The sequence below is a fragment of the Malaya genurostris genome, chromosome 2 (genome assembly GCF_030247185.1).
Source record: "Malaya genurostris strain Urasoe2022 chromosome 2, Malgen_1.1, whole genome shotgun sequence".
Classification (NCBI taxonomy): Eukaryota; Metazoa; Arthropoda; class Insecta; order Diptera; family Culicidae; genus Malaya; species Malaya genurostris.
Window position 1 is genome coordinate 297,553,403 of NC_080571.1, and position 122,721 is coordinate 297,676,123.

The 122,721-nt window shown below is 36.8% G+C and overlaps 4 protein-coding genes across 7 annotated transcripts; 2 read left to right on the forward strand and 2 right to left on the reverse strand.

Moving 5' to 3' along the window:
- Positions 1-9,171: 9,171 nt before the first annotated feature.
- Positions 9,172-20,911, reverse strand: LOC131430676 (uncharacterized). Of its 2 annotated transcripts, none has more exons than XM_058595826.1 (10): positions 20,462-20,911; positions 19,923-20,086; positions 19,666-19,855; positions 19,484-19,587; positions 19,261-19,424; positions 18,938-19,080; positions 18,022-18,871; positions 17,706-17,953; positions 10,256-13,014; positions 9,172-10,181 (listed from the first exon to the last, which is right to left on the reverse strand). In XM_058595826.1, the coding sequence occupies exons 1-10, from the start codon at positions 20,517-20,519 to the stop codon at positions 9,945-9,947; spliced, it is 4,917 nt and encodes a 1,638-aa protein (XP_058451809.1). In that variant the 5' UTR covers positions 20,520-20,911; the 3' UTR covers positions 9,172-9,944. The 2 variants fall into 2 exon arrangements, with proteins under 2 accessions (XP_058451809.1, XP_058451808.1); XM_058595825.1 differs by having other exon boundaries at positions 17,706-17,956; positions 20,462-20,910.
- Positions 20,912-24,662: 3,751 nt separating this feature from the next.
- LOC131430680 (protein-associating with the carboxyl-terminal domain of ezrin) lies at positions 24,663-27,003 on the forward strand. Its single transcript, XM_058595828.1, has 2 exons — positions 24,663-25,949; positions 26,000-27,003. Exons 1-2 carry the CDS (start codon positions 24,816-24,818, stop codon positions 26,897-26,899), a joined length of 2,034 nt encoding a protein of 677 aa, XP_058451811.1. The 5' UTR covers positions 24,663-24,815; the 3' UTR covers positions 26,900-27,003.
- A 1,612-nt stretch (positions 27,004-28,615) lies between these two features.
- LOC131430681 (phospholipase A2 group XV-like) lies at positions 28,616-37,808 on the forward strand. 3 transcript variants are annotated; one of them, XM_058595829.1, is made up of 6 exons: positions 28,616-29,092; positions 32,026-32,400; positions 32,484-32,883; positions 32,945-33,067; positions 33,130-33,224; positions 37,196-37,808. In XM_058595829.1, exons 1-6 carry the CDS (start codon positions 28,936-28,938, stop codon positions 37,435-37,437), a joined length of 1,392 nt encoding a protein of 463 aa, XP_058451812.1. In that variant the 5' UTR covers positions 28,616-28,935; the 3' UTR covers positions 37,438-37,808. The 3 variants fall into 3 exon arrangements, with proteins under 3 accessions (XP_058451812.1, XP_058451815.1, XP_058451814.1); XM_058595832.1 differs by lacking the exon at positions 37,196-37,808 and adding an exon at positions 36,485-36,798 and having other exon boundaries at positions 28,618-29,092; XM_058595831.1 differs by lacking the exon at positions 37,196-37,808 and having other exon boundaries at positions 28,619-29,092; positions 33,130-33,533.
- An 82-nt stretch (positions 37,809-37,890) lies between these two features.
- LOC131430682 (ras-related and estrogen-regulated growth inhibitor-like protein) lies at positions 37,891-86,209 on the reverse strand. The gene is made up of 5 exons (XM_058595833.1): positions 85,749-86,209; positions 63,562-63,679; positions 47,595-47,908; positions 41,950-42,118; positions 37,891-41,886 (listed from the first exon to the last, which is right to left on the reverse strand). Exons 2-5 carry the CDS (start codon positions 63,635-63,637, stop codon positions 41,744-41,746), a joined length of 702 nt encoding a protein of 233 aa, XP_058451816.1. The 5' UTR covers positions 63,638-63,679; positions 85,749-86,209; the 3' UTR covers positions 37,891-41,743.
- Between the last annotated feature and the right edge of the window lie 36,512 nt (positions 86,210-122,721).

The window sequence follows — 122,721 nt, forward strand, 5'->3', positions numbered from 1 at the left end:
AAACGAGGAAGTCATATTCTTCAAGTGGGGGAAGCTCTTCCATTGAAGTTAAGACACTTGAAATATTACTTTGGTATTTAATCCAGTCAATATTTTTTGTCAAATCATATGGAATATTAACTGAATTAGCAATGCCTTTGTTACTGCTAATTGAGATGATGATTGGTAAATGATCGCTACCATGTAAATCAGGAAATACTTTCCAGGTGCAATCTAGTCGAATTGAAGTCGAACAAAGAGATAAATCTAATGCACTTGGACGTGCAGGAGGTCTTGGGATCCGTGTCATGCTACCCATATTTAGTACCGTCATGCTAAAATTGTCGCAAATATTATATATTAGAGATGATCTGCTATCATTGTAAACGGAACCCCACATCATTCCGTGCGAATTGAAATCTCCTAAAATCAAACGTGGAGCAGGAAGGGCTTCGACAATTTCATTAAGCTGTCGTTGTCCAACTTGAGCTCTTGGAGGAATATATACCGAAGCAATGCAAATGTCCTTTCCTTTAATGTTTATTTGACAAGCAACAACTTCTATACTAGAAGTCGAAGGAATGTTTAATCTATAAAAGGAATAACATTTCTTAATTCCTAAAAGCACTCCACCATACGGGGAGTCTCTGTCGAGACGTATAATGTTAAAGTCATTAAAATTTAAGGCTATGTTTGATGTAAGCCATGTTTCACACAAAGCAAATACATCACATTTTTGACTATGCAACAAAACTTTAAATGAATCAAGTTTTGGCATGATGCTTCGACAATTCCACTGCAGGACAGTGATTGAATCATTTGCGGCGGATGATAAATTATCCATCAAATGATACAAAACCTGAAAGAGCTGGCCATTGAGCTGATAACTGTTTCAAAAAAGTTCTAGCTATTGGAAGGAATGCTGTTATGATGGTCTTTAGAGGTTCAGAAATATTGAATGCAGCGAAAATCCATTCTACAATTTCCGAAAATTTCAGTAATCCTGTTGGTGAATGTGAAATGGAGCCCACTGGATTATTGTCTTTTCTTGAGCTAGTTCCTGGATTGGTTTGTGAATTTGACAAACCAGGAGGCACAGTTTTTGGTTTTAAATTTGGCTTTTTAGCTTTAACACGGGGATCTTTTTTTGAAGGTATAATTTTAGGTGTCTTTTTTGGTATTTTGTGGTTTGTTAATCTCCTCTTAACAGACCCTTGAGGAGTGACAAACGAGGTATCTTCACTATTTCCGTCAGAGTCAGATTCCTCTGGCTCCGCAAGATTTGAAAAACCGTTTTCGGTTTCCAAAGGGGAGACATGTATGACCGTTTTGAGCATTTCTGCATATGTGCGCTTAGACCGTGCTTTTAAAGAAAGCTTCATTTTGTCTTTACGCAGCTTAAATGCAGCGCACACTGAAAGATCATCATGAGGGCTTTCCCCACAATAAACACATTTTTCAACATCTTTATCGCAAAGATTATCCTTATGAGGCCCTTGACATTTGATACATTTGGACTTATTACTACAGTAAGTAGCTGTATGTCCGAATTTTTTACAGTTCGTGCAATTCATAACATGCGGTACGAAAAGCCGAACAGGAAGACGAATTTTATCGATATAGACATGGCTAGGCAATGCAGATCCGGCAAATGTTACGCGAAACGAATCTGAGGGACGATAAGACTTTTTTCCATCGACAATAGATGCTGAGTACAATTGTTTGCACTCGAGTATCTTAACTCCCTCAAGCATGGAGTTTTTAAAACGGCCAACTCCATTTTTAAGTAAATCATCTGCTGTCAGACTTGCTTCAGTCACAACACCGTCAATTTCTACCTCCTTCGATGGAATGTAAACTCGATATTCAATAGCAAATAATTTACAGGTTACAATATCGTTTGCCTGTTTCAAGTCGTTAACTACAACTCGAATTTTATCTCTATTAACCTTACAGATTTCTTTAACTTCAGAGAAATGTGATGTCAAATCCTTTGTAATTTGCATCAAGTTTAAAATCTTTTCTTTTTTTCGAAGATAGACTATCCATGGCCCAGTGGTACCCTGTGGATAATGTTTAGCCCTCGGAGTATTTAAACTTTTACTAGTATCCGGAATCGGATTCGGATGATCTTCCATGAGATCATCCATTACATTAAATTTTTTTTGTAAATTAATAATACCAAAATAAAAACTTATGTTTAGTAAAATTTCAGATATAAGAAATAAAAAATAAATTAAATTAAATCTACCTTGTAGCTGATGTCTCTGTTCCTTTATCGTGAAGAACGACGTGAAGCTCTTCCAACGATTTCCAATTGGCAGTCTTTTGCTGTTTCCAATTGGCAGTCTTCTGTCGTTTACTGCTATCTCAGTTGCTCTGCCGTCGTTGTGAACACCACTGCACTTGCTGTACCTGACCCCAGGTACAGTGCTTTTGCTCTTGGTGGCGATCAAATGCGATGCTTGCAGTGTAGCACCTCGCGATATATGCCGTCTCTTTTGATCCTACGCAGCGTACAAATTCTGGTACCTGGTAGATCAGCACTGGGTTGCTTTAGCACCTCTGTGCCTTTGCACCCCTTCGTCTTCGCACCTTTATGCGATGGCACCTCTGTGACTCGTCACTTCTATGCTCTCGCACCTCTGTGTCTCTACACCTCTGTGCGTATGAACGGGATGGCCTTCGTTGCTAGCTTTCCAGTCGGGAAACGCCCCGAATATTGCGTTTGCTATGGGCAGTTTAACTACCTGAAGCTTAGAATTGTCTCGGTAGCAGCCGTTAACTCACGAGCCAGTACAATCGAAACACAATCTCTTCGCTTGAATGGTTTTTACTGAATGATTTTGTTCATTTTTGTGAGCTTATGTTATTTTTCGTGCAAAACCTGATTAGGTCTCACCATCTCACAAGATGCACATAAATTAAGCGTCGCAGTTCACACAAATTTACCGCCCCGATTCTGTATTTCGTTCGAATCGGATTATTTCGATCGAATACGAAACCTGCACCCCGACTCTGCAATCCGACGGATTTGTGATACGAACGAATCTACGCTTTCGTTCGAGTTCGAATTTTGCATTCTCTATTCCGTTCGACTTGTATGATTCGATTGACTCTCGTTCGGGAACACTTGAAATTTCGAACACTAACCGAAAGCTGTCAACTCTACTTACACCTTCTAAGGAGTGTATCGAAAATAAGCTATCCACATACATTTGTGTTGTACGCATGCATTAGTGATAGCTTTTTATGCTAAGATCATAGCGTGCTGTGCGTTTGGCTGTCAGCTTTGATCAAAAGTTCGAAAATTCGTGAAGGAATAACTTAAATTTCATCCGGTTTTCATTATGCTCAAGTTTAACCTCGTACAATAAAGGATCAATTTTCAGTTTGAATAAAATATTGTTTTTTATCATAACTTGAAAGAAAAATTTGTGGATAGCTTATTTTAGATACACTCCTTATATTATTTATATTATTCATTTCTTCGTAAACGAAACCGGCACACCTGTATAAACAAATTAGAACGATTTTAAACCGAACATAAGTAATACGTACGCAAGTCGATCGAGTAATGTTCGAAAATAGAACAACTCGAATGCAGAACGGAATGCAGAATGGAAATTACACATTCGATCGGAATATTTCGAATCGATCGACGTACAAAATAGGGGTGGTTGTATTCTGTATCTCGAGCAAGTTCGAGTTTTCCATTTTCCATCCATCATTAAAAAGTAATTTTAATATTCTTTCAGAATGTGTTGAAAACAAACTTGTGTGCCGTTCATTTATCAACCGAAAATAAAGAGCGAACACAGAATTGTTGCTGCACCTACAATTACAGTGCTGTTCAAAATAATAGCAGCGCTTATTGTTATGTACTTGTATTCGGTTAGATTTTCATTGACTAACTGTGTATGTATATCAACGAATAATTAAAAAATGAGCTGTCATTCTAAATCTGTAGATCACTGTTTACTGATATTTAATATTATTTTCAAAAAAGGCGATTTTAAGCTGTTCTACAAAATACCAGTGATATCACTCAAGTTTTCATCAGCCAGCAAAGTTGTGAAAATCTTTGTGTAAAACATCAATTATGGTTCTTTAAAGTGGTTTTCTACAGTTTGGCCTCTACTAGAAAAATATTTACATATTGTACTGTTCCAGGAAGATAGGTTGTTTAAAACACTACAGATTTGAGATCATATTTTCTTATAAAATGGCTAATTGTAAGTGGTAAAAATTACAAACTATACACGAAATGTTTAATTCTCTGCTAAAAATCTGTATATTGTAATACCCTGGCAAAACGGAGAAGAAACTTTGTTGTTTTGTGTTCATCATCGATAGCAAACTAGTATGGACAGTCATTTTTTCTTTCGGTAAAACAAACAGTTGAACCCGCTGAGGATGACCGAATATTCCAGTAGGTCGAAACGTCCGGTTTAAATGCAACGTTTATTCCGTTTATTTCTTCGAAATAAAATCGATGATGGGCCATACCAGTAGAAACGTAGGGTAAAAAGAGAATAACGTTAACCTAAATTGTTTGCCTGGTGGTTCAAATAGCCATACAACATTTTTAGATCACTACACGCGGACTTGCAAAAAAAATTTAAATTTCTATTTCCATGTCACATGAATAATTGAAGCTGAATCGTATGCGAGCAGCCCTACAAAAAGTACTGTTACTCACATCATTCGTATCTTAGACATCAGGGATGCAGGGGTTACGTGGAAATATGATGTTGTCTTTTGACATTAAGAATGAATAAGCCCCTATACGGGGCCGAATGTCAATCAAAAAGTACAAATTCAACCGCGTAACCTTTTTCTGTCATAACTATGAACGCTCATAACTCAGTTATTTGTTGATGGATTTATATATTTGAAATATTTCAATAGTACACCATTGAAAAATCGGTTTGAGTGGACCTATGGTTTCACGAGCCAATCACAGCATGTCATAATGATGTCCCATCCTGATTCCTCTGACACGGCCGACGGTTTTGATCGTTGCTTCACACCTCGCATGTCATTCAGTGGCAGTTCTGGTTCGGTTGGTATCAGTGGCGTCTCGTCCTCATGTGCACCTCGTGCACTGCACAACCGGCCAAATTGAAGGATTGAACTGCGTCCCCAACCCCATCCAAATCAAATTATTTTTTTTGGAATCTTCATTTATTCGATGAAAGCAGGTTGGATCGACACGAAAATTGCGGGTATTTACACGCATCTCATATACATCGGACAAAGAATTTCAAGTATCTGTTGTCGCTGTGTTAGTGTCTTTTCCGTGCTCATGAGTTACTGCACAGGTTCAAGAAGAGAAAAAATCACTCAGCTCAGCTCTGAGAATTGTTTGTTAATTAAAAAATCCCATCCGAAAGTATATCGTTATCTCATTATTGGAAAACACAAGCGAATCTCCATTCCTCAATCTTTAGTTTTCACTTACAAGGAACTGTTACATAGTCAATTTTATCACGAGACGCAACTGGTCGGTATGGTGAGGTTTCGCATCATGTATGAATAAATACCCCAACGTTCTGCACAGTATGAACTTTCGCACAAAACAGAATCTTTTAATATAGGCTCGGTCACATTTTTTGCTCAGTCAACGCCTTGCTTCATGCAGAGCGAATGGGTCGCTATGTCATCTGACGGATAGTCAGCTTTGAGCAAAAATACAGAATATCATATGAAGTTTTAACGAAAACTTGTAATAGAAGAAGTAATAATTCTTTTATTATTAGAAGTGTTGGATTTCGTTTGTTTTCAGCTGTTTTTGCCTTTCTCATATAGAAAGGCTATGCAATCACTGTGAAAATCGACTTTTTAACCGAGGCCCGGAGGGCCGAATGTCATATACCATTCGACTCAGCTCGACGAACTGAGCAAATGTCTGTGTGTGTCCGTCCGTGTGTGTGTATGTGTGTATGTGTGTGTATGTAACAAAAATATGCACTCACTTTTCTCAGAGATGGCTGAACCGATTTTCACAAACAAAGATTCAAATGAAAGGTCTCATAGTCCCATAGCCTACTATTGAATTTCATTCCGATCCGACTTCCGGTTCCGGAGATATAGGATGATATGCACCAAAAAAGGTAAAAAAATATGCACTCACTTTTTTCAGAGATGGCTAAACCGATTTTCACAAATTAAGATTCAAATGAAAGGTATTATGGTCCCATAGCTTGCTATTGAATTTCATTTGAATGTGACTTCTGGTTCCGGAGTTATATGGCAATATGTGAAAATTTGAGAAAAAGTTTACACTCAATTATCTCTGGAACAACTCAACCGATTTTTGCAAACTAAGATTCAAATGAAAGGTCTTATAATATCCTAAAAATTTGTGGAACATTTTATCAGGATCCGACTTCCGGTTTCGGAACTAAAGCGTGATAAGTGGAAAATTATCAATTTTATTAGTATTTTTCCACGAACGATGGTTAAAAACAGGTACAAATCCCATAAAACTGTCTGATAAATTCTTCTAATTTGCGGAGCTTGTTAGTTTGTGGGCATGAAAACTTAATTCGGCACTACTGGTCCCCTCTTTTCCTGTTCCGAGAGCACCGAAAGTGGAGAAGAAAAAACTCCTAAAACTAAATTCACTTCGATTTCTCTGCGATGCTTGAACCGATTTTCACAAATCTTGATTTGAATTAAAGTTCATACTGTCTTTAAACCTACTATGAAATTTCATCCGGATCCGACTTCCGGTTCCGCACTTGCAGGGCGATGAGTGTCATAGTTTTCAAATCGCCATATAGAGTGACAATATGTACAACACCGAAAGAAGAAGAAAATACAAAATGAACAAGGCGTGGTTTGTTCTATTTCGTACACGTTGTGTAGTGATGTCATTAATAATAATAATAATAATAATAATAATAGTAATAATAATAATAATAATAATAATAATAATAATAATAATAATAATAATAATAATAATAATAATAATAATAATAATCCTACTTCATGTTTTATACTGCTGATTCATGCTGTTTAGCTTAACTTACATATGCAGAAGTAACAGAAACGCGGGTTCGCTTCGTCTGTTAGATTTCGTTTAATTGGTTTAATCGAAATAGAGCATGAGATAGTAAGTATAGGTTTAACTACGTTCAAAACTGTTCCAATTTGTAGGTCATATTTATTGGTAGTAAACGAACCAACTTCGGCTATTCCGTTTGTCTGAATCCGGTTTCGGAAGAATTGGAAATAGTGATCAAAAACTGCAAAAAGGATCTTACTCACTTTTCTTGGAGATGGTCAAATCGATTTTCACAAACTTATTCTTTAATTTGTTGTGGATACTACTTTCGGTTCCGGAACTACAGGTTAAACAGGATTTGTAGAGTTTGTGAGATTAGGTCCGAACAAATTTTCCTATTTCTATTCAAGAAATAGCTGTTTTTGCGAGTTTCACGGTTATATTTATGATGTAATGGGTAATATGAGAAAGGCATCATTACACCACTAGGTGGATTAAAATAGGTTTTATCGGTTGAATTTACAAATGGCCGTATGAGCATGCGCCAGTTTCTCTTTCGATTATTGTGACGTGAATATAGTTTTTCTTGGATTTTACAATATTGCGTGAAACTCGAAGGTTTCGGGTATCATTTTATGAAAGACATCATATTAACATGATATCCAGCTCTCACATATCCCGAACAAATCATTGGCAACAACATTTTTTGCGAGCATGGCGCCCTCAGGCGAGTCCGCATCGAATCTCGTACATAGAAGTAGGGGAGAGAAATGTCAAATTCGTGCGCGCCAAAATAGCAGCACTGCGCACCCATACAGTTGACATAATATCACGCGGTTTTTTGATAACGGCCAATAAGCCATCCATCAATATTCACTTTGAAGAGTAATTTCGAATGGCTCTGCACTCGCTGAGAGTAAGTAATAATAATAAACGGTAGAGAAAAGTTTTCTCTGTCGTATGGTGATAAATTTAATACTCTGTTTTTCATAGCTCGCCTGCAATTTCTTTCAAAAGTGGAGGTTGACAGGTTGCTTATTGGCCGTTATAAAAAAACGCGTGAAATGTTAAATGTGATGCCGCACGGTGGCGTTGCTGAACTGAAGATTGATTTCGCTCCAAGCTGAAAGGATCTGATACAATGGTAATTCATGCGTGCAAAGTCGTGCGCAACGGATATTTCTAACGGATTTTTCCTTGTATGCTTTACACAGCTTTTTTGAAAAAGTTTGTACTAGCTTGGATGTCGGTTCTCTGTAGTTGACCACTACAAAAAGCTATGACTAACCAGTTGTAAACGATAAAATATCATAACATACAGAAGTTTGTAGACAAATAACAGAAATACCGAAAGTACAAAACAAACCCCCGAATGACTACAATCTATCGGCGGCCAGTTTGCCGTCAATTTTGTGTGGTCAACAACAAACAACACATACAAATCAGTGTAAATTGGAGCCGAGTTTAGATTTCTTTTTTGCTTTTCGCACCGTCACCTAAAATTTCCGGATCCTAAAATCGGATACGCATTGAATTCAATAGGCCGTATGGTTGCCTTAAATTTGTGTCTAAGTGATAATTTTTGTCTCTTCCATTTTTTTCAAGTTCCTAGAATTAGATATGGTCGGGAATGGAATTTTTCAAACCCGAACCAGAGAATAATTTTTCTTCCAAATCCGAACCCAATAAAAAATAAAAATCTTTCTTTACTCGTACCCGAAAAAACTTTGGTAGTCGGGTTAGAATACCTGAAACCCGACCAAAGTTTTGAACCTGAATCCGGTTCGTACACACTCAAAATGAAAAGATCAACACACGTACCCGACAAACATATTTTTTTCTGAGCCCGAACCGAGGTTACAAGTACCCAAAACCCGACCATCTCTACCTAGAATTTAACAACACTCGGAATACAATTCAGCCGAAAAAGATCCTTATAAAATCTCGATATGAATAATGCGGTCCAGGGGATAGCTACTACATAGCTGTGAGTAGAGTAGGGCAACAGATTTGCCTGAAACAGGTCACTGCTTACGACTGTTATCGGCCGACTCGGACTGTCACTTCGGTGAATTTGCAGTGTACATTAAAAAGTTTCCATAGTATTTCGGATTCATATGATCGACCGGGAATTTTGAGTTGGTGTATTTGAATCATATGTTGTAAAAAATACAAGGATGTTTTCATCACAAAACTGTAACACGTAACCGGTTTATTCAAGTAACTCAATCACTAATAAGGCACTATTTGTCTTAAAACTCTACAATCTACCATAAGAATATTTAGCGCCATAACTCGCGTTTCAATGCATCATAATATGGTAAAACAATTCAATTCTCTCTGGATAGAATATCTTGTACATGCTAACCTTTGCAAGGAATGTTTAAAAAGCGGGAATATTGTAGCATGCTTAAATATCAATTTTTCAGACCGATAGCGATAAGTAGATTAAATGCTTTCTTCAATTAGTCGATAATTCGCGAGAGTTTAGTATGCACATTTCTGATTATAGAATGATTCAGGTTAACCATATCGGGTTTGCTTATCTGCTACAATCACATAATATATTGTTCGCGCGTTACCAACCATTTTAACATATTTCATATTTTCCGAAAACATGGCTGTTTGTGCGTCGTAATAAATAAGATTCGTTAAATTCTATTTTTCTAAAACTCGATATAAACAAACTTCTAGAAACAACTTCCTACAGCACCTTTTGATTGATCGGAAATGTATAACACGTTTTATACGAATAGAAATTACTACAAGAATATAATATCTTTTTATGTTGCTGTTAATGATCACGTATCAATATATTTCAGCTCAATAGTATTGCGCTTTTCATCGATAGATTGGTAGGGCGATGCGAAGCCATGAGAACACGCGGTACCTATCCGCTCTCGTGCTCACGCACAGTTGCCAAGCGTTTTCGTCCGGAATGCTGACCAGCTCGTCATTTCTGATGATGGTTCTGGCGGCGTTTCAGTAACGTCATACTAGGATCGCTCAGTGAGTAGGTTTCCGGCTCGAAAACCGGGGGATACTCCATATTTGGGTAGTCCGGTGAGTTTCGATTGGAAAGATTGCTGGTTAGCACCGATGTGGTGGTCGATTGCAGGTTACCAACGGTGATGGTGCTGGTGAGGGAGGAACTTGACTGATGGGCACCGTCTGCTGGTGGGAAGGTGGTCTGCAATGGAGGATTTTAGCGGTGTGAAAAAAATCTAATTTTTTTTTGTTATATTGATAAAAATATCTTCCTACCTTAGTGTAACTGATCGGCGAAAAAACTTCGTGGTCAATAACGGTTGGTTGAAATTCATGATGTTGGTTCTTGCCAAATATCGCCCGATGCAATCCGGGAGAACCAAGCAGTTTCTTCTCTTTGGCTGTCTTTCCGGATGAGCCGCTGAAGGACAGCTTGGTAAAGTACGAAGCGCTTCGTTCGGGAGCAGAGCTTTTTCTTACATTTTGCACCTTTGCCGCATTTTCTTTGAAATCAGAGGAGCTGTTGCAAGTGTTCGATTTTTTTATTCCGGTAGGAATCACACCAGTCGCAATCGAACCACTAGGGACTACGCTAGGACCAACTGGTGCGAGATGTTGAATTGTTACAAAATTACTGGTTGCGGTGGTGGTTGAAAATATAGTTTGCTGATCAAACAGCGGTGTGCCAGGGTTACTTTTGCCCATGCTACCAGACGGCAGTGCCTGCTTGAGGCTCACATTCAGAGCTGGAGTAGTCTTCTCCAGTTGTTTCGTTTTTAGCGATTCCTTGTCATTGTTGCTACTGTGTTTGAACTGAAAAAGTTTCTCACTACTGGCTTTGATGTTATCCAACTTGGCAATCACTATTTTATGTTTCGATTTCTTGAAACTATCCCTCAGAGATCGATCCGACGACGAAGATTCTTCGTTCCGTCGGTCGGAGCTGATCCAGTTGCGAGTTTTCTTTTTAATTGAGCCACCTCCTTCCTGTCGTTTGGTATCATAGTTACTGCCGGAACCATTTCCGCTAGGTCCCGAAGAAGACGAGGCGTTTTTCAGGTTGAAAGTGTCGTCTCCTGAAATCAATTCATAGCCAAAATCTCTCAGCTTCTGACCCTCTTTACTGCGGGTGTACAAAATGTCGTCATCATCCAACTTAAAACTCTGGGCATAATCCGGAGTGATCGGTAGTCGGCGCTTTTGAATTTTGGTAACTGCTTCCGGTACATTGTTGGCGTTATTTTCCGGTCTGACATCACTAGTCTTCGACAGACTTTTCTTCAGACTCCTATCGTCCAGTTTTTCCACACCCAAACAGACGCGTTTGTTGTACATATCTTGAGCTTCCTCCGCTTGCTTCTGTAGCATCAGATCTTTCAGTGTTATCATGGAATGTATGTAACCATGCGAGTGACTGTCCCAGTTGGACGAAGTCTGCAGCATGGCCTTTGAAGTTTGAAAATCAAACTCCACTAGGTTGGGATTGGAGGCATGAATGAAATTATGAGGTGAAATCCGTTTAGTTTTCTTGGCACGATTTAACAGGTCATCTGATTCATTTAGAACTGGCGTAGTTGGCTCCGATGGTGGTTCCACAATGATAGGTTGCAGAATGTCCTCAGCTGGTGTATTTGAAGGCTGTAAATTGGTCACTGGCGAATGATTTCGGGTCCCATTGGACGCTAGCGATAAAGTACTGGCTGTCAGGTTGTCGTTTCTATTTGCGGATAAAGCTGTGGCTTGAGGAATCACTTCTGTTGAGACAGAATTAGTGCCAATTTGTAAGCCACTGCTTCCCGGGACCTTCCTGTAGCTACGAAACTGTGACGTTGGAACGGGCATTTCGCTCGAATTTGTTTTTTCTACATTTTTGTGTGAACTGAAAAACCCGAAAAACTTGCTTTCGCTATTGCTTCCACCGGCTCCACCGTTCCCCTCAGAATTGAAAGGATTCGTTTTAGTAAACTTTTTCAATGAACCAAAATTCAAATGATATTTTTCCTGTTTGGAAGACGTAGGAGTGCCGCCGTTTCCTTCCGAGTTTGCAGAATGGTGATCTGAACTTCTTCCCAGTGACGAGGAAAGCTGAGGAGATGGAGTACAGATCAAATTTAGTTTTGTCTGACTATCCATAAAACTAAACTCATCCTCTGAGCTATCCGTCTCGGAGAATAGTTCTTTCACGCTATGATCGGCTGATCCACTGCCCGGTGCAGCGCTGTTTCCTTTCATCGTTGCTTGCTTGATGTATTCCATCCACTGAGCGAGAGCTTCTTGCGTTTCAGCAGCAAAATAAAAAGTTTTGTTTGGGTGGTACACCTTGAAGGCAAAGGGCTTCGAGTGCACCTCTTTAGCAAGCGAAATCGTGAACCCCGATAAAAATATCATACAGTTTGCTTTCTGAGAATCCTTCGACTTGAACCCATATAAAGTAGTCTCGATCAAAACAAAGTAGCACTTGGCCCAGTATGCCAATCCACTGCGGTCCTTGGTTCGGCGGTACAGATGACCTTGAATATCACTAATACACAGCGTTTTCAATGAAACTTTCCGTCTCTTCGAAAGCAAAGAATTCTTCTTCTTCAAAGTTAAACTTTTTGTTTTATTCGGCGTAAAAAGTTCGGAAGGCGTTTCGATGGGCCCCTCTAAAAAATGCTTTGCTACCGGTATTTTTCTGGGTGGAGACATCATTCGTTCGGCTGGTTTAGGAGGCGGCGATAGGATTAAGGAAACTGACTCGCCGCCGGTGGTATCACGGTTTTTCAGATCTACTAAATTCGCCAGTTTCGATTTGTTATTGTCTTCGCCGTGCTCTGAGCTGGAAAGCGATGCCTGCTGGGGACAGACAAAACCAAGATCTGCTGACATGGGAGTGCCCGAGGACGGGACAGCAGCCACGGATGCTGGAGAAGGTGGCGATGATTTTTCCGGTACCAGATTTATGTTGGCTTCGAGAGTTTTCTTTGGCCGCGGTGGAGGTATGGGAGGTGCCTTGGTCAAATGATCTTTACGTGGCTCGATAGCAGGAGGAATATCTGAAAATTAGTACAATTATTAGGTAGTTATCATAATTGATTTATTTGTTTGTCCGAAGTTCGGGGATCATAAAAAAAATAGAGGAGTATAAAAGTAAGTTTCCAGTTGAAATCTATTAATAATATTGTTTCATCCCTTTACAAGCTACTCTGGCCAAAAGTGGGAACTAACGGGTTGCATACATTCCATACCAGACGAACTAGGCTATGTTGCCCACATAAACACTGGCTAAGCAGACCCTATGCTATCATCGAAATGATTGGTTCTTTGTAATAAAAGGACTTGGCCTGGTCATTCAAGTATTAGTCTTCGTGTCTTGGAGGGGGTATGAAAATTGATCAACATGTTCTAAACACAAACCCCACCCCCCTCCCCAACGGGTTTTTTTCTCGGTACGCATCTGGTTCACGGGTAGGTTCGTGCTTGTGTGCGTACAAGGTATTGTGCAAAGTGCGATTTGATATGTTTATTAGAACTTGAATATTTGGAAACTTTCGATTGAAATTGCCATTTTAGGTGCACACAACAACAAAAACCATGTAATTTGTGTCTCAATAGATGCACACAAAAAGAGCGTTGAAATTCACTTAAATTTACATTCAAAGGCATGTAAGTTTGAGTATGGCAACAAAAGTTAAATGAATGAAAAGGGATATTAAGTTTTTTATCGTGACGTCAAAAATGAACAAGCGCTTGTTCTTGACAGTTCAGCAGTACTTCCACCATGGACTTTGCCTTATGTCTGTCTTATGTTAAATCAAGTTCCGGTTCCGCAATTATAAATGTGCGAAAAAATGCACAAAAAATGCGCTCTCTTTTCTCCAAGATGGATGAACAAAAATTTCAAGCAACCTAGGCTCAAACGAAAGACTCTATTGCCCCATAGAAATTTTTTGAATTTCATAGGGATCTGACTTCCGGTTCCGGAATTACGGGGAGATAAGTGGAAGCTAACTGCAAATTTAATAGTTTGCTTTTGTTAAAGAAGATGTAAAGAACAACTAAATTCTCAGAAACAGTAGGGGAAGATGTTCGGTTGCCGGCACCCCACCGTTACTTTTGACGGAAAACAGATAGCGTCATTCCGACAAATGTCATGTGTTACACACACAAAAGCAAACAGACGCTTATACTTTTTGCTGCGCTCAAAACAAATTTTAATTGCGTGAAAATCAACACAAAAGTTTTTTATGACTCTTTTTTATAGTATCATAAATTGATAAGCATCAATCGAAAAGGTGAGTAGATTGAATACCTATGAGGTGAAATCAATCAATTTCGTGATTTAATACCGGATGCTATTAAAATTTTCGCAACCAAAGTTTTTTTTCGTCATTTTCAAAATGTTTACCGATTTCGGTTACCGGCACCCCATTTTTTTCTACAAATCGCGAAAAATTGTCAGTGATATGCAAATTTGTCATTTGATTTCATTTGTTTGCAGACAGTTGTCAGAAACTACAGACTTTTGCAAATTGGCGCGATCTTTTCGTTTTTGCTAGCTAAACTTATTGTATTACCTGGCATCTCGGGTGATATGCAACACGTGGGCAACTTGACGGCTTCAATACATCCGTCAGATAAGTAAAAACTTTGGTTCTCTGGTTCTGTTAGCCATTGCGACTTCAAACAAATCGTCTTAGTCAAGGTTAAAAGTTGCTTAGTGGATAAGAAGCCAATAAATTCGACTACAGCAACTTATTCAATCCCGCGAAGCCAGTGGAAGACCGGCCAAATCAACACCAAATGCGCCACCATCCAAATCATTGGCAAAGAGAGCCAAGGCGAAGTCACCATCAGACAATGAAGGCTTTTATCCAAAACGCCTCAGAAAAGAATAAATTTGGTTTTTTTTTGAATAATTACAGTCTTTACTTATATTTTTCCATTTTTAACGAGATTCCTTGGGGTACCGGTAGGCTTTTACCTTTTTTGAAATGGCCAAAAATTACCACTTCACTAAATTGATAATAAAGTTGTTTCAATCTATTGATTCTTATTCCGTTGTTAGCTAGGGACTTTAGCTTTCCATTGATGTATAGATGTCCGCATAATATGCACTAAGTCAGAAGTTATGTGCTTAAAATAAAAGGGTGCCGGTAACTGAACACTCTCCCCTAAATAAATTCCTAAATTGAACAAGTATTGTATGAAACAGAATACGGTTCCGGAGGTACCGCCAATAGTCCGCCATCCCAAAATGGAATTCATTCGCTTTTTATTTGCGACGGCCCAACCGACTTTCATGAACATAGTTTTAAATGAAAGATCTTACGGTCCTATACGAAATTTGTCTGTATCGGACTTCTGGTTCCGGAATTGTTATGTGTTTGATATTTCAAACCGTCATTTACAGTGATGCTGAAAAATTGAGATTTTTTCTATTTTGGTCCACAGCTATTTCTAGTTCACGCCCGAACAAACTTTGCGGTTTCTATTCAACGAACAGAATAAAAAAATAGAAATATTGATGATAATGTGAGTAATATGAGAAAAATATCATCACACCACTAGGTGTATAAAAACAGGATTTTACGCAAAGTTTCGTGATTTATTAAAGGAGTATGCGGTATTAAAAGTATTGTCTATCGTTATCCACTACTCTTTGCCATCGTTCTGGTAAATTTCGGATGCCATGTTAAAAAAAGTCTTTTTCTTTAGATTCGATGAATGAACTTGGTCATAACGTAGTATTCGAAGTCGTAAAAATCTACGTGATAATTTCAACACCAGATACAAGCACTAAAACATCGAAGCATACCACCGTACTCAATAATTAAATTGTTCAACATAAATAACGAAAGAAGGAGTATAATTGAATGATTAAAACATGTATTGGAACTTAGAATCCAATTATAATACCATACACTCTATCAGTGCGGTAAAATTTCATTTTCAATCGAATAATATACGATGAAAATGAAATTTATGGCCACTGACTGTCAGCATATCCCTACTAATTCATTTGATTTTTGCTGCCATTTTCAAGTGAAGCTCCCGGAATTCATCGTCAGTTGAATAATGGTACCTAGTCATTTGACGTTTTGCTTGCTCAGTTTCGAGTGCCAAGTAGTGTAGCTCCTTCATTGCCTTCGCTCTTGGTAGTAAGCAAGTTCGAACGAATAGAATTATAAGTGGAGTAAAGTATTAAAAATGAAAACTGAAGGAGGAAACAATTAATTTATGTGTATTCTGTGATTGATATTTCAGCTATCTGGTTTGTCTTTCATCTATTATCTTGAACCAATTCGAATGTTTACATGAACCTCATTTGAAGGCCGCTCTCCCACTATTGAGAGAGATATTTTGTTACTTCAAGAGTTCAACTGACGGTGGTTAAACTGAGCCTCGATTGAAGAGAAACGAGTGATGAACTGAATGCTGCCCGTTCGGGCCGTCAGCAAACATTGTGTGTGTCAGAGAGTGAAGTTTACTGCATTAGAGAGATCGTCAATGTGTTCCACATTCAGTTTCATTTGAGTTGAATGAAGTTTTGCTGCACTGCACTCTATAATAAAAACTATATTTGTCATGCACGCGAACTACTAGATGTGTGGTTGCTGTATGAAATGGTCAACGTGATATCGAATTCTTCACAGATAACATATTACGATTTGCAACTAATCCTCTTTAGTCACTTAATTACCGATTTGGCTGTTTTTATTCAAGATTGTCGAAATTTTTCTATAGTTGTAGCTGTTGTTATAGTCGTTTCTTAGCGGCTTTAATCATGTGTGGGTCCCAACCATGTATGGAACGGTTTGTAGCGGCTTTAACCATGTGTGGAACCCATTACCGCTCGATAGGTCGCAACTCCGGCCAGTTAGGTGGATTGACCTTTGTCGGTGCAATATGAACTCCATTCGCTTTATACCATTACAAAACGTCTTTGGCGTAGTTACAAGATGCCAAATCAGGCCAGAATAGTGAGGAAGCGTCATTGCTGCGTCGGACTGGTAACAATCGCTTCTTTAGGCATTTTCCTTCTTTCGCCATTTTCCCAGTTTACCGTTTCGGTAGTAATGAAGCTTTGGTTTACTCGAAAACAACTGCATATTGCCTGCCAAACCAAATATTTTTTTTGGGAACTTGGCCTTTTTCTTCATCCCGAAATGCTCCTATACGCCGTTCCGTTACATGGTAGTATAAAAAGACATTTTTAGTCGCTTAACATCTTCCAGCTCATAAGTTTCAACGTCCATTATCACGCAGGAAATTCCGCTTTACGGGCTGTTGTCAAACGTGTATCGAAGGATTTAAGAACGTTATAGATAGTGCTTGCAGGAAAAACAATGTTTTTTTTTGCAATTTTTCTTACTGATAGATCCGAATTTTTACCGGGACCGCACGCAATTGCTTTAAGCACCTTCTTCAGCAGTCTTCTTTCGATGTCATCTTCGATTAAAAGCTTGTAGTATCACCAAATACTGATTTTACACAATGCACAGACATACGTTTATCAGTCTATGAAACATTTCACGCGTTTATGATCAAAAACTACTTTAAATTTTAGTTAGATTTGTCCACATCAATGGCTCGAACAACCCAAAGAAATTGTTTCTGGGAGTATTTTGATTCAAAATTGAAAAGTTCACACAAATAAGTATTTAAAATTTCTATTCATGCATATTTCTCAACTAACAAACTGCATAACGCACTTGGATCTGTTGAAATGTTTCAATGTACTCACCATCATCATACGCTGGTGTGCTGTAACTTTTATCAAGGCGTCCTCGTTTAACCATTTCGCGATTGATTAGAACTGTATTGATTGCTTCTGCAATGTCCGTGTCCCGTGAAATTTGTCTTTGCATCGGTATGGGTTTCACCGCAGAGCGTCCGGTGCTCGAAGGAACACTATCACTGACATTTCCATTGGTATCATTATTATTGTTTTCATTGGTGTTTTTGCTGTTAACCGATCTACTGGGATCAATACTACTAAAATAAACAAAAAAATAGAATGTTCAATATCTTGTTCAATTGTGCATTCGAAAAGCATTTACCTAGCGGCTCCCGAGTTGGCACTGTTTTTGTTGGCAATTGACTCAAACCGCTTAACTCGTTCGTTTACCGATTGCATCGGAGGTTCTTCGTCCGCGTACGGAATTGGCTCGAATGTCTCTAACACCGTGTTGTCCACGTTACAGGTGTATTTGGTATCGATATGGCACTCTTCAAATTTCATATTTGATTCGAAACGTACAACCTTCGAAACGCCCGGTTTATACTCATCACCCTCGGGGGTGGAACCATTTTTGGAGTGATCGTTCGGCGAACCGAACTTCTCCTGTGGAACAATATCCGGTAGTGACCCTTTCAATCCACCGAAACTGTTGAACTTGTTTTGTCCGTTTACGATCACTCCGTTAGCGGATGCGTTGGCCATTCCCAAGCACGTCGTTGGTCTGGGGGCCATTTCTAATCCGAATCCGAACGAAACGGATTTGTCCCGTAAACTTTGCGGGTCATTGGGCGAAACTTTCGTCTGTCGTTCGTGCCAGAACGATACACTTACCAGATCTTTGAAATTAGACAACGTATGTCTTCTTTGCAGTACGGCTCTCGGTTTCGGCAGATACAATCGAATATCTTTTTCCGATTTTTTCACATCCGTTGGTGTTAGAATATCACTGCTCTCCGACTCTGAATCCGAAGAGACATGCTTCTCAGGAACGCGTGCCAATGGCAAGCTGAAATCTTGTAGTGCAAACAGCTCTGCTCGCGGACTGGGTAAATTTTCACCCCATCGATACGGCAGAGATCGCTTTTTGCTTGGCAATCGATACGGTTTGATATAGATTTGACCGTAGATTTTTGTATGTTTTGGGCGTTTTTTCAGCGTAAGTAGAACATCTGTGAATAAAAATAAAGGAAAAAGTAAGATTTATTTGTTTTTCTATGACCCACTGAAACACAAACCAGGTGGCGACTCCTGCAGTTGTACCAGCACTTTTTTGTACTCCCATCCGACGACGGTCTGATAATTGATCTGCACTATTTCATCACCTTCCTCCACTTTGCCCGAGTTATGCGCTGGCGAGTTAAATTTGATCTCAGCGATTCTACGGAAGGCGAACAAGATTGATGGTTTGTTTGTGAAAATAAACAATCGTAAAAATCAATGGACAGTTAGTTTTGAGGCAGTTAATGAATCACAGAACTGACAGAGTTGGACTTTTTCTTCTTTTCAAATTAATATTTTTACTAAATGCATAAAACCGATTTAAAATTCTTTACGTTACCTGTGAATGCCATTCAGACTAGGCATGATTAGGAACCCTAAATCCGATTCCCGCTTTTTCAATGTCACCAAATCCAGTGATGCTGGCTGTAAAACCATCGGGTCGGAAATATCCTGGATTATGTAGTCTGCAATTTTTGCCAACTTGTCAGCGACATTGTGAATCTGAAGAAAAAAAAAACTAATTCAGAAAACCGATTCATTCAAACCTTGACATTACTTACCGTTTCGACGGGTTTAACGGAGAATCGGTCCCTCATTGCCATCGTAGCCATCTCCAGACCTAATTTCATAATTTGCTTCCGCAGTTCATCAAAGCGCAGTTGACCTGGGCGGATAAATTGCAAAAGTAGTTCAGAGTTCAGAACTCTGAACAGCGACATCAAACAAATTTAATTATATCTACCTCTGAACGGTGCCCGGTCAAGCCATCCTATTAAAGGTTTCAGAGTTGCAATGGTGCGGGTAATATCTTTTAGTATTTGTGTTTCCAATTTAGTTTGATCCGAATATTCTAGTTGTTTGCACAGTGATCGAGCTGCCGAGGCAACGTGTAGTGCCAAAAACTGTAAATTTTCCTTATCAAGATTGTAATTCTGTAAATAGAATATTGTCAATGAGGAACAACTGGCGAGGTATAAGAATTGCAGAGGTAGAAATTACGAAATTTTTTAGATACTCCACGGCTTCCAACACAATTTCCTGATGACCTATCGAAAGCATTCCCAACTGTTCCAGCTCGTACGGACGTATGTTGAGCAGCTGTTTACCTCCAACTTCATTATTAGTGAATGATTGTACATAGTGGTACATGGAATTGTCCAAACCTAAGACGAGAATGAAATATACACACGAATTATGATAATAACCCTTTCATGCACGAAAAGAGGAAGTTGGTTCTCATTTGAGTTGGTGACCCAGTTTCATGTTATGATAACAGAGCGAATATCTCGTACTTATAACATACGAATATACTGATTGGTGTCCTTCAACTTTGCACAATCATTTCCCACTTGCATATCACAGCAGAGAACGATTTGTGGCTGAGTATGGAAATGGTCTAGAAAAGGCAAGGACGATCCCTCGCTAGCTTAATAAAAAACCTTAGACCAAACGCATCAATTGCCTCAACCGTCAGATGAAGAAGACTTATGCAATATTCGCGTACACTGAAGCTAATTTGAACAATTATTATTATTTACCTTTCAACCAATCCGTAACTTGATCGCTGGTCCATTCCGCAACATTGATGTAAGCCATTGTCCAACATCCACTAATTTCTGTTCGATGGTCGATCGAATAACGCCAGTCTGTTTTCACCGTCCACTTTGTGTTGTCTTCTGTTGCTTGTTCGGTGATGATGAATGAGAAGAAATTCCTTTGATCGCTTCTTGCAAACTCCTCTTGCCGAGGGTGACTAATTTGGTTAGTCCTCTCCTCTTACTTTCCAATGCAATTCACACTTCAAAAAGTAATATTTAATCGAAAATATTCACATTTTGTACGCACTGTCACTTGAACTTATGATTTCGGACAAATTTGGCACAAAAATCGACCGAGCAACTAGAAAATTTCGCAAATTTTCACGAGATAAAAATCCTCGCTGTTTGCCATCTTTCGACTCATCAATGATACACCAGTGTGTGTGACACAGCACGAAATGCCAGACGTTTTTGACGTTGGATTTCCCGTCGTTTCTTTTGTATTTTATCTCTCACGACTCATTTCGTAGTGTTTGCTTGTTGATGCTTTCCCTAAATTTATGAATGAACTCGCTCTCAAGTTACGTCAAAACACGAAAACAAACTCTTTTCTCTCTCTCACTGTCGCTAAAGCACCGAAGAAAGATGTATTCTGCAACGATTTTTGTTATGTTTCGTTCCCAGCGATGCCAATAAAATTTCATTTTGTTAATCTTCTCATCAAAATATAGATTAAGAAAATGTCGCGTTATTTTTGGTAACGGCCAATAGCCAATGAGTCACCTGTCACCACGACTAGTAGAGTATAAACACAGAAAACAGACATCCAAGTAGAGATTTCAATGTGTGTAAAAAATTTAACGGTTGTTTTAAAAAGCAATCACAAAGTAGCAATTCTCCTGTAGAGGCGCTTCGAGCAGCCCAGTAATCCCTTATAGGCTTTTGCGTTCGAGCTTTCATACAATGGTAATTCACGAATTTCTACTTGAATGCTTTACACAGCTTTTTTTGAAAAAGTTTGTACTAGTTTGGATGTCTGTTCTCCGTGGTATAAATTTCAACACATGACTAATCTATTTTGATGACTGTTATGACTAACTCTCAGTGAGCGGAAACTCATCCAGAATCGCTTTAATGTGACATGAATTCAATTTCATTCCAGCAACCAAAACACTTCTCCAGAGTAAAAGTTTGCAGGTGGTTCATTGGCCATTCTCGGAAAGACGTGAGAAATGATAACTACACTAAAAGGTTCGAAAAGTGCACAGATGATCTATCCAAATACAAATTATAATACGGAATACTTCGACAAATGTTCAAGGACACATTTTGCATCGTGCGGTACACTGTCATGATACACTGTCAGAGTGACAATGTACTTTAGCGAATTTTCTTTAAAACTAGCAACGCTGAAGAGTAAGAACAAGTTCACCATAGTTACTGTTTATTATAGTAAAAAACGAAAACAAATTAACAAGCGAAGTTGGAAGAGCAGATCGAGACGGTGATATTACGAACTGCATACTGTTTTATAACTATAACTAACGAACTCCTTCCACATTTTCAAACTATCACAATGAAAGGGAGATTTTGGCTAGGCTTGCTTGTTCATGCTGTGAACCAAACATTGGAGATTCGTTTGTATGGGACTTATGGGTATTATTATTTGTATTTGATCTATCTTCAACCAAGTGTTTTAAAACAACTATTGATTATAAATCAACAAATTATCCTGGGCTGAGATGCTTTGTTGGTGTGCTCTAGAGATGGGCAAAACAATTCATATCAAAGAACCGTTCAATACTGTTCTATTGAAAGACCTACTTCTTCAGAGCCGTTGGGTTAAGCGAGCAACAAAAAAAACAGTTGCACGAAATTGAACGGAGGTTTCGTGAAGAAGCTTTCTAATTAGGGGCCAACCGTTCTCGATAAAAGAACTATTGATCATCCATTATTTAGAAAGAACCAGTTCTTTTGAACCGTTCGCGAACGAATTGCCCATCTCGATCGTCCCACGACAAAAGGGCCTAGCCGCAAATGACAGGTTCTCTTTGTTTACTTTTTCTTGCATGATTTACCGAACTGATTTCATATTTCACGCTTTATTCTTCGCAAAACCTTCAAGGTAAAACTACAAGCTTTCGATTTATATTGGAAACTTTAGCGAATTTGCAATAAGGGCTCCGTAAAGGTACGATTACATTAGCCAGTTTATCTGCACAAACTTGTGCAGTTTGACTGCATCATAGTGTAATCGGTTCGCAGTTGTCTGCAAGCAGTCAAAATCGACTTGACTGTTCATCTATATGCAGTCGAAGTGTGCAGATTATCTGTGACAATGTAATCACAGTGTAATAATCAAAAGAGGAAGTAAACAAAGAGAGGCTCTCATTTGCAGTTAGGCCCTTTTGTCCTGGGACTATCGATCTTTAGATTGTGCTCTGACGTTTTTGGGTAGCTTCCAGCAACCTCTTTCAAAAAAGCTTTGTAAAGCATATAAGTAAAAATCCGTTAATGTAATGTAAAGCATACAAGTAAAAATTCGTGATTTAACATTGTATAGAAGCTCGAACGCAAGATCCCATTCTGGGCTGCTCGAAGCACCTCTACAGGAGGATTGCTACTTTGATTTCTTCTTAAAATAACCGTTGAATTATAAAAAATAATCAGTAATTTACATCTACATGTGCTATTTCTTTAAAAATATTATGCAAGATATTTTTTATCATGAAGAAATCAGTCACCATAAAACGAAATTGTTTTTTAATTTTAGAAATTGATATATCGCTCTATCTTCTGCAGAATTAAATAATCGATGCAGGGGACGGGCATAGCGTGATGGGTAAGTCGATACCTTTCACGCAGCCCGCCTGGGTTCGATTCCCAACCCCGCACATAAGGTCAGAAAGTTTTTCTGATCCGAATAGGCGAATGACCTTAAGGTAGCGCTTCGCCGTGGTCGCGGGAGTTCGCTGCCTATCCCGGGGTTTCACGCACTTTACCCAAAATTGTGAGAAAACGGGGAAGAAAACGGAAATTCCAAGAATATACGATTCTAGATAATTAATTTTTCTATCGATTCGTATATAAATTGTGCCTGATAAACGTTCTTATCGAAAGATTTCGTGCGAGTTTTGAAAATGAATGAGTTTTTCCTTATCCTTTCGCACGCACACAATGTCAACGCATGCATTGGGGTGTGCAAAATGCCACATGCGGTAGACGCTAACAACATTTCTTTTGTTTTCGTTGTCCGTTCTCTCTGCGTAAACGTTGAATATATAGATGAGTAGAAAATGTAAGTAAGTGTGCTACTTTGTAAAATAATTTCTATTCATGTTTCAGTAGAACCAGAAATCAGTAATGATTTTCATCGACTAGCTTTGATGCTTTGTTGAAAACGTAGTACATCCCTACATATGCGAGTTGTTTATAGCGAGAAAAGGAAAAAAGAAAACAAAATATTTAACAAAACTCGCACGAAATCTCGCGAAAGAAAAGCTTTCAAACTGATATTTTTCGCCAAATGCATAGTAAAATTATTTTCCTACAATCGTATGTTTTTGATTTTTCGTGAATCGGGTTAGTATTGGAGAAATTTGCAATTTAGGGTGGAATTTCGGCGACAAAGCAAGAGGAAGCAGTGAGTTGTCTCGCTTCGACCTGACCACGGCGAAGCGCTACCTTAAGGTTAAAACCTCTATAATCAAAAACAAAAAAAAAATCGATGGTTTCGCTAGTCGTATTATTTGTCGTGAAAAGTGCTAATTCATCTGATATTAGAGTTTTTATTGTGACTTCACAAATGAACAAGAATTCATCCTTGACAGTTCAGTGGTACTGTTTACAAACAAGTTCAAACAAAATCGAGGAACCCATCTCAAACAATTATCTTTACACTTCACAACTAGTCACTTTTATTTAATAAATTTCTGAAACGAACCTTATCAAATCGTACACAAAAGTTTTGAAACTCTATTGAGGCGTTCACGGTCCATGAACGTTCTCACCCGTTTGTCAACAGTCAAACATAAAAAGTCTGTTTACAAACAGTACCGCTGAACTGTAAAAATGTGTTCATCCGATTGAGGTTAGCAGTGACAGTAAACAAATCTAACTGAAACTTCTGTATCTGGCATCCCTGCGGAATAATCGATCATTATTTGACAAGTCGTCACATCGGAGTTGAACTCTGCAGTTTATTCTTATTCTTATTAGATTCAGAAAGTGCAATATTGTTCATGTTTTCCTTCCTATTTTGTGAATACTTGCTATTAGTGCAGTGATTTACCTCTCAATTTTCACTTTTTTCGGTAATTTTCATCGATATGCGTATATCATTGTTAAGATAATTATGGGGAACGATCAGTCGCAGCTGAAAGGACTGGAAATCAGTCGAAAGGCTATACAAGTGACTGACTATTGGTCCTTATACAATGGAGAAATTCCGACGGAGGCAAGCACGTCGTTGTTTTCGATTTTTCAAGGCGAAACGTTGGTTACAGGCCAATTTTGGACCAATCAAAATCCACTAGAAAGAGCCATTAAAAATCTGAAAATTTACCGACACCCGAATATATTGAAGTATATTGCTTCGTGGAATAAAGGCTCTCTGAAAATGCTGGCCACAGAACGATGTCGCCCATTGGCAACTTGTTTAAACATTACAAGCGATGTGCAGATTTGTCTGGGCTTGAGAAATGTTCTATGTGCTATAATTTTCCTTTTGGAGCAAGCGAACGTACGACATCTGAGCATCAGCATATCATCAGTTTACGTGACCGAAGATGGAGCTTGGAGATTAGCAGGATTTGAGCATCTTTGGGCCGGTGGAGATTTTAATTTAAATTTGCTAGAGAAGTCACAGTCTTATCGCTATTCGAAGGCAATTGATTCAGAAGAGCTGAAGAATAAAGGCCAAGGAATAGAGCAATTTGCATTCGCTGTAATGTGCGAGGAGATCTTGCATAACAAAACCGATAGTAACATTCCTGCCGTGGATGATTTCAAAACCTACTGTGGAACGCACTTAAAGCATGCGAATGTTTCAATGCGGCCGAAGCTTTCAGCTGTTTTACTCCATCCGTTGTTTAATCACGATTTTATTCTAATTCATTCATTCCTTACTGAGCTTCCTCTGAAAGGTCCACAGGCAAAACAGGAGTTTTTTACGGGATTAGCCGATCGACTGCGAACGTTCGATCCGGAAACCGTGGCAGAACAAATGGGTTCATTGCTGTTATCACGAATTGTACTCCTTGATACAACTGCACAGTTATGTGTAACACCGTTTATTTTAAGGCCGAAATCGGACGACCTATCGGCGGGACTATTTACGGCCAAAATCTTTTCCGCATATATAATTCCCAAAATCAAAAAGGTCTTCTGCGTACAAGATGCTCAGATTCGTCTAACGTTGTTGGAATACTTCCCGGCCTATGTCGATTTCTTCAGTAAGGAAGATTTGAAGGAACACATTTTACCACAAGTTAGTACACTATTACTTTACTAGCTTTAGTATAATATTCTGTTTTGCAGTTATTACTAGGAATCAAAGACACCAACGATGTTTTAGTCGCTAAAACGCTTTTGTGCTTGGCAGATTTAGTCCCGATACTAGGATCTGCTGTAGTTATCGGAGGAAATCGGAGCAAAATTTTCGCCGATGGTAGACCACAAGGAGTCCCAGACCAGACAATGCCATGGAGTGGTGTTCGATCTATAACTCCTGTCATTGGTTCTTGCGAATTTTTATCAGGGAGTCCTGTTCCTGGAGGAGCAGGAGGAGGAGTGAATACAGCAGACACTAGTGTTTCATTTTCATCGATTATGCAAGCAGGGATCGGTTTTAATTACATGCCGGAACGATTGTCTCCTGAAGGCGAAGATATTTATCACACCAATAGTGATGTAGAGCTGGAGGTGGATGAATGGAGCGACTGGGAGAATGATGTGAACGAGCACTCTGCAAATCATTTGATAAATGCTGACCAGGCAACTGAGGCATCGAAAGATGAAAACATTAACGAACTCATAACTGCCCATGATGGTTCCATAAGTACAATAATATCTAGTAAGGAAGAACAAAATTCAAATTCGTCTAAAGTTAAAAGACAAACGTCTCAAACGGATAGTATAGAGAACATGGATATAAAAACACAGACATTGAAAAAAATCGAGCCAGCCGAAAATGAGTTTGATTTTTTCAAAGATATGGAACCGATTATTCAAAAAGCAAATGTATTGATGATCAACGATGAAGACAGAGTTGAAACTACTGATTTAACAATGGTGAAAGCAAATAGTGATCAACCAGCAAGATTAGTTGATGAAATAGATGTTCCACTGGTTACCGTTGATGTTAGCAGATTTGATGTCAAAGTGGAAAATCTTGAGACTAATGAAGATGGATGGGATGACGAAGAAGGGGTGTGGTGAGCGGAATAGATGTGATGTGTCCCTTTATATCAGAAACTGAATGCCTGTTAGATAATTTGAACGCACCTACTCTGAAGGATAACAATAAAGCATAAATTCAACAACGGTGTTTTAATGTATGTCTTGTTTTAATTTGCTTCTATCCCGTTTAGCACAACAACTTTTGGTATAAAGTCAGTTGGTATACTGTACTGTTGGTATTCAATATACACTAAGATCTTTTTTACGCGGTTTTTGGGCAGATTTCCAAAGACACGCGTTTTTTTGTGCGAATTTTCAAAGTTAAACTGTTGACTTCGAACAACTATGGCAGATTATGCACGAAGGCGGTTTCCGAATAAACTGATGAAATTGATCGAAGCATCGATGAATAGAGCACTCGAGTAGCTACGAATCTCGAGTCCCCTCGAGGGCTACGGTAAGGTGATTAACTCTCTTCTCTTTTGTTTAATATTGCTTTAGAAAGTGTGTTTCGAAAAGCAAGGATCGGCACGGACGGTACGATTTTCCAAAAGTTCTGTTCGGCTTCGCTGACGACGTTGATATTGTGAGACGTATTTTTGAGAAGATGGTGGAAACATACGTCAGATGCTTCCTATCACGAATATTGATAGACGGCAACGACATCGAGATGGTTGACGAGTTCGTGTACTTGGGTTCACTGATGACCGCCGAAAATTATAAAAGCAGATGAATGCATGGACGAATTTTATAAGGGAATAGTGCGTATTTTGGATTCAGGAAAACTCATGCTCATTAGACCGGTTGCGGTTGAGTCATACTAATGGCACTATGTGACGGAGTACTGACCGTCACCAGATTGTAGTTATTTAGGGGTTTTGGACCGCAAGGGTACCGGTTGTGTGGTAAATGCATATAACTAATTTCTATTTTACGTTTCGAAGCTCATTGCGGTATTAAAATACCTAAATAACTACAATCTGTTGACGGCCTGTACGCCGTCACATAGTTTCATTTCTTTCGGCACGTTGTGCCATGTCTATAGGCACTTTGGTGCTAAAAGTGTAAATGTAAATAGCATTAACTTTATGTCTACTCAGTGGTTTATGTTGAACCGTTAGGTGGCGTTAGCAGTTCAACATAAACTGCTGACGAACTGATGAACTGTAAGCGAAACGTAAAATCGAAATATGCATATTCTTTGTAAAAATGGAGCCAGTTGTTAGGTCCTGTCCTAGGTTAGATACATTTACCTTAGTTAGGAAGCAGCGACAGTGAGATTTAGGCAGCACATGCATCAAAGCAAACCGATTATGCTTATTCTTGCTTGCACTAGGATTGACAAATAGGAGCTCTAACACGAGAACGAGTACTGTCAATTTTAATGATTACTAGGTAATGACATTCCAAATTTTTATAGCGGCCCTTACGCGAGAATTAATAATGTCATTTTTAATGATCACTAAGTAATGATATTCCAAATTTGCATGGAGGACTTGTCATTACGTTCATTAAAATGATATTATTTTTTAGAAATGACACTTTTAATTATCGTGAAAGGTCCGCTTATGGAGATTTCATCATTACTGCTCTTACAAGTTCATTGAAAGTGACATTACATGGCAATAATGACATTGCTGGTCCTCGTGTAAGATGCCTTAATAAGTTAGCGAGATTGTAAACTTACCGAAACATTGGCATCACTGATACCGCGGGAGAAAGTAACTAAAAAAATACGAGAAACTTCTCTCATTTTCAGACAATCGAGAATGTAAACAAAAGGAACATAGTCTAACCACGGATTTCCTGATCGAAAAGCAAAGACTGACTGACCTCTCATTGTGTTATCAAATTAATTTTCATACATCCTATTTACTTTGTATTACCAAAACGGCCTTCCAACAAGTTAAGAAAGTAATCATCAATCCGGCATATGGCAGAGGAATAAGACATCGCCATTAGTTTCCCTCGTACGGTCGTCCGTGGTAGCAGTAGGTGTTTGGTGTTTGATTATAGCGAATGTTTCGTTGGACTGTCTATCGATCGGTTTTAAATACGATTTGCTAGAAAACAGCATGAAGCTAATTCCCGTGTTTGTGTTACTGATAGTAATTTCTACTGTTCATGGAACTGTTTTTGGCGATGGTGTCAAGTTTATCAAAAATCTCAAAAGCAAGCTTCGCCGAAGGAATGAATTTCAGTATGAAAGGAAACTTTCTCCGGTAATTTTTGGTAAGTTATCGTTGGTTCAAAGGTTTCTACAGTTGGTAATAGTCGGTCAATTAAATTACTGAGAGTGGAATTTTATACAAATATTTTGATCATTGAACACAAGAGCATGCATAATATATGGTTGAATTTTACAGCTTTGAGACACTGAATTATTAAAATTAGGTGAATTACAATGTTTACACAAGTCTTGCACTAGTTTATGTAAACATGTTTATTATATTCGCACTGTAGAATGATATTTACGGTTTCAAACAAAGCTACATTTGTCTATATTATTAAATACACTGACCCCAAGCAAACACTTGATCTTATTCATAATATTTTTTTTGTATGATAATACGTAAGTGATCAGACGAGCTTCGTACGATTGCGTTTGGCCTACTTTTGCGTCACGAAGCGCCTTATGTATACTGCTTTCAATTCACTAGATTGACATCGCGCCATGTACTGTCGTTTATAATCAATGTCATGATCGCTTTAAGGATGTATGTATATAAAGAATAGTATCTGTGAGTCATACGAGGTAGATTAGATCATGAATGAGTAGATCTTATCGGTACAATTCGTACTAACATAACGTCACATTCTATCATTTTCTACCGACATTTGGCATATTGGATTTCTTGAGTCGAGTCGATACTTGGTTGCAAATATCCCCGGCATTTAGCAAAGCGCTTGATTCCGCCGATGATTCCCGTACCGAAAACCGTGTCCCATCGATGAAAATATGTTACAATCAGAAGGTACCAGATACCAGGGTTTCTAACCAAGCGTAGAAATGGTTCCTTTTGCTGAATGTTCAGGCACGTTGTTATGCTGCAGAATAATATTGTCGTGTCTTCGAGTCCATTCTGGCCGTTTTTCGATTGATGTGTTGTTCAAATTGATTTTTTGTTGGCGGTAGTGGCTTGTATTAACTGTTTCATCGGGTTTCAAACTCTCGTAGACTACACTCCCTTCTGATCCCACCACGCAAATAACATTGTCCTTTTTTCAAATCGGTTCGGTTCAGCACTTGATGTTTCCTGGCCTATGGTTTTTTAGCGTTCTCGAAATATATCCAATTTTTGTCGTTTCTTACTACCTCTCCCATAGTTATATCGCTTCTGGCTATAGTAACTCTATGAATTCATATCTAATAATATCATCCATACACTCACCGGAAGGGAATTTCATATTCCACAGTTTAATTATTTATTTACTTATTTGTCCAACAAATGTAGACTACATATAAATGGTTTACAACGTTTACTTATGCTCGTAGTATTGATTGTAGTGGCGCATTATTCGATTGACTGGACTATTTTTTTCTTAAGTTGTTCTATTATTTTTTATCAAATATTGTAAATAAAAATTTAATTGCGATAATAATGAAGGTTGAGAAATACTGTCCCTGATAAAATAAAGTATTGCAAGGTCACGGCATTTTCTAAGTGTTTGAATATTGCATTTGAGCATGCAACGTGTTTCATATGATGGAAGAGGAAATGAGACCCAGTTTAATTTACGAAGTGCATATAAAAAATTGTATCTGGATCGATTCAATGCGTGCTTCGTGGATAATATTAAATAGAATCCATACTAGGCTGCAATATTCCAAAAAGGGTCTGACATATGTACTAACAGATCGGCTGAAAAGTTCGTATCGTTTCTATGAGAGGGCGCCACTAGAATTCAATCCATACCATTTTCAGTTAGTACCAACCTTCAAAAGATACGTGTATAAATTTGACAGCTGTCTGATTATTAGTTTGTGAGATATTGCATTTTGAGTGAAGCTACTTTTGTTATTGTGAAAAAAATGGAAAAAAGGAATTTCGTGTGTTGATGAAACACTACTTTTTGATGAAAACAAGTGCCGCCGATACCAAAAAATGGCTTGATGAGTGTTATCCAGACTCTGCACCGGGCTAAGCAACAATTCGTAAGTGGTTTGCAAAATTTCGTACTGGTCATATGAGCACCGAAGACGATGAACGCAGTGGACGTCCAAAAGAGGCTGTTACCGATGAAAACGTGAAAAAAATCCACAAAATGATTTTCAATTACCGTAAAGTGAAGTTGATCGAGATAGCTGGAAGATAGTTGGAAGATCGCTATAATCGCTGTATCGCCTCTGATGGCAATTATGTTGAATAATAAAAACGAATTTTGGCAAAAAAATGTGTGTTTCTATTTAACGATACGAACTTTTCAGTCGAACTGTTACATAGTATTTTGATTGCATATGGATCTTGAAAGATATGACTGAAGCGTTTTATAAAGCCCAGCATACTAATTGCTTTATTAATTGTTGTATTATAATGTTTCACGAATGTGAGCTTGGAGTCTAAGATTACGCTTAAATCTCGTTAAATTTTACATTTTCTATCATTTGATTTCCCAAATGGGTTTCATTTTTACTACTAAAATATATTGAGTTACATTTCTTTACATTGAGTTGCAGAAGACTTTTGCTACACCAAGTTTAAAAAAGATTAATTTCGTTCTGGAATATTACAGCGTCGTTGATATTTGTAATTTTCATGGGTACTTTTATGTCGTCTGCATATATAAGCGCGTTGTTTTTTAGCGCTAAATTTTCTCAGAGTTGGCGGAACTGATTTCAACAACCTTGGGTTTGTTTGTAAGCTAATTTAAACTAACACTCGAGAAACTCCTCCATCTAATTCCACTCCTCTTACGTTCATCCACATCTCGTCAGCAAGGCGCTTGACGTCTTGAACTCAATTTTGCACTAATCACTGCCAACGATCAACATATGGAGAAGCAATATAAAAATGAATGAATCAGTGAAATATACAAAAAAAATGCGAAAAAGTATCGCCTATAGGATTTGAACCTTCACAGTTCATAAAATGCAATAATAAGATTATATGTAAAAAATTTACTATGTTTCACCATTTCATCATTTTATTCTAAATAATCACCAGTTCCGGGAGATGGCGGTAGCCAGATGGATGCCATCATAAACAAACCGGACACTGTACATTTCTACTGCCAGAAAACCAGCAGCACGTATTTCAATCTTTGGCTAAACAAGGAACTTCTGTTACCGCTAATCATCGACTGTTGGATTGACAATATGCGACTGGTCTACAATAGCACTACGAGGAAAACCCAAAACTCCCCGGGAGTAGAAACACGCATACCCGGCTTTGGTTCATCGGAAACTGTTGAGTGGATCGATCCATCCCATGCTACGGTTGGAGCATATTTCGTTAATATTGGCAATGCTCTGGTCCAGAATGGATATAAGCGAGATGTCTCCATACGAGGAGCCCCGTACGACTTTCGAAAAGGACCGAGTGAGTAGTTTGTTTTACACTACTACTACTACTACTACTACTGCTTACAAAAGTGTATCAATGCAATTTATATTACTTCACAGACGAAAACCAAGATTGGTTTGTCAAGCTGAAACATCTGGTTGAAGAGACTTACACTCTGAACAAGGACACACCGATCACATTCATTGTGCATAGCATGGGTGCACCTATGACGCTTCTGTTTTTGCAAATGCAAACTCAGAAATGGAAAGATCAATATATACGCAGGGTTATTTCTCTTGCCGGAGCTTGGGGAGGCAGTGTCAAAGCTATTAAATGTTTCGCTGTTGGTGATGATCTCGGTGCATTCGCACTGAGCGGTAAAGTATTGCGAGCAGAACAAATTACCAATCCGTCATTGGCATGGATGTTGCCAAATCCAATCCTCTGGAAGCCCAATTATGTGATAGCGCGATCGATGTCGAGAAATTACACCATGGAACAAATGGAAGAATTCTTCAAGTATGCCAATGATAGAATTTAACTCAGCTGTAATGGAAATAATACTTTATTTTTATCACAGGGACATTGACTACTCAGACGGTTGGGAAATGCGAAAAGACACTGTGTCTTACTCGATGAACTTCACAGCTCCCGGAGTTGAAATACATTGTCTGTATGGAACAGGCCTCAACACCGTTGAAAGGTAATTCTGATCATGTCTATCAGTTTGTTGTTAACCATCGCTTATTTTTTTTTTAACTTCAGTCTCAACTATGAAAAGTCGTACGACTTAAGTGGAAAACCCACATTGATGTACGGTGACGGTGACGGAACAGTCAACCGACTTTCACTGGAGGCTTGTAAGTACTGGACAAATCAACAGAAGAAACCAATTTATATGCGAGAATTCCCACGTGCCGACCACATGGCTATTCTAGCCGATTTAGGCGTTTTGGATAGTATTGTTAAAGTGCTGATGTACGATAAATACTAAATGCGTTTGAATTAGTTCAATATTTCTGTCGTATCCAAATAGAGAGCATGAGACTTCAAAATTGCACTAGAATGTCATCAGCAAATTATTAGCTTTATTAGTGCTTTGTAACTAATTGTGGATGTTTTTGCATTAAAACAATATAAATAAAACAAATTTTCTTTTGAAAAACGTCTTTCAAGTGTTATGTTACAATTATGTATAATCATCGTTTGATCGGTCCAAGGCGCGGTACGATGAGGCCAATTAGCCCTCTGTGTTCCTCTTTAGCCTCTGCTGCACTTGACGGTCGTTCTAGCTTTTTCTGCACCACGCTCTCGTCACACTCCAGAAAGGAGGTAATGTTGTAATTTCCGGATCTGTAAAGGGTGATTTTTTAAGAGCTTGAGAACTTTTTTAAACAATAAAACGCATAAAATTTGCAAAATCTCATCGGTTCTTTATTTTAAACGTTAGATTGGTACATGACATTTACTTTTTGAAGATAATTTCATTTAAATGTTGACCGCGGCTGCGTCTTAGGTGGTCCATTCGGAAAATCCGCTTTTTTATCGACAAATTTTGTTCAGCGATGAGGCTCATTTCTGGTTGAATGGCTACGTAAATAAGCAAAATTGCCGCATTTGGAGTGAAGAGCAACCAGAAGCCGTTCAAGAACTGCCCATGCATCCCGAAAAATGCACTGTTTGGTGTGGTTTGTACGCTGGTGGAATCATTGGACCGTATTTTTTCAAAGATGCTGTTGGACGCAACGTTACAGTGAATGGCGATCGCTATCGTTCGATGCTAACAAACTTTTTGTTGCCAAAAATGGAAGAACTGAACTTGGTTGACATGTGGTTTCAACAAGATGGCGCTACATGCCACACAGCTCGCGATTCTATGGCCATTTTGAGGGAAAACTTCGGAGAACAATTCATCTCAAGAAATGGACCGGTAAGTTGGCCACCAAGATCATGCGATTTGACGCCTTTAGACTATTTTTTGTGGGGCTACGTCAAGTCTAAAGTCTACAGAAATAAGCCAGTAACTATTCCAGCTTTGGAAGACAACATTTCCGAAGAAATTCGGGCTATTCCGGCCGAAATGCTCGAAAAAGTTGCCCAAAATTGGACTTTCCGAATGGACCACCTAAGACGCAGCCGCGGCCAACATTTAAATGAAATTATCTTCAAAAAGTAAATGTCATGTACCAATCTAACGTTTAAAATAAAAAACCGATGAGATTTTGCAAATTTTATGCGTTTTATTGTTTAAAAAAGTTCTCAAGCTCTTAAAAAATCACCCTTTAGAAGCCCGTGGACACAAAGTACCCCACAATAGATAGCTTTGTTCCAGGGTGGAGTTGCTAGTGCGAACAAACCATTGAACATAATTGCTTGCCTGTTTTCGCTATGGCTGCTATATCCCACTGATATCGGTACAAACTTAAACAGGAATTACTAAAATCAGTATGCCGGAAGAGTGACCGGTTTGTGCAAGAAGCAAATCTTGTTACATTTTTTTTCGTTTCACTTTCGGCTCATCGACAGTACAAATTGCCACCTAGGAGTTCAATTTCAAATGACCATGCGAACGCAATGCTTACACTACGTATGTAACACTTTTGGGATATTGCTCCGAGGTATAAACACTGATATGCCGATGGCGAAACGATAAGAAACCCCAATAGTATTTTCTAAACGAGTGTAAAATCGTTGAAATTGTTTCAGTCATCTCCGAGAAAATTGAGGGCGTAACAAGGTGCATACTCAGATAGTTTCTAATCATGTCGAGCTTAGCCGAATAATACATAATACAAGGCTTTCCGGGGCTCAAATCCAAAGTCGAACAATTGGTCAGATCGCTTTCACATCTCATTCAGTCAGTCAGTCGATACAACAAAACCGCCTACGTTCAGGACGGAAGAAACCAAGTACAGTATTATGTAGTGAACAATAGAACGACCTCGAAATGAGTGAATCAAACGAACAAAAGCTACCGCCGACACGAAAGAATACAATTGTTGTTGACTTCAGGCAGTGCAAAATTCGACCTTCTATACGAGAACTAGAAGGTTTGCTTAAGGAGCAAATGCATATTGAGATTAAACGTGTGCATTTACTTCAATGCAATAAGACAAATAATGTGGTTTACATCCAGTTTTATAAAAAGTTGGATACAATTCAATTCGCAAAAGACAATAACAATGTACACTATGTGGAGCACGAGAACATTAAGTACAACATTCCAGTAGAAGTGCGTGTGCATGATCTTCCCTCAAGCGTCACCGATTCTTATATTCGCAAAACTATGTCCCAATACGGAGAGATTCTATCTATCGAAAAAGAAAAGTGGAAGAACTTTTTCTCCGGTATTCTAAATGGCGTACGTTTGTTACGCATGCGCTTGAAGAGGCATATACATTCTTATGTGACTTTCGGTCAGGATACAAGAATTCCGTGCAAATCACTTGTTACCTATGACAATCCGATGGCCACATGTCAATATTGCCAAAAAGCTGTTCACTACGGTAAGCCATGTGGTAAATTGGATAAGGAGACAACCACACCAAAGGACAACGGTGCTGCCTTCACACCAACCCCACACACTTAAAACCATTTCTTGAGCTCGGCATAATAAAATGCCGAAACTGATCGGCAACACCTAACTTTGCTGATTACTCAGTAATCAATACGCATGTTTCTGAACTTCGTTAAATGCATTAACTGATACTCCGGTAAAATGCTTCATTTTGCCAAAATTTGGCATAATTGCTTGCTGAATTTATCAGTAAACAACAGATATGCCGACATCAGCAGTTACGTTTGCCGAGATTTCGGAATATGCGCTAGCTTTTGCCGAAATTCAGCACGTCAGCTGTTATTTCTTGCCGTGTTACATTTTTGCTTCGCATTGCGCGGTTATTTTCTGGTGAAATTTTCTAGTGAAAAAATTGATATTTTAGAAACTGTTAGTAAGGAAGACGTAAGAATCTACGATCTATTCAGTGAGTACGATAGCAACACATTCTTTTTTATATAGAAAGCAAATTCTATTGCTTATTTCTATTGTCGTGAAGTTATCATCGAATTTTTGGAAGTTAACTCAATATATAAAAACCTATTTTTATTTTCATATTTTCAGCTCGACTCAAAGTGGCCGCATCCGGAAGCGTCACTATTAGTAGTCATGTCTGAGGAATTTGGCGAAGGAGACTGCTCTCTAATTTGGAAAGATGTAGTAATTCCCGCGGGACCGGGAATACTGTCAACATTTAATGATCTTTGCATGGCTTATACAGTATTCGGTATTGAATGCGAGCCTTCCGACAATTTTTAAAAAATATTTTATGCCACTTGTTTTCAGGTAGAGGCCTTTTAGGACTACCGGCAACAAATTTGTAAGTCTCCTTTAAGTGTAAATAAAATGAATTTCTGATCCCAAACGGCCTGTTTATAATGTTGACAAATCACGAACTAAATTAATCGGTTAACTTTTTAATTACTGATAATTCAGTAATTAATTTTTTCGTTTTGCTTTTTTTTTTCATTGCGTTACTGAATACTCAGTGAAAGTTTAACTGAACACACAGTAAATTTTCTGCTGACGATTTCGGCAATATTTGACGTTTTTAAAATTTGAGGCTACCGAGAAGTTCAGTAATTTTAATTTTTGCCGAGATTATTACTGATTCCTCAGCTGTGCGAATCTCGGCATTTTTTTGCCGAGACTCAGCTAAAAAATTTAAGTGTGCAAGCAACCCCAGTACACCCCACCCTTCAACAAATCCATCATCATCCCCTATAGAACAAAGTACACCAGCTGCAGTTAACAACTTACCCTCCAACCAACCAGCAACTGCATCCAATGTACAACAAGGCGCATCTACAGAAACTCTCAACGAGCCCAAGACTACGATCAACAAGGAAAACGAAAAGAAAACGGAAATCATACATAACACCGACGATGAAGCAATGGATGATGAGATAAGCCGCGGACAAAGTGACCCCCGATCCTCGTTGTATGGAAATGGAAACTCATCTCCCCCTAGAAAAAGGGTGACAACGAGATCCAAAAGCAAAACAAAAATTGTTTAACAAAAATGTAAGCCAATCGACCACGTAAAGCTTTTACGCAAAAAGGCCAGAATAAAAAATTTATTATAAAACAAAACAATTGGTAGTCGGCATGTGCCATGACTGAACAACAACACGAGTGAGGCGGAATTTAACATTTATTGTATTTAACATCTTAAAACACAATTAACTGCGTGTACCACTCACGATACGTTGATTCACCGATGCATTCCGACCATAATTAGGCAACAAACGATAGGCCTCAGCACTTCCTGAAATATGTCGCATTGTTTGACTTTGTGCACTTCCTGGGACATAACGCATATTGTTTAAAACATGCCTTTGCTTTCCCGAGAGGTCAACACTAAAGTCTATATGTTTGAAACAAAATAAAATGCCTTTTGTGATATAATACACATACACACACAGTTTCTGAACAATTCTAGATAATTTATTATATGCTAAATCGAAACCTATTCCTTTACACTGTAATGCTTAAAAAGTAATTATTCCTAATAATACGATGTAGAGTGTGGGCCTTTAATTCAGTAATATTTCATGTTGCGGAATAATCCAAAAACTGTTGTTTGATTCAGCCTATAGCTATTACCTAATTTAAATAAAAAATATGTATGAAATTCTTCCCTTGAAATCTACTATTTAAAAATTTGTTTTTTGTTTGACTAATTTTCACTGTAAACGCCTAATTGAAATGTAAATTGTATCTCAAAATGTAGCTCGACAATCCCTAGATTTCTTGGAAAGAAAATTCTGATGTTGAAAAGTTAATATACGAACATGTAACACCATACATCTTAGGCTGTTTTGTAGATCGTTGAGTTATTAAATCGTACAAATAGTTGGTTTTACTGTATTCAATCGACTTCGTGCACACAAAATTGGACTTATTTGTACTCACAGCCTTATTTGATATTTGACTATTTTTGTTACTCGAATAGCTGCAAAATCAATTATTTTGTAGCGGATGAAAATTCCACCAAAAATTGAGACCAAACGATTTGATTAGGTTTTAGTTAATTATTATACGAGTGGTACATTTTACATGTAGCTCTCAGGTGTTACGATCTATTGAGCATTAAATACTGGGAGTATTTAGTTTATCCTAAAGTTTTTCCCATCATATCCACAGCTATTTATTTGAGTAAGCTATAAGTAAGCATATTTTGATTTTGTGTGGAGAGAAAAGTGGTTTAAAAATTACGGATCAAAATTAAATATTTGACAATTTTGTTATTTCCCGCAAGAGATCTGCAATGCTGAATTGATGTTCAAATTAAACAAGTTTTTTCCAAATACTTTTTTTATTTACCATTTAAATAATGACTAAAAAGTGCAATTGTGAATAAATTCTACTAACTGTTCTACTCGTGTGAAAACTCAAGGCACTTTTATTAGGTTTGTCACGAGTCATGTTGAAAGCTATATGACAAAACTGAGAACTCACATGTTTCTATTAGATGCTTCCCCGTTAAGTCTACGAGTGAAATAAGGGAAATTTTAAAAGTGAACGAATTTCACATCACCGTCTAAAGTTTTCCAAAATGGTTATAAGTCTCCTCTCTGAAAGATGTATTTTTTATAATGTAAAATACATATTTTCACGATAACTATTTTAATCTGTTGTTCAGTGCTTGTGAATCAAGATTATTGAAATACCGCAACTTCTGATTTTACTGACACTTTCGTTGGGAAATTTAATACAAATTTTGTTGTGGCTTATTCGCAGTTCAATTACCGCAAATCGAACCAAAACATTTCTCGTGCAGGGTTGTTTTGGACAATGGGGTAAGAAACTACTCGACTGTCAGATTCTAATCAGAAGTTAAAATTATTTGCGAAATGGTCCACAGCCTAAGTATCTATGCAAAATCTCGTATGCCTAAATTTCTGCCATTTCGTCATTCTAATAAATGGCAAAATTTTCTTAAATTTTCCAATGCATGTCACATTGTAAATATTAATAACTTCAATAGTCAAACCACTTTAAGCTTAATTTCGATCTCGGAAAAATAGTACGGTAGAACGAAATATCACTAAAATTTCGGCAATAATAGAATTTACCGAAATATTCATTTGATTATTTCTGAATTCTCGGTTATTCAAAGAGTTATACCGGTATACGGGGTTGTTCAATACCGTGGTTACAAGCAATCGGTCAGTTTATCGACCTCAGTAAATTAATATCATCATAAATATCAATTTACCTCAGTTCGGTAAATCATCGAAGTAATCATTCTGCTTCAGCTCAAAACTGTGACGTTAACAAGTGCAGTTTTTGAAATGGAATGTGCTAAATGTCAGTGGTATTGCTTGCATGTGGGATCAGATGCAGCTTAAAACTGCATCCGAATATACCAATACGTATCGTACTGTTAGGAACGATGGTAAGGTGTTATCTATTGGATTCCAATATGTGTTATTGAACCTTTATTTTTGTTGTAGCCCAATCCTGATTTTCCATCGTCCAAATGTTTATTAAACCTGACGAGCTTGAGAATGGTAACAGTTACTTTTCAAGGAACCAAACTGTTTTTCCTACTTTTCCTACGAAATCAAAGCTTCTTTCATACTTTTGTGTAAATCATTAAATTGATAACTCATATGCATGACTACCGATACTTCCAAAAAAACGAAGAAAATATCAGTAATGTATTACGCGCACAGTACCTATAAAATTATCAGATTAGAAATATATCGAGAATTTTCGTGGTTTCATAGTTTGCTGTACTCTCGACAGTTTTGCTGGGATTTGGAAAAAAATGCGGACATTCGGGAAAAAACCTCAGTGTGAAAGAGTCCAATGAGTTCCATGTAGGCAGTCTTGCTTACCAAATGCGTCATCCACTATACGAAGAATTATTTTGTGGAAGTGTTTTAATTGAATTATAGGCGCAAATAGTCGCAGAAATCAAATCGCGACGTAAGGCAAAACGCAATAGCAATGCTCGAACGAAACACATAACCTTATTTATTGTATTTACTTTTTATAACACTCCGCAACCATCTACCGAACATTTAATACAGTAGCTAAACACGTTCCAGCGGAGCAAAAAGTAATTCAATCCATGAAAATCAATAAGGCACCGTTGCGTGTTTTCACAACCATGTGTGTATGCTCAAACTTGGCTCAGTTTATGGTAAGACCTGTTTGTCTTCGAAGTCAGGAGAGATTAGAAGCGCGTGCACACGATTGAATTATTTAATTGACTATTGTTTGGGGATTACTACTTTCCTGAGAGTACTTTTGCAATTTTGACGAAAATGTTATAGAAATCAGCCAGGAGGTCTGGGAGTCCTCCCACAATGCTGCCTATTATAAAATGATTGGTTATCCATAAGTTCGTGCACACCCCGTCGAATGGCGGCGCATACGGGAAAGCAACACATGCTGCACTTATTTACAGCGTTGAATCCACTTTCCACCGGTATGATCGGCAAACGAAGGATGCGCTCGATGAATGCTGAGATTTGCTTAAATACCTCAAACCTCAAACCGTCGCGACACGGGCGACAACTAGAGGGAAAATTTTCCACTGACTGGGAACCAACCACCAATCAAACGTGCTCGAAGAAGAGGTGTGTCGGTCGGCCGGCGTTCACTGGCAGCAAAACAACTATCAATTAACCGGAAGACAAACAAAGCACGAAACGATGCCCACCGGGGATGCGTTCAGTCATTATTACTAGATAAGAAGCGCAAGGTGGAACATCGGTATTTTTAATGACTGTGGAAAATTCCCGCTGGCTTAGTGGAGTGTCTATCAGGATAGGTCTTCCACATGCCTCCACAGGAAGAAGCTAGCTGAACGATTTTAACTAAATTTAACAGATTTTTTTCAATCAGATCTCTTGCTAAAAATATGAAACACGTAATCATCATCATACACGTTAACTGGTTATCTACTGATCACTCTATCTAAAACGATAAAGTGGTACATACAAGTAAGAAATTCTGTGATTCCGTCTAGTTGGACACGTGAGTATATGTTATCGTGTGCGATTTGTGTTTTAGTCCGTGTGATGTTTCTTGGTCGTGTAGAGAATGCTAAATTTAAATCACATTTGCATTAATTTCCCTCTGGTGATGAGTCCGGTTCTCTCGATTGTCACGTTAAACCGAATTCCAACGCCGAATGCACCAATATAACGTAGTCAGTCAATGAAGATCTATGCTGTCGATACTCCGATGGATGCTGCAGCTACGAGTCAGAGATGCCGTCGAGTACGTCGCACTATCGTATTTTCGGGAGCAGGGCGAATGAAAAATATCAATTTAACTGCTTTCCTCGGTCGTTGTCGATGTCGGTCATAGCGAAGCAGTCGCAGTGAATGCTTGTCGCCGTTTCATCACCCGCGTTTTGTGCAGTTCACCCTTATGGCACGGTACCACCGTACCTTGGCTAACCGCCGTCGAAGGTTGCCGGGCGCCATTGTTGCCGATGAGGGTTCCTAATAGAAACGACAGAAATTAGTATATGCACTATCCGTACCGTCCGAAAGTGAAAGACATACCGAACATTTTGCTAACGGAAAACTTCCTGGGCTTGACAGGACGAGCCCTGGATTCGGCTAGCAGTCGTTCGAATGCTTTGTACAAGGCAGGGGAATTGTCAGCGACTGATACTTCGCAGAAGCCAATTGCATGAGAGGCGGCTAGAGTAGCGCCTTCCGTTTCTTGAACCTGCAAAAAGATAAAAAGCATACTGGTTAGAAATATTCTGTTTAAATTTGATTAAAAGATTTGGATGTTTTGTATGACTCAGGCATTAATGAGTGGTGCTCAATAAATTTTGAGGTTAAATAATTAAAAACAAAGAGCTGTTGCTCAAAATGGGTTTATTGTTTCCAATGTATTCTCCATGAAGATTAAAACATTTTGCTTGTGCTCGAACCAATTTCCGAAGCACTTTTCTCACTCCGAACAAGCGTTTTGAAACCATCAACCGTTTCTTTAGTTGTCCTAAAAAGGTTAACCAAGCAATTTGTTTTTGACGTATGGGAATTAGAATTAGAACAAGTCATTGGGAACTAAAACACGGACCGGGAAAACGGACGGATAGTTTATCAAACCGAATGTGTTGAATGGTCAAAATTGTCCCGGGTTGGTGGTTCAATGCATAGGGCACTGATCTTACAAACCAATTGTCGTATGTTCGAGCCCCAACATGAAAGGATTCGTAGTGTCAGTAGAGTCGTAGCACTAGCCATGCAATAGTTCTGTACACTCTGAATCGGATGCGAAGTCTGTTGAAACAGAAGGTCAAATTCCACTACAGGAATGTAATACCAAGGCTTTTTGAATGGTCAAAAAGTCATTTATTCTCACATTTTCGAGATGAGGAAGGGTTCTTCTTCGGCGGTTCGTTTTTCTCATTTTCCCCCAAAAAAAAATATTGCAAACGAATTTCGAGTTTAGGGTTCTATGTTATTCTAATGAAACGATGTCAATAAGGCGGCCCTTATTACCGTTCTCACTTCCACTTTCACATTCACTTCACGCCCACCGCGAAATTCGTCCTAGGGTTCGCAATAGCCATTATCAAAAGTTACCATTACCATTACCAACAGGACAAAGTGTTCTGAGTACGAATACCATTAAAATTCTCAACTATATGATGATGTTGTCAGATTTGACGTAATCAAATAATCTATAACTTGCCGAATAATGCTGGACTATTTTAGTAGAACCGAAAAACTAGAGTATAATTTTATACCGGTTGAAATTCTACAATGTCTTTTTCTGCGTCAATATCTTATTTAAAACGTTCAACTCTATCATCACTTCAGGACTACACACAAAATATTTTTGTTTTTAGATTGATACTCGATTCGAATTGATGAGGCGATTCGAAAAATGAACAATTTTTCCCTTGATGCAACAATCCGCATGATGTCACAACAATGGATGAAAGTAATCCGTGAAATGCAATTTTTTTCCGAGATAAATATCATCAACATCACTGAATAAACATAAGTGAAAGTAAAATTAATCAATGAAGATTTTAAACAGTTCATGTGGGTATATCATGAAATTCTCAAATGATTTAACCATGCCTGTGCGGGAGGGAAAAGGCTTTTACGCCCTAACCCCTACTATTGAACTCTCTCTTTAACCCTATATTGATTTGCTAATGCTAAGTTACGCTTGCAGTTCAATATAAACTGCTAGAGCACTAATTAGTCAAAGGCGGAGTGTCAAAACATTTTAACCCATTTTGTTTACCTTTTTTTATGTATATAAAATAGGTAATTCGCTCGAACTTTAGAAAAATTTTCCGAGGCCGAATGTCATATACCAATCGATTCGGCTCGACGAACTGAGCAAATGTCCGTGTGTGTATGTGTGTGTTTGAATGTGTGTTGTCAACAAAGAGGTCGAGATCTCAGAGATGGCTGGACCGATTTTGATCAAACTAGTCGCAAATGAAAGGTCTCTCCATCACCCTGAACGCTATTGAATGGTTTTGAGATCGGATGTTTACTTTTTGAATTATACTAAGTTTTATGTTAAAATTTACTGTTTTTTGAAAGTATCTGTCCCATTTGACCTTAAAAACAAAATATATTTTCAGACTTAGATTCCGCACGGTAATACCTATCCAACAAGCCATAGATTGTCAAAATCCGTTTATTTTTAACGGAGGTATCGATATTTTTGTGTAAACGACTTTTCGCCTTATTCCAGTAGTAGGAGTTTTATGCGTTTGATGATAAAGCGCTGTTTCGGAGCCAAATAAAACACGATTTTGTATACTGTTACATACAATTGTTTATAAGTACCAAAAACACTGTGTACAGCATCTTTTTTCATGGCATTTTGCCTCGGACCGATTTCAGCACAATTCGTTTTTGGCAACGTAATCGTTCGAGTATGACATGTAAACTAGATGATGGCAGCATTTTCAAGTTGAAAGTAATATCATAATTATTTTGATTTAAATTACTTACAGTAATAAATGCTAGAAGAACATAACTCTCAGATACAATTCGACTCAGTTCGTCGAGATCAGCAAATGTGTGTGTCACGAATAATTTCACTCAATTTTCTCGGAGATGGCTAAACTGTTTTCTACAAACATAGATTCATATGAAAAGTAGTATACTCTCAAACAAGGTTCCTGAATTACGTTTGGATCCGACTTCTGACTGCGGAACCACAGGATGATATGTGAAACACATTAATTCAAATTAAAGGACTTATAGTCCCATACAAAATTGGTTAATTTTATTCGATTCTGGAATTACAGGATGATGAGTTTTTAAAATTCATACCATGGAAGTACCATAAATAGTGACGGATTAATCACGTTTTTTATATTCAATTAAGACTTTTTTTTCTTTTTTATGATTCAAATCTGTCGAATGTAATCGAATTTGGTTACAAACAAATATTCGACATAGTTTCTGATTCTTTTGTAATAAATATAAAAATATTTAGTATTTTAGTAGTGCTTTTGTAGATTTTCAATGAATAAAAGGGAACAAATGAAAAAAGCTCACAGAATAAAAAAATCTTTAGTGGAATCTATCGAACTTCAATTGCTCATAGTGTGCTCAGGGGTTGAAAATAACATAATTTATTTACAAATGGAAAAGGAATTTCCACATTCTTCGCAAATGATATTGTATGTTTCATACTTAGATACAATTAGCTACGACTTTTGAGCCAAACATATACAAGCGTCTTTTATTTTATATATAGTTTATGCATTCTAATACATTTTGAGGGACTGTTTCGTGTAAATTTACGACTCTTCATCCAATGTTGAATATGTTCGACGCAGATTTAACTCATTCCACTAATGCACAAAATTACGTCTCTATGAATTTACTTGCATGAGGAATTTCGTCACCAATACAATTCATGGCATTTTGCCTAATGAATCATATATAATATAATTTGATGCCGATATTCGCCTTATCAGTCTTGTAAAACATCGAAAACAACTTATTACTTCAATGTCCGACAGTTTCGATGATTCATTGCACTTGTCGGACATTGAAACAATATATCGTTTTTTTTGCTGTTTCACTAAACTGATAACGCGAAATACGTTACTAATTAATCAATCACAGTCATTTTAAAAATTGCTTTACTGAGAGGTTAGTGGAATGAACTAAATAGCTTTGAAAGAAAAAAATCCATTTAATTTCACTATATTGAAAAATCTTTATTATTACCCCACTAATATACGTAATATACTAAAATTACGAAATAGTAACAGATAAAGATACTAGTATTTCGGTGTGCAAGTTGTAGTTATGTTTGATTTAATTAATAATTAGCATGAGAAAACACCTGCAGGAGCATGCCAGTTCATTTGATTCTATTTTTTTATTGTTCTAAAAATATGAACTAGAGCATCGATGAAAAAAACATCTTCCAAGGCATCCAGGAAGGACTTATTTTGAGAACATTTATAACTCTGAAAATATTCCAATATTCCATCTCGACTGGATTGAATCCAGTTATGGAATCAAGTGTCTGCTTTCGTGCATAAATTACACCAGAGAAAAAAAACGAACGAATGACCTCTGCCACCACTTAATGGATTTGGAAGGTTGCCCGAGTTATGATTCCAGACGAACCTGGGGTGAGTTTTGGTTCCAGTCCACGAGTTGTCTACACTTGATTTTCATGCTCGGAATTTTCAGCTAGCAACGATTGATGGAAATATGATTTACGGCGGATGATTGATGCTAAAAATAAAAATTGCTCTATAATTCACATGGGATTGGTTGCCGTAGGAACTGGGAATATTTAGATACTGATTCAACAGTGCAATAAAATATCGACACTATCGAAGTTCACCAGTTCGCGAAGGTAAATTATAAACCCAGTAATCTGCCTTAAATTCATGCCACATAATTCTGACTACCATTGGACGAAAAATGTAGGTCAAACCGTTGGTCGATTCTTTGCAAACAATCGGTAGTCAGGCATCACTAAATCGCCATCAGCCACTCGTAGTGCAGTGCGGTCATTACGACTGCAATAATAATTAATTTTGGTTAACGGGTACAAGTACTGCCTGTCAGCACTTTCAGACTCATTTCTCACGCTGTGCAGGAAAGTACGGAGAAACCAAGAATCGCTTGGGAAATTGAACTAAGCCGTTCTCTACTTGTCCGAATTAGTTGACCCACAAACACGCCCGAAGCGGCAAAGTCTGCCCCATCTAAGCAAGCCGTGTGCGGTATGTAGCAAGTTTCATATTCTCTTACAAGCGCGTTTTTCCCAACCGACTGACTGACCTGCCCGAGCTGGTGCTAGTGACGGGTAGCGATTATTTTTCCTAATTAATAGTGGCATCAAATCTCAATAGTTCATTTGAATATACACGTTCGAAGAAAAATAACCTGACACAATTCCTTGTGTTTCGGTAAATAAGTGGTAAGTGATAAAATGCTGACACTGATGATGACATCGCTGATAATCATCTTATGTGTACTTACAGCTTTTCTTATTTATGAGTCAACTAGTCATCATTGTAATGAATATTCGCTTGAATAATTGTTTGTGGAATTTCCATCGGCTTAGAAAACAAACCACATGGTTTCCCATTCGCTTACTGCAAAGTCAGCTCATTAGACCGGCGCCAATGGTAAATTTCGTTCATTCATGAAAGTGCAATGCATCATCATGTTGGCACAATTCCTGTATCGAATAAACCGTGGAGCTTCTCCTTGCCGGGTAAGGAAGAGAAAGATGGAAGCTAAGGAAGAGATCAATTTGTCTGCGGTGAATTCAGGTCGAGGTACGAGGCAAGGCGGTCGTTAGAACGGAAACAGAGGTTAGTCTAATGTCGGATATGTAGCCGTTTAATTTTCGTAACTTGAATATTCATACCAAGGTCGTAGTAGTATTATAAATGTTAACAAAGAAAAGTGTTGTTTCGCTCTGAACTATGTACCATTACGGGACGGAATCAAATGCAGTACTGATCCACTCCATAACAAGTTCCTGTGGTGGAGACGGCAGTACTTTACTGTACTGAGCAGCAGTAAAAACATGTTTTCACATTGCGACTCCAAACGACTTGTTTTGGATGGGAATAACTCATTTCCCTGCTCAATCTGGTTGCCTTGGTCTACATAAAAATGAATCAGACCCCATCACAATTCCGTTCGCCACGGGTAGCGAACGTGCAACTCACCTCTCGCAAGTGGTCCAGATCAGCCTTGTTCCCGATCAGATAGGCCGAGGGTGAATTTTGCAGTTGCCGCAGTTCGGCCAATGACCGCTGAGCATATTCGTAGCTGGCCCGGTCCGTGATGCTGTACACGATGAGACATGCGTCCGCCCACTGGATCTGCTCTATGGGGAAATCATTTTCGTTCTCAGCCGAGATGTCCACTATCTCCACATCGAGCACACCGCTATCAAGGGTCACCGTCTGTTTGTAGAGCAGGTCCGTGTTGGAGCGGTATTCGCCAATGAACCTCCGTGTCAGGTATCGCACGGTGAGGGCTGCAAAGATACCACACAAGAAACATGCAATCAGCTCAAAATACATCGTGTGAATATGTTCATAAGGATGAACGTGCCAATGTGTGTATGTGCAAGTATGTATGTATGTATGTATATTCTTCGGGGAAATTGAAAATGGACGGATATTTTTCAACAAGGTCTGTCCTTGTCATACCTAATAACAACGTTTTACAGTGTAGCGAACAAGGTTGCTCAGCTGCTATAAAATGAGAAAATCTAACTTTCAAATAAATGTAGCAAAAATATTACTTGCCCCTTACTCCTAGATTATATACGACCTTCAAATTGATGAAGTAACACCAAACAATGGAGTACAATTGGTGTCCTTGTAATCTCTGCGAGGTGTTTGTTTTGAACGGTATAAACTAAATAGCACCATTTGCTCACTTCCAGTAAGATTTTGTTAATTTGTTTTTCTTCCTCGTTTCTATCCAATGTCATGTGAACGGATGAATCAGTCGAAGTAGCGCGAATGTGTAAGAGTATAACGAAAAACAATTTTTTTCTCTATGTGTACGAACCGGGGCTTCAAATAACAATCTGAACGTCTTCAGTGGGACAGAAGAGGCGCACGTGTCAAGACTGTGTCGAGCAGCTTATCGACTTGCTTGGCTACAGGAGATTCGATGAATTCATCATTATAGTTCAAGAACCGAGTGTTATAAGCAGCTGTTATTTGGTTCGAATGGGAAGGAAATTTGACGTACAGCTGAAGGATCCTACTTTGAAGAATTGTTGTTTCTTGCTGGTTAGTTTTTGATTGCTTCAAATTGATTGAATAAATGTCATACGAAACAAACAGGAAGCGTATTTTAACGGTTTACAAGGATATTTCATCGTTTGGCAAACAATTTGTTCCTGCATAGAATCCAATTACGAATATTCACTCGATTTAGATTGTGACAATACTCTATCCAGAATTTAAACTGTTTTGTATACTTTTACTGTTCACAATTATCTTCTGATATTCAATGAATGAATCCACCGAACTTTTTGTCGGTTCTTAATTCGGTTCGAAAAATGATCTGTAAAATTGTTCTAGTTCACAACAATCGTTTTTACAAACTCATAGATTCTTGAGAAAATTCGAAGAATTAAGAATAACAACTACATAAAAATTGAAGATTAGGCAACCGATTGTTTTTTTGAATTCACGCTCGAAATGAAGAAACGAAAAACCCCGACGTTGTCTGTAAAAGCGACACAGTAAAAACCGAATCATCCGGAATTCCTGTTCGGAAGGAATTTCGACAAATGGTTTTTTGGTCGATATCACAAGAAAGTGTAATATCAACTCAGTCAAACCATTAGAAATGAATAAAAATATACACAAGACGTGAATCCAAACATGTCATATCCACTCCAAAAAAATTTGAATTTTACAGGTGACTTAATCCGTCCTACGATATAATTCATATAGACCTAATTTGTCAAATGACGGAAAATTTTATTTGTGATGACTTAATGTTAGATGAGCTTGAATTTTACTGGTTTCGACTGTAACTTGCGTTCTGCTAGCAGGTGCGATTGTATGAATTTAAATGAACCTTTTATCAGCCAAGCAGATGCTTGCTTCTGTGGCTCAGTCGATTAACAGACGTACTTGCGATCCAATGATTCTTGGTTGAAGTCGCGGCGGTTGCTATCAGTATTCTATTTTTTTTATTTCAATGAATTTCATGTCATGGAGTTTTAGACACAATGTTAAATGTTCTTCCACGTAAATTTGCGTGAGCTGCGACGCTCCATTTATGTGCATCTAATAAGATGTAAAATCACAGGATTTTTTAAGTGTTAACATGTCAAAATGAACCTGTTTCTAAGTAAAATTTTATTATTTTAACTAAATGTTTTGCACGCAGCAGAAAATTATGATATTTACTGGTAACGCAAATCTACATACATCTCCACATATCCTCTCGTAAAAAGACTGAGTTTATCAAAAAGTTTTTTTAAATATATGTCAAACATACCCACACACTTAAAAAAAAACCTGTGATTTTACATCTTATTAGATGCACATAAATGGAGTGTCGCAGTTCACGCAAATTTACGTGGAAGAACATTTCATATTGTGTCTAAAACTCCATAACATGAAATTCATTGAAATAAAAAAAGAATACTAATAGCAACAGCCGCGACTTGAACCTTGAATCATCGGATCGCAAGTACGTCTGCTAATTGACTGAGCCACAGAAGCATGCATCTGCTTGGCTGGTAAAAGGTGCATTCAAATTCATACAGTCACTCCTGCTAGCAGAACGCAAGTTACAGTCGAAACCAGTAAAATTCAAGCTCATCTAACATTAAGTCATTCCAAATAAAATTTTCCGTCATTTGACAAATTAAGTCTCTAAGAATTAGATCGTATGACGGATTGATTCACTTGTAAAATTAAAATTTTTTTGGAGTGCATTCTTTCAACGAACCGTGTAAACTTACATGTTAGAATGCATTGAATATGTGTTAGATTAACTGTAAAAAATGAGGTAATTTTACACGTTTTTTTCTAGGTGAGTATGTTACATAGACAAAAATAATTACCTATACACGAATTTACATCAATAGTCCTGTGAAATAGACATCAGTTGAATTAAAAATCTAATTCAAAACTATGATCAATGTACAATTAAATTGGATTGCATTGATTGAAGTATATTGAAAAAGGAAGAACTATAAAAAAAAACTTAATATTCAATTGCAATGTGCAAGAAAATTGATGTAAATTCACAAAATATTTTTATCTGTGTGACATGATTCATTTTTACATGTTTTGGTTTGTAAATCTAGGTAAATACTAACAATCCTTGTAAGTGTTTTTATCGAGACGCAAAGTTGTTTTTCCTGTGGCAGATTTGAGAAATTCGTGCCATTGAAAGTGTTGTTTCCTGAACTAAACACAATTTTCATGATCCACTTATGTGTTTTTGTTCCGGTGAACTATATATGTTTGGGAATAATTTTGTATTCTATAAATACGACGAAAATGACGAAACCATTATGCTTAAAAGAACTAAATTTGAAAAGAATTGTTTAAATTTTAGGCATTTAATGCAGAAACGTCAATTAATATGTGATCTCACTTGAAAATATATCACATTGCATATGCAATCATCGTACATTTTACTGAGTTTGTAGACGAATATGATTAGTTTACCGCCGTTTTTAAATTAACAAATTAACAAACGAGATTATAGTACCAGATAAAGAAATATCGACGACATTTCGACCTCAATATTTCAAAAGATGGTAGAAGCAAATGACAGTTTATTTTGTTTACTAGTTCTTTGCTTATTTCTTTGTTTTTATACAAATCTTCTTCAAATACTGATTCTAGTATTGAATTCAAAATGATAGTTTTGGGAGTCATTCTACGCAAACAGTTAGAAAGAGATCATGACAATTGGAGAGTTATTCGCAGAATAGAAAGTAAATAAGGAGAAACCGTCATTTACTTTTGTGATCTTATGAAATATTCACATAAATTGTCTTTTTCAGTGAGGTTACTTTGTATAACTATTCAATTGCTATCAATTAAATTGATATTGCGATTGGTGCTTAGAAAAAAAATTGTACCGATTATTTGTGTTTCATTCTTTCTGAAGTTTTTCTTAAACAATATATTTTTCTTATGTGGGCTCTTCGAACTCGAATTAGATTTTTGTGAAGAAAACACACATTCAAGGTAGAACGACCTTTCTGAAATTTTTCATAAACAATTTTTTTCATAGTTCGAATACAAGTTATCAAAGGCATTTGTGGAATCAATTGAAGTGCTTCTAGAGGATACTTTCAACTAAGAGAGATCAATTCAATTTCAGGGATGTCTGTTATCTGTTACTCAAGGCAGATATATTCCAAAGACATCGAGATAATAAATTATATTTATTTTTTTAGTGTGACAGTTAGTTACTTGAGCCGATAGTACGACACTTCGGAAAATATTCACAATGAAAATTTAATTCTATAAGTCATAGTAGTCGGTTTCGTAAATGTCAACATCGCTTATTATTTTGGACTTGTCATCTGTCATACCAAACTGTTTACGACGTGTTAACCTTGTTACTTGACTATACGTTTTAGACATTTCCGTCAGCTACTAGGATGTTGCGAGGGAACAGCGGTCTACTAATGTTCGGTTTTGATACATATTCTATTGAAATTGACCCGCTACTGTTACCTCACTTGCCAGCAAAACTAATAATTTTTTTAACAATATGCATATTACAATTGCTTGCTGTTTAATTCGAGATTAAATCAATTCCCCAGCTGCGTCCATGAGTTCAACCAATAGCTAAATTAGAATAAAAATAATGTAATGATACAAACAAACTCGAAACAGTTTATGAAATTATTAACAAAATGTCTGAAAATAACAGCTTATTTTATAATTTATAGAAGTTAATCGTTTGGTTCAAATAATATTTACGAGTAGATTTCATAATTAATGACGAGTTACCTAAGATGATATTTAAGTAATAAGAGAATATGTTTTAATAAATGCAAAACGTTGTGACTATGTTAGAATTAAATTAGGATAAGAATATTATGTAAAAGTGATGCTACGGCGAAGAAAAACTTATGTAAACTGCCTTAAGAAATAAATGTATTTATGAAAAAAAAAAATTAAATCAATTAAATGAGTTTTAGGAAACGAAAGTTTTTTTTTAATTTTCTATTCGCCGTGCAAATCGACCACCACATGAACCGGTCATAATGCTTGCCTACGGATTAATACATGCATTAAAGGATTAAATGATAGAAACCGATAATAGTCCAAAAGACCAAGCTAATAGGTCTATCAAGGGTTCTTGCTTACTTCGATATCTATGTATTCAAATTCAGATGGATGGAGAAAGAGAGGAAAAATATCGAGCAGAAGCTAGTGACAGTTCTTTCTGCTTGAAGTAAGACGAACCGTAGGATGATATACTGATATCGGCCCAGCGACAAAAAACAAACTTCAGAGCGGATGTCTATGGCAACGATGCCGGCATCGGTTCCTGAACTCTGCAGCTTATAGCGATGATTGACAGCAGTGCTATTCGACTATCAACGAACATGTCCTAGGGTGGAATAATTTTTTGTGTGTGGGAAAATGTGTCATTGTTTTTTCTATGTTTCACCCCTTGTGAGAGAATTTTTATCAACTTACAAACGGTCCAGCTCAAATTCATCTATAGTTCCGTAAGCTTCGAAAAGTTAGCCAATATGTTCTTGACAAACAAATTTTATTTGGCAAAATACGATACAAATCTTCAAATGATCAGTGAACGTGTTATTCGAATCCTTTAAACATATAATTATCTCAGAAAAATAATTAAGTTTAATAACTGCCGCAAAAGTTCAGTTATTATGAGCAGATCAGTTATTTTGCGTGAAGAACTTAACTGATACCAAAAAACAAAAGATTCGAAACTACATACACCCTAGCTTATACGTATAAAGCAGTGGAAAAGTCTTGTAACCAGTGGGTGCTCTGAACACCTTGTACTGGTTGGCTGTTGCTAGACACTATTCAGACACACCTTTTCCAATATTTTGTTTTGTCACAGTGGCTGGAAATAGGTCAAAAATTGAACCTTTATATTGTTTTACTATCGTCCGTCCTGGAAATGATGTCGTCGGGTTACAACACTCAACAAAATGTAGCAAAACTGATAATCCTTTGTAGGAAAATTCATGGATGACGCATGGTAGTTTGTGGAAAAAATTAATATTAATTGGAAAATTGAGTAATAAACACGTGGCAATATCACATAATGAAATCAGTTGAACCCCTTCTGTTCTAGTAAGTTCAAATTATATTTCAATTTTTGTCCGGTTTCTGTTCAAGGACTCGTCACTGTACATCGTCATCATTATGATCGAAAGTAAACTGGTACAGGCGGTCGTGTTTGAATTACTTGTGACAGCCTGATTTTGATGAATGGTTCGCACTCAAGAGCTGAGTGCTACAGACTGTGTCCGGGGAAAGAATTTTCTATAGGTGAGAAATATTAACCCGGCGGGAGATTTCCTCAATCATGCTCTGTCAGCGGGTACTGTATTTTGACCTAGATTTAGGATCGAAAAAAGTTATATTATAAGTAACAATCTGCTTCAAAAACGTTGACGAAAGGCGTCAACAACAACAAAAAGAAAATTAGATTTTCCGCGGGTGACGACACGAAACGAATATTTAATGAGTGAGGATGCGGCAAAGCATTAACAGACACCACCCGGCTATTCAGTTCAACATCTAAAGTATAAATTGCATGACCAGGAAGTGGAGTGAAATGTAAAAAAAAAGCGAATTCGAACTCTGGTGACCTCCAAATATAGCCAATGAAAAACGGCATCTTCAAGTTGTAGCAGTTGGGGTGAAATGTTGGGCCTTTGTCCGAGGGCGGGTAACAAATGTCATTTGTATTTCTCTAACAAAAAGGACAAAAAGTGACTCAAGCGGAAGAATTTTTTCCACTTGTCAATCCGTTGATGTTTGACAAGTAGTATAACGAATCGCATATATCATTCACCGTCTAAATGGCACCTCCATTGTTTGACCTCTTCAAGGAAAACCAATAATCCGAAGGTTTATAAGGGCTTTAAGGGCCTATAGAGATTTCATAATGACGAAGAAATAATGTCCTCAAAGCTTTTACTTTTACGCAGAATTTTGTTTTCAAAATTATCAAGTGTTCAAAGTCTTGTTTCAGTTAGGATTTTGACAAAATTTAAACGCGTTACTTCAATTGCTTCCATGTCATTCTAACAATCGAAGAGCAAATGTCAAAATTTAACAGTAGTCACACACATCTTCAAAATTAGGGATATTCAGCTGACCAATATTCGATTGTTATACCCTTTGGTATATTGTTAACTTGTTTCACTTTGTTCGGTACGATGATATTAACCGTGAACTTAGGTTAACCTTAGGTTATTTCAATATTGTTGAGAACTTGTGTATTTTGTAAGCCTTTTATTCCAAAGTACTAAGAATCCTATTACTAAAATCTCTTCTACGAGTAGTGACAATTCAGGTCAGGAGAAATAAACTTTGAGGTCAACGTTGTGGTTCAAGTTGAACTGCTAGACTTTGAAAAGTCGAAAAGATATACAGAAATAGAAGTAATAACTGGTGGTTGTTACCAAAAACTCATCGTTGGATAGTGAAAATAAATTAGTAATAATAGAAACATTCATCTTTCTAGCACGACAACAGAGATGGCATTTCACCAGAGTGATACACGCTAGAGTCAGATTTTTGCCACACCGAGGATGCAAAAAACGAAGCACCGCACAAAGAAGAAAGCGCACTTCTTCTCAGTGTCGAATAGACAGCATTTGAGTGTTAGCTTGTGGTTAAAGCAGCTGGCGCGAGTGAAACACATTCTCTTCGCATGAATCGCTCACACGCGCTCTCGTCTAAATACACCCAAGTGACCACTGGCGCGTGATGGTGAGCGAACACTTCTGTGAACTTCAATTAATAGAGAGTAGATCTGGCCTTGCTATGAAAAATTTGCAAGGAAAACCGAAAATTTTACGATAAATTGTTTTATTTTGCTGATTTTGCGTGTCCACGCTTCATCTACGAAAACCATACAGCAGAGTGCTCACCGGCGTGTACACCTCTGTGAAAGTATCTGCATCCACCTCAGAGAATTTATTAGCTAATGCTCTAGCACTTTGGTGCGATTCAGTGGAAGAGGTAAAAGGAAATAAACAAACGCACTCATGATGCGTGCACACTTTACACAACAGTGGTGTATAAATGTGAAAGAGAAGAGCTCTCGTTGAAGTTGTCAGTGCGAGGGGAGAAATTTTGCTTGCTCTTCGTCACACAGAGGAGATAGACATCTCTGCACGACAACGTGATCCGAAATAAATGAATCTACTGTAATGTAGTATCAAAGATAAATAATAAAGACATGTATGTGCCTACAATAATTCAAAAAATTCTGGTTCGTACCCGGTACTTTCTAAAATGACCGCACTCGCCGCTTGGTGGAGCGCGAGATTAATTGCATTGTTATCATTTCGATTAAAGTGTGCCATGAGTAGGGCAGAATCAAATGTCAACATTGTCACTCATTTCGATACCATAATATAAAAAGACAATTCTCGGTTAATTTTTCAAGAGGGCGTATAAGCAAGTGACAGTTTCTATTTGTTTACTTTGTCCTCTATTAAGTACCAAGCGGTTTCCACGTTTATCATTCAACACTTTGCATGATATGATACCCGAAAATTTCGACTTTCAAATAGAATAGTGATATCAAAGAAAATCTTTTTAATCACATCACAATAATCGAAAGAGAGAGTGATTAAAGAGAAACTGTCACTTGCTTATACGCCCTAATGAAAAATCAACCGAGAATTGTTAAAAATAACCAACAAGTTAAGCAAAACGAATCGTAAAACGAAAAAACGGAAAAGCACGAAAAATAGGCATCCAAAGCCAGGTCATCATGATCATTTCTTCCATATACTCGTCAACCGTAGATTTTGATTTTTTAACATTTATGCAATCTACTCTGATTTTTTCGTAGTACATAATAGAACGTCGGAAATCTACTGTGTTAGCATTTGGGATTCCGAGCTTTCCGAGCTACCTTTACTTCCAACGCGAAAAGTATACAATGTAACTCCCATTTAACTGCTATAATTTATATCTGCTGTAAACTGTCCTCTCGCTATTAATTTAAATTCACGAGAGATCATGGTGTTAGCTGATTACATCAAAACAAACAAAATATTAGGTGTACCATAAAATCTCAATATACACAAATGAGCTAACGAATCGAAAGGTTCTCACGGTTTGACATTTGTGTTATAAATGTGATGATGGGAGCTCAACAGTGCAACCAGTTTATCACCATTGTTGCCAGTTTCATGGGGGACCGTAGATGTGCGCCAAAAAAAGATCGTGACTGTCATGTCTGGAAATTCGTTTGTGGTAGTATTCTAATATGATAACTCGGTTTCGTATCGATCTAGCCTTACTAACTTCAAGTAATGGTTTGAAATTAATGAACTCACTTGAATGTGGTTAATCAAGTCTTCATTGAACCATAATATCGAAGATTGTTTTCAAATTATGTTCTTTTTCCTGAATTGTATCTAATGGCACTTGATATTCAAATAGCAGTCGATTTATCTTTATCATTATACGTTAGATACGAATTCGCAAGGCTTTGCGCAACCGGAGTTGAATACAACAGCTGTAATAAATTTAATTAGAAGCTAAAAAAGAATTGTCCTTGTGCTGCTATGCTAGAGGCATGGTTTCTATAGCATACAGAAATTGAATTATGATACTGGATACTGGAATGATTAGCTTGTTGCAGGTCGCTTCGCGTTAATTAAAAATCCATTTTTTATCATCGACAGCTGGTAGATGGAACCTGTTATGTCATTCGCAAGCTGGGTTGCTATCTGTTACCATCTGTGCTTTGAATAGAAGAACTACAATAGTTGCACTACTAATAACGTCACCGCTAGCTAGAACATGTATCATAACTCGGTTTGTCGTCAGTTGCATTATGATAGTGGGAAAACCTGTGAGTTCCGATCAAGAGTCAAGCAAGTCCAGTAGTTGGACGAAAACAAAAGATGGTTATTATGAGGGTTGAAGTTATTTGATTGAATCATTTATTTTATCGTCATCTTGGACTTATCTTGTTCACAGAAAAACGATTGAATTGCATATATTGCAGAACAGTTTCCTTCGTACCTATTTGAATACTGACATATTTTCTCTAATTTAATGGCAATGTTGATTACTTCTTCTATAAAATATACTAAAGTATTAAAAAGTAGTACTCCTATAAAAAAATAATTTGTTGGTGCATTGGTTTTGTTAGCATTTTTCGTCAATTTTAACGAATGTAAAAATAATCGGACACTCATTATTATATTGACTGCGTCTTTATATTCCTGAACGGAACATAGAAAGTAATTCATTTGAAATATTTTAAAGTTTAGTATGGCCAAGTAATAAGCATGCTTCAAGCCAAGAAGATGATAGCCGGAGTGAAATGTTAAGTGTCAAGAATGTGGTTAACAAAATGCAAGAGTATTCTATTGGCTTTGACTTAATATCGTATTTGTGTGAACTTTACCGACTACAATTAGACTGATTAGTGCATCTGTGATTCAGTCGATAAACGAACATGTCTTGTGATCTAATGGTTTCCAGTTCAAATCTAGTTGTAAGGGTTTTTTTATTTCTAGAGCGTTTTTGTGGGGGCACGCAGATCAGAAATTCAAAATTTCGTTTCTTTTTTAATTCGTCGCTTATTTGACCGTATTTCTTCTGGAAGGTTTCATAGCGTCAGTAGGATCCTAGTACTAGCCATGCAGGAAAGGCCATTAATAAAAGGAATGTAATGTGAATATTTGGCTTTGCTTTATTTGACCGTTTGAACATTTTTCAACACTCATCACCTTGTGATTCAGGAACCGGAAGTCTTCTCATCAATACTATCCATACCATAGCAGTTACAACAAGAGAGTGTGTGAGAGGATTTTCGCAGATGAAGTTAATAATGACTTCTATTAGAAGGTTTTTTCGCTATTGGATTTCGAAATCAATGGGCAACCACTAAACATCTTTCACTCTATGAAGTATGTGGACTCATGGTTAATGGAAAATCATTATTCTGCCATAGACTCAAAAGGTAATGTTAATAATGGCGAAAAAGATTCAAGAGCAAACCTAGATTGAAACTTAGAAGCTGTTTTAAAATTAACTACTTAAAATGTGAACGAAAGTTACTATTTTATGACAAAAATAGAAACCTAAATCAAAGTTCAGTTATTATTTCTTACTAAAATATTATTTTTCAATGATGAAAAAGGAAACGGCTTCAATATTTTCTTCATAAAAAATTGTGCACTAGCGTGTCCCTTAGAGAGAAGTGACAAAAAAGTCCTGGTTATTTCTAATCTAACTGCATTTCAAGTCGTGGGGTTTTTGAATTATACTTGACATTCTGTAATATATGATGGTAACATTTGGATACAATAGATTCGTCGAAACAATATCGGTTTCTTTCGATCTTGAGTAATATTGTAATAAAAATAAGGCGAAATTTATCACAAATACAATAAAATAATCAATGTTCGAGTTATTGATCAAAACTATTCTTCTTAGGCTGTCAACCATTTCACGAATAATTTTAATTTTAGGCCTGGGTCTGATTTCTAACCCCGCACATAGGGTCAGACATAGGTTTAAACCTCCATAACAAAAAAATCTATGGTTCAAAGCTGGCAAAACATCACGTCAGTAGGCTCTTTTTAAGGATTTCGCACTACAAGTCCAGCTCACTGTGGTCTGTGTGTATTAGCGATCTATGTAGTTTTGTCAGACATTTGGTATAGCACATGGTTCATGCATCTGCGTCAAAATGCTTTTCACAATTCACCGTCTATAAATACAAAAACTTGCCCTCGTATTCGTTTATCAGATTTTTATTTCAAAATTCATGTTTCATTCCCATTAGATGGCCATTAGGGATGCATCAGATCAAATTAATCATGATATTGTTTTAGCAAAATGCAACATTGGCAACATTGCCACTGAGTTATTTATCATTACCGTTGACGTTACATGAGGAGGTCAGCTAGGATCCCTAGTGTTCCCGATTTATATAATCGGCAACGACATTTGTATACAGAAGACTTTTTTTATGCAAACTTGTATTCAATACATTATCCAGTTTCTTTAAAAATGTGTTGATAATTTCAGAAATTTGTGATCTGTCAACATGGTGGCACTCAAAAACTTAATTGCTCTAATATTACCGTTAGCCACAAATAGAACCTATAAATTTTAAACTATTTACTTTGTAGTTTCGAGTGGGATTTGGGATTTTGATAGCAGAATAATCGTAATGAGAATATATATTACGTGTGCCGTTATTTGATATTTCGAACATAATCTTATCAGAGTAAAGATTCACTATAGCAAAGCAGAACTCTAACTGTTACTACGCTGTGGTTCCGTTGATTTGTTCTAAGCTAATTTCTCTTTTCTCACACACGCCTCCAGCACAGTTCAGTATCATCCTGTCAAAGGTCTTATACCGTTCCTCCTTCTAACGTGTAGCTTGTGCAAGCACGCGGCTCCTAGATTACTTTTTCTATAATATCATAAATCAAATAAACATAGATTTCCCAGTGTAATAGTAATGTAGTTGAGCAACCCGTGACAGCAAAAGCACCGTCTGGTGGAGAATGGGTGCGTAAATGCTCCTAAAATGCATGCATAAAGTTGCCTGCGCATTTAACACAACCACAGTAGCTAATGGAAAAAAGTACACCCGTTTCTCACTAGAGGTGCTGTTAGTGTCACCGTACTGTGGGAAATCTATGTTTATTTGATTTATGATAATATCTAATAATGCGTTCAGTAGGCTGTGAAACTTTGGTTTACTAATACCTGGCATATCTCTAGCACCCACATTTGGAAAGTTTTATACAGACGACTCCTTCATGCTTATAGATTGAACTGGGCGTCAAAACGTTTCTTGCATTACTTTTTAACTTATACAAATGTCAATAAAACTATTTAACGTAAGCTAATGTCTATATTACCGTGGTTTCAATGCAATGTCCAACAATCAATGTCGATCAATGTCGTCCTGCTTTTATGAGTAGTCAAAAAAGTAATCCTCTTTTCATGGGTGCTGTGGTTAACCACATGGCAAACACACGGGGCTTGCATTGAGCTGTTTCCAGTTCAACAGCCAATCGGTACTTCATTGCAATGGTTATGGACGCAGCTGTACAGGTAAACGACTGACCTTTGCGGTGTTGGTTGCTTGGTAAAAGTACTTTGAACCGTCCAGCGGTACAACGAACCGCCATGCGATAATGGAAAACGCCATGCTTGCTGGTTAGTTGTATTCCACCAGGAAAGGATCCGAAACGGCACGTTCCATTAGACAGAGGATTACATTGACCGGATGGGGCGTTGAAATTGAACCGAAAGTTTGAAACAGTTGAATGGGAGTGTGAAACAAAAGCAAATACAAATAAATACCACTCGTAAATGGAATACCGAGTGTACATAGTCGTTTGATTAAATAACGATAGGAACGATGTAAATTTCAATTACTGCTTGCAAATAAGCGATGCAGTCATCAACATTGAACGGTTCATTCATTGAACATATTTAAAATATTATGATTGGAGGATAGTTTTTCAAAAGAACATTTTTTGAATATAAATTATATTATCTTCAAATGAAATATTCTCGGTAAAACCTTTGTTTCGAATTGAATGAAATGCTACGGATCTTACTTGTGGTTTGGCTCAAGTTACTAAAGCAATAACACAAATAATTTCGAGACATTAGCTTCTATTTTCGAAACTGCAATTGAAAAATTGTATCTGTCGCTTCCAGTCACCATCTGCCAAGGTTGAGTTCTTTAAACAATATATTTAAACCAGCACGAACTATAGAACCTAAACCACACTTAAAAAAAGTTAAGTAAATTTACGTTTTATATGCCATACATAGTCAAGAATTATAAATGACAGATTTTTACATTGGATCAAACACAAAAAATCATGTAAGATCATTTTAATTTTAAACATATGTAAACTCTTATCACCAAACTAATAACGTTGTCATGAATGTGGAATTGCCAGAAAGTTCATAGCATTTCACTGTGTAGTTCCCGCGCCACTCATTTCGTGCCAGTGTCTATTATTGCATGAATCATTCCGGACTCTTTCATAAGGAGGCACTTTCTGATTTCTTTCTAAGGGTGCACTAAAATACGTTAAAGAAAATAAACATTTGAATGTTTCTCTTTTGATATTTCACTAGTTTAGTTTCATAACAAAGACATTTTCTTGGCATACGCTAGAATGGCAAAGGCAGAGGAACTACCTTAGTTCTGGTTTTCCCGTACTCGAATTTGTTTTGACGATTTCTTCTCGCACATGGTGATCATGCTGAATCCATTTCGACTCGAATGGCCAGAAAAACAAATTGAATTGTGCAGGTTTTCCTCGCCCGGTGAAAAGTTCAAAATAAACATATCGAGTCAACATTTCGAAAGTGCGCGCACCAACGGCGCGGTGAATGGTATTACATACAGAAACGGAGTGGATCTTGGCATCGATCCCAGCCTGATGATTTGCTGTATGGGGGGATGTTCGTTCATCGGGTGAAATTCGCAGTTTGCCTCAACTTTTTCCGTAGTACTGAGCCGGTGACGGGCGTGCAATTGGCGAAATGTCTAAATAAAAACACCTGGAGTATTGGGAATGATCAAACGGTGTTCGGACGGAGAACGGTTTGTGGAAGTGCCGATGGACGACGGAGCAGATTTCACGGAGAGTGAAAAAATAGGCACTGTGTATTGGTGGGGATCACAAATTCCTGATGGCGATTCAGTCATTTCGGCTTTTTATGAATGGAACTATTTTGGAGAAGTCGATCTGGCTTTGTATATTCGAAATCGGATTAGCAGTAAAATAACGACGACCATGACACAAATGCAAACATACATACTAGGGCTTCAATAGACTAACTGTAAAAGTCAATGATCAAATTCAAGGTCATATTGGTAATTAGATACAAATAGTGGCTCGATGATGTAAATAAACGGGCCTTTCAATGCTCATTATTATTTCGAAGTCATAAATATTATATAGTAGATATCACGTTCCCTAGAACCAAAATCATTGCAGGCCTTTATTTTTGGATGTAACATGATTCTAAACACTAACAAAAGGGTTAGGTCTAAAATGGAATGTTTACAATTAGAAAGCAGTTTAAGAAAGCTACATTTATTCTTTAGAAAATAAATGTAATCGTATTACTGGAATTGGTTTTCTCAGTTTAACAAACGACTGTAACTGTAACTTTCTGGGCCAACTGTCACTTCGAATACGAAGTACGGATAGCTCTTTGGTTATAGCCGATACAACGGTAGGTAAAAGTGATTCTTTCATACTACATTCAGGTTTGGAATTTTGCCTTCTGTTTCGACAAATTTTACATCTTAGATAATAGAAAAATATGAATTTGGAATCTATCGAGAATTGTCAAAGTAATTTTATTTTTCCATTGGTCCGATTCTGTTGATGCACCCTGTATAAGTTAACCAATAATAATGCAACAGCTGCAGCACTGCAGATGTTAGAAAACTGCAAAACCATGTCCGATGTCTATGACTCATCGCGTCGATAGTGAGTAATATTGCTTCCGATCGACGCCATACAACTTAAGGTTTGACCACACCTCCACCGGACGGATGGAGCATGTAATAGCATAATCTAAGGTAGGCCTTGTATGTGCGTGCCAAAATCGACGAAATCTGGCAATTGCTCTATGTTACAAATCGCAGATTAGTTAATTCACAAAGTGGATTTACAAACACATGGGGGAGGATTGTATCGAGTAAACAATTTTTCTCGGTTGTTCATTATTTCTCACAACCTTCCAGAAATGGGAATATATTGTCCGGCTCGGGGTAAATACATTCAAAGGAAGGTGAATCACTAGGCCTGTAAAAATTCTTTCCCTCCACGTCTTTCGACATCAGAATGGAATTCGCTTGGAGAGGCGTCGATTTAAAAATTATTCCGCTCTTTGAATGCTACATTCCAAACCAACAGATGCTTACCTGACTTTCCGACATTCATGTTCCCAAGAACCGCTATCCGCACTCTCGGCACGTTCGCTTTATCGTCCGTTTTCATGCCGGATGATTCCTTGGAAGTAGATTTACTGCGGAACGATATCTGGAAAGAGAACATGATAGGAGAAATTAGTATTTCCTCAACCGGAACACTGCGCAATTGCGATGCTGCAGCTGGTTTGACTGCAACTTTACAAACGGTGCATAGTGCAAATGAGACGTGCACCAGTCAAATGTTAGGAATAATTTTATGCACAAATACTGAAAACTTCATGAGTAATGGGTGAAATACCATATGTTTTAGTGCGGTGACGTTCACGAGTGATATTCTGTAAGAGACGTGAATTAGTAGTAAAATTAATGTAGACGTTATAATTCAAATTTTCTACCAATAATCGAAACATAAATTTTGAAGCATTCTGTTTTTTTTCGGAGCAATTCCATCTCAAAACTCAAAAAATAGTATCCAACATAGTTACACTTCAATTTACAATACACAAGTTGCGTTCCCAACATTAGACTAATTAGACATTTTATCAACCGAGTCAGTAAATGATCATGTTAAGTTGAAGATCTCTTAGGCTTAGTGAAAATCTTCTTCATAAGGAGTGTATCGAAAATAAGCTATCAACAATTTTTTCGTTTAAATTTTGATAAAAAACGTTATTTTATTCAACCTAAAAATTGATCCCTGATTGTTCGAGGGTAAACTTGAGCATAATGAAAACCGAATGAAATTTAAGTTATTCCTTCACGAATTTTCGAACTTTTGATTGAACGCTCTTCATCAAGTTCCGGGAAGTGTTGCATCGCGTTTTTTGGACGCTTGAGCCCAAAATTTTTTGAACTCCTGCATGTTCCCAGCTTCCTTACCAGTCTTCTTGAAAACCCTCTGCACGATTGCCCAGTAACGTTCGATGGGTCGAAGCTGAGGGCAATTTGGTGGATTGATATTTTTCTCAACGGAATTTATACTCTTTTCCGCAAGCCAATTGAGAGTGGTTTTGGCATAGTGAGCCGACGCTAAATCCGGCCAAAACAGTGGAGGTGTACTATGCTTCTTATATAAAGGTAGCAATCTCTTCTGGAGACACTCAGATCGATAGATTTCTGCATTTATAGTTGACTTCAAACCACAGGAACATATTGCTTGCCATACCAGTACCTTTCGACCGAATTTCTCCCCTTGAATCGACCTGTCCGCATCGCTCACATCCTCCCCAACGACGACAGTAAAGTATTGTGGAACTTGAAGGGTTTATGAATCCTCCTTTGCATAAGTCTCATCGCATGCATTCGGAAACTGCAAAAGACGCGAATACAATTTTCGGGCCCCTGTAGCTGCTCGTTTCTTCTGTTCTACACTTTATTTCGAGATTTTCTGCTTCTTGTAGGTCTTCAGGTGATTTCGCCTCTTGATACGCTGGATCATTCCGACACTCGTTCCTGATTTTTTGGCCAAATCACGTATTGACACTGATTTGTTCTTCATGATTAGAGATACCACTTTTTGGTCCAGCTTCGGGTTGGAAGAACCGGTAGCTCTTCCTGGTAGCTCATCCAAAGAATAGTGTTCCCCAAACTTATTAATGATGGTTTTAACACTGGCATGATGAATTCCAAACCACTTCGTCAATTTTCGCATAGTAATACACTTCTCACTTAGCCATGTGTCCAAAACCTTAATTATCACTTCCTTTTGAATACGCGACATTTTGAAAACGCAGAATTTCAATCGCTCAAACAAGTAAACAAACGACTGCTGACAGCCAAACGCACAGTATGCTGTGATCTGAGCATCACAAATACATGCGTACAACACAAATGTATGTGGATAGCTTATTTTCGATACACTCCGTATTGGCATACAAAACGATTGCTGTCATTTAAATAGAGATTTAAAAAATCCGACAATACACAAACAAATCGTGGCTTCAAAATAGCTCAATGGATTTATCAAATGTTCAATATTGACCACTGTACTTCTAGGCAACAGTAGGGCTGGGTGAGCTGTCAAAATACTCAAATCTGCAATCCTTTAGTCATAAACGCCGCCTTCTTTGCTACGGTCCGGCAAGCATGTCATAAGCCTTTATCCGTTTTCGTGCCACCACCAGCTGGGATTAAAAAGAATTCTTGCATGACACATGAGCTTACATATTAGCACGTGTGCACACTGCTGTGATCGGGCTCATGCTAGCTGAGATGGACACCAGTCGCTACGATACGACATCAGCGTCATGAATGACGAAAAAACTCCACCGCATGTACCAGGAAGTGCCACGTTCCGGTTGGACAGAACAAAAAGGACCACGACAGTTTCTTCTAGAGGCAGAGGAAATTTGTATCTCGTACAATTATGAGCAGTCTCACTCTACGTTAATAAATGGATGTAACTTCGATACTACGTTGAAGGGAGATAGGATGCCCGTCTGTAATCATTTCGCATTGAGCTACACGTTTTACAACTAAACCAACGCTCAGTCATTATCTCTGGCGACATTCGTTGTTTATTGTTTATATGAAAATTTCTCGTGTAATGTCCGGTTGCCTCGTGACTTTACCGCATTGAGCTACTCTAATGAGTCCAATTAAATCACGTGGAGAAATGAGTTTTGAAAAGGATCATCTTCGGCTGCCGGTTAATGAGAAGGAAAATAGTTTCGTATCCAATGTTCTTCACGTTTTACGTGACAGTGGTGCAATGTTTAGTACCTATCTTCGTGCATATATTGTTTACTAATTGTTCTGTCATGTACTATGTACCAAATATTGACAAATTTAAAACGCATATTGGTTTAATAACGATTACCCTCGGCAAATGACCAAACGGTTATTCACACAAATTGAACCAAAAATAAAATTTAAAAATGAAGAACTCACTGTAATTCTAAGTCCACAAATATGTGGCAATAAGTTGAAGGTAACCATTTCGGTGAAACATGTGAAAACTGTATTTCACAAGAAGTCATCACATTCTCGAATGCTGATTACATGACCACAAATACAAGTTACTGAAAACAACACCACTGTGTTGTCAATTGAAACAACTTTCAGCCTTATTTTTCTTAACAGGAAAAACAACAGCTTGTCAATAATCAAGAACTGACTGTAGAAAAAATCATGCAGTATGACTCGTTGTCAGTACCTATTGACAGAGAATTGAACCAACGAGGCGGCTAACGTTTGCATTACTCACGTTCCGAAGAAATGTCGAAACATTCATCCTCTCGGGTGGAACAGCACACTCAAGCTAGCGTATGCCTGTATGGAGCCTTTTGGTAGCGTCAAAATGCTGTCACCAAGATTGATACCTACGCGTGTTTGCTTCGACGTACCGTTGTTATTGGTTGCTACAAAGGAGGCAAAATCTTGGAAGTTACGGTTCAACAGCAATGGAGAATGTTTCACTTAGGTAACCTTTCACTTACTGGGATGGAACGTTGAAGATCATGCTTTATTAATGTGTTTCATTGATTCCGGTCAGTCACCGAATTGAGTATAAATTCCAATTGCTTCAGCAGATGTTTTTTTCAATTGAATGGAAAATGGAGAATTCACTCACATATAGCTAAAATAACCGTACCCTCAATTTCCGTAGAATGTCTATTAGGTTTTACACGAACGTTACATAACCACAAAACGACTTTCATACACGTAGTTTGACAACTATCAGTGGTTTGTTCACATATTCATTCCAATTAAATGTATGTAATTGAATATGTAAATGAGCCACCCATAGCTATCAAACATGAGCTTTTTTCATAACAAGACCGAAATATTCAAGAAGGCTTCGTTTGGCTATCAATTGCCAATTCTCCATGCAAAAATGAAAGATAACTTTGGGCACATAGATACGTATACGTGCACTCATACACACATTTTTCGAATTCCACTAATGAACTTAGAAGTCCGAGTCTCATTTGAAGCGTTATTTTTGCGCTGTATTTCATTTTGAGAAAAAGATAAAGTACAAGCGCATTTGTGCGAAAAGGGAAAAAAACTTCTTATTTGGGTATCTTTCATCAGAAATAAATATTTTAAGTCAAATTGAAAAAAATTCCAAGGATTACTAAGTCATGCAGTGTTTATATCAATGGAGAACCTTGGTTGTTTTATTGGGGATAGCTGCATGAGAAAACCGAGAATTAAACAGACAGATTCCCAAAGATTGCTGAAATAAAAGTTGCGAAAAATGAAAACCAACAAAAAACGTTCTGCCAATCGGATTGCACTGCATGTGACGAAACACAATTCAGAAAGGAACCCGATTGAATTGGTTTGACCGCTGCCATTCTACAAATACAACCGAATCTATTGATTATATGATGATTGCTTTAAACCAAAAATATAACGATGCACATTACATTGGAAAAATGGAAAACCGGTAATGTCCTTTTTCAAGTACTTTACATTATTTAGAGTGATGAGAGCCATGATGTAGAACCCACTTCGCTCAATTTCTTGGTCTTCATATAATAGCATCATATAATATAATAGCGACCATGAATTAAACTCAACTAAGCAGATGAATTTTTGTCTTATTTCCGATGATGAAAAGTGATTATTTTGCTTGGTCGAAACCCTGATATCCATAATAGTGGCGAGCTAATAAGAACACCAGATAAGATACAAGTTTCAAGGATGAGGTGGTTTAATTGCTTTAACAAATTTACAGCTACTTAATTAGCAGTTTCATCTTGTCGATGGTCGGTACTGTAAACTCTCTTTAACTAGGTCAAGCCATTTCAAAGTGTTTATGGGTGTCCTGAAAAATTCCTGAGAATTTTTTCGAGGAGCGTGAAGACAAGTTATACTTAATTTGTTTGAATAACTTGAGAAAAAACAATTTACTTTACGAGCAACATTCGACGCAAATTTGCTCTGTTGCTGGCTGTTTGGTTACTAGACAGAATATTGGGTGTCGTTATACTCATGAGCTTTTATTTTTTAAAGCATGTGTTGAGCGTAGATATTGTCTGGCAAATGTGTGGTTCAATGTTGCTCAATTGGTCCACTGACTCTTTCTGATTGCATTTATGAGAATACAACATAGGTACTGTAATATGTCACTATATCAATACGAAAAGGTTTGGAAACAGAGACCGAGCTTTGACAGACAGTAGAACCACTTTTTTGAACCTCTGATGGCATTGTGATTGTTTTCGTGCAGTGAACTGCAGTAGTATTTCTTTCCTACGTATTTTTTCACGAACTTTTTTAACTCTAGCGAAACTCCCATACGAAGCATGGTGTCACATTATAGGGAGATAATTTCCTTCGCAAGTGTGGAAAATTTTTTCGTTCGGTATCTTGAATGGCGCACGTTTTTTAGGTATGCGTTTCAGGGGAGGTTATTTCCGCTTATGTGACTTTCGGTTAGGACACAAGGCTGCTATGTAAACCGCTGGTTACCTGCGACAATCAATTGCTGATATGCTGTACACTGCGTTAAGCCTTGCGAGAAATTGGACAAAAACACATCAATATCCAAGGACAATTGAGCTATTTATTTGCTGGTCCCAAGCGTCTGAGACAGAACTTGACGACAACCAAACACTCACATCGACGGAACATCATTATTTGGAAAAATTTGTACAGATTTGTCATAATTAACAACGAACCCAACACCTGTAAAAATCAAAAGAAGTCGGGATTCTTGAGAACGATATTATTTGTGAATTATTAAGCGTATAACATTTCAAGTCTCTAGAGAGAAACACTACGCAGAGAGCAAGAGTTTAACCAAACTGGGTCAAGTGCTTCTTCCCAGTCAAACAGACACGACCACATATGTTTTGCACTTCCCGGTTGCGAATCATAATGTAAAAAAATAAAACATCCCATATTCAACGCACTTTGACTGTCGGTTTTGCACTGGTCTAGTAAATTATTTTCACCTAACATTGCGATTGCCATCGGTGTGTTGAATAATTTTCTCTTGTGAAACCGTCTGGTGGGTTGTGCTAGTCAAGTGATAGGTATGCGAAAGGAATCTTCAATCGAGCGCGGAGGTGGGAATCAATTTTCACAATTTTTATCTACTTAACCTTGCCAAGCTCTACCGGCCGCTGTTCAGTCAGTAGAATAAGATAAAAATACTCATCAAACTTCTGTGGTAGATCAAGCGAACATCAAACTGCTCGTCGGACATGGTAACAAGTGGACACACTGATCTTTGTTTACAAACATGAAGTATAGTCTCCATCGAGAGACGAGTCTGCTCATCTATTGCGAAAGGGAATCCACTTGATGGTTTGTTGAGTAACACCCTGGGATAGTTTGAAATTTATCGACACGCATATATCAAGCTCTGCTGTTGTGGAAATGCTAGGTGACGAGCGAAATGTGGTAAGAATATAGGAAAACTACTGAGACGACCTTCAGCCTGGTGTTGCTCACCAGGGAAATGCCGAACAAAGTTTTGAAGTGAGCTGATTGGTAGGCCGTAGTACCGGGGGAAAGTCATATTCAATAGAAGCACTTGGGAAGCATTTCAATAGCTATGAAGGTAAAATAGATAGGTAAGAGTTCAGCCAGGAAGCCTTGAACTTGTGAGAAAGCCACAGACGGCTCTATGAGCTGGTGTCGATGATGGATGGTTGATGGATCATACTGTACCATCGAAGTAACAGCAGCTGCATAGCAATCATGTTTGCCTTCAAACGAGTTCGACTTATTAGTATAGGGTGTACATTCTGAATTTCAATAAAGTTACACCTTAATACACTTGGGCTATAACATATGAATGCTTAAATATGGAAGAGTATAGTCCAATAAGTTACATTATCATCGTATAAAAAAACAACTCATGTGATTCTGATGAACAGCTTAATATGTAATTGTATGATGTTTTGTTTTCAAAGTGCTATGGAAAATTATTTGAAAGAAAAGTGAAATTTCCTTCTCTGGTGCATTGTTGTTCATCCATGGGAACTGATGGGGAATAAACCAACTTTTGCATTGCTAATGCGAATAAGTTATTGATGAAGATGTGTTTGGAATTGACATGTATTTCCAGGGTGATTTATGAGCAGCCTGAGTTTCCTCTAGGGTAGTGTTTGATCAAGAAAAATTATTATCAATTATCGTTAGCCTTGCAATTGGTATAATTTATTGCCTTGCACGGTTTATTCAACAGCCACCGCTTTTAGGATCTGATCTAAGATCGAACCTAAATGTAAAATTTATTTGAATAAATAAGTTGAAAATTTACAGAAAAGCAATTACCGAAATGGATTTGGATGAATTTTTTTTGCAGGGATGGAGATATCAAATCGACTCCAGACTCGGAAACTGTAAATTGTGCAGAAAAGGTGTTCAAGAAGAAGTATAGGAAAATCGACTGGACACTTTGAATAATACAAAAATAAATTAGAATAAAAAAATTATACGGAAAAATTAAATTTATCAAAGTCTCTAAAATTATTTTGATAATTCTATTTCAAACTCGAACTTAAAACCAATAATAAATTATGGTTTTAGCTAAATTATTTTTCTTCACAAACTTAAAGCTCTGTATATGCCTACAAAACATTATTTCTTCATTTTTTAAAAAGATACTGATCATGGTATTACCAAATACTTGTTTTATGCTTAAATTCAAAATGAAATTATTGAAAAAAATTGATGTTTTCGATTTTACTTTTTCTGTTAATTTTCCAATGTTTGAAAAAGCATTGAACTTTTTTTCTCAATATGTAGTCTTTTAGACTGCCCACTCATTCCCCTGAAACTACTTCATCGATATCATTTTTATACAGTTTGCATTTAAGTTTAACCATTAAACCAATTTAATGGTATCTTCATTTGTATACAACAAATGATTCGTTATAGTTAACACGTGTACAAAGTCTCATCCCAATCAATCGCTCACGAGAATGAATACAATAAAAGAAATTTTTTAGAACCAAGACAACAATACCGGATTTCGTTTGAACAGAAAACTGTACATCGGAAAAAGAAAACTGATTCCGGTTCATAGATTTAGTTAGTTAAATATACAGCTTAACAATGACAAGCGAGTTGAACTTGAAGTAACGATGACAAGAAACTTGACTATGTTACAAATGAGTATATGAGATCGAAGCTGTGTAAATATATTCTAATATTATTCAAAGCATAGACAAATCTGGAAAAGTTTTGGCTAAATTTGGCTAGCTGCCACTATATTTGAGTGGCAAAAGGTGAATTTCATCGAAAACGACTTCACCTAACCTAATTACTGTTAATTTCGCTGGATTGAGAAAAAGTGAATAGTGCCTCGGGAAACTTTAGAAAGATTATAATAACCGCGCAAGTTGACGAATGAAATATCCAAAATATGACACGAAGTGTTTCAAAATGAGTTCGTCATTTCACCGAATAAGACTGTTGACATTTTTTTTAAATTTTTGAAACTCTTCATTTTGATAACTCCATTGTTTTATTTCCTCGAAAAATGACCCCAACAAGAGTTGATTTCATGAGTTCTGATATTGAGTGAATCGTTACGGTCCAGAAATTGACTCGAATCACTGCTCTCACGAACGAGTACTGATTCGAAAGATGAATAGTCACAAGATGAAACATCAGATCCGGAAGATTCGACGAATTGTCGCTGAGAATTATAACGCCTCCAGCTCTGTATACTTAATGGAGACACTCAATGTTTCAATCCATTTGTTGCAGACGTATTCCAGAATCAACGTGTGGGTAACGATTTGCGTTTATCTTTTACATACACACTTCAATTAACTACGACGTTAAAATAAATCGTACCAACACAGTTTTTTTTAAATAAATTAAAGTAGCCGATTTTTTAAAAGTTGAAGTGGTTTCAACTTGTTGCATTAAAAAAATAAACAAACGTATACTAATTTATTTTAACATCCTTCATTCCTTTTAATATTATTTAAAGATATTTTTGTATTTTTCCGATTTTCCACATCTTTTTTATTGTGAGAAAATCAACAGAAATGATAAAGGTGTCAATTATTTTTAGTTAAAATAATCAAAGCATGAAACAAATAGTGAAAAACCGTCATTTTACGATTGCTGGATTCTCCGTAAGAATCATGATCATAATTAGCATTTCATTGCACTATGATATAATATTTTCGAAGGTGTAATATATCCCGTCCCAGCATGTTGTATTCTCTCATTCCTAGTTGTCAACTACGGAAACTACTGATGGAGACATAAGTTTCAAAAGCAGCATGGATGAAGCTGTCAAATAAAGCATCGGTTCTGAAATGCTGAACGCTGTAGGAGAGATGAGGAAGTTTTTCTTTTTCGAGAGTTGGTTTCCGTGCGTTCCAGCAAAGTACACACGAATTTCGTTTTGTGTTTATCGAAAAATAAAAACTTGATTTCGTAATCAACATATATTTCCGAAACAAAACTTTTCGACGAGAAGTTCATTTGTGGGAAAATTTCTATACGTCGAATATGTATGCGTGCCCGATGAAAGATTTTCCGAAGTAAGATTATTACGAGACACAAACCTTATGTAGGAATTATTATTAGTTATCAGGTGGGTATAAAATTCGTGAAAACCTGTGTTGTACAATAACGAGGTAACGATGTAACATCAGTGTTATGGCATTTATTTTCCTTGCGCCAGTTACACTCCACTAAGCTCAGATGATTATCAGAGTCTGGTTATGATGGATTCTGGCGAGCGATGAGTAAACTTTAGTTAGGTAGGTTAACGGTGAATCGATTACGTTGCAGAAGGTAATATCGTACATTGTTTCAGCGAGTTATATATCCGTTGCTGGGCACCACAGGAAACCATATTGAGTTAATAGGAAATTTGCGTAATCAGCATATGAACCAGGTGCAATTTCTGACGGGATTGACTGATATTGATTAATTTCTATACACAAAGATTATTTAAGCGATTGGCAATCAATTTTTCATACATTTCGGTCTGGCAATCTCTTCTTGATTCTGAACTACTTTTTAATCAGGGAATGTAACCGCCCATCTGACTTGCTCTCTAGACTACCCGGTTTACAAGTAAGAGGTGACGACACGTGGAATTTACGCATCGCGCCATTCGCCATCCGGTCCGTCGCCAGCAGCAATCAAAACAGCTGGCGCCAGAGTCCCGGTGTAGTGGCGACATTTTATAACGACGACACTGTTGTTGACTGACCAAAACATTGGGTTAAACAAATCAAATCGAAACAGCGCGGTATTTTCGCGGCGGTCCAATCTTAAATTCTTTTCCCAGTCGTGCCTCCCCATTTTATAAAACCTCTCCCGAATGATCATCCGAGGATCCGCCGAAAGGCAGTGTGGGCAGTGACAAAGCGTGCGTGTGTGTATGGAGCGAGATTCACACGCCGTACAAATGGGTACCATCAAAATAGATTCATTCAAACGTGTTCTTTTCTGCTCGTTGAACGCATATTTTTAAGCCATCTAACGGAGGATCGTGGGAGAAGGAAAGTATATTGTAGCAACACGGGTCGCACTTGAGTTGACTGGGGAACCAGCGCAAGAAAATTGAAATTTATCTTTATTCGGATGCCATATTTGTGTGAATCGAGCTTCACCGTTGATGCTGTCGTGTGGGATGGGACAAAGAGAACAATATTTCTTGAATCAATTTTCTTCCGGGAGAACGTGTATAATACATATTAAGCAACAATATTGACTTCTCGTTATAGTTCGAGTACGACCGACAAAAATATCTCCTATCCTTTAACCGCAATTCCTGTTTCATTTTTCATAAATTCGAAATTGCTGATTCTAGAGTCATGGCAACCATCGGAATCCGGAATGTTTAACTTGTGCAGAGAAAAGCTGGCTCGATGAGGTTATTTTTAGGCGAAAATAAGATGAACCGAAAAATCCGGCCAAATGTTGTTAACTGCATTCTATTGAGTGAGTAAGTGAGTGAACCGCAGCGTTCGATTGTTTATATAACAGCTCACTGTCATTGGATGGCCATGGCCGTTCGTTAAGATAAGTAAGGTATGTCAGTAAGATAAGACAGCAGACTGCTGCTAACGGCGATAAATATGTATATGGAGTGGATTCCCTAACGCTTTACATGTATAGAAGTTCAGTGATACTATAAGTATACGCATACTTCAGCAATGATTTTTTCTAGAATTAGTCAAACGGGAACGGTGATCTACTTACGGGAAATAGAGTCTATAGAATTTTTTTTATGTGTCGGTTATGTCCTGAAATACTTTACATTATTGTTATTATTCTTTGTAATTAATAAAGTAATTATCTTCACTGCCACATTTTCCCTTGTCAAATTTATATTCATTAAAATGTTCTGTTGACTTGGATCAGTTTATAACTTTGCATTTGTATAGGACGGCAGAAAATGAAAGCTTTTACTATATTTATTTATTTCAATCGTGGCTATCATTGAACAATTTCAAAAATTACCATCAGAAAAGGTGGTAAAATTAGGAATGACTTTCTCCGATTCAGGAGTAACTTTGTACATATCGTTAGTATGGCAAACCTTTAATTTTGTATGGACAGAAATACCGATTCGACTCTAAAATAAGATACGCAGATAAAAATGTTTTAGCGCTTCATCAATAATTGGTAATTAGCCACAAATACGTAATATAAAAAAAAACACTAACATTAGAATAGGACTTCACAGATTAAAAGCGATAGATTTGCTCGTAATGATCATTTTTTACTAGATATAGTCGTTCTCGTAATATTTAGATACGAAATATAAAAGGAACCGTAGTTTCTGTAAAAAATGTGCCGTTTTAATTTGAATCGTTGTAATTCGAAAACTATCAATTCGATAAAAATAGTGTTTAAGAAAAAGTTGTGGGAAATCAAGTTGACACTTTACAATTAAAATTTATATACACTGAATAAAAAGTTCAAAGTATTTTCAAAAAATAAAAAACTACCCGGAAAAATTATAATTTGAAACAAGAGCTTCTCTAAATTTTTTGCAATATTTTTATTCCGCTATATTGCAATTTTTTTTTTAATTTTTAAAACCAACATCTGATGTTAATTTTATTAGTGCCTTTTATAAAGAAGCTAGTGCTCAAATATTATAAAAACATTTAAAACTTCTAGTTTAAGATGAAAATAGTCATTTCAACATCCGAATTCGATTCAGTACTACTCGAATAATAAGTGATATCAATAACATTACCTTTTCGTTTTATCTTTCTGCTATGTAAGTTTGGCAGTTGTCGTTTAAAAAAAATTTTACCCTCATAAAACTATGAATAATCCGTTTTAAAATAATATATTCTATTTTAATATTTTTAACAAATATTCAAGCAAAATGTAGCATTGTATGGATTAAAATTATAGGTTCGTGGTTGCAATTATTCTAATACTCTCCCTTCTTTTTTTGACATTTCTTGGAGCATTACACATAATTGTTGTGGGGCATTTTTGTGCCTTTTGTTGTGCGGCATAACACTGATTTCGGAATGAGTTCGTTTTTAAAAATGTGTTTTTATCAGTCAATTTTCCTTCCTTCTTCCCAAAACGAATTGTTATAAGGAAATATCTTTGCTTCGGCTTTAAGAAGCCACAAAAAATAGTTTTAAAAATTGTACAACTAAGACAAATAGGGGCACTATTACCCTATATATAGATACCTCAATATTTTCTGGAGAGGGACATTTTGTAACATTTGACCTTACTCACATTTTAAGAAAATGTGTCAATGAATGTAGAAATTTAGCCATTTTTAAGTGTGGTAAAGCAGCGGTTAGACAGCGGATTTAAAGCGGCTAAACTAAATCGCTTTTAATAAAAATAACAGTTCCACTACATTAAAACAATTTCTTGAGCATTTCGCCACTAATACCACGAAATAGTAACAGACACAGATACTAGAGTCTCGGTGTGGTTTTTGCAACCTTCATCAGTGTATAATGGGGTAAAGTGGGTGAGATGCCGTTCTAGGAGAGTTGCCGAATTTTCGAGTTTGTAGTCGTAGAAGTGCTTTAAAGTTGTGAAAAAACAAGCAAGTAAAAGTAGCCAATTAGATTTATTACCGATAGTATATTGTTAGCTCCGTTGCAGTGATCGGTATCGATTTAACTTCGGTATAATTAGCAAAATTGTTTTGCAAATGCTTTGCAAATAGCATTAACCTACGTCTGCCTAACGGTTCATGTTGAGCCGTTAGGTCGCGCCAGCAGTCCAACATAAACTGCAACGCACTGATGAGTCAAAGACGAAATGTAAAATAAATCAAATGAATGATAAACATTGTTTTTCCACCAAACAAATACGTTGTAATAATAAGTGATGTTTCAGTTGTTTTTTAAATATTCACAGTAACAGGTCGTTATCTTAATTTGAAGAAAAAGTGCGGCATATCTCCCCACTGTACCCTACCCGATACACTAGTATCTATATCTGTTACTATTTTGTGACATTAGTGACGAAATAGTGAAGAACTTTTATTATAGTGGAATTTATTGAAAATATTGAAATATTTGTGTTTTCAACTGCAACTCTAGTTGTGAATCATTTGAGACACAATCTTACCGTATTATTTCTGCCCCGACTGAACTAGTGATCATTAATTTACTAACAAGTTTTTATCAGGAGGTGTTTTTCGTAACGTAATTCTAATGAAAGGTTGACCTCGTTAGCAGTTGAAATAAAAAAGTCCAACAAGAGATACAGTTTTGCTAGAACTCTGTTGTGATCTGCTGATGTTTCTGTTACTGACACGACCAGGGTTCCATGAAATATTGGAGGGGCACAACAAATTATTACTACAGATCATTAAACTTTGCAATATATTAAACATTTTTATAGAAAGAGCGGAGACGTCAGGGCAAATAAAAAGCAAGCAAGTTTAGTTTCTCTTCCTAATGTTCTGACACGATCACAAATATTTTCCTTACTATTCCAGTAATAAGCAATATTCGAAAGTGGTAAAGTATAGCACATTTCACATTGTAGTAAATTTGTTTGACAATTATAGTAACTCAGCTGATAAATATGAACGATTACGTAGACGAACTACGAGGATAACGAAAAAAAGTGTTATATCATAAGACACCCCCCACACCATAATATAACATTCCCAACTATTGCTTTAATAAATAAAAGCATATCAAAAATGATTGAAAAATATGACCGGTGAGTAATTACGGTGGAATTAAATCGATTTCGATCGATGCCATACGTCACATGTACACGGAAATGAAAACTAACAGAAGTACATACATCATCCGGTTTTCCGTTCCATAAAATCCGCTAATTAATTCGTGGTATTTTGGTTGCATGTAAACGCTCATTGTGGCCATTTTAGATACGAAGCGCTTAATACTAGGAATTCGACAAAGGTAGCGTAAATATAAAGTAGCTCAAAATAGTCGAATTAATTTCTCCAAAAGAGGTCATATTTCCAACCAATTATAGAAGCCTACTTAATTTTATGTATATCAAAAATAGAGTATTGTGCTCATGGCTATTACTTTATTTGTCATAAAAAGGATGGATAGAATAATGCATATGGTATGTCATGAAACCCGCCAATTTGTTATTAGTTTCACAAAGTTACAGTGATTATATTATTTCAGTTACTAATAACTGACAATTAGTCTATTTGAAGCAAAACTTTCAAGCCTAAAATAAACTCTTATATTATTCAGTTCAATGTTGCATATTTAAAATATTTTTATTAACGAAATTAAATTAGCCAAATTCTAAATTGTACAGTAAAATTTTACAATTTCTAAAGACAATCAATTTGAACCATGAAAAGTGCTGCTGTGTGACCTGCTTTGGATTGCACTTTTCGCTCCATGACAATACATTTCTTTCACTTTACATTGTGGTCGATACGCCATTCTTTGTTATAAAGTTATGAATCACTGTCTCAGTTCTTCGTCATCACCTCGTCGCTTGCTGACAGCAGCTGAACTGGGATTTTTTTTTAAATGAAGTTTTCATTTTGTCTTGGTGTGAAACAAGATTTTCTCGATTCGAAGACGCAGTTGCGTTTTGTTATGTAGTACCAAGGTGGGTGTGTGTGACTTTTTTTGATTGATTTGCTGAAATGGTTTTACGTTTTCATGAAAACGACACCAATCTCAACATGGCCTTCCAACGGTCCACAGCTCGATATTTTAAAAAGTTTAATTTTGCGAAACGAGTATATGTACACTGTTAATTACTTCTGCCGACCTTGTGCTACAAACTGCTAACCGGGGGCATTAACTGAGAGAAACTAATTATGGCGAATATTTATCGGTTCTCTTTGCGTATACCGACAGAATTAGGTTCGTTGTCGCTAATATACTGAGAAAATGAAAAACGGGCAGATAGCTGGGTGAGCAGATAAACATAACATAAAACACCGCAATAAATTTCTGTCACCTGGAACAGTGAAATATTGAGTCGGTGAAGAAAATTTTAAAACATGATACTCTCCAAAATTTCACTTGCTCAAAAAAATTCAAATCTGGTAGAAAGTTCCGCTCACAGTGTTTCAAAAATTGAAAGGCAACCATTATTTCCTTGGAAACTATGGTGCGCTTCGACAGATTAATACTTCCTAGGAGTTACAGAGCTGCACGCGTGAAGAATGGATTGACTCCGACAGACACGGAATAAGTCAGAGGTTAACAACCCTCACTTTACGGAATGTCGGCGCGCGTTTTTTCCTATCCTGGTTGCACGGCAAAAGAATTTACGCGTGGGCCTCCGTGCTATGTCCTTACGGGCAGTGATTCTTCGCTGATCTCCCACGGTTTACACATGCTTCTGAGTCAACGGGGCGTACTTTCATCTGCCATTCAAGGAATGATATTAGAGCAACGTGTGCTGATGGATTGACCTTTTGTACGGATTTATTGACACATTGGCGGTGGGCTTCCGATCGCTATTAAACTGCAATCGGTGACTTCTGTAACCGAGTGGGGTGATGCTGTACTGTTGTACTGTACGTGTACGAAGATATAAATCTTTTTATTCTTGACGACGGTATAGCGGAAGACATCAACATGCGATAAAACATTGTGTAGTAAAATTAAAACCGCGACGACGGTGGCTGCCTGCAAAGTGTGAACAGCAGCAAAAGGAAAATCAACGTCTTCACAACTGCGTGTGTTACGAGCAAAAGAATGTTACCGAACACTAGCACTTAGGCCGTGAGAAAAATCAAACAAAGGAATCAACCAAGAGAATGTCGACATTAATTAATCGAGTTTAATTTTGGCTAAAGACTGATGACACTGAAAATTTCTTATCTTGAAAACATTAAGCAAAGCGTATAACTCTGATGACAGTTGGTGTTTTAAAACGCCCTTCTCTTCTTCTTTTTTTCTCCAATACAAATATATTCAAAAGTTTTACTGAAAACAAACGAAAATAAAACAAATGCAAAATATGTCGCTGATAGGAAATTCTATGAAAAGCATATGTTCAAGATAAGTGCCTTGAACAAAATACTCCTGCCTCAGTATTCAAACTTTATTTTCCACCTTACTTTTGGCATGATGCTCCGAAAAAATTCTTTCCGTGTAGAACGTTTAAACTTAGAGAAAAAAAAATCAAGCACAAAACAGTGAATTTATAGCAAATCCACAAGAATGCTGGGAACGGTAACAGAAGAAAATGTTGTCGGTTGAACACGCGCTCATATTTGTGAGTTGGTGTTGCGTAAAACAACAACAATGTAGACAGATTGATGAAAAGAAAAGATTTCAGTGGGCTGTTTAGTATGACAATTTCATTCCAATTTCTGAAGATGTCACAGATGCAATTCGGGAAACTTCCTGCATGAGATTTTCGGTGAAATATGGCCGTAGTGTTCCATTTATTCTAATTGTCAAATCAAACAAACCATCAAAACGATGAGCGGCAGTTTGTTGGAATTGCTGCGGAGGGGATTTTCGAGAATCCGAACCTGATAATTAAAATAGAATCAACACTTGGTAGCCGCAGTTTCAATAAGATTGCTCTTCTAACATTTCAATCTGTGAAGTATTCTTCTAAGGCTTGTTTGCGACAAAGTCTGGATACCTCTAAATACGTATATCGCTGGAAATACTACACCAAAGCGAGAAATATTTTGCAGACTGATGAACGTCTGTTCATTGTTTAAAATAAATTTTTGGTGATACTACAAGTTTTTAGATCGAAGATGATGTCGAAAGAAGAGCAAGTACGGAAAGCAATTGTGTGCGGTCATAATGAAACTCCAAATCTGTCAATAAAAAATTGGGAAAAAGCTTGGTTTTCATGCAAACACTGTCCATAACGATCTAAAAAAATTCAATATAGCAATACAGTTTGACAGCAGCCAGGAAGGTTGGAAGTGGAACAGAAACGGATCTCGGGAACCACCAGTAGGACGCGATGGTGAAACAAACATTGCTGAAGAGACAAGATCTTTCGGTGGCTGGAAAAAAAATTTTTTTTTATTCCAGATTTAATCTGTTCAGATTTTGAGGCGGACAAGCCTTACTCTACTGGATCTAAGTGCAATAGACAGTTTCTCGTTCGATTGTTACGGTATTATCTGCAATCTTTCCAACTAACTCTTCACATAGAATGATAATGAAAACCATCAACAGCCGATTTGCTTTAAAAAAATTATCGGAAAATACAGGAACAGGCGGTCATAATTAAAAGAGAAACTAAACAAAGAGAAACTTTGAAATTTACACTTAGGATCTTTTCTAATGTTCGTCGAGAATTGGTAAAAAGATTCTGTCACTTGTGATCGATTAATATCACAAATGCTAATGTGGTTTATACGGCAAACTAGGTGAAGTAAGGCTGTGATACATCTGATGATTTTTAGCATTTTCTAAAACATTGATATTTTTACCATACACACAGCTGTTGTTGTCACATTTCGACGATTGGATCCAGTGAAAACTTTTAAGTTAGGTCTAAAACCTTAAAACGTACTTATTGCACCTAAATCAAGGAGGCAATTACTCTGAACTGTGTCTGCTCACTTTTACCTTCAGAAAACATTCAGTGGGTTTATGAAAATTAAGTAGGGATTGTGCGGGATTAATGATGTTGAATAGCTTATAAAGATATTATGGGATTGAGCTTGAGCTTGAGTTTGAGCGACCACCCCTGGTTGCTACTCCGTTACTGATCGGGATTAGCTGAAATTGTACAGGGAGTTTAAAGATGATCCGACCTGGGACTGGTAAATCATCCTTCAATGTACATCTTCTGGTAATTCCAGAATTCATTGATCAGTACCGGCGCCGGCCAGGTCCGAACGTAGATCGTCTAAGGAATAGGAAGGAATGTTAGTCCAACACTTGTTGTTACTAGAGGCCGTATATACTACTGCGCACTTCACAAGTGTCAAGGGAGAAGTATATTTGTTAGTGAAAATTTCAGTATTGGTATTATTCGCGCGCGACTCAGTATGTTCCGATTTCAGGATGCTCGGATGCGCCACTAAACTCGCTAACTTCCCGAGTGAACGTTTCAACAATATTCTTTATTGAAGTCCCGGGAAGTCTTGATTCACAGCTTTTATTCGAGGAAACTGAAGAAAAATTTGCAATACTATTGCGTAAAGAATATAAACTTCCCATTTTTTTGTAAATGAAATTACGTGATACAAAATAAACGAGTGAATAGGATTTAGACAAAATAGTTGACTCATTGCATTGACATATTCTAAACGGTTGTTATAAAATCATTTTAAATCACCAAATAAAGGTCAACAGATTTCACGTGCGTCTTGATTCTGTATTATTTCCGCTTTATTATTTTAATTATTTATTAAAATTTTTAATTGGTTATATTGGTTGATCTGGGCAGCCGGCCACCGAGAAAAATATTAATTTATTGTTTGAAATATTAATATCAAGAAATTTTTTTTACTATCTATTCAATATACCGATATATGTTATCTCTGTTATTAACTTTGTAATATCAACAGATTTGCGCAATAGTTGATTTTCATCATTCAATTTATAATCATGAAAGACAATCAATAACATGGAAGAAGAAAACATTCCAAATACAACTTTTCTCCGCTAGACAGGAATTGATAAGTTGAATGAAGAGATAATTTAGTAAAATAGAGTAATCAGAAGTGAAACATTGAAAATATCTGATAACTGAAAGGAAAAAGAAACTCCTACAATTGTCGCCTTTAACGACATGGAAGCAGGAACCCAGTGGATCAATTCTTGGTTCATTTTTTCCTCCGGATTCCACACGGCGTCTAGGCTGGTATCTCACCCTGAATGGTAACGACTTGCAGGGCACTTCGTATTTTAATTCCCCCACGAAGGAAGTGAGCATCGAAGTGACGTTCATTTCACACATCGAGTTCCTCAAGAAGATGCTGCTGTGGCTGACAATCAGCGAAAAGGGAATGTCAAAGCCGCTCTTCTTTCGCTCCGGACTGGTCGTGAACAGGGAAATTTATCATCAAGAAATACCATAATGCGATGTTTTGGCCGGATCTGGCATCGACCCGCTACTTGAAACGATCGTTGTAGAAGATGGCTTTTTTTTATCACCATCCGAAAAAGTCCTTTTTTTAACGTAAACGTTAAATGAAACGTTTATTTCGTAATGAAACGAGTTTAGAGTGCTTCACACCTTGAATAATTGCCTTTTCAAAACGATTATAAATTTCAAAACTTCGAATTGTTCATAACAGTAAGCTTTTCTTGAGAAAAGCTATAGTCCAATGTTGTACGTATAGTTTGCTATATTTACGGCATTGTTTATAAAGGTTTCATAAAATGTTTAATTCACAAATTTATTATATGTGCTTTTTCGGAGGGAGCGCGCCCCTAGTAGCTCTTGTAATGCACATAGTTACTCAATTGACAGAGCAGTTCTTCGGATTGAAAAGCATAATTGCAGATTCGAGTCATGTATCAGTGGTATACATATTGCTGATCTCGCAACATATTGAGTGAGACAAAATTTAGCTATCATTAAAATTTTCTAATAATTTTTTATTTGAAATATACAGTTTTATCTACCTCAATTCACAGTGAATTTACAGTAACCGGCTTTCTAAGTTGCACATGTTCTCAACTCTTTTTCTACATCGAATTGACAAAAAACCTATTTTAATCCACCCAGTGGTGTAATGATGCCTTTCTCATATTACTCATTACATCATAATTATAATCGTGAAATTCGCAAAAACAACTGTTTATTAAATAGAAATAGGATAATTTGTTCGGATCTAGTCTCATAAACACTATAAAACCGGATCCTGATAAAATGTTCCACAAATTTTTAGGCTATTATAAGACCTTTCATTTGAATCTTAGTTTGCAAAAATCGGTTGAGTTGTTCCAGAGATAATTGAGTGTAAACTTTTTCTCAAATTTTCACATATTACCATATAACTCCGGAACCGGAAGTCACATTCAAATGAAATTCAATAGCAAGCTATGGGACCGTAATACCTTTTATTTAAATCTTAGTTTGTGAAAATCGGTTCAGCCATCTCTGAAAAAAGTGAGTGAATATTTTTTCACTTTTTTGGTACATATCATCCTATATCTCCGGAACCGGAAGTCGGATCGGAATGAAATTCAATAGCAGGCTATGGGACTATGAGACCTTTCATTTGAATCTTTGTTTGTGAAAATCGGTTTAGCCATCTCTGAGAAAAGTGAGTGCATATTTTTGTTACATACACACACACACACACACACACACACACACACACACACACACACACACACACACACACACACACACACACACACACATATTTGCTCAGTTCGTCGAGCTGAGTCGAATAGTATATGACATTCGGCCCTCCGGGCCTCGGTTAAAAAGTCGATTTTCACAGTGATTGCATAGCCTTTCTATATGAGAAAGGCAAAAAAATGAAGTTTACACGACATTGCAATCAAAGATAATATGTAGTTATATTGCAAATCACCGTCAATGAAAAACTGGATTTGGAGGAAATTGAATGCGCTAGGTTTGATTTAATACTAATATTTTTTTTGTGGCTAAACTCAAGAACTCATATACCTCGTATCTTTTAGAGATCAGCAATACAAGAAATCTGTTGTCGAATATATTGACGATTTGTAATTTAAACCCGGCACAAAAGATTTGTAACTAAAATCCGGCACTGGAGATTTCGCATAACTAGAATCAAATAAATTGTTCTACACAGCAAAAAAAAGATGAAACTTACACGACATGTAAATCGAATAGACATTAGTTGAAACGAAAATCTGATTTAAAATCATGATTGATGTAAAATTACATTAATAATAATTTAGTTTTTTATTGAAAAAGACTGTATATTTACAAACCGTTTAGTTTTGTAATGTAACTTTCCATGCAATTGCCTGCTCCAAATATGTGCATGAAAATAAATGTAAATTCACAAAATATTTTTATCTGTGTATCGAATAACATTAAACCGCTTTCGGATTCGTTTACCAGTTCCGAAGTTACGAGCTAAGAAGTGTTATTGGCTATAGAATATCTTGACGCAATGAAATGTTAAATATGAGAAAATATAATGCTAAACTGTCTTGCGGCCTTATTAATAAATAGTTTTGCAAATGTAGTTCATTTCATCGAAAGGTGCTTTCCAATTTTGATTTTAGAGTGCACGCTTACCGGGAAAGTTCTCACTATAACATCCCGAGAGCGTTGATACTCATCATTAACCAGGATGCCTACACGGCTTCTGAATGATGCCAACCGAAAATCACCCACCTTTAGCTCCACGAGAACCTTACATCTGTCGAAGATATTTTGTCACACGCCTCGTGCGTCAGTACATTACTGTCAACTTTCGAGCTCGGCGCCCATCATTTAAATTTCGAATGTCGGGTTTACTTCATTTTAAAATACCAAAATATGATTCACGACTTTTAGTGAGTACTCATTCACAAATATTGGCGAGCCAAAGCTCATTTCCGTCAGAATTTTCTACTCTGCCAAGCAAGCTACAGACAAAGAATACCTAATGATCTATGCAAGCTGCAACAATTATGATTCCGCCATGGATAGTACCTGATTTGAGCTTCCTTCAGTGTAGGTGTTTCGAGGAAAATATGAACGACGAGATAATTTCAATTATGCAGAAGTCCAATTTTTAATAGTGGGTGGTTGACATAACCACCTACTCGAATTGGAACTTTATGGTTCTTTGATGTGGTGGAAAATTAAAGCTAAATATCATCAATTGTCCGAAAAATCTTTTTCAAAACGCCTACCTTGACTGTTATGGTGTTTCACTCCGGTCCTTTTAGATATTGGATATATCCGGTAGATAATGATAGTTCTTTGTATTCTCACTTGATGCTAATTATGCTGTCTTTTTCACAAACACTCGATTTTGCAACGATTTCACTGAACTTCACTTGCAAACTGGATAATATTTAAACTTATCATATTTTGCTTCACAGTTTGCCGAATTTTCATTTTGCACTGAACCAATTTTCACTTAGGTGGTACCTATGTTTGGACACTGTTTAACGTTTCCCTCAGTTCCCGAAAGAAATCATCCATGATAATATGGGAATTTACACCAACACACTAATGAGGACGCTTCCGGTATGAGAAGGAGAGAATCAACTTGTTGCTACCACCTTTTAAAGGTATATATTTTGAAAATATATTCGTGGCGTGTTGCGCGAAATGCACTGGGGAAGCTACATCAGCAGACTAAAACCAGTTCAAGTGATTACCAGACATATATATCTCGAGCCGAACACGATGGGTGCAAACACTGTTTTCATTTTCACCGGTAGCTGCCGTGCCATAAACACAGGGAGGAAAATTATAGCTAACGAAAAACTCGCGCATGCGCTTACTACGTACAAGACATCTGTAGAAGCATGCGGTAGACCGTTCCAACTTGAATTGGTGGAAATTCCGATCAAAACGAGCTCCGAAAAACGTACCAGCATAGATTACAAGAAGAAAAAAAATCTCTCCCTGTACAGAGGAACAGACGTTGCACGCCGTTTCAGATCAAAATTTGTTTGTTTTTGTGGAAGAAACCTAACAAAAGGAACCAGTACTAGAATACAGAATACAAATCCACAACTGCGTGATTTTCACGCGTAAGCTTAAGGTTTTGTACAATAATGAAATTTACGTTTTTGTTTTTTATTAAATTCCTGGCCATCCCACAAGCAGTGTTCGAAAATTGATGAAATGGGTTATATGAAATATCGTTCTTCTCCTACAACGGGATGTATCACAGTGTTATTATACAACAACTAACTGAATTATTCTGCGGTGTACGGGAATTTGTTGAAAGAGACGATGAATAGTTTCCAAATACGTAAAATTATTGGAAAAAGTTTTAAACAGAAATTGGGCCGGGAACAGTGTGAGGCATAAGACCATCGTCTGTTTTTTCTTAATGTTGGAAAATTTTGTTATTTGAATTAACACATGGACTGAAAAGTCCCGGGCCTTACACTTACATGGCGCTACTAATCTTTAAAAGACAGCTTTTAAAATTTCATGATATTCTATTCATAAGTTTGTGAGTTATTGTGCTAAGATTGACGCTACTTTTGTTGTGTTGAGAACAATGGATCAAAAACAATTTCGTGTTTTTCCAGTTCGTGCTCGCATCTCATCCGACACAGTCGAAAATTGCTTACGGTCGAGACGATAGAAACAAAGACAATACAGTGTAGTGAACAATAGACTGTACGAAATGGGCAAATACGATTTAACAAAACCTGAAATGCAATTTCTATTGATTTCAAGCGCTGCAAAGTTAGACCAGCAGCAACCGAAATTAAAATCTTGCTTAAGGAACGAATGCATCTAAACGTTAGTGATGTGAGTGAGATTCAATTCAACAAGGCGTCTAACTGTGTGTACATTATGTTCAAACGTGAAAGCGATGCAATTGCATTTGCTTTGGTTAATAAAGGGGTGCACAGTGTTGATCATGATAATGTCAAATATAAAATCCCTGTGTGCATGGTGGACAATGCCATAGAAGTACACGTGCATGACCTTCCCCCGCAGACCAGCAATCAGTTCGTTCGGGAAAGTATGTCGCAGTACGGTGAAGTTCTATCCATCGAAAGAGAAGTATGGCGGGATTTTTTTCCGGGTGTCCGGAATGGCGTGCGAGTTCCATCTTACATCATTTGTGATCAAGACGTGATCAAGACATCCGTGTAAAACGCTGATTACGTATGAAAATCAACTGGTTACATGTCAGTTTTGTGAACAACCTGCACACTACGGCAAACCTTGCACTGAAACTGCGAAAAGGACATCTTCAAACAAAAACAAGGACAACCGCCCAACAACGGAAACTAGTGAGCGCAGAACTCCTGTTGTACCATCAAACCCACCAGCAACTGCAATTAATGCACAACAAGGCGCGTCTACAGCAACTAACAACCAACCCAAGAATGCGAATTACATGGAAAACGAAGAAAAAACGGAAACCAACAACGATACCACCTATGCGGCAATGGAGGACGAGACGAGCCACGGACAAGGTACCCCTCAATCATCGCAAGATAAAAAATGGAAGTTCCTCACCCCCTAGAAAAAGGGTGACAACGATATCCAACGGTAAAAAAATTATTTTATCTAATAAAAACATGGTTCATTCGGCCACGTAAAGCTTGTATGCAAATTGGCCTGAATAAAAAAAATCTATAAAAAAAATTCGTGTTTTAATTTTACACTGCTTCTCGATGGGAAAAAATACTGTTCAAGAAAATCAATGGCTTGAAAAGTGTTATGGATACTCCATCAGAAACAACAATAAAATGTTGATTTGCTGACTTCAAACGTGGCCGTAGAAAAATCGATGATGCAGAACGCAGTGGACGTCCAAATGAGACGGTAGTCCCAGAAAACAGAAAAAATGACTATGAGAAAGCTATGTTCAAAGTGGGTGCCGCGTTTGCTCACTGTAGACCAAAAACGAGAACGTGTGGATGATTCTGAGTAGTGTTTGGCCATGTTTAAACTTAAAACATCGGAATTTTTGTGTCGATATTTGACAATGGATGAAACATGGATTCATCACTTCACTCCAGAATCAAAACGATCGTCATCTGAGTGGACAGTAACTGGTGAACCTCGTCCAAAGCGCCCGAAAGCAATCGGCTGGAAAGGTTTTGACCTCGGTGTTTTGGGATGTGCGTGGTGTAATATTTTTCGATTATCTTGAGAAAGTAAATACCATTAACAGTGAATATTATATAGCGTTTGAAGGATACAATTGCAAAGAAACGACCGCATATGACAAAGAGAAAATTTTTGTTTCATCAAGACACCGCACCGTGTCACAAGTCAATCAAAACAATGGCAAAACTACATCAATTGAACTTCGAATTGCTCCCACATCCACCGTATTCGCCAGATTTGGCTCCCAGCGACTACTGGCTGCTCGCAGACCTGGAAAAATGATCGCTGGTAAGAAATTTCGCACAAATAAAGAGGCTATCGCTGAAACTGAGGTCTATTTTGAGGCCAAAGATAAATCGTTCTACAAAAGTGGTATTGAAATTTTAGAGCAGCGCTGAAATGATTGCATTGCTCTTGATGGAGATTACGTTGATGAATAGAGTTAACAGAATCGAAAACATTTTTTTGGGAAAGGATCAATAAATTATCCGAGATATATAAAGTGATGGATAGTGCTTTCAATCAATGCATAGGACGCTGGTCTTACAAGCCAGTTGTCGTATGTTCGAGCCCCGACCACCCTGTACAAATTTTCTACAGAAAAAGTTCGTTTACGAAATCAGTTCCATTTCGAAGTCAGTATTAAAAATTAAATTAATTAAAAAAAAAGACCAAAAGTTTAAGTTAACTTTAAATAAACAACCAGAGCCGGTGAAACATATTAGCCCAGGTGGGTAATTATTCATACCATACCGGGGAGAACGATCCACTATTTTGAAGTATTATTTAGTCGATTTTTAAATTATATTTTGTTTCGATATAACTTTGCATGCGACGCGTAAATTCGAAGCTTGAAGCGTTTTCGATATTTTGTTGTAAAACAAAATTGCGCATTTAAGGGTTAAATACAATATCAAACTACAAAATTTCTTCCAATTGTTTAGAATACTAAGTGAGCAGTCTTTTAAGTTCCGTATAAACTTAATTGTGTTTGCAAATTTTAGAAATTTGCTTACCCTGATCGTTTAGTTGGTTGGGGTTGATGGTGAAAGATGTCTCGCATGAATCGAAAGCAATGTCTTGACATTACATTCCTTCTGTGGAATTAGGCCTTTCTGTTTCAACAGACTTATTCTTAGCATACAGAATCATTTTATGGCTAGTACTACGTTCCTACTGACACTATGAATCATTCCACGTTGGAGCTCGAACATATGAAAACTGGCTTATAAGACCAGCGCCGTATGCATTGAACCTCAAACCCGGGCGAATCGAATGGTGCACAAAACAAATCCAGCCGCTGATGTGCATAGCACATTGTTAAAAAAAGTCCCGGGACCGACTGAGATGACGTTTGAAATGTCAAACTATCATCATCGTTCAGAAGACAAGTGTCAAATTTTCACGTCAATCGTACTACAAATACTAAGCTTACCGACATATAAGTGACGTTATTTTTTGATTTACGAAAACTTAAAAATAACGAATTCCGTTTATTGATAAAACATTGCTTCCTATAAGGAAAAACCGGGCAAGTCCAGCAATGGTTTAAGAAGTGTTACCCGCACTTAGATGAAAAACAAAGATTTGTGGTATTCTGATTTTAACGTGACCAAATTAAGCAGTCATCCGAAAAAATGTGAGCAAGTTTTGATAATCGTTATGGATGATCACAAAATCAAAGTCCGACTGAACTGGAAGTGCTTTTATGATCGTATGCGAAAATCGGGGCATGAAAAAAGTCTTTTCCAAATTGGTGCCTCGTTCGCTCACAATCTATCAAAAGCAACAACGCATCAACAATCCAGAGAGCTGGTCGGCACTGAAGGATTTCTTGCGTTGGTATGAAACAGTGGACGAAACATGGATTCAACATTTATTCTCCGGAGTTGTTTCAACATTTAGACGGGGAAAACGCAACAGCTAGCTGCAACAAGTCTGGCGTCAGTTTTTAGATGCTCGAGGTATAACTAACGTCGACTATCTTGAAAAGGAAGTTTCAACAAAAGTTTTTAGTTATTAATGCGTTTGAAATATGGAATCGTAAAAAACGGCCTCATATGAAGCAGAAAAAATCATCTTTAACCAAGACAATGCACCGTGCCACAAGTCAATGATATAATGGCCAAATTGAACGTATTGGGCACCGATCTGTTTCTTCACCCACCATATTCTCAATAACCTAGCCCCCAGCTACTACTTGTCATTTGATGATCTGAGTCATCGCCCCAACTGAAATCTATTTTAAGGCCATGGACAAATCATTCTATAAGCATGATATAAAAAATTTAGATAATAAATAAAGAAATTTTGCTCAAGAAATCTTGTTTTCCTAGGTAGTTCCTGAACTTTTTGGACGATGTGGAAGCAACCTTCTCTACGGCAGTATCGAACCGCACAGAGTGCAAGTCGATTCGACACTGAATTTTTTTTTCTGTGAGTAATTTTCTCAAATGCGACGCACTCATTGGAGAGCAGAAATCATATGGAAACCGTGGACTTATGTATACGAAACCGTTATATCAATTAGAGGAATGACAATGGAGAGGGAGAGCATTGGAGACATTGTTCGTGGTTGAGTTGTAGATGTTCAAAACCTACTACTACTGTCTATATGGTTTTACTTCTATATTTTGAATTTGTACCCCGGTATAGAAAACAAAGACGCAATCCTACGTCAAAAGATTTCGACTGATTTCATTAATGTGAAGATAAAGAATGGAAAGGCGAGATGTGACAAGGTTGATTTTAGCAAACTGAAATCTTATACTAACTTAACTTTCGCAAGAGGAGTTGAACTTAAGCATCTCATCAATGCAAATCACTCGAGTCTCTGGTGTGTCGGAAAGTACCGATAAAGGTCTTTTACCACTTACTATCCGAACCGACAAAAGAATAGTTATCAGAAGTTGTTACTTTCTACTTGCGGCTGCATTCTCGTACAAAATTAATTCTTCACTATTTTCCTAATAGTGAGAAAGTAAAAATAGCATGCTTGGTTTTCATCAGGTAGCGGTGAGTGCAGCGCTACTGAATACCACTTACAACCTAGGCTAAACAGCCAGCCCACTGTGACTCTGGGGGCATAAGCAATAGTTCGAACAAACCTTTCATTCTGATGTTCAACTAGCTGTATAGATATTGAGAAAAATATGCATACACACGGAACCACCCGCGATCCCATTTCAACCAGAATATTAGTTGATTTTCTGAATTCGATTGGTTAAATTTTGGTACAACTAATCGATTGTTGTTTTAACTAAACTGTCATTTTTGGTTTTTCGATTAGCAGAAACGATGATTGAAACAACTAATTTAACTGTTTGAAAAAAAAATGCTGTCAATTAGTGAGGACACATACCTTTCTATTTCAACAAATATTTTAGTTGAAATATCTGGTGTTGTTATTTAAACAAAATTCTGTTAGTTGAAAAATAAATCGGTTTTATTTGTTTTAGACATGAGTATTGAAAGTGAAAAAATGAGTATTGAAAGATGACGCCTTCAAACGGTTGAACTAAAGTTATGCACTGATAATTTTAGTCAATTTATATGATCTTGGGTGCATCAACCACTGGGAATTGGAATTTTGCGACGGTAATTCAAACGCGTCATTCAATCGCAGCGCGTTCTGTGTGTTTGAAACCCTTCGCTCCTGTTACTTTTATATATTAAATTCATGTCAAAAAGCGTTTTATTGCTAATGCATGAACATCATCATCGGTATCAAACAGCTGGAAGTAAAACAGTCTGCTGGAAGTAAATCAATGATCGAATTTGAAGCATAAAATTTTTGCGCATACCTGAAAGATTACGAGATGATCATTCATTAACATTTTCTAATTTGTCACCAAATCTTTTTCATCTTAAACAAGGTTAATTTTATCACAACACCGTTGTTAGATAAACACTTGTTATCATAAATTTCTCAAATCGAATGAACACAATTTCACCAAACGCTTTAACCATCGATGTTGTTTCCATTGACATTTTGAAGCGACGCGAACAGATTTCAACTAAAAAAGTTGTTGATTTTGCATTGCAATTATTGTTTTGCTTTCAACTGTCTCCGGCATTTGACAGCATTCAAAACAACATATTTTTCAACTACTTGAATATATGCAAATCAAAAACCATATTGGTTGAATCAAAAAGAAATTAGTTAAATAAACTATCGCAAAAATCAAAAACTGCAATATCGCAATTTTATGATCGAAGGGTTCTCCGTGCAGTGAAGAACTCAATTTGTATAAGAATGCTGTCGCAAGTAGAAACTGACAACTTCTGGTAACTTTTCTTTTACCGGTTCGTATAGTAAATGGTAAATGACCTTTTTCGGTACTTTCCGGCATACCAGAGACTCGAGTGATTTGCATGAATGAGATGCTTAAACTCGACCCCTTTGGTTGAATGTAAAAGTCAGGTCACTAAAAGATTTCTGCTTGCTCAAATGACCATTGTCACGCCTCACCTTTTTGTTGTACATCTTCACATCCTTGCTCTACCTTGAGTTTTAGCATTTTATAATTCTGATTTCATTTATTATTCTCAGTTACAATAAAACTATTTTCATTGTTATAAATGATACTAATATTACTATTATTTTTCGTTGGAAATTTCAGGTGGGTAATTACCCACCTTTGGAATTTTCGGGTGGGTAGTACTACCCACCGTACCCACCTCTTTCACCGGCCCTGTAAACAACATTTTTTCAATAAAACTATCTACAATATTGTTGGCTTAAGGGGTTACATGCCTTCCGAAGCGTGAAGACAAGCCTTTATCTTTCGATAATTCTTGCATATTCAAAAATGATTTTCGGGGACGGGTATAACGTGATGGATGTCTTTCACGCAACCCGCCTTGGTTCGATCCCAACCCCACACATGGTGTCAGAAAATTTTGCTGGCCCGAGAGATAAACCACCTTACAGTTAAAACCTCCTATATTCTAAAAAAAAATTATTTCGCTGAATCGAAAAGCATCGAATTGTACATGCTTCATTACGTTTGTGAAAAGCTTTTTTCGTAATATGAGGAAAATGGCCGCGAATTTTTAAGATGGTGACGTTGCCGCAAAATACAATACCCACAAAAGTTCCGTTTGGGGGATCTGAAACCGAACCGAACGGCTAAAACACGAGCTCAGAGAGTTTTAGGTTCTCGCGAGATACCCAAGATACATTGGTAAACGACAAAATCAGCGTTGAAATAACAGATCCTCCCGGGCCAAAGTTTCATTTCGCTCCGGTTCGATATAAATTCGTTTTGGCTAATAAAATCCTGTGTTGGCAAGCAATTTGTAGCTGCGGAGAAAAATAAGTTTCCATTACTAATGAGTTACCATTTATCAAGGCACACAGAGTTACTGTAAAGTTTTGGACCGATTTGGATAGTTGGCATGATAATTAAAAATCATTGTGAGCATGGGATTATCATCGAATGAGCATTCGGGATTCCTACCTTTCCCCCTTCCCTCTCGGCGGCCCTGTATAGTGGATTTCAGTTAACTTCAATTTCACCTGATCGACAGGTGTTATTGCTTTAGGGCTGAGAAATAGTACAGTAAAATTTTGACGAACAGAATGTTCAGAACAGTGTCAAAAAATGTCATCATTCTATCGAGACGGAATAAGACTATTGCGTGAGTCGTCACCGATTTTATTTCGATAAATATATAGAGTTTCATCAAGTTTTCCAGCCTTCTAGTTAAAATTTCGTTAGTTCATGGATCTGTGCTCAGCGACTATATACTGCTTAGCTTGAACATTTCTTGTCCAAAAGAAATAATTGAAGTCACCATAAAGTTTTAAAATGACATACACAATTACCAATATGCCAATATTGTTCAAATCGAAAATTTAACATTTAACATGGTCAACTGATTTACTACAACTTCGTTTTGGACACCTTTCTTGTACGCATAAACATCAATTTCACTCAAATCGGGGAAAGTCTGACTTTGCTACCTGCCACCTTTCTTAATTTTGTTAACAGATCAAGTTTTTATATCGCATTGTTTTCTTAATACCTGTATATTTCCAATCATTTCTATTATCGAGCCATTTTTGCGAACAAAGGATTTTATTTAGATAGCAATAAACTGCTAAATTGCTTCTATAAGTAAACCATGAAGATACGTAAATAAATATCTATTTCGGAATTAGTACTCTTAAAAATAAACCAATCCTTAATTGCCGGCCTCTATTTTGAAGAGAAAGAAAACATTATTTATATGCTCATTGCATAAAAATGACACATTATCGATATATTGCGTTGTTTCGATCAATTTTGCGATGACACAAGTTCGAGTCAGTTATTCACGATTCTCTAACGTCGTTTGTAGTCGTCATATAACTATGGCTGATTACATCTCACCCAGACAAATCGTCTGTTTTTGTGCGTTGTGTTCGGATTTTGTTTAGGTTATGGAATGCAATGATATCTTTATGAGCCGACCTTCAATTGCCATATAATGTGCTCTCTTGTCTGGTGGGGATTCTTTGCACGGCTTGTATGGCGATACTAAGATTAGCAAAAATATTTGCTAGGGCTGAAGTAAACGAAAGGATAATGGTAACTCGTCATGTCATCATTACGCACGTAATATAGTCTGAGCAACGAAAGAAGTTACATATATTTTCAATTATACAATTTAGACAACTCTGAGTGCGGTTTTAAACACGAATGGGTCAAGTTCTTTGAATTTTTTTCTATTGACAGAGCAATCAGCTCTACACAAAAATTGACGTCAACCGTGGATTAGTAAGAGTATGTGCAATGTCAACTGCGAAAAATCACAATCTCGTTTACTTTTCTGATTAAGTTGATGAACTTATCTGCGCAATTTGTTATTGTTTGGTTATGATAAGGCTCGCAATGATAGCGGAGATTTTTCACATTGCGCGTCCAGATTGGAATGTCTCGTTATGATAAACACGCTATAGTTATTGAGTGCAATTTACAAGCTTAGTAGAACACTCAGTTTTGGAAAGCGTGAATAACCATAATTCTATTTACAACAAAGTACTAAGTGAGCTGATATTTTTCAAAGAATTCTTCTCGATGGTAGCGGAGAAAACAAAATGGCTATACTAAGATTGCACTGTTTTTCTTAATCGGACGAGGAAGAAACAGGCCCAAAGGTGACAGGATAGTACAACTACTGTCAAACTATTAGCTATCTCAGGAAGTTATACTGATTTTTATTTTAATTATTTATTTATTTTAGAGTAAGGGGAAGCGACTTGACTGCATAACACTTTCTCGTCTTTTGTATCAACAGATTACATGTATCCAAATGATACATAACAACAGTGTTATATACTGGAGATTGGTTCATTTAAATCCTAGATTGTGATTCATCAATATGGGGGTTTCCTGGATGTTGCATTGTTATTCCTGAAACAGAAATAAATCATCGAGCATTGAAAATAGATTCACGCATCCTATCTGTGATTGATTCCAAGCCCTGCACATAGTAGGTTAAAATATCTCTATGACCTCTATGATTTTTTCATTGTCAATAATATGAGAAATTGATGCTCTATTTTTGAAATTTTGGTCTCCATTCCCGGTATCAGAATATTCCTATAATTCCGGAACGGGTAGTCGGATTCGACATAGCTTCCGACGCACCCGTGGAATATTCCAGTCACAACTTTAAAACAATTTTTCCCCGGTTCTCAACATCAATTTACGAGTCACCGACCGATACTTAATTCATAATTAAACGATTAAGGATTCATCGCGATTTATCGATTCAATTCTACAGTCAAGTGATAGGTCAAGGTTAGTTTAATCCGCTTGTTTTGAACTTGATCTTCCTTACGAGAGGTATCACGCTGTGATGCTTTATGTTATCCATAAACTAGCATTCACGTGGCAGTCGCAGATCTGCCGATTCAAAAGGTTCATAAACAACCACTCTAAAGTTTACCCCGGAATACGGTAGTCATTTTATAAGCACCCCATGCTGATTATGACAAAGCTTTCCCTCCACCGTGAAGATGCACGTTCCCGACCCAAACTTAGCGGCCATGTTCGGCAACATTGATTCTGGCAACATATCGTTTGTTTATTCGTATCCGATTGTCATAAACATAACTAATTTACTTTTACCATTCGTTTGCAATCGGTTTGTGTGCTAGTTAGAAAACTGGACGTGATAACAAAAGTAGGTGTACTAAAGTTCAATGGGTGAAAAAAATTTCAAATTTAATAACGCATTCAATCACCGCTCAAAAAGCGAATTCACCAATCATTTGTTTCGTCCGTTCATAGAAATTGTAATTTTATGATATCGAATTGTTATTGTAAGGTTTACTTCGAAATGCCTTGATTGGACAATAAGTTGGATACTAACAATTTCAAGGAATTCTAATGGCTTTTCTCTACAACCTTTCTATCGTTAAGCATAAGATATCGTTTAGGAACGTATTAGTCGAGTCTGAGTTTTGTTTTCTCAAGTAATGGTTTTTAAGTTCAAATTCTGATGAAGCTCTTCACACCATTCGTTAAAAATCAATTCGAAATTTATTGTTTTCGTTATCAAGTGAAGTAAACATCAACTTAGTTTTCACTTTTGACAACACTCAATTTATCTAATATTCAATTAGGAAATTAATTAAAAAGAATAATGCATGAGAAAATGAGAATGTGAAATTAGTCATTAGATTAGTTAGTTCAACTACTGCCTCTAAAAGTAATTTTTACGCGAATGTTGTTGTTTTTTTTTATTTTTCGTTTGATTATTTCCATATGCCTGCCTTTGGATTATACTTGCTAATTAAATGATTAGAAAAATACATACAATCTCACACAACACTGTCTCAATCTGAGTTATTACTTATTTATCGAGAGTGACTGTAGAAGAGTGTGGGGTAAAAAATGAAGATTCTAAGAAAACAATACCTCAAACCCTTAGAAAGTTGAAAATAAGATAGGAATGCTTTAAATTGTAACACTTCACTATAAAATTAATTTCTTGTCATGTGAACCCATTCCAGAACAATTGTTTACAATATATCCAATCAAACCCGTTAGTTCGGTAGGTGCAATTTTCTATTAGATGTAGAAACGCAATGGAACTAGCGAGCAAGGTGCTATAACACGTCTAACACAATAATTCATCACCCGACATCTCAAGAAAAAACAGGGAGCGCTATTTTATAAAGAACATGAGCAGCACTTGACCGAGCAAAGGTTGAACACCTCGGATTGCAAGATGGCATTGAAATTGGTTGCATTTCGAAAAAATCGAATCGAATACTCTAACCACGCTTCATGGCAACATACCACCCTTTCATTGACACGTGCATAGACATTTTGTTTACTTTACCGATAGATGCTCCATTAAGAAATAAGTGTTCGGAATCCCCAATCAGACGTTCAATACCTGGATGGAATCCTATAATGGATTCATTACTGTACTAACAATTAAACCACAGACAACAAGGTTAGAAACATAATCTTCAATTTCTGTTGTTTATTTCAATGCGTAAACACAAGCTCGACTCAATTGGAAAGTGGTGATACGAGGGTTTTTCAATGGATAAAAATAAGCAAAACATACGAACTTGTCTGTAATAAAACTATATGTCAAAGAAGAGCTCAAAATTTGTTTATTTACATTCCGCTTGAACATTAACTCCAATGAAATTAGAACGAAGATAAATATGTGAGCAATCTTGACTATAGTAAGTAAAGTTTTGTGTACTTAGGAGCAACCTTGGGACGAGGGCATACATTGAAGTTTAAATAATTAACATTACGCGTTCGAAATTGTGGAACGATGAGGGTAAAAAATAAAAAGTAAAGAGTAAAAAGTAAAAAGTAAAAAGTAAAAAGTAAAAAGTAAAAAGTAAAAAGTAAAAAGTAAAAAGTAAAAAGTAAAAAGTAAAAAGTAAAAAGTAAAAAGTAAAAAGTAAAAAGTAAAAAGTAAAAAGTAAAAAGTAAAAAGTAAAAAGTAAAAAGTAAAAAGTAAAAAGTAAAAAGTAAAAAGTAAAAAGTAAAAAGAAAAGTAAAAAGTAAAAAGTAAAAAGTAAAAAGTAAAAAGTAAAAAGTAAAAAGTAAAAAGTAAAAAGTAAAAAGTAAAAAGTAAAAAGTAAAAAGTAAAAAGTAAAAAGTAAAAAGTAAAAAGTAAAAAGTAAAAAGTAAAAAGTAAAAAGTAAAAAGTAAAAAGTAAAAAGTAAAAAGTAAAAAGTAAAAAGTAAAAAGTAAAAAGTAAAAAGTAAAAAGTAAAAAGTAAAAAGTAAAAAGTAAAAAGTAAAAAGTAAAAAGTAAAAAGTAAAAAGTAAAAAGTAAAAAGTAAAAAGTAAAAAGTAAAAAGTAAAAAGTAAAAAGTAAAAAGTAAAAAGTAAAAAGTAAAAAGTAAAAAGTAAAAAGTAAAAAGTAAAAAGTAAAAAGTAAAAAGTAAAAAGTAAAAAGTAAAAAGTAAAAAGTAAAAAGTAAAAAGTAAAAAGTAAAAAGTAAAAAGTAAAAAGTAAAAAGTAAAAAGTAAAAAGTAAAAAGTAAAAAGTAAAAAGTAAAAAGTAAAAAGTAAAAAGTAAAAAGTAAAAAGTAAAAAGTAAAAAGTAAAAAGTAAAAAGTAAAAAGTAAAAAGTAAAAAGTAAAAAGTAAAAAGTAAAAAGTAAAAAGTAAAAAGTAAAAAGTAAAAAGTAAAAAGTAAAAAGTAAAAAGTAAAAAGTAAAAAGTAAAAAGTAAAAAGTAAAAAGTAAAAAGTAAAAAGTAAAAAGTAAAAAGTAAAAAGTAAAAAGTAAAAAGTAAAAAGTAAAAAGTAAAAAGTAAAAAGTAAAAAGTAAAAAGTAAAAAGTAAAAAGTAAAAAGTAAAAAGTAAAAAGTAAAAAGTAAAAAGTAAAAAGTAAAAAGTAAAAAGTAAAAAGTAAAAAGTAAAAAGTAAAAAGTAAAAAGTAAAAAGTAAAAAGTAAAAAGTAAAAAGTAAAAAGTAAAAAGTAAAAAGTAAAAAGTAAAAAGTAAAAAGTAAAAAGTAAAAAGTAAAAAGTAAAAAGTAAAAAGTAAAAAGTAAAAAGTAAAAAGTAAAAAGTAAAAAGTAAAAAGTAAAAAGTAAAAAGTAAAAAGTAAAAAGTAAAAAGTAAAAAGTAAAAAGTAAAAAGTAAAAAGTAAAAAGTAAAAAGTAAAAAGTAAAAAGTAAAAAGTAAAAAGTAAAAAGTAAAAAGTAAAAAGTAAAAAGTAAAAAGTAAAAAGTAAAAAGTAAAAAGTAAAAAGTAAAAAGTAAAAAGTAAAAAGTAAAAAGTAAAAAGTAAAAAGTAAAAAGTAAAAAGTAAAAAGTAAAAAGTAAAAAGTAAAAAGTAAAAAGTAAAAAGTAAAAAGTAAAAAGTAAAAAGTAAAAAGTAAAAAGTAAAAAGTAAAAAGTAAAAAGTAAAAAGTAAAAAGTAAAAAGTAAAAAGTAAAAAGTAAAAAGTAAAAAGTAAAAAGTAAAAAGTAAAAAGTAAAAAGTAAAAAGTAAAAAGTAAAAAGTAAAAAGTAAAAAGTAAAAAGTAAAAAGTAAAAAGTAAAAAGTAAAAAGTAAAAAGTAAAAAGTAAAAAGTAAAAAGTAAAAAGTAAAAAGTAAAAAGTAAAAAGTAAAAAGTAAAAAGTAAAAAGTAAAAAGTAAAAAGTAAAAAGTAAAAAGTAAAAAGTAAAAAGTAAAAAGTAAAAAGTAAAAAGTAAAAAGTAAAAAGTAAAAAGTAAAAAGTAAAAAGTAAAAAGTAAAAAGTAAAAAGTTTCTTCATAATTTCCCTCTTCACTTGAGTGTATGATATTTCAGTAAATTGAAAATAGTGGCTTAAGGGGGGGAGGTAGGGTCTAAATGATGAAAAAAAAATCATCATTTTTGCAAATTTTTAACAGAACTATCGTTCAACAAAATAAATTGTATGTTTTGTATGATAAGACGCATCATTCGAACAACATTTTGTTATTTTTTCGTGGAAAAATATTGAGAAATAAGTCGGTGAAGAGGTATTTTTGAGGACGCTTTTTAGAAATTATGATTTGCGGTGTCCACTGTATCTCAGCGCAGACTAATCCGAAGTGAACATATCAAAGCAGCATAGTTAGAGTATAAGTTTTTCTAGACCCCAACGTTTCTGTTTTTTTTTTAATTTTTTGAATTTTTGGTTGTTTTTCAAAGTGAAAACAACGATTTTTCACAGTTCGCTTTCACATCTCATGTAAGTCAGTCGATAAAACAAAACCGCTTACGTTCGGTACGGAAGAAACCAGGTACAGTATTGTGTAGTGAACAATAGAACGACCTCGAAATGAGTGAACCAAATGAACAAAAGCTACCGCCGATACGAAAGAATACAATTATTGTTGACTTCAGGCAGTACAAAATTCGACTTTCGATACGAGAACTTGAAGGTTTGCTTAAGGAACAAATGTATCTTGACATTAAACGTGTGCATTTACTTCAATGCAATAAGATATACCTTCTTATGTGATTTTCGGTCAAGATACAAGAATTCCGTGCAAATTACTTGTTATCTATTTTTTTTTATGACTTCTGGTCAGTCAGTAATTTTTTACTTTTTTCGGTTTTTTAACGATATCAAACTAACTGGAGATTATAAGAGGAGAAAGAATATGAAATCATAGAGCCATAGTACTCAAGGAAGAGCAAGGATGTGAAGAATAAAGTGCGGAAAAGTGAGACGTGACAAGGGTCATTTAAGTAAGCAGAAGGCTTCTCGTATCTAAACTTTTACCTTCTACCAGAGGAGTCGAACTTAGGCATCTTAGCGATACGAGTTATCCGAGTCTCTGATATGTCAGAAAGTAAAGGCAAAGGACATTTGCCATTTACTGTCCGAACCGGTTACTTGTTATCTATGACAATCAGATAGCTACATGTCAAGATTTCCAAAAAGCTGTTCACTACGGTAAGCCATGTGATAAACTGGACAAGGAGACAACTACACCAAAGGACAACGGTGCTTCCTTCACACCACCCCAAGCAACCCCAGTACACCTGTAACAGCCACCAACAACAATGAAGCATCCCCTTCAACGAATCCATCATCATCCCCTATAGAACAAAGTACACCATCTGCAGTTAACAACTTACCCTCCAACCAACCAGCAATTGCAACCAATGTACAGCAAGGTGCATCTACAGCAACTAGCAACGAAAAGAAGACGGAAATCGACAACAATACCATCGATGCGGCAATGGATGACGAGACGAACCTCGAACGAAGTGCCCCTCAATCCTCGCAGGAGGGAAATGGAAGCTCCTCTCCCGCTAAAAAAACGGTGACAACGAGATCCAACTCAAAAAATTTTTTTTCGAAAAATCGGCTCAATCGGCCACACAAAGCTTGTACGCCAATAGGCCTGAATAAAAAAATATCTTTTAAATAAAAAACGATTTTTCATGAAAAAATCCGCCATATTGTATCTGTGAAACCTCCCCAAAGTAACAAACAACGAAAAGGAAAACTTTGGGGTATGGTTTTTTATATGTAGAAAGTGTGTGCAAACATTTTCAAAAAATCATATTTTTTCTTTTATAATTTGTTATAATGTTTTGTCAAGTTTTTAAGTCAATCGAAGCTGAAATCTTGGGCCTGTGTGCCGAGCTATCACTTCATCGCAGTATGAGATAAGCAAAGATAAAGGCCCATAACTTGATGAGTTTTGTTCCGATAGGCTGGAAAATTTCACAGAATATCCTTGAATTGTTTTACTATCAGAAAATAGAAAGTAAATAATAAATGATTTTTCAAAAGTGCTAGACCCTACTCGCCCCTTAAGCGAGAACGATGGTACGCGCCAGTAATAATAAGCTACACCGAATGACAAAGCCGCTCAAAAAAAATTAGCTCCACTAATTTTGATATTATGGATCGACGCACAGATCTAATAAATATTTAATAGCAAGGATTTCAAATAAGAATTTGCAAGCTAAATGACTATATGATGAAATATGGAAAATAACACATATGAATGTTATCAAGCTAAACTTGTAGTAATTTTTTGTTGGTAGCTCAAATTCAACTCTCGATAGCATAACCAAAGGCGTTTCATTTTCAAATCACCACGAAGTTATTGAGCTTCTATACAGCGTCTGTTTCGATTCGATTACATTCTTCTTCGAACCATAGATACGCCACAGATAACAAATCGTAAAAATAGCCGTGCTTTTCAGCTTTTCTCGGATGAACACAGTATCAAAACGGTCATCAATTTGCTCTGCGATTGTCTGCTGTCCTTCAGCTGAGTACAGAAGCCATTTTCCTAGAGCAGCCGCCCGACCGATTAACACAGTTTCCTTGATCTGAATTATGTAATTTATATTGCTTTGCCATCAGCTTTAATCTCTAGCAACAGTGCCGGAAGAACTTGCCACGTGTCAGTTCTATCCAAGCTACGCTACTAAAACCACACTCTGGCGAGGACCAGCGAGTATTTCTATCCATCAGCCTGAATGGGTGTGGGAGCACAATGAGAGAAACTGATCCTTTTCACCTTCACCAGCTCGGGCGGGATTGTGGTGCCTTTGTACACGGATTTTTTATGGTGATGTTTAATTATCATAGAATCGGTTAGCAGCAAGTGACAAAGCATCAGCTGCAGTTCGCAGGGAAGAAAAATACAAAACCAATCTCGTTTAAAGGCACAATGAGTCTGAAGTTGAAATTTGATGCATAGAAAAGTAACATCAAAATAATTGTAACTTCTTGACTTACCCGACAAGCTTCAGCAACACGTGACTCGGACTTAGTCGCAGGGTCGGCGCGCTACTGGGCAAACTAGAGGGATTTCGCGGATCTATTGCTTTATTAAAACACTCAAGTTTCTTTAACATTCGTTATATTTGTTTTTGGTGTAAATGTACGGTGTTTTTAATTGTGTCTATGGTGGGTTCACTGTTGCACTGGTACATACCAAACGGTTGACTGGACTGGCGAGAACTCGCTGTAAATGGCACCGATGAACCTCGGTGTAAGATGGTTGTGGCTGGGCGCAGGATATCTGATGTGGCGTGGGTGATGAGTTGGCGGGCTCAGAAAGGCGTTCTGAGCGGATCGTTCACAGGCGCTTCCTTCGTTGGCGAGATCGGTTGGCGACGGACGGTACCGTTCTTGCCAGACCGAGAAGGGATACTCTCCTTGGTGATTAGGGCCTTTGCCCGAGAGTTTTCTGTCCTCCTTAGCGGTTATGGTCGCGGTTGACCAGAGGACCAATCGCTGGTCTTTTACGGTTAGACGTAGACGACCGTTAAATCGTCTAGGCCGAAGCGTGTGCGGGTGTCTACCGGAGTTCACAACTGCCGGTATGCCAATTACTGCTGTTAAAATAGTAACCAAAAGGTCCTGCGGTGAAGTGAAAAGAAGCATTCCTCCGTTAGCTATGCTTGATTTCCCAATCAGGGATACTACCAAAATGGTTTTCACCCTATTTACCTGAATGGTTAATTTAGAATTCACTTAACCTTCTATTTCTTTGCACTATTTAAACGACACGTCTTACGCACTCACTCGCCTGTTTCAAAGTGAACGGCTTGATCTGCGGTTGCCTTCTTGGCGGGGTTTTCCAATTTCCCGCGATTAATCATCGGAAAATGGCTGCTTATCAGTATAACAGTTTTGACCCAGTGGTGATGTTAAGTGTAATTGAATTGAATGTAGTGTATGTTACTTTAGGCATTTTTGTGTAAAATTAAAGCGACGTGAGTGCATTGGTTTCCACATTTATATAGCACAAATAAAAAAATAAGTTTGATTCCTGTAACGTTTGGTTACACTATCCCCCCACTTCACTTAAATAATTAGCCATTTGCATAATTATTTAATACAATCAAAACATCAGGTGCTGGGACGGTTACCATAATCTTAGAAAAATACATTGAATCGCATCACGTAGTAGTTGAAAGGTAATTAAATTCTAATGGACATCATAACATTTTAAAATGTGGCAACTAAAAGTCAGATTTCAACTGAAATTTGCTATAATTGTGCACGTGAGATCAAGGGTTGTGTATATGCCTGTCAGTTAACACCAACTGTGAGTGCCTTTTGACTACCTGATACATTATGTTCATCTCAAATTCACCATAACCAAATATGGGAAGGAGATAACTAACTAGTATCTTTTGACGAGTGATCGCGAACAAACATATTATGGACCAGATCTTGTGTGAATCATAAATAGTAATAAAAGTGCTACATCATGTTAAGTGAAACCGAGTAGACAAATGACGACATTACGAGTTGTTTTACGATAAGTATATACTATATGTATCTAATCTTCGTTAAGCTAAAAGAACTTTTCTATTTTCAGGTTCATTCAACTAGATGGCCTTTCTAGCGAGTTTAGGTGGGAAGTTAAAAATGATTTGAAACGTTATTACACCTAAGGAATGATCCTGGAAACGAGCATTTCTTCTGCCTAAACACCGGTCTTGTAAGTGTGGTGAGTGTCGATGAGTATATTTTCCTAATCTAATCAATTATTCTACCATGCAAAAATTACCCGAGATACCCGGCACCACTTTGATTATCTAATTCTACTTCTCACTAGCTATTATTCTATTGTTCCTATTATTCTTATCAATCCGGATTGCATTTCTCATTTTAGGTTTAGGTGGCGTTCATCCGCTCTCTTCAGCTCGGGAGCTCATTCTCCCATGCTGCACATTGAGTTCTTCTTACTTCTGGCCAGTGTATGATCGATGAGCATTCGGTTCCCCGTCAGTTCATCTAACTCAGATTTACTGCTGACTCTCAGCATGATCGTTGCGTAATAGTTTGCTATAAACTGGCACATGTGTCGCAGATTCATTCTTGTGCGTAATGTTATTCTGTTTGTAATATTTTTTTTTTTTTTTTTAGCCCAGCTTAATGCTACATGCTATCATCAGGACGAAGGTCGGCTGCAGAAAAAACACCGAGATTTTTACCGTTTTCATCAGCCACTTCATACGAGCTTGTCCCTCTTCGTGCGACTATTGTACAAGGAGTGTACAGAAGCCCATACTTGGCGTTATAATGGTCCACCGCTGCGGATAGCTTAAAGTTTCTTTTGAAAACTCTTTGACCGACCTGGTAAGTGGCTGCAAATTTTTTGTGCCGAAGATTATACGTCTTCAAATTTTTTCGTGACTCTTCTTGAGATTTTCTTCCACTAGTTTGAATACTCTTTCATTCAGATTTTTACGGATTTGATCTCGTTGATCAGGTGATAAATCTTTATGGTCTCTTTCGAGGCGATGTTCTGTTCCTTGCGTAACTTTTTCATGACCATACAAGATCCGATAGGGGGTCAGACCTGTCGAAGAGTGAACCGTTGTATTGATCATTTCTTCTACCTCTGCAATTTTCGAATCCCATAATCGCTGATCTTGCTGTACATAAATACGCAAACAGGCATTAATTGTTCGATTTGTTCTCTCCACCGGGTTAGCTTGGCTATGATGCCTTGCGTTCGGCCAATGTTTTATGCCCCTTCGCTGAAGAAGAGCCTGGAACTCCTTTCCAACGAACGTAGTTGCATTATCCGAGATTATAACCTCGGGTGTTCCAAATCTCCTCATCCAACAGTTTTCTATAACCCCACACACCTCTTTCGCCTCAATCTTTCTGAGTGGAACAAGTAAAATCCATTTAGAAAACAGATCCATCAGGACTAACAAATGGCATTTTCCCATCTTGCTCCTAGGAAGATTTTGTATGAAATCTAGTGCTAGTATCTGGAACGGTTTGTTGGTGAGTTTTTGTTTTCCCATTTCTGGTACAGTGGCCACTGTGGAAGATTTGCATTGCTTGCAGGTAATGCACGATTTGATATACTTTTTGCAATCAAATGCCATCCTTGGCCAATAATATTTTAATTTTAGCTTACGAATGGTCTTTTCGAAGCCTGGGTGCATTGAAGCATCATGTTCGGCTTCCAGAATACCTTTTCGTAGGTTCTCAGGGATACAAAGCTTCCATTCAAAAGTATAATCCAGCATCTCGGTGGGCGTTGCAACAAACTTATACAGTTTTGAATCTTCAATTTTGAAATCCACATAATCATCTGGGTTTCTCTGAACCATTTCATATAATTCCGAATACCAGTCGCTTTGACCTTTTATTTCCAAAGCTTCTAGTGATCGAGAAAGTGCATCTGGAACAACATTCTCCGATCCTTTGCGATGACGTACGATCATATCGTATTGCTGAAGCTGCATACTCCATCTGCTAAGCTTCGACGACGACTTCCACTTGGTATTCATAATAAACGACAGGGCTGAGGAATCAGTAATTAGTGTAAACCGATTACCCTCGATGTATGGCCGGAATTTCTCTATAGACTCGAGAGCTGCGAGGCCTTCTTTCTCAGCCGCTTTCCATGACGTCTGAGGCGTAGTCAGCTTCCGAGAAAAATATGCAATTACGTGTTCGACACCTTCATGCTCTTGCGTTAAGACACCAGCAATAGCACTGTCGCTTGCATCTGTTTGCACAGTAAACGGTAGCTCAAAGTTTGGGTTAGCTAAAATGGGAGCTGAGATCAATAGTTGCTTCAGTTCAATGAACGCTTTTTCAGCTTCCTCATTCCATTGCACCACTTTAGGTTTTCCTTTGAGCAAGTTCGTTAACGGAGCAGTGATCTCGCTGAACCCCTCGATGAATCGTCGATAATAATTTATCATACCGAGAAACCTTCGAAGAGATCGAACGGATGCGGGACGTTCAAAGTTGTTAATAGCTTCCACCTTATCCGGATTTGGTCTAACTCCGTCTTTAGACAATATGAAGCCCAAATAAGGAAGTTCCGGAACGCAAAACTTGGATTTTTCCATATTTACGGACAGGTTTGCTTCCTTCAATCGTCTTGCTACTTCCTTCAAACTGCGCATGTGATCCTCAAAAGTGTTGCTAGCTATGACGATATCGTCTAAGTAAACAAACACCTCCGGTTCCAATTCACCATATCCTAAAACATGGTCCATTAGCCGGGACAATGTAGCCGGGCTATTGACCAAACCAAACGGAAGTCTGGTGAATTGGAACAACCCCCTACCAAACACTCGGAAAGCCGCATATTTTCGCGAGTCAGGATGCATTGGGATCTGCCAAAATGCCTTTGAGAGGTCAATTGTTGACAGAAACCTTGATGATCCAAGTCTCCCAAGTATACGGTCCTGGTGTGGTAACGGGTAGGCATCCCTGCGTGTCCTGTCATTTAACTTTCTGGCATCGAGGCACATTCGTACTTTCATCCTTTCCTTTCCTTCCTCATCTTCTGTTTTTTTCAGAACCGGTACTATTAAAAGTGCCCAATCGCTTGACGATCGCTCTACGACACCCGATCTGATCCATTTGTCCAGTTCCTCGTTGACATGTTTCTGTACTTCCGGAGACCACGGATACGGGTTCAATCTCACCGGATCGGCTGATCGGTGCTCTTCGGTAAATTCGATTTTGTGAGTGATTAATGGTGTTGTATCTAAATATTGACCTTCTTCAAAAGCTTTGAATTTCATTTTTACAGATTCTAGTTCCCGTTGTTGGCTAAAAGACAATTGCACGCTTTCCTCTTGCTCCGTTTCAACCTCCTCTACTACATTATCTAATGACTTCTTAATCGTGGGTTCGATTTCAAAAAGCCGCCAAAAATTGATGCCCAAAAGTAACCGACGTTTGAGTGAAGGGGCAACTAAAGTTGTTACCAGCTTAGTTTCACCGTTAAATGTAATTGGAAGATGAATATATCCATGAACTTCTAAATTCTCTCCTCCGGCTGCTAAAAGCTTCATTTTAGTCTGAAACACTTTTAATTTCAGTTTTCTTAACAATTGCTCACTGCCTACTCCTAGGATGGATACCTGAGCTCCGCTATCCAGCAGGCCTACCATTTCTAATCCCATGACATCTACTCGGACAAAGGGTCGATTATCACCTTCAATCTCTACCGTCAACTCGTCCACGTCCTTGCTGGCTGAAAGAAATACAGTTGGAGGTTTTTGTGGATGCTTTCGACGACCTCCTACGTCGATGCGCGTCCGTTTTTTGCGCAAAATGGACAGTTGTCACGAGTAAAGTCGTGAAATCCACATACAGTGCAAAACTTCTCTTTATCTTTCAAACACGCCTTGAAGTGGTGGTATTTTCCACGACAATTGAAGCACGTTGACCCATCGGGGACACGGTATTCCATAACACGTTTATCAACTGTTCCTCGACTGCTTCCTTCTTGTGTGGGTTCTTTGGCTGGTTGAGAACTTGACTCCCCATACCGTTTCGGTTCGGGCAGACCCTGGTTTTTATTCCAGTTATGTCTACCTTCTTGATTGTAATAGTTTGGCTTCCCTATCTGCTTATTTCCATTTGGTTTTTCTTCCGGATTGTATCGATTTGGCTTATCGTCAGGTCTCTTTGGCTTCCAGTTCCTTTCCTGGTTGTTACCGCCTTGATACGGTTTGCTGTAGACTTCGTGAACCTGCGCTTGGCTCTGGCCGGGATCATAATCTTTATTTTTGTACAAATACCAATTTGCCGAATCGAGTTTTCTACCCCAAACTTGCAATGAACGCAGCGTTCTAACGTTCTTCACGACCAAAGCGTTTTTGTAATCGGAACGTAAGTTGCGAAAAACAATATCAAACTTTCTTTGTTCTGTAGGTGGAACTGACATGTAATCGAAGATCTCTTTGATTGCATTGTAGTAATCAGTGAATTTTTCCGATCGTCTCTGCCTCCGCTGGGCTGCTTGTTGTTCATAATGAAAATCTAAATCGGGAGGCTGGTACTCCAACTTAAGCTCGGTAACCAATTCCTTCCAATTCCTGAAATCCTCGTTCCGTTTTCCTTCCATATACCATGTCCTTACATCTCCCGCGAAAAGATGAATTGCCTCCATGAATAAGGTCCTTTTGCTGATATTTTCAGCCTCCGCCATGAATTCGACCTCGGCGATGAACTTATTCAGTCGCTTCCCTTCATCCCTTCCGTCGTATTTGAGTTTCCAATCAGCTACCGGGCGAGGCTGACGCGTCCAACTTGGCCTTCGCCTACGAGATTTAAGCCCTACTGAACTTGAACTACTGCTACTACTTTCATCCTCGCTATATCGATCTTCTTCTTCTTCTTCGCTATCACTGTAATCCTTCTTGCCTTGTCCTCCGTATCTTTTTCCTGTCTTCATACTCTGTTCCGGTTTCTGAGATTGAGGCTTTCCACCCAAATCGGTCTCCACTCGGTAATTTAATTTTTTTTTACCAATAGCCGGGGCTGCGTTCGATTTTGCATCTAAACTCAAGCAACTTATTTTGCGATCTATGTATCTATCCACTTGTTCCATTATTCGTTTCATCATTCGCTCTGAAGATTTCTTCTTTCTTCCTACTATTCCTTTTTTCGGCGTACTTGTGCACCCATTCACCTTCCAAGTAATCCTTTTTTTATTTCCTGTTTCCACTTTATCTTCTACATCCAATTCATTTTCATTGTTCTCTTCGTCCTCATGAACGCTAAAACCACTCAATTCGTTTCTAATAATTTCTTCGGTTAATTTTGCTGCGTCGGGATCTGTTGAAAGCAATGAAAAATGATCATTCAACAACTGTATTGCTATTGCTTCCATACCCCGCGTATCATAATTCATCGAATCTCTCAATCTAATTAAACGAAAGAGTATATGAATCAACCTAGTTTTCAACGGAGGTAAATCTACACTTCTTCTAACTCTCTTGTTCTCTAGCATATAACGGATCTTCGCGAGCTTTTCGTCTATCTGTTGGAACTCTACATCCTGCGATTGCGCTGGTAAACGGAGGAATTTAAAACTGTTTGTTTCCCGTTGTTTTTTCAACACACCGCGAAGTTTACGTTTTTTAACATCTCTCGTATCGCCATTTGAAAACTTTTCCTGACGGATCAACAACTCATGTTCTATTTCATCATCCAGCAAGTGATCAGCATTTAACGAACGATATTGCATAAGATATTCGGAGTTCATTTTTTAGCGAATATTCTGATCAAACGATAGTAATTAATAATAATCAATGTAGCACGATTAACATATATAATAAAAAATAATTTGAATAAAATAGATAATAAGATACGACAAATAAAACAAAATATTTCAAATAACTATGAAGTGAAATCAAGAGAAATAAATTATGTTAATTTTTTTTTTAGAATAATATTAAATTTTAGCTCATTCAGGACCTTTTTGTAGTGTAGTGTGTGTGTAATGATGCTTTGATTTGGACTATTAATTGCTTTGAGAAATCCTTTTCCTTCAATCACGATTTCAACCACTTTTCAGTGCTTTTCTTTTAATTTTGCACTTCGCTAAAACCGTTTCAATTTGTCAACCCCCGAACAGCTGTCTGAATCGAAAGTACTGTTTGTCGTGAAGTAGGGTAACAGAGGTATTTTGGTCACTTCATATATTTTGGCCCACCTAACAAACTTTATCAATTTTATCGGATTTTATCGATGTTAGGTAACCGATGTTGCATAAATTTGAAGCTAATCACATAAAATTACCCATTGCGGAAGGGTTTTTCAAAGATATTACAACATTTGGTGGATATTTATTCAAAGTGGGCCAAAATAAAATCAATCCTAGAGTGGGCCAAAATACCTCTAATAAGGCTTACACAATTTGTATAAACTAATTGTGTACTCTCCCCTCACTACGCTAAAAAAATCAAACCATTTTCTTACTATACTACTCGATCCTCTGTTTGCCTTTTCGCGATTTTTGGCTAGGCGCCAATTGTAACTTCTTGACTTACCCGACAAGCTTCAGCAACACGTGACTCGGACTTAGTCGCAGGGTCGGCGCGCTACTGGGCAAACTAGAGGGATTTCGCGGATCTATTGCTTTATTAAAACACTCAAGTTTCTTTAACATTCGTTATATTTGTTTTTGGTGTAAATGTACGGTGTTTTTAATTGTGTCTATGGTGGGTTCACTGTTGCACTGGTACATACCAAACGGTTGACTGGACTGGCGAGAACTCGCTGTAAATGGCACCGATGAACCTCGGTGTAAGATGGTTGTGGCTGGGCGCAGGATATCTGATGTGGCGTGGGTGATGAGTTGGCGGGCTCAGAAAGGCGTTCTGAGCGGATCGTTCACAGGCGCTTCCTTCGTTGGCGAGATCGGTTGGCGACGGACGGTACCGTTCTTGCCAGACCGAGAAGGGATACTCTCCTTGGTGATTAGGGCCTTTGCCCGAGAGTTTTCTGTCCTCCTTAGCGGTTATGGTCGCGGTTGACCAGAGGACCAATCGCTGGTCTTTTACGGTTAGACGTAGACGACCGTTAAATCGTCTAGGCCGAAGCGTGTGCGGGTGTCTACCGGAGTTCACAACTGCCGGTATGCCAATTACTGCTGTTAAAATAGTAACCAAAAGGTCCTGCGGTGAAGTGAAAAGAAGCATTCCTCCGTTAGCTATGCTTGATTTCCCAATCAGGGATACTACCAAAATGGTTTTCACCCTATTTACCTGAATGGTTAATTTAGAATTCCCTTAACCTTCTATTTCTTTGCACTATTTAAACGACACGTCTTACGCACTCACTCGCCTGTTTCAAAGTGAACGGCTTGATCTGCGGTTGCCTTCTTGGCGGGGTTTTCCAATTTCCCGCGATTAATCATCGGAAAATGGCTGCTTATCAGTATAACAGTTTTGACCCAGTGGTGATGTTAAGTGTAATTGAATTGAATGTAGTGTATGTTACTTTAGGCATTTTTGTGTAAAATTAAAGCGACGTGAGTGCATTGGTTTCCACATTTATATAGCACAAATAAAAAAATAAGTTTGATTCCTGTAACGTTTGGTTACTTAATCAGGACACTTGTCTCAAGTGCGTAAATCTCAAAACCTTTATGAGCTTCAAAAATTTTGTAAAATCTAAACATATAAATAATAAAATCTATTTTTAAACTGTTTCTATTGAAAAAAGTTGCTAAAAGACATAGTTTTATACATATCCGAGGACCGTGCACTTCTACGTTTAATATCTAACAAAATAAGTCTAGCAATGACAAGTAATTTAATTTTCAATTTTCACCCCCAAAAATAACGCGAATTATCGCAAAAATCGATGGACGCATCGTTTATACATTGAGTATAGTTTTAATTGAAAATGAATATTCCACATGATGTAAACCATGGTATTTCACATGTTAGCTCACGTGATAACAGAATAATTGAATTAGAAAGCAAACCAAAATATCCCATCTGCTTCGATTTTCAACTGAGCTAAATGAATTGGAAACTAATGATGACACATTATTTTTTACTTTTACTATGTATGTTAATTTACGTAAACTGCAATGATCCATTAACACGGAGATTACAATTTACCAGATAGTTGCTACCTGCATATACTTTTTTCTATTAGTGTTATTATGGTCTTTGAAAAAGGGGAGATTCTCCGCATTGCAATGCAACGTGGAAAAGTGAAAATTTCATTGAGTTTCGCGTAAAAATTAAAACTTGAAGTTGGATTATCCGGACCGGCAAACACAAGAATAAACAGCAATATAGAAATCCAGAGTTTACAGCTTTATGAGCAACTTTTATGCTTTATGTGTTGTATGGGTCTAGATACGTACTTCTTCAACGAGTTCAAGTATGTTCCGGGACCAAGGTTTCACACGGGATTGTAAAATTAGACTTTCAGACAAATAGCTTAGTGAACGAAACTACATTTGGCAAATCAGATTTCGGCGAAATTATCCGCTCTCATATAGATAATAACATCCGCTTTTTGCATAACTCGCGAATTATGAGAAATCTTGTCCAAACAATTAAGAATCGTCTTCACACAGCCTCCTCAAACGGAATTGGTCGCATTTGTGCTTTTGTTCAATATAAACGCGGCATGGTAACAAGCCGCTCAAGACATCAAAGTACGTATTCATACTTGTCATCAATTAAAAATGATTGACTTATCGCGCGATACGTTTTCAAGAATAAAATATTACTTCATGTGTGGTTGGTTATCAGTCTGCATTTTATGATTGGCATTGGCATTATTTCAAGAATACAAATATAATTGATCAATAGTCAACCGCTGACTGGTGGATGGCTCCACTCGAGATATCTAAGATCTAAATGAAATGTGCTGTTGGATAGGGCGGAGGATTTATGACAAGGATTCACATTTGCAATAGTATTGTTTGTTACACAAAGTCAGAGTCAAAGAAGAAGATCAAAGTTTAAAAGAGAAATTATCGCTTGTAAATTTACAATACAGAATGTGAATGAATGAATTTTATATTAGTATTTTTTGTGTCAACATTCTACTAATAAATAAGAGGTGTGTTAGCTACCTCTAAACCTGCTGTGTACAAAATAGATACGTTGAACTGATGTCATAGTGGTTGTGTGATTATTTTCCTAGTTAGTTTCTGTTCAAAACAAGTCAATATTTGTACCGTACGTATTACAACATCAAGAGCCACAGAAAGTTTTTCTAATATAGTAAAAATACTTAATCTATAATCATCATCTCAGCTGAGCGGCTAAAAAATTCCGCGCATTTAAATAGATTTTAAGACAAACAAGTACTGTTTTACCTACGTTTCTGTCGCTATCAGCTGATAACAAATTTCAATGGCTATTGATTGCAAACTGCTGTGTAGTACCTACTAAATAAATATAGTCACATTACCGTACACATATACAAAGTTTTGTACATTCAACTTTAATTATATTATGTATAATCGCATACAGAAATCATCAGTTTAAATGAAAAAAAAACTGATAACAATAGATACTCAGGTGATGTGAGGACTGTTATGTTTTTGATGATATCATAAGCTGGAAAGAAAGGTCGTAAACTTTATTCAATAACAATTGAAATGATTACCCCGTGGTTTTGCCATTATTCAAAAACGGAATTAGCTCATCGTTTTATCAATCGATAAGGTATGTGATGATTAAAATTTTGTCTCTGATCGTAAGGTTAACACATGGATCAATAAGTCCCGAGACTAACAATGGAAACAACATTTTTTTTTGTCAAAATTTTTTTTTGTCAAAATTTTTTTTTATTCATCAACATAATCATCTTTTAGAGTGATACAATGGTTCCAACGTTTTCCCAATTTTTCAATACCATGTTTATAGAAAATTTATCTTTCGCTTCAAAATAAGCTTCAGTTTCAGCAATGACCTCCTCATTTGAGCCAAATCTTTTTCCCTGGAGCATTTTTTAAGATCAGCAAAGAGCCAGTAGTCACTGGGGGCTAAATCTGGCGAATATGGGGGGAGGGAAAGCAGATCAAAGCTCAATTCGTTCAATTTCTGTTTTTGTTCCATCGAAAGCAATCGCGGCACCCACTTGTAAAAAACCTTTTTCATGCTCAATTTTTCATGAAGGATAGTAAATACACTTCCATATGATATCTGTGTCATCTCAGCAATCTCACGGAGCTTAACTTTACGATCTTTCATTATAATTTTTGTCACTTCACTCACATTTTCCGGTGTAACGGCTTCCACAGGTCTACCCGAGCGTTCCGCGTCATTTGTGTCGGTACGACCACGTTTAAACTCGGCGAACCACCGACAAATCGTTGCTTTTGATGGACAAGAGTCCGGATAACATTTTTCAATCCATTGTTTCGCTTGCACGGTGTTTTTACCCATTAAAAAACGATGTTTTATCAAAACACGAAACTCGGTTTTTTCCATTTTTTAAACAAACTACAAAACGACTTTACTCCAACCTCGATAACTCAGCTGTTTCTGGTTAGTACTCTAGAAAGACGTGGTTACTGGTTTACTACGAGCGCTATCTCTGCTTTAGTCTCGGGACTTATTGATCCATGTATTATATTGAAGATGACATATCGGAAACTGCATTACATAATTTTTTGGGACATCGGAATTAACTCTTAAACATATTTTTCATGAATTCTATAAAAGTGATATTATTATCTCTTCGGCAACATCATCATTATCATCGCCTACGGAAATTTGCTCCAGTCGATGACCAACATGCGGGTCTTCGTAGCCCTTATTACCGTTCTCACTTCCACTTTCACATTCACTTCACTTCCATGTCACTTCATTTGATTTTACCTATTACCGGTATCACGCATAGTGAAGTGATCACTGTGGTGGAAAAAACTAATGTTTTCAACAAAATGTTGGTGGCGGATGTTCATGATGACATCAAGTTCATTCAAGTAATTACTTTTGTCTCTGAAGCGACTTTCGCAATAAGGACCTCCATTCACTTCACTTGATTTCCACCATGAAGTGATACCCATAATAAGGGTCACAATCACTTCACTTGGTTTTCACCGTGTAGTGATACCGGTAATAAGGGCCTGGGGGTGTTTCCCGTGGACTCACACGGACCGAAGGATGCGACCAACATAGATATTTACCAACATCATCTGGAAGACTCTCATGCTATATCCATGTCATCAGCCACTGCCGATCGTCAGCAGTAGGTTGTATCTGTCAAAGTAGACCACTGCGACCCCAATATGACATTACCTAATGATACTATCCTAGTTTAAAGTTAGTCGTTAATTAAAATTAGAAAATACCCTTGGCATCTTAGAGCTTAAGTAGTGTGTCTTAAAAAAATTATATTGAATAAAAAAAAGTGATATTATTACACGGAATTTGTGAATGAGGTTGTGCACGGACTTCGAAATAATTACGGTGACAGTGCAAAACTTAAAAAATAATCTGAGTTGTTTCCAACGAAAATAATAGAAAAGAAAATTACAAATCACATCAAATTCGACCATTCGAAAATAAATATGCATTCACCAAATAAGTAGTAAATACCAAAAATGTGGTTTGAAGTTATTTTACAATCCAAAATAGTCATCTTCGGTTAATCGGTTTGATTTTGAAAAACCTTTGCAATATGGTTTGACGTTTGACAAGTAGATGCCGGGAAATGATATGTCGAGTAGTTAGAATCCAAAAAGCTGTTTTTTCAAAATTTTTCATTAGTTCATTTGACGAGTGGGCGCGGAAAATATTCAATATGGTGACTATGGGTTTGTCAATATTAGAAGCAAACTTTTGCAGTATGAATTTTTTTGGAAGCAATTCTAACAACTAGGTGCTGATAAGTAATATGATAGAGGACGCTTCTTATAAATTATGATTTGCGGTGTCCACTAAATCTGTATCGCAGACAAGTCAACAAATCGGAGCAGCATAGTTATAACACATAGATCAATAAGTCCAGAGACTAACAATGGAAACAACATTTTTTTTGCAAAACTTTTTGTTATTCATCAACATAATCACCTATTAGGGTGATACAATGGTTCCAACGTTTTTCCAATTTTTCAATACCATGTTTATAAAAAAATGTATCTTTCGCTTCAAAATAAGCTTCAGTTTCAGCGATGACCTCCTCATTTGAGCCAAATCTTTTTCGAGCATGCTTTTTAAGATCAGCAAAGAGCCAGTAGTCACTGGGGGCAAAATCTGGCGAGTATGGGGGGTGGGGAAGCAGATCAAAGCCCAATTCGTTCAATTTCGCCATTGTTTTCATAGACTTGTGGCAGGGTGCATTGTCTTGATGAAAAAGCAATCGCGACACCCATTTGGAAAAAAACCTTTTTCATGCTCAATTTTTCATGAAGGATAGTGAATACACTTCCATATGATATCTATGTCATCTCAGCAATCTCACGGAGCTTCACTTTACGATCTTACATTATAATTTTAGTCACTTCACTCACATTTTCCGGTGTAACGGCTTCCACAGGTCTACCCGAGCGTTCCGCGTCATGTGTGTCGGTACGACCACGTTTAAACTCGACGAACCACCGACAAATCGTTGCTTTTGATGGACAGAGTTTATTGTATATTGTTTATACTCTGTGAGTTGATTTCATCAGGTGCAAAAAAGTTTTTAAGACGGGACGAAAGAACAGCGAGTGCGCGAAAAAGTTTTGCACGAGTACTTTGAGAATAAGGAAGTCCGAAGAAAAAAGTCGTCAGGTCAACGAGAACGACCACAAATGGCATGTAAGTAAGTGCAGAAACTCTATCTGAACGAGAAACAGAATATAATCTTAAAAGCCCGTACTTTGCAATTGTACGACCAAAAGTTAATGAAACCACACTGCTGCGTAATGTAAGTTGAGACATATGTGAAGGCGGACTTAAACTAGATTCCAGAAAACAGGTATGTAACTGCCAAGGATAAGTGTAGTATTCCCGAGAACCTCTGGGTACAGAAGATGTTGAAGTTCGCCAAAAAGTTTTTAATTTGGTAAGCGATTTGCACTTGCGGAAAGCGGAGTGCACCTTCTCAAGTAGCAAGTTAAGTTGCTGTCCTCTATTTTTCTACTGATTGTGCAATTTATCAAATAAGTTTATATTACTATTCTTGTAACTGTTGTGTTATGGAAAAAGCGCAATTTTTCTTTGTTGTGCAACATATCTTTAAGTTCTTCCGTTGTTACGAACATATATTCACAATTATTGTGCAACTGATACAAAAACTCATGCATCGATCCCATTACAAATGCTGCAATTAAATCAGCGAAAAAACAATTGTGAAACCCATAGAAACTACTACGTAATGTAAACAAGAATTGAATTGATGTTTACAAAAAAATAGCAAACATAATATCTAGTGAATAAGTTTCACATTTGATTTTCAAAACAACTGCTCGTAACACAAACATGGAACTTTAAAAATATTCTGCACATAAATAAATGGTAATACTACATGTTGTAGAATTGATTTTTTATGTTTTAGTAAATAGAAAATCGACAACGAACTGCATTTTTATGGTGAAACATGTCTTCGTACGCCTGAAATTTTCAAGCGCCTTTGAATGTACGTGTTTTGATGATTGCACATTAGTTTCTATGAAAATAACAATCTATTCTTTCCAATGAATATGATCGGAATAGTGTTCAAAATATGTATAAGAAAGCTATCAAACATTCATACACCTTTTCAGACGATTTTAATCATATTGATGTTTCAATTAATCTGAAAAATCTTGAAATGAATTTTTTTTCAATACTTTCCAATATGGCATCGAGGATAACAGTGTGTTGAAAAGAAAATGGTTCGCCCAACGTAATGATTTATTTCACCTAAATAAAAGAAAATATAAACATGTAAATAATGAAAAGAGAAATTTTTGTTTTTATTTTTATCAAAATAGTTGTTTTTATTTCTATCAAGTTATAGTTGACTTGAACAACAATACAGTTTAGTCGTTCATCTTAGTGAACCCGACTTTTGTGATAAGCACTGTAGGTGTGCTTTAGTTTCAAAACCAAGTTACACAAGCGGTAATATATAACTAGGAGAGTAACTATGATGAACTTAACTTTTCGTTCAATATCTTTCAAAAGTGATATCAGATCTGTTCATTTTTTTCGCGAGATAAAAACCGGATACATATTATCTCATTGTATTTTTTTGTTTTCATTGCATATGTAATGCTGCATTTCTGAAACGTTTATGATAATATTCTCATGTCGGCAAGTTCTGCGTTCATTTGAAGCAGATAAATCTGGTACAACTTATTTGCAAGTTTCGAATTGTGTTTCTAAAAATGAAGAAATCTGCTCACACTGACCTAATATTTCATTAGGCAACCAAGACTATGCAGACTCGGCAGCAAAATAGTTTTAACTGCGAGGTTTTCAGTTCGGCTTACCATGTTTTGTCTTGTGGAGAGTATAATTTCACTATTTTTTTCTTCACAAGAGATAAACAACCATTTCTGCATATATTGAGTCGGATACAATTATGACAGTCATTTGGAAAATTTTTGATAAGTTGAACAATTGTTTTAAATTGAAATTGAAAAAAAATTGTAGAACCTCTTGAAATTTCAAGTTACATTTGCTACTTGGGTTTCGTTACTGCAAGCACTATCGGTGAAAAAGTGTATTTCGAAGAGTGTCTCCAAAAATGGTTTCTTCCTCTCCTTAAGCCTCACGAAAGTCCGACGTTCTTCCTGCTGGATTTGATATCGTTCCGAAAGATCTGAACTTTCCAAACACTCCGTAAGTGGCACCTTTTAAAATAATCTAAACTAGTGAGAAATGTAGAAAAAATGATGAAAACATTATTAGCATACAAAAACAGTCGATCTTGAGGTCATGCAGAACCTTATGACAGGCGAAATAAATCAAATTATTGATACTAAAAATAACTTTAATATTTGTTTTTTACTCTCTGAAAGATTGGTCATAATTGGATAAATACTAGAATTTTGAGAATGAATTTTGTGTGTGTGCGTATTTCAATCCTAATAGATATCCTAATTGATTCTGAATACGACTTGAGTTAATTGTGGACTCCCGTTACGCCATGCTTGAGATTTTACTTTGTTTGATTTCGCATGATTCGTTAGGACTACAATATGCTTCAATGAGTGCTTGTTTATAGTGATGATAATGATGGAATCGATTGATGTTAATGACAGTACACTTAAGTCTTTGTTAATGCATTAAACTTCAAAACTTATGCAACGTGTTTTCTCGAAAAAAAAAATCTCTTTTAAAATCGACTTTGGGACTTGAACTTGCCGAAATCGATTTTTTTTTGGTGCCAAATGTTTTAGAAGTGCATGAAATGCGAGATCTGGTGTTATATGGAAAAAAAATCCCAGAGAGTTACCTCAATTTTTTTAAGATCCAGACGTTTCGTGCATTTCTAAGACAAAAGAGAACCGCTTGAAAATTCCCATTGAAAAGACCGTGTAAATTTGAAAATCCCCATAACTTTGAAGACTCGCATGAAAAAGTTGCAAAAAAAAACAAACAACATAAAAAAGGTTTGAGTGTATGATCAAGACATTACTTGATTTATTTTATCAGAAAACAATCTTTTTATTCGTAACCGCAATTATTAAATTTAAAATTTTAATATGTTGGAAAAACGTGAACCCAAGCTATCTGTAACATAAGAGCCTGTTTAAGTCTGAAACCTTATCTTTATTTCAAAAGGCACTGCATCAAATTAACACTCATTAGGGTCATGGAAGTACAGAATTATTAGCTTTCATTCGTATTCCAATTTTTAGACTTTGTAATTAAAAATGCTTGAATACACATAATGCAGGCATTTTTTGCACATCTTTAGTTTTGGTTGTGAAATGACAGGCTGGCTTGGCATTAAGGATGAACCTCACTCATCATTTTAAAGAAAAATATCACACGGAAAGAAAAAATAATGGATTAAATTGTTCATTAGCCCAATTTAGCTGCGCGAAGACAATAATGCTTGATTGCCTGTACACTGCTGTGTCACTCAGATGTCGAATCCGGTTTGACATTTAATTGCCATCATTCAGACTATAAACGGTACTCTGTTAGATCTGGTTTGCAATACGAAATTTTTCGATTTTTTTGCTTGCTGTTTTGATTATTGAAACTCGTATTGTTTTCTGGAAAGTATAATAAACATAGCGATTAGTTCGAATGAAGCAAATGATGAACTCTCGTGACACAATGTAAGCAGAGTGACTAACATGTGCTCAATTACGTCAATGAGATTACTGATAATAAATACAATAAATCAAAACAAGTCTTTAGTCGAAGCATATAGTACAGGCGATGATAGTAGAAAATGAAAGAAAATATCCCATCCCATCGGTCATGGACTTGACATACTGTTTAACCATAACTGAAAAAAATTTGAATAGTTTTCGAGCTAATTTCGCATTTCTACTTGATTCTTGGATTTAGTGAAGAAATTGTTGCTAATTGTAATCTAAATGGAAACTTGATTGACTACTTTGAGATAACTAATCTTGAAAAAACTTTCGGCGACCCAACGAGGTTAGAAGTCATCATAACAAAGTTGGAAACTGTTTCCATTCATCGTTCTCTCGAAATGCTCATTCAAATTAATCAACGCATTAAAATGACCTAAGCCCTCTCTACCGAGGGCTGGGTTCTGTTTATCTCACCATTACGTTAATACGATGTTATTCTGACCATTATTATGTTATCATCATAATCACCGTCACTCTCGTCCTGCTGCATGGTTTCCCAAATAATACAAAAAAACAGCAAAAGTTATGAATGCCCGTAAAAGCTAGATGTCTGCTGAATTGATACAACGCATTATATTGCTTTATCTTTGTAGTTACCTAATAACGAAGGTTTGTTGTGGTGGTATCACCTTATAATTGTTACGTAATATCAACCGAATTAATTTATGAGATAATGGCGTATAGAAAACGGTTTCTATAATAAGAACGTATATCCTGATGTAATTGATACAAACCAACCTTAAAGTCCACATACGCCTCAGTTGTTTCTAATGTTTTTCAGTTCACCACTGAGTATCGCATAAAATGATGTAATTATATACGTTTAAAAATGGTATTTTTATACCTGCTTCAAAAATATGTTATTTATAACATTTTAAAATTGAAGAACAATCATTAAACTTTGGTTATTTTCTTTTCTTTCATTATCGTCAGTAACTGTTTTTAATGAAAAAATGACGAAATCTGTTTTTAATGAAAAAATGATGAAATCTCTTTTCACGAGAGCCCAATACCGCTGGATAGGTCGCAAATCCGGGCAGTTAGGTGGGTTCACCTCTTTCGGTACAACATGAACTCCACCATCGCTTTACACCATCATTGGCGTAGCCCAAAATATCTTTGAAGTAGTGCCAAGATGCCAAACAGATCAGAATAGCGAGGGAGCGTCTTGGTTGCATATGAATAAAAACAATTGCTTCTTCAAGCATTCTTCGTGATATATTTCCGTGTTTACCGTTCCGGTAGTGATGAAGCTTTAGCTTGCTCGACCACTACTACCTATTGCACACTTAACCAAATATATTTGAGAAATTATTTTTTTTCGTCCTGAAAAGCTCCTATAGGAATTCTGGGAAACTTCAAAGTCTTCCAGAACATAAGTTTCATCGTCTATCATCACACAGGGAAATTTCGTCAAATATTTAAAATACAACTTGGGGTTTTCATCACATTTTGTGTATCATTACGGAACAGTTTTCACTTTGATCGACGAAATTACGGAACAGTTTTCACTTTGCCCGAGTGAATACCATGTTGGTTCTTGGAAGTATGTACGGCAGTTGAAGACAGTTTTCATTTTTTAGCCATAGTA

Excerpts from the sequence above, each read along its gene's own strand:
- LOC131430676 (XM_058595825.1), bottom strand. The coding sequence starts at position 20,519 with ATGGCTTACATCAATGTTGCGGAATGGACCAGCGATCAAGTTACGGAT. Across the intron at positions 13,015-17,705 it reads CACACCAGCGTATGATGATG|ATATTCCTCCTGCTATCGAG; the intron begins GTGAGTACATTG and ends ACTAATTTTCAG. Across the intron at positions 10,182-10,255 it reads CGCCGATCAGTTACACTAAG|ACCACCTTCCCACCAGCAGA; the intron begins GTAGGAAGATAT and ends CCTCCATTGCAG.
- LOC131430680 (XM_058595828.1), top strand. The coding sequence starts at position 24,816 with ATGGGGAACGATCAGTCGCAGCTGAAAGGACTGGAAATCAGTCGAAAG. Across the intron at positions 25,950-25,999 it reads AGGAACACATTTTACCACAA|TTATTACTAGGAATCAAAGA; the intron begins GTTAGTACACTA and ends TCTGTTTTGCAG.
- LOC131430681 (XM_058595829.1), top strand. The coding sequence starts at position 28,936 with ATGAAGCTAATTCCCGTGTTTGTGTTACTGATAGTAATTTCTACTGTT. Across the intron at positions 29,093-32,025 it reads ACTTTCTCCGGTAATTTTTG|TTCCGGGAGATGGCGGTAGC; the intron begins GTAAGTTATCGT and ends AATAATCACCAG. Across the intron at positions 32,884-32,944 it reads CAAATGGAAGAATTCTTCAA|GGACATTGACTACTCAGACG; the intron begins GTATGCCAATGA and ends TTTTTATCACAG.
- LOC131430682 (XM_058595833.1), bottom strand. The coding sequence starts at position 63,637 with ATGAAAACGGACGATAAAGCGAACGTGCCGAGAGTGCGGATAGCGGTT. Across the intron at positions 47,909-63,561 it reads CATGAATGTCGGAAAGTCAG|CCCTCACCGTGCGATACCTG; the intron begins GTAAGCATCTGT and ends GTATCTTTGCAG. Across the intron at positions 42,119-47,594 it reads ATCTGGACCACTTGCGAGAG|GTTCAAGAAACGGAAGGCGC; the intron begins GTGAGTTGCACG and ends ATCTTTTTGCAG.